The sequence below is a fragment of the Chiroxiphia lanceolata genome, chromosome 10 (genome assembly GCF_009829145.1).
Source record: "Chiroxiphia lanceolata isolate bChiLan1 chromosome 10, bChiLan1.pri, whole genome shotgun sequence".
Classification (NCBI taxonomy): domain Eukaryota; kingdom Metazoa; phylum Chordata; class Aves; order Passeriformes; family Pipridae; genus Chiroxiphia; species Chiroxiphia lanceolata.
In genome coordinates, this window is record NC_045646.1 from 6,428,299 (window position 1) to 6,572,477 (window position 144,179).

At 44.3% G+C, this 144,179-nt stretch overlaps 3 long non-coding RNA genes across 3 annotated transcripts; all 3 read right to left on the bottom strand.

The window, feature by feature from the left end:
* Positions 1-17,872: 17,872 nt before the first annotated feature.
* On the bottom strand, positions 17,873-45,754 carry LOC116791831. Its single transcript, XR_004358879.1, has 5 exons — positions 45,678-45,754; positions 38,843-38,911; positions 37,556-37,690; positions 23,187-23,280; positions 17,873-17,938 (listed from the first exon to the last, which is right to left on the bottom strand). It is a non-coding gene; the product is annotated as an uncharacterized LOC116791831 (long non-coding RNA).
* Positions 45,746-50,230, bottom strand: LOC116791832. Its single transcript, XR_004358880.1, has 3 exons — positions 50,188-50,230; positions 49,557-49,653; positions 45,746-45,761 (listed from the first exon to the last, which is right to left on the bottom strand). It is a non-coding gene; the product is annotated as an uncharacterized LOC116791832 (long non-coding RNA).
* Positions 50,231-50,251: 21 nt separating this feature from the next.
* Positions 50,252-68,217, bottom strand: LOC116791834. The gene is made up of 3 exons (XR_004358881.1): positions 68,094-68,217; positions 51,242-51,334; positions 50,252-50,373 (listed from the first exon to the last, which is right to left on the bottom strand). It is a non-coding gene; the product is annotated as an uncharacterized LOC116791834 (long non-coding RNA).
* Positions 68,218-144,179: the final 75,962 nt, after the last annotated feature.

Genomic DNA, 144,179 nt, shown 5'->3' on the forward strand with positions numbered 1-144,179 from the left:
GAAAGCTGGATGTGTAGTTCTAGAACAGACCTTGTCCTAGAGAAACTGCTGAGCACTGCTTTTACATTGTTGTATTAATACAATTTATTTACTGTGAAATGTTCACATTATTGAATCCTATTTTTCTACCAGTTGGTCATACTGTGAAAATCAAACCATTCAGCTTAAATAAATAAAACAATACCATTGTGCTGGTAAGACAGAAAGTAGCTATTCTGTGTAATGGAAATGCAAATATGAATGCAATTGTTATTTTATGGACAAATGGAACTTACAGAAAGCTGCTGTGATGTTTCCCCCCTCTTTTGTTGATCTAATCATTAGGTCACATACTAATCCATCCTCCATTTGCCATATACCACACATTTTAGTGCACTTTTGTTATGGAAAAATGGTATTTCAAAAGGGCTTATGAACATTTCTTCTCTGATCTAGTAGTTGGTGAGCAGAGGTTGAGGTATAAAATTACCCAAGGTCTCCAAAAGTTATTTCATAGACAAGTCCTCTTTGCTGAAGTTTACTTGAAATAATAGCTGTTTTCCTGTGGGTCTCTTTTTCATGTTGGAGAGTATTCTCAGTACAACATCCTTTTAGGCAGCTCTCGGCACTCCAAACAATAAGCTACTTATTCACTCTGTCCTTTGCTTTTGCACTCATGAAGTTTAAGAACGAATGTATAATCAGGAAAATTGAAGAGGACTTAAATTTCCAATAAACATATTTATTGCCATAATTTGGTTAGTGCTCTAAAAGAATGGTGAATATTTTGCTAATATTTTTTGTTGTGCGTGTGTGTTTTTTCATTTTTTTTTAATTTTTTTTTTTATGAACACAATGAAGTTTAGAAGGATTTGGGGTTATGATAAAGCATTTCAAAGTCTAAGGCATGTGGAGGGAGCACATAACTAGAGAGGGGCAGGAGCTGAAGGCTGTGAGCTGGGCAGAATTCTGAACCACAACACAATGCTGAATGAGGTACTGAACATGTGGGTTTGATGGTTATCATATTAATCCTACCTTAGTACTTCTAATATGTACGCTGACCCTGCAGAAGGAACATTCCCCCACTTGGTCTGTGACAGTGCAGCTCTCAGAATATGTGGGAGACCCACTTGGGTGAGCAGCTGCCTTTCTTGGTGCTTATCCAAGACAACTGGAACTGTGAAACTTTTGAGGATCACCTTTCACATTAAATCTGTTTTCTTCAGAAAATAAATTCTCACTTCAGCTTGGCCTGTGCTGTGTAAGTATACAAATCAAGATGTTTTTTCTGATTGAAAGGGCACACAGAGATGGCTCCAGGCTATTAATATCATCCTTGTGTGGAATAAAGAGACATAACCGAGAGAGGGCTTGAAAGTGATAATAGACACAGAAAAAGGGCCATTTTTTTTCCAACACAGCACACCTTCATCACCAGTTGCTCAGAGAAATAATGGTTTCTTTATACTTCAGTGACACTTAAAAGGATTCCTGCTAAAAACATGAAAGCAGGATTCAGTACGTGTATTGAGACCAATAAGCTGATGAAGGTCTCAAAGATCTGGAAGAAAATGGCAAAACATTTTTATTTCTATACAAAATTAATGCTGAAATGGGAAAAAAATTTCAAACTCTCTTCTAAACTAAGATTTTTACACTCCTGTCCTCAATAGCTGTGAATTTCAATTTCATTTTATCTTCTACTTGAGTCTGACTCAGTCCCCCTGAAAAGGACAGAAAACTTTTCATTAGTTTCAGTGCGGGCTGAGTGAGGTGTCATTGACAACATAAAACAGGTGAGTGAGCATTTACAGAATCAGATATGAGCACTCACAAGTCACAAATGGATGACAGGGTAATATATAGTACCCTGTAGGAATGCTGGGCACCTGGAGAATGATTTTCACCAGGATATGTCCTGCTTTACAGCTGGCACTGTCTCCTTTGAGGTCATCACAGTGTATTGCATATGTACAGTCACATCAGCCTTACACAAAGTACCCCATATCAACACAGTGCAATGACACTACAAAAGCACAACACCCAAGAAGTGGGGTACATGAGCCTGTGCTGGGTTCTGCATTGCAGAATGAAGCCTGAACCATTTCAACATTCTCTTGGCCCAACAGAAAGTCTACGTGTCTGAAAGGCTATTTTAAAATTCTATTTCTCCTTTATATTCTATAAAGGTATTCCTTTAATTCAACAGGGGAGAACCAACTGTTATAAGGCACTTCTCCTTTCATACTTGTTAAATAATACTTTCCCAAGTCATAGGTAAAAAAAGTCCTGTCTCCAGGAGATAAGGGTAGGAGATTGTCCAGTAACAAGGATCATTTTTCTTGTCTGTCTGGAATTTTTATTACAATGCCAGATCTTCCACAGAGCAAAGAAAATGACAGGGAAAGCCTCGACAGCATTCTCCAGGGCCTGCTGAGGTCCTTAGCCTTTAAATATTTCAGGCAGCATCTCTGATTCAGAATGAAAATGGACAAAGGAAAATATGAACTGAGTTTTTCAGGACGGGAGTTGTGGGAAGAGCTAGAGATGAGATTTATCAGGGTACGGAATAGGTTTCTAGTGGAAAGTTATGGCAAATTAGCCTGAATATAGTACTCAAATGTGTGGCAGGAAGCAATTTCAGAGAGTTATGGCACCAAGCAAAGTAGCCTACAGGTCTTTTTCATCCGGACAGTTTGGGAATGAGCCTGTGATTGGTTTCTCTTACGGCACAGGCTGCTACTGGTAAGCGAGGAGGGGGAGAAAGTCAATATTATGTTTTTAAAGTGTCCCCATCATTTTGTTCTCTGGTCAGTACTCATTACTGTGTAAGTCAAGTTGTCCACTTACTCTTTGGCCCTCTAGAAACAATTTTGCCTGTAGAAACAACCAATAGCATCTTGGAGCTGGTGACAGGAAAGTAGGGGGGGGGCAGAAACAGTGGGGAAAGACCAAAACTGCTCATCTCATCACTCCTCTCACTGCTCTAAGAGCATTCAGCTCAAGAGAACATTTTTTTCAGGCTGTGTTCAATCTGCTGCAGTTTTAAACGTCTAAGTGATAGGGAATATTTTCTCACCACTTACTGGGAAGTTGGAATGTGTCAGTTCAGATTAATAAATATCTGTTTTGACAGTGACATTTACAAGTCTCCTGCTCCACTGAGCTCAGTGCACAAGTTAACAGCTCACATTCCAAAGTCAGTTCCTTAATTACATTGCCTTTCCCCCAAAGATTTGTCAGGAAGCCTTCTGATGGTGCCCCAGATAGATGTGCTGTACCAGTGAAGCACAGTTTTGACTCCAACAAGCTTTCTGGGGTCTTGAGGACACCTTACATGGCAGGAGGAAGTGACTCAGCAGTTGTTTCACTGCTTGTTCCTCCCACACCCACAAGATTGTTCTTAAAATGCATTTACTTGAGGGTTATTCAACTTTCTCATCATACATTCAACAGAAAGAAAGAATAAAGATCTTCCCTTGCACAATGTTCTGTATTATTGAAGGCAGTTTGAGGAACAGATCTTGTATCTAGGACAGGGTAGAATATAAATTAACATGGAAAGGACAAAAGGAAGTTTAACACGGTGTACGGAACCCAGAATTTGTTCGGAATTAAATTTTTGCTTCTTAAAGAGACATGGACTCTTTCCCCTTCACAGATCTTCCACTTAAAAATTTTTATTAGCAGTCACAAGACAAAGAGACCAGAAGATCCTATTGCTCTGTGATTGCGCATATTTTTCTCTCTCCTTCATGAAACATTATAGAGAACAAATAAATACAAACTTCATGCTTGTGGAATGACACCTTCTGTATATGCAGAAATTAATTATAAATCCTTCCAAAGTAAATCCTTATGATCTCATCAAATTACTGTATTAAAAATTATGATAAAAATATCTTTTTATGTGAGACTTTCAAATATATGAAATGTAAATTAATTCTCAGAAAACCAGCCTGAACGAATGCATTAAACCTACTCCGTGGGTGGTTATACAGACACTTTGAAAATTTTTTGTTTGTATCTACAATCACCTACAGTGGTACAATAATAAAATCCTCAAGCCCTCCATCTTATTTGTTGCAATCACAGCACAGAAATTAGACAGGAAACTTTGGAACAAAAAGTACTCTGTGATTTCGTTAAAATATTTTATTCCTGAGCATCTGAACTGAAGTAAAAAAAAAATCCACAAAAGACTCAGTATATTCTTTGACCAAGTAAACGTGTAGCTGATAAGAGATGCAGAAGGGAGCATTTATATTTACCCTCGTAAAGCTGTATAGCATCCATATAAGCAAGGTGAAAAGGTATCTACTAGCACTAATCAACAATACTACCAAAGTGGGTGAAAATACACTTTCCTAAAGATTTAATACCTTGCTCTAAAGGTAGGAAGGTATTTCAGACAGAGGTCTGTCAGTGCTTTCAGTAAGTGAAATGATGGAAGACTGTTCTAATGTAAAATTTGCAGTGTACATTAAACCATCAAGGGTAACAACATTCTTGGAGTCAGAACTGAGATTCAAAATTACCTTGATAAATTGGAAAGGCAGTCAAGATTCAGTGAGATGGCATTCAAAGTGGGCAAGTGGCAGTACACTGTTCAGTATCACAAGAGAAGAACAGAGCTAAAGTGCCTGTCAACAGTGGAGTGCTGTGACAGAAGTTCAAATCTCATCTGGTTATATGGTAACAGCAATGTCATATACAAAACATGGGAGGCAATTATTCTTTGGTACTTGGCACTGATAAAGTCTCATGCAGAGAACATCATTCAGGACTAAACTTTTTTGACCAAAAAAAAAGTACAGGCAAATGGCAAGAGTTGAGAGGTATGAAGAACAACAGGAGTTTTAACAAACATCCCTGCATAAAGATAGAATCAATTGGAGTGGGTTTTTTTCGGTTTGGTTTGTTTTTTTTTTCCCCCAAAGGAGAGAGAGACAGAGAGAAGAAGAAGAGAGAGGGAGACAGAGCCAGGCAGACAGGCAAGAGAGACAGAGAGAAGAAGAAGAGAGAGGGAGACAGAGCCAGGCAGACAGGCAAGGTCTCGTGGTGGGGACAAGTATGAGAAGTTGTTAAAATAAGTCACTGGTTTCTATTTTCCACCATCTGCACTGGAAGAGAGAAAAGGTAGTATTGTTGTGCTTTTTGAAAAGCTTATGGTTGGAAATTAGCAACCATTTTATGGTTCCTGAAATAAAAAGTGTGAATGATGGGTTAGAAGGCTCCTCTATCCAGGGAAGGCATATGGCAGTGTTAGGGGGACTCTCTGGTGCCCGTATCAGACCAAAACATAGGAAGAGACAAGGGAGCTCAGACACAAAAAGGTATTTTTAATTTTGAATTTTTTAATACAATAGTTTGATGAGATCACAGTGATTTATTTTGGAAGAAATTTTAAATAATTCCTACACAGAGAAGAACAAGTGAAGAAGGAGAGAAGGCTTTGTCCCTTCCAGCTCCCAATCACCTTAACATTGGTACCACCAGCATTTCCCAGGTGAGACTGTGCTGGAAGATGGAAGATGTCTGTGCTGCCACAGCAGCAGATGAGGGTACCCAGTGGAGGTATGAGTGCCTTGAGAGCCCATCTCCTCACTGCTCAGCAGGAATATACATGCTGGGGGCAGCTTCTTTAATGTGAGGTAAGCACAGGGTTAAACAAACAGCTGTTGAGGTTAATCAAGATATTCTGAGTCCTTTCTCAATACAAGATGGTTGGACTGACTCTGTTATTGAGGCTTTTCCAATTATTTTGGGATCACATATACAAAGCATACCTTGCAACATCTAACCTAAAGTGAAAACCATAATGTAATCATCCTGAGGCAAAGCCAACACACATTTCTAGGGAACAATAACATCTTTGATAGTGAGAGTATATCACTGGGTATTTTTTAATCTATATGCCATTACGTGTCTAAAGATGCAAGTGGGGACAGACCAACCCCAAAAGACTGAAGACTGTGATGTGTTTATTTTGCTTAGAAGGTACATAAAATGAGTTTAAAACCAAACAGCAACAAATGCATGAAAAAAAGCTGTAACTCAGTCCTTGCTCAAGACACAGTTCTGTACCATATTTTACTTCTAAGAAACACCATGGCACTTGTATGGAGTGTCAAGGAAGCTAAACAGTGGAATTGACATTAATCATAAATTAGCCTCCACTTCAAATGTCACAAAAATTATCTACATTATCCACCAGGTTTGACACTTGCCATAACAGTCAAACAAAGACTATTCTTTCTCTTTCATGACTCAACCCACAAAACCTTTCTCATTACTGCTGAGGACAAGACACCAGAATTATGATTATCCACCCTCCAACACAACAAGCCCCATACAATTCTCTCCAGCCATTCTTTCCCACACTTTTGACACACAATATAGGCTAAGAGATTTAGATGCTGAATCCCATGTAATGTTGTTAGCCACAATAGCTAAGTATCTCTGCTGACATATTTTAAGGCATTTTCAGTCACAGTTAATAAAGCCAAGCAGTCAGCATTAGGTTTAAAAAAGTGCTCGAGCTGACATTTCAAGGTAGTGGGTTTGTTTTTTTTCATTTTTCAAAAATGTCTGATTTGTATATTTAGTAGTGGCATTGACTAAAGACCGGAAAGCCTGTACCCTCAGTGGTGGAAATGTAAATGGTATCCATCTTTAGATCTAAGCAAATTAAAGAGCATATTTCCTGTGGGCTGTCATAATTGGATACTTAAGGTGGATTTTGGAGCAAAACATTAAGCACAGATCTGCTTTAGTAGTTGTCATAACCAGTGAGTGTCAAGGCAGAAGGCATTCCAAGGATACAGATAACATTTAGTCATTTTGGTCTTAATGAAAAATTACGCAGTTTACAACCTAACTGCCATGCATCTGGAAATGCCCCCAGCTTTTGGTAGAATTTTTGAAAAACCTCTCCTGGGTGTCTCTATGGTTTATACAGTGGCTATTTGGGCTGAGCAACTTCAGGGTCCTTCTTAATTAATCTTTTCAAACACATCATTTAGACGTGAAATGAGTATTTGTGACCTTGGTTTTCCTGAGCTCTAAGTCCGAGCAAGTGGTACGTTGTTGATATGAAAGAAAAAGTAAGATTGGGAAGCAGTTGTCCAGAAAAAAAAAAAAAAAAGAAAATTCTGGAGAGGGAAAAGAATGCCAGGAAGTGACTCTGGCTAGGATCACAGATTTTTGCCTAGGGAAGTAAAATAATGGGATGTTATGGGGAAAGGTCAAAGAACGAATGACTACATGGCAAAAGAGAATAAAGGCATAGGATACACTCACAGTTGCCACCTGAAACACACTTCCTTTCTTCTGCCCAGGAAAAGGCTCCAGTTTAACCAGAAATTAAACTGTTGTCATTTATATGCCTCTTACATCAGGAAAGAGAGGTCCAAGCAGTATTTGTGCTGCAGATGCTGATATTTTATCCTGTGCGTGCTGCATACTGTTCATTACCAGGGCACTGAAGGATGCACTAAAATACAAGGGATTCAGCCTTTTACCTGTGAACCTTCTGAGGGTCCTTCCTCAGAGTAAGGGCTTCTGTGTTACTTCATGTATGATCCCAACCCCTGGTGCAGCCTGGACAGTGCTGCTGATTTTGGCTGCTACGGGTTAGTGATGGCAGTTCCTGAAAGGAGCTTCTGCCCAGCTTGGATGTGGATGAAAATTTTCTACAGACTGAGTGCTGGAAATCCCTTAAAGGGTTAGAAATCCCTTAAAGGACTAGAAATGTGTCTTCTGAGCATTTCTTGCCTACATTTATCCTCTTTCCTCCTCTTATTTCTATTCCTTTTGCTTTTCTGTTGTCTCTCACAGTCACCGAGCTGAGTGATCTCCCACAGCAGGCACAGGCTCTGAGCAAAGCATGCTGCATATTGCACTGTCTCTATTGAAATGACTCCTAGTAACCAAAAATACACCTAAAGAATGCCCTTGAAGTATCTGTCTTTCCTATTTGGGTCACCATGGAGTAAACCTGACCATAATACAATGATTTCGTCACAGCAGTATTGGCGGGCAAAGCAAATATTAAAAAGAAAAGCTGATTTTTTTTAATAAAAACACAATAAATATTAAAACAAACAAACAAAAAAACAAACAAAAAACCCACAAACAAACAAACAAAACCCAAAAAACCTTTATCTCTGAAAACAGGGCATGTGCAGTGACAGCCCCTGCATAGGACACAAGGCAGAGAAAACAGGGCTATTTTGTGAACACAAATCATCCTCAGCACTGGTAGTGAGGCTGCCCATGCCTCCCCTGAAGCAAACAGAGCTGGCTTTACTTTAATGCATGTTCATTCACTATGAATAGTTTTTAAACCCACCTTCTTGAACCTGGTGTGTTCTGCTTGCCAGTCCCACCTCTGTCCTGTGAAAAGATGGGGAAAAACACAGTGGCCAAAGCAAATTCTGTTCTCAGCTCTGTCCAACATCATATGTAGGCTTCACTAAAATCTGTGACATGGTGGTGTTTGGCCCAGCACTTGTATGGTGTTGATTTTCTTCCCCTTGGTCAGCTGGAGCTTCAGTGTTTTATGTTCAGGATTCTCCCCTTATGTTCACCTGCTTCTACCCCAACCATCTGGGACATCAGCTTTTCAAACAAAGTCTGTTTTTAGGTCTGTTTTGCTGGTGAAGTGAGATAGTGGCTGATAACTTACGAGTTCAGTTGACTGCTTTTTTTTCCCTTTATTTTGTCTCTTCTCAATTTTTGTGGTTTAAAAAATATGTAAACATCACCCAGAGGTTGAATGTCATCCCACTGAGGAGGGAATAGTAGCAAATAATGTGAATTTAGATATTTAAGCAGAGCATACCTGAAGGGATATTCTTCAATTCTTATAATTACTGCAGATAATTAAAATGTTATTTTAAACAGACTGAAATACTAATTATTGCTTTAGCTGAGATTCCATTTATAGCAAGCTACATTTAAAATTTCATCAAGAAAGCAAGTGCAAGAGGGATCATTCATATCTACCTTGTTTGTGGGGCCAGCAGTAAATTCAATTTATCAGTAAGGTATTCAAATTAACACAAAATGAACCATGACATTTAGCAGAAGAAAACATCTTGTCTTTTCCTGAAGTTCAAAGAAAGAAGAAAGCAAAGGGGAAAGAGGGAAGAACAAAAAAAACTACAAAAACCCCAAACAAACAAACAAAAACCCCAAAAAAAACCTCAAAACCCAAACCAACCCAAAAAAAACCCCAAACAAACAAACAAAAAAAAGCCAACCCCCCCTCAAAAAAAAAAATATATAAAAAAAAAGAAACCCACACACCACAAAAACCGAACCAAACCAAAAAAACCCCAAAATGGTAAGAAGTCTATCATAGCTCAAATTTGAGACAGTAAATTATAAGACTTTTCTCTCTACCCAAGGTAGAACCTCAACAATAATAAATAAATATCAACAAGAAAATCTGACACAGGCTGCCACTTCTTTTCACATTCACTCAACTAGACCATCCCTTGTGCTTTGATCGATTTAAGGAGCAAACTAGTTCTCTTTTAACCTAAAGATCTCCTGCAGAGTAGGGGATGTTTGAGACATTTGGCAATTCCGCCCATGAGTTGGTACCCAAATATTTTTGCCTTGAACAACAAAGTACTGGAAAGAGAGAGAGTTCATGGAAGTAATTACAGAACATTGCTGCTACTTGCTCTTCCAGTGCCAGTTTAACCTGCACCCTGCAGGATTCCCATTAACTGAAGACCTCTGAGGAGTCAGATTACTCTTGTCAGCAGGAGTTAAAGACACTTAAGAACAGGAAGAACAGAAAATCACAACCTAAGTGAGCCAATCTCATCTGCCTGTCAACCATGACTTGCCCAGACCTTACGGCCTTAAGACTCAGTGCAGGACTTCCTAGCACGGAAACTAATGCCAGGGGAAATAGAAATCCTTCCTGTCTATATCTGAGAGCCATGCTCCCAAGAAATCTTTACTCTTATTGAACCAGAATTTCTTAGGGGAGTTTTGCTCTCCAACTCACCTGCTCCATCTCAGATGAGAGCTCAAGATATCTGGGAAGTGCAACAGGCTGTCCCTTGGAAGGTTGAACCTCAAAAACTGTTGTTTTTTCTTGGATCATGTCTGCAAAGCCCCTGTCACTGTTCAAGAATCTTGCTGTGCAGTTGCTCATGCTCAATTCCTCCCAAAACTTCTACCTTTTTCTTCCTCTTGCTCCTATTCTTTTGCTGTTACTTGCTGTCTGTCTTGTTTCTGGCTTTGTGGGAAACATGCACCAGTCATCTGTTTTCCTGGAGATTTCCTGGGGGCATATCTTATTGTCATTTAATTTTATCTTTTGAAGTATGTACCTTAATTCTGATAAAAATTCAGACCAGCCAGTGTTTTGGCAGCTATCTCAACCCAGGTAAGAAAGAAGCAGCAGAGCTCACCAGACTGACATCGCTTGAGTCTTCAAAGTCCTGGGTTATGTTCCAGATCAGGCACACTCAGCAGCTGTGGGAAAGTTTTTTCACCTCTGTTTGTGGATTCTTTGTATATTTGATATTATTTCAAATTAAGATAATTCATTCCCATGTGCTTGTATAGAGTCTGCTATAATGTGCCCCTGATTTTACTTGAGTCTACTGAAGTGTGAAGAAATAACTAGAGGGGTCCTATTTCAGAGGGGAGATAAAGGCTGAAATCAGTAGAACTGCCAGTTCTTATTTTTTAGCTAGTTCTTTCTTTAAGACATAGTCAAAATTATCTCCTATTGTAGTATACAGAGAAAATCTTGCAAATAACCCAGACTTTTAAAAGCAGAGGAAGTGTGAGGTGTAAAAAAAATAAATTACATATATTTAGACAAGGAACCAAGTTCATTTGGTTATTCTTGGAAGAGTGAGTGCAATGACGTGCTTCTAGGTTTAGAGATTACTTAAGTTCTGAAATATTTTTTAGAGAGTGTATTTATGGTCATATTCACAATTGGCCTCAGAGAAGGAAATGGACTTGGAGCTTGTTCAGGGTAATTTAATCAATCTTATACAAAAAAGCAACAGCCAACCATTATGGTCCAAGTCAATACTAAAATGATTTCCCAAAACTCATTTCAAAGTCACTTCCAGGAAACAACTGGTAGCTTGAAAACATTGAGGCTCAACGATAAATTTAATTTTCTTTAAAGTCCGTAACTGAGCTTTTTTTAACAAAATAATATGGTGTACTGCCATTTCCTTTAATAAAATACTGTGCATTGAGCACCATGTCATTGTGTCTCTGGTAACTCCTCATTTTTTAACGTAAATCAATATATTTTGTAAGGTTGGTACCACCTCATAGTGACTAGAAATACTAACACAGATCATTTTGTACAGGAAAACCAAATACATGGCATACATTTGATCTGCCTGCCCACTACCAGATGGAGAAAAGAAGGGCCAAGACATTGATGGATTAACCATTTAATCACGTCAGCTTGTTGTTGACTTACTTATAAACACAACCAAGTCCACTTGCACCTTTGGGAACTCACCTTGTTTTCTCCCAACTTCTGAAAGTGCATGTTGGTTAATACTCTATTTGCAGATGAGGTAGATACATTATATGATCATGAGATAACAAGGAAATAGCATCTTTATGACTATTGGTTCCCCTGGATACCTGTACCATGGCTGTACTTGAGAGCTGAATTATTCCATTTCATGCACTGAGTCTACATCTAATAATTTAAAAAGTCTCATGTTTTGATGTATTTTTCTTATAAGTATTAAAAATGTATCACAAGTAACTCAGCAATTTCACAGACAGCATCACTTCTTTTAACAAAATGTTTATTCAGACGCAATCAGTGGATGTTTTGACACTGCCTTCACAGGATGAGGATTTGGTTGATGCCAAAAGGTGTGCTAGATTTTGTCTCATTTTTATATCCATCAGTTCATGTTTAAATCAATGCAATTCTTCTATGGGATAAAAGGATACCCAGAGGAGCAAGGAATGGCAAGTGTTTGTCTCTGAATACTTGATGTTGGTTGTGGTGTGGGGAGGGGCTACAGCTCCACTGTTGATATTTGCCTGTAAAAAAGGGAAAATTCTACTCTTCCAAGAGAGTAGTGTTACACCCTGTCTAGTTTGTGTCACTGTGCTGTCATTGATGTGAGCTACCTAAAAAAATCTCACATGTTCTACAAATCAGATAAACTGGACTCAGGGGGAGTATTAGGGAACAAGAGAAGGAGAGAGATGTGTTGGAGGGAACAGGTGGGATCATAAACCAAAAAAAAAAAACATATATTTTTCCAGGAATATAGGAATGTCATTATCTGCCTGTCATTAGCTGTGCCCAGGAACATCCTGCATATTTTAAAATTCCTCGGTTTAATTATGAATTTTTTCTGCTACCTCTCCCTCTTTTTATTTTCTGTCCTCTTTGCTTTGTTTTCAGTGAGTTTTCAGTGAGGGATGAAATGAGTGAAAAGTGAGAGGGAGAGGATAGAAAGAAGGAAAAGCCTTTAATGATCAATTCCTATATTACTAGTAGAGTAGGAAGATTACCATAAACTACAAATAGCTCTAAGTCCGGGGAAAAAAAAAAAAAAGAATGTGTTGTCTGAGAGTTTTCATAAGGTTTCTGGGGTTCATTGAGGGGGAAAAAAGGGAGAGAAAAAGAAAAAAATCTTATGGAAAAATCGCTGTAAACATGATACCAAAAATAATCTCCAAATTTTAAAGAAAAAAAAAAGGTTACCTTTAGAACTACTTACCCAAGTACCTGGTGGATTTTCTATTGACTAGTCTTTTAATAAGCATTGGATGTTTTTCAATAAAAACTTGGTAATTCAGTCAGAAATTAGAGGACTGGTGCAGCAACCATGGTGTGAGGTTCTGTGGTCTTTGGTATGCAGACAGTAGGACCAGATGATCATAGTTGTTGCTCCTGGCCTAAAACATATGAGCCAAAGAATCACGGTAACAAGGTTGCTGCCAAGTCAATTAGCAGCACATATTTCAGGAGAAAGAATTAATTATCATATATTCACCTTCTGCCTTGACATCTGTGGAACTTTCTGTCGGGTCATTTGCCTGTGCTGGATTCTTTGAGTATTTCACCCAAATCACTTCAGCTCTGGCCCCTGGATTCAGAAACCCACAGAAATAAAGCCTTTGGTTCTCTTAACTTTCTTAACCTGGTTAATTTTGCTGACAATAGACACAGGGTATCTAGGGATTTGACACCAACTTTTCCCTTCAATAGCTATGGATATGTGGGATGGGAGGTCACTAGGACCAAGCGAGCAGCTCCACAGAATCTCACCTGGACCTCTGAGAGACTTCTCAGTTTCCTACTCCGACTTCCAAAAAGATTATCCAGTGCTCCTAAGCCCATGCTCTTGCTGAAGACAAATTATTATGACTTTTGCTATTCATAGGACAATCACAATTTTTGCTTTTTCAAAGAAGCTCTTTTTTTGCTTCTTTATTGGTTTTGCACAAAGTTCCTTATGGTGAACTCGAGCAAAGTTAGGAGCAAGGAGGACATGAAAGGGTTCTGACCCCTCTCAGATTCAACAAATGGATCTGTAACAGATGGATAATTACAAAGATAACTATTAAGCAATCCTAATAATGCTTAGCTCTTCCAAAAATGCCATGACAGGGTATTCTGGCACACCGTGTTCCAGCACTGTCACCGAAGTGAGCCAAACATACTCTGCCCTAGGCTGGTGCAGAGATTGAAAAAGCAGAATATCTGGTGTCCTGGTGCCTTATTTTGGTTCTCTGAAACTGCGACCGTTCATCAACCATGGAGCTTTATTCAAGACCAGCAAGGGTGGAATAATTGGATTTTCTTGGCAGGTAACCTTTCGTACTCTGCCAATTAATCCAGAAGAAAATAAAAGCTACTGATCTCCTGTGAGGAGAAACACACAAGTGATCAAAGACTGGATTCCATCTCCCAGCACGCCTGTCAGTGACCATGTGTGATGCGCATGTGGGCACACTGCTCATGCACCACACAGCTGAAGTGGGCACATCATCAGGTTTTTCATTAATCTGGAAGCTCAGTGTGAGCTACTGAGGTCCTGGATACTCATAAATACAGAACAGATGCCCAATATAATCAAATTTAGCCTGACAAAATTTCTGGCTGAAGAAAGGGAGCTTGTCTGGTAAGGGCATACGATAAATCTTAAAAGTGTGTGCACTGATGGACAGGCCAGTGCTTTTTCCTGTGCTCTGTGGCCAATAAGTCTTAAACTCTTTTCTGCAGCACCCTGTTTTCCACAAGGTTGTCCTCCCCCTTCTCCTGTGCCGACAGAATCTAAGATTTAAGTACTACTTACAAAGAGTGAAATACGGAGGATAAACACCCTCTTAGGCAGATAGGAACATTGACTGTGGACTGCACATTTCATTCCAGGGATCATCCACATCTCCCCAGATGGTTCTGTTCTGGGTGGCTCATAGCTCTCTTAGCCTTCCAAGTAAATCCACCCTTCAGTTGGTTACCCCTGCATCATGAAGACTTGGGGTTGTTTTGAGAGAGCCAAGGCTCTTTAGAAGTAAAGGCACAGATTCTTACTCTCCACATTCCTGAGCTCCAGAACTGGGGTCAGCCATAGGTGTCACCTTTTGGCCCTGCGTGGCACACCTGATAAATAGGATTCCTTCTCTCTAGCATGTTCTTTTATGTGCTGCCCGCCCCAGGTAGCAAATCTGAGCCATCCAATTTGTCCACCTCACTGCACAGAGAACCCTATGCCCTAATGTAGTTTAGTGTTCATTCCTGGCAGCTGGGTTCAAAAAGGTGGGAATGGTAGTGAATAAACCAGTCGCCGGCTCTGACTGAGTGCGACAGCAAGAGGAGAAGCTGTGCTATGGATTCTCTGCTGCTGATCTTCAGCTAATGTAAATCAACTCAATTCTGCTGGCATCAGTGGAAACGAGCTGATTCGAGCCATTTATAGTTTCTTCTTGTTTATTTACTGCATCCTAATGACTGCCAGGCGCAAGAACACCTGACTGAGGACATTAGACACAAAGGCTTTATACTCTTAATGTTTTGTTCGGTTAAAGACTAACCTAGACGAGGATTTTAACTTCTGATGAGAAAGCCCTGAACACTTAGCACTAATAACGTGCTTTTCAGTTTCTAAGTGCTTTACAAACATTAATTAATTATTCCTTTCAACAACACTTGGTTATTTTCTGTTACTATAGTGCATGTTTACCAAGTTAGCTCCATTCGTGCTCAGCACATCATTGGCAGTAGGCAGGAGAATAAATTCATCTATAACCACACACTGTAATTTGCAGGAGATTTGCTTCACCAAACACCATCAGTGCAGCTACAGAAGCAGCTCGAAGGAGTGACCACTCCTCCCCATGTCCTACAGTGGGGATAACCTTTACCTTCCCTGCTACACTAAGCAGAAACAGAAAATCTGTTCTCTGCACAATTTAGCTAATTCCACAGAAACATATGTTCAAAGGGGAGCATCACACAGCTGTAAAACAGTAGTAACGAATTCTGAATGTGTCACACAGAAATACCCACTATGGTACAGAAATGACACAGAATAGGCAGGTTTCTGATGAGTGAGACTGACACAGTGAGGCAGCAGAATTTCCTGCTTGTAACGACTATTAGGTACAAAATATTCCTGGTCAATAACATTAAAAAAAAAAATTCTAACCCAAAATCAGCCAATCAAAAAAAGAGGAACATGAGGTATTACCCAACCTAACATAGGCAAGACCCAGTTGAGAGGAAGATGAGCAGAAGGCAGGAGCTGGAGTCTGTCATCCTCACCTCTCAATAAGGTGGGAAACAGTGAAACAACGCCCAAAGAGGTGGTGGATGCTCCATCCCTCGAAACAGAAAGCCAGGTTGGATGGAGCTCTGAGCAACCTGGTCTAGTGGAAGGTGTCCCTGCTCATCGCAGAGGCTTGGATCAGATGACTTTTAAAGGTTCCTTCTAACCCAAAGCATTCTATGATCTCTACTCTGTTCAAGTCACATCAAAGACCTGAAACACATCTTGCTTTCTAGAAGAGTAACCCTAGCCATTGAGTTCTCAATTATTTTCTCATCCCTGTCTCTCTCTTTCCCTTCCTTACACCACATGCCAAAAGAAAGGAATGCTTTCTGGCAAAAGTTTTGCCTGGACCCATGTGTTTCCACTGGAAATGAGGATTTTAGTGAACTGTGGCAGAGAATAGCAACTATTGCCACGGCCAATACCTCTGCAGTAGAAAACTAGGTCTTGGGAAATGTTAAGCTTTCACTTTTCAATTAGACCTGCCCACAATTTTTCCAGGGTACCGATTTCTGACACAAAATGCTGGAAAGGATCAAGCTGATCATAACCATCAGCAGAAACCAGGAACGACATTCTTCTGCAACTCCTGCCCACCTCTCATGCAGGCAGCACCACTTGAAGGGCCTGGGTCCTGATTAGAGAGGGACTGGTACCTGGCAGGTGTGATGCCAAACCTGCAGGTACCTAAATCTCATCTTACCGAGCGTTCAGAGCAGTTTGCCCTTCATTGCCTGCTGACAGCACTAAGGTGGCTCTGTCTGTTTCCTGTCACTTCAAGCTCTCTTTGCTCTGCTCAGCCATACACAGTGTAATCCAACAGGCATCAGTGACGTGGCTTAGTGTCACACATGCAACAGGAATTAAAATTGCAGAGTCAGGAACTAAATCTTTCAGTATCAGTAACCTCCATCCCAGGAGGGATAAGGAACACCCAACTTTAATGCTGTAAGACATATAGTCTAATTAATCGGCCATTGTTCACCTTTTTCATATTTAAAGCGTTTTGTCTGCAGGTAGAGCTGCACTGGTACACACTGGGGATGTACTATAGGTCTCTAAAGAGAAAGAAGACATTTTAGCAAATAGACTCTTTTGCCTATACAACTATATCCATATCTGGGCTTTTGTCAACACAGTTATTTTCTCACAGCCCTGCTCAACAAAGCTTTATGCTGCATGAAGGCCTGAGACTGGATTCAGAGCATTATCTTCAACATGGGTGTTTACAGCTTCCAGCATCTGTCCTGGAAAAATGTCACTATAAGTAATACACAAGTATTTACTGAAATCAGGCAGACAAAATTCAGTCTATTATCACTCTGAATAGTTTAAACTGTATTCTGGGATTCTTTGATGGCCTGGTTGGGAAGAAAACAACCCCTCCCTCCTGCTGATGAGTTCTAATTCCCCTCCATCTATTCTGGGTACAAAGAAACAGTGAGGAAATCAGACACACTTCTGCATCTGCTCTGCAAATACACCCAGCCCTCATTTGAGAAAATGACACACTGCACAGTGATGCAAACAAAAGATTTGGTATCATATTCATTCATCCCTAACCAAATGCAAAAGTAATTTCTTTCCTGAAGTGTGGAGAAAAAAGAAAGCCTTTTTATTTAATGAAATCCAAATATCTCTATGTATAGAAATATAGTGTAATTTTAATCTTAGAATACAATTTTCAGCTTCTGATATATAAATATATTCCTACTTCTGACTTCAGGAGGTTGCATGCAGCTATCATTTTTCTGCATGTTAACATAAAGTGCAAAAGGAATTAATTAAACACATCACATTCTAAAGGATATCTTTTCATTCATTACAGATCATTACAGATACGTTCATATCAATATATTTTTTCCATTGATACTCTGTAAAATATTTATACGCTAAAAGCACAAAAATTGCTGTAGTACCACATGAGACTTCAAGATAAATGTAACAGTATCATGGATGTAGGCTAAGTGGTTGTTTGCAGTAAATATATTGAGAGTTACCCGAAGGATACCAACCAGTACATGCGGAAGCCATAAATTCCCTCCTACAAAGAAGTAGACATCCCAGGGTAGTGGTGCATCTCTTCCAATAATCATTCTCCACTGCTAGCCAGAACTAGAACTTCTAAAGCAAGGTGCAAAATCCACCTGAAAAATGTGGAATTAGATGGCTACAGTTAAAATGCCTTTCCAATACTCATCAAAAAATATGTAGCTCATGCTGTGAAACATGAGGGACCTTTTTTTATTCCTTTCTGAAATTGGGAATAACAGCCCCAGTCCCAAACTCATGCTAAATAATTCACCTGTGGATGTTCTCTTTATTCCAAATATCCCCAAGTTTCAGACTTTTGTTATGCTTTTTGGTCGCTGTTACATTTCTGGCAATAAAAAGATACCAACTAATTTAATATATACCAAAGTGGTTTATTCCACCTTTTGAGTTCGCTGACTATTACCTACAACCACATGAGAAATGCAGTCAATTAATACAGTCTCCATAGCAATAATTTGTACAAAAGCATCCAAACCCAAAAATATTTTTCAACAATGTAAACCTGTGATTTATTCAACCCATGAAAAATTTCTGTCACCATTTTTTTTTTTATCTGTGTAGGTAACACTTGCCTCTTATGAATTTGTAGGAAAACGGAGCAGGAAAGAGGAAAATAAGAAACATGTTCCCTCTTGCACTTCTCCAAATGTGGGTGTTGGACGTGTTTGCAACATAACTACTTGCAACCGATTGGCACCAAGCCCTGACACGCTCCCTCTCTAATAAAGTGTGTTTCTCTTGATACCAAAATCTCATTGTCAGGACTTGCTTGATGTATTCTACATGTAAAACACGTTAAACATCCTAGACACTGAATATGTGAAAAAGATCATTATTCACAGGCTCCTAATCAAAGCTTCGTTTCATGTCATTATTTGTTTGGTTTTACACGATTCCTGCGTGCTTGAATGAAAATGTCTGGTACTGAAAACTGTCACATCTCTCTCAGAGAAAGCAGGCAAGGAGTAGTGCTGCATTTGGAAATGTCCAGGCATAATGGCTGGCTTGTGTTGTTTTTTTTTTCTTTTGGAAAAGCCTGCACTGTTTGCTTGGTTGTAATTTATTGATTTATTTGGTGATTTATTTCGCAGCAAATTGAAGCTATATGCAAGCTAATTACAGTTTCACTTGAGCTAATTATGATGATGGGCATCATAAAGATTCAGAAATAGACAATTGCATTTATTTGACATATACACTATAAGCCAAAATATACTCCTTTTCCACAAAAAATATTCTCGCTATAGAGTAAATGTGAATTAACCCACATTTATTCATTAAGAATTGCAACGTCTCTGTGAAATCTTTTAGGTGCTATGAAACAATGGCATGGAAATATTTTAGGCTATCCTGGTTTCCCCTGTAAGAAGAGATCACCTACACGCTGATGTGGCCACAGAGGGTCTAAACCAGCAAGTGGGGCTGGAGATGCCATGACCTCCCCACCGTTTTTTCACCAAAAGCCAAAATACAACTAGAGTTTGCCATGTGAAACATTGACTGAAATATCTTCCTTTTTCTGTACTTGTTGGGAACATAGATGTTCCTCACAAAAATAGATTTTGAAGGTACAAACACGGGTAGAATATCGGGAAGCCAGGTACCAAGCTGGTAAGAGCACAGAGGGTGGGCTGCAGTGCACAGACCTCACCTGTACCTCGCTGAGGGCACAGATCAATGCCTGGAGTTTCAGGGCTGCTCTCATGGCTTTCCCAGAGAGAAAGGAGTTTGACTTTTGGAATGGATTTTCTAGAAATAAAAATATGCCACAGCAGATTTCTGCCTCAGGATTGAATATCAAGTCATTGCACCTGGAACAGGATGCAGACAATCTGAATGAAAGATCCAGTCACGGATGCACAACAGATTTTGGCATGTTGGCTACAGATGGAAGTATATTCCAGCTAATTTTTAAGTTGACTAGGCAGGGTAGGGTAGCATAAATCTGAAAATCCCAATCCACAGCTGTCTGTACTTTGTACTGTTAAATCTATGCTGCTGAGGGTGTCCCATCTGGTTAGATTCCAAGTTAGCATGAATGGTCAACATGCAAACACCTGTACTGAGGAACAAAAGATATTCTAAAGTGCACCTCTACATGAGGACTGGGGAAGGATTGGGATTCCTGTTAGTGAGAGCCAGTGAATACACAATGTCACGTTCCCACACTCTGTACCAGCCTTATGGGAGAGGTCTGGGAGCCTTGGGATCCATAACCAACCATCTCTCTTGAGGCTTTTGGACTCTCTCCTGTGAAACTGAACACAGGAAAGCCCTGACTTTAATCTGAAAAGAGAAAAAAAGAGAAAAGTTCTACCCAGAACCCTGGTCTAATAAAATCAGTATTCTGGTCAGCTCCACCACTAGAAAAAGCAGCTGCAGTATGCAGGGGAACATAATCCGTGTTCCGAGCTCCATGTGCTAGCATTTCACAAATGAAATTTTCCCTGACTTTCAGGCTGTATGAAATCTTCAAATTAAAATGAAATATACTGTCAATGAATGGAAAATACTACTGTTTGGCCAGCTCTATTTGTACATATAAAATATCCTAGATGTCCCAAAGTGTCTTTCACGCCATCTCAAATTATTTTCTTTTTTTTTTATTGAGCTCTCCAAAGCCAGCTGCTTAGGGGTTTTCCCACTTATTATTTCATTTGACACTCAGATCCCTTAAGCAGCACTGAAAAATTACTAAGCCTTAATATCTCTGTGAGTCTTCCAAACAATAGCTACAACGAAGAAACTGGTCCTGGCACTAAAAACCAATGAATATGTAAGACAAATTGTATCTGGAGAGAGCAAACACATTAAAACAGGCTACCAGTAACATCTTTCAAAAGATATACAATGTAAGCTGCATACTCTTCAATAGCTCAAGGGGCTTACAGTCAATAAATTTAACAGGCTGCAACCAAAAAAGTCAAAGCTAAAGTACAGTATGTAAATGGAAGCTAGAGTGCACTCTTCTTTTCAACCTTAGGACAGAGTTAATAGAGGGGAAATGACAAAATACATAAAAAGGAATACACAGGATTTGACAGAATATGTTTTTGTCTTTTAACTTCAAGGCAAACTACCAGACTATTTTGGTTTACAGATAAATCAAACAAAGAACTTTCATCAGTTTGCATACAAGTCTCATTTTCAGCATTGGAAAGATTAGGCTTCAGAGCCTTATTCTGTATGTGCATGAGGGGGATTACAAGGGAAGAGGTGTAAGTAATAACCTTGTCAAAGATTAGCTTCGATGATTATATGGTAAAATAGTTGTGTCTTCTGTGCTTACGGATTAAAATATCCATTGACAGTTTCTACAACCTAGTGAAATTCATGGATATTTGCAGTAATAGGGTATCTGACAGCCCCATTGCTGCTTCCTCACATTATTCATGGTATTCCAATGTTCAGCCTGGGGAGCCGGATCCTCAGCCTTGCAGCCTTGCCAGATTTGTTCACAGCGGCTCAGCGTTTACATGACAAAAAATGTTTCCTTTAGGAATTCCCTTTGTTTTACAGTTACATGGCCACGTTAAATGCAAATGTATTGGACCCATCTTGTGCTTTTTGTTTTTCAAGACCTACACTTGACTTCTCCCAGTTGACTCAACAGCACATATGGGTTGACTTTTCACTGACTTATCCCACACGTTGACAGCTGCACTTTTTTAAGCTGTCAGTAAAACTGAAGTAACTGGACTGCTCCCATTGAGATTCTCTCTCCTCAAAATTTTCTCTTATTTTGTTGTTTCTAAAACGCTTTTGTGAGGAAGATAGGAACTATATATGTGGAGCAATCAAGACTATTGGGTTGGCTATGACAAGCCTATTCTCTGCTTTGACCAAAGAGTGACTCTTTGGATTGAAAGATCCTGCTCTGAGGAAGGCAGAGCAGAAAATGGTGTGGAGGCTCTTGTAGCCCAAATCAATATCTTAATACAGAAGGTAACAGGCAGAAACCACCTCTGATTGAGCGTTTCAGTATTTCTGAGGACTCTCTAGCTAGCTTACTGTTTCCAAGGAAGAAGAAAATAAATTAACCAGAAATTCTCAGCCACTTGTCTCGGTGCCTGTAAAATGTAAAACATTTTCTATTTACCCTGATGATATCATTTAACTTTGCAGATATATTGGTACCTGTATATTGTGCAGGATAGTGAAGGAAAAGGCTCACTTTTTTACTTCCTACTTACTCAGAGTAATTTCTATAGTAAAATAACTGGATAAGAGAGTAAAGACAATTTGGTTCATGAGAGAAACATTTCTGTGAGGAACAGCACAGTACAAACTCATGTGGTTTGCCTAGGGCAGTCCCAGCTCACATTGCTTGGGTTGTCCATACAAAGCAAAGCACAGTCTTCCGTCTGCACACATCCTGGCAAAGAAATCAGGGTTTACAGTAGTCTATACACATTTTGTTGCACTAGCAGAATTAGTTAATCTTTAGTTATGTTCAACGGAGAAAGATTTCAAAGTCCTAGGCTCTGACTAATTAAATTACTTCTACTACAGATGCAACATGTCAAGTCTGTTAAGGTGTGTGAAATAGGGCCTGGAATTCTGCTCTCATTTCATGACAATGAAAAGCGACATGAATAGACAGGAAAAAGAACTGGACCTTGGTGGGGATTTTTTGAAAGTACAGCACAAAAATAGTTTTAGATAGGTCTGTGTAAGGCAGTCACCAAATTTGATCATTAAGCCTTCAGAAAGGTTGTTAGTCACAATGATGGGTATTTTTACTCTCAGTGTGCAATTTCTTAGCCTGTCCCTGTACAGCAACATGTGCCTGTAGTGCAATAGAGATGTAGCCAAACACTATGTAGGAACAGACACACTGGGCAATGGCAGCAGTCTGTCTTCAGAAGCATGGAGAACACAAGTTCAAGCTGCAAAATTCATCCAGAAAGCTGAAAAAAACAAGGAGATTAACTTATGTTGAACTCAGTGTTGCTTGAGCTGGTTTAAAACTTAGGCTGTGCTTGCCCTGAAGTTTTGTAGTGGCGAAGACACAAAAAACCTGAGCCTCAGCTCTGATTGCGCATGCCAGTAATTGGCAAAAAATGGGCTGTCTATCCTTGATCAAGGGAGAGGCGCTGGGACAGGCACAGGGTATGACTGATGAGCTCTAGATATAGAAAAGCATCAGGAATTAGCCACCCAGGGAACATAACAGGCTAATCAGAGAGTCCAATGGAAATAGATATCTTTCAACAGACATAAAACAATCCCTTTCATGCAGTTGAGCTGAGAAATCTTTATCCCATGTAGGTAATGAAAAACACACATTCACTATGATGGACTGCATATGGCTGGCAATTCACTTTTTCTTGTAATTACCTTTTCTCGTCTTCATTCTTCTTGTTTCTTTAACGTAGTCATCCAATCAACAGTTTTATAAAGAAAATCTTGAGAACAGAGATCTCACTGTTTTCTAAAGAAAAGAAAAAACAAAAGGTTTCTTAGTGCTACATTCACCATACCATATACCGAGATGATTACACCCACCACATAACAGCACTGGCTGATTTTAGCAGGGAAAAGGCAAGAGGTAAATATACTCTCTGTATCCACAACCTGGGAGACAGATAGGAGGATGTTGTGTTTTCAGGTTGAATTGGAAAAGAAAGAGGGAAAGATTGAATGCTTTTGCTTCCTTTTACTGTCCAAAAGATTTAGAGGAAACACATCTTTTCCGTAGGTTTTTTTTCCAATCATTTTGGGCCTGTGAGAGCTGCTTTTAAAATTCTAGTGAAGATTTCATATTCTAGATTGAATTTGAACATGTTATTCCAAAATACATCAACTTGTATATTACTTAACGTTAAATAAAATGTGGCTCATTACATTCATAAAACTAGAAACTTTAAAAACTCTACATTCTCTTATATAAACTCATTTACTTGTCAATTTCAGTAAAGAATCACTATTTATTATACAGTCATAATAGTTTCTTTATGCAATCACAATTTCTAACTATAGTTAGGCAAACAGTATTTGAAATAGATGTGATCTGTGATCTGTCTGGCCTTTGTTTTCAGTGACCTGAAAAAAAAAAGTCAGTTATTGAACCAAATTATTAAAAAGTTATTATTCAATTAGACAGAAAACTACCTCTCAGGCAAATGGTATCATATGAAGAGCAAGGTCAGATGGAAACAGGATGTTCAAAACCAGGTAATAAGAATCATTAAAGAATTACTAAGCTTGGAAAAGACCTCCGAGATAATCTAGTCCATTGAGATTTTATTTTTCTGAGAACATATGTATAAATACATATTAAGATAATCGTACAAGTACAAATGAGCTTGCCTTGTCTTTTCTTACAAACTGAATGTCAGTATCTGTAAACATAAATTTGGAGTATATGCTCAGTTCTGATGGTCAGAATGGCAGTGACAATCAGCTGCAGAAAGACAAAACTGCCAAAGTAGAGAGATATCCAGTTTTTTAGAAAAATACCACCACAATCCTCCTGCCTCACAGGCCCATCACCACCACAACACCCTGGCAGGCCTCCTACCCTGAGCAAGTGACAATTGCTGGAAGCACTGCACCACATGCCTGTTCTTTTAATGGAGACCTAAGACAAGTGTTTTCATTGCCTTGAGCCCAAAGGTCTTCAGCAGGACGGCACGGTGATAGCTCTGCAGGTGAACAGTATCTCACAAGTGACTGGATATAGACCTGTTCTCAGACAACTGCTCACACTGCTGTAAGTCTGTGTCATCGGCTCTTCCATCAAACCCACATACACTGAAGAGGCCGTAAAATCCATTCAGATCTAGGAGACTTGTCTTATCAACTCACAAGAAATGAAGTTCTGTGGGTCAAATCTTGATTCTAAATTGGATTCAAGTAGCTTTGAAACTATAAAATTATGAGAGAGCTGAGCATCATCATTATCATTAGAAGCCACCCCTGAAAACGCTTGAGAAACATTGCTGACTGTTCCTCGGAAAGAAGTTAGAGAGATATTGCAATTACCAAGTATGTTATATCATTTAAGTATATATTTAACTTAATTGTGGTAAAACTTGATAGTATTCTGTTGATTTCATAATTACTAGAAAAACTGCAAAATAAAATACATGTCTTGGGGGACTGGGAATTTGATGTGGTTTATAATCAACAACATTGTTCACAATGACAGATCTGAGTATACAGAAATTATTTCACATTGCAGCACTGGTGCCAACACTTGCTTTTCCACTCGCTTTTCATTACCATTGCAAAGTAGTTTTCCTAGACAGTGCTTATTTTAGTTGTGGCAGAAACTAATGAATTTTTCAGACTTGTGTCTGGGTTTTATTATACTCCTATACAATCTTTTATTATACTCCTACAAAATCTGGGGTTTATGTATTGTACTATCAAAGAGTGGGCTGAGTATGCCCTTACTTCCCTTTGAATCTTTTTTACAACTTTAAAATTCAGAAATTTAAACTTCTCTTGACTTGAACCGCTCACCTTTGAGGCTGGCCTTACTTCTCCCTCTGGGTTACTGTGAAAATTATTTGTACTACAGTGGCACCCCAAGCCTCTCTGCTTTGGCCCTGTTGTACTAAACAATGTAAAACAAGGCTGTAAACAGTCCCACTCTCAAGAGCCTGCAGTCTAGTTTGTTTACAGGACAGATTTTAACAAAGTAAAGGGATGGCTGAGCTAATTAATTTCAAGCTGACATTCCTATCTCTACTCTGTACTGGAGTGTAAGTGTAACCTAAGGTGGGAAGACAAGGGAGATGGGAGTGGGTGCTAAATAACTGATAGAAAAAGGGAAACTCAGAATTCCTCCCTCCACACTGCTGACATGAACACGGTACTCACAGCAAGAGATCCAGCAGAGAAGACAAGATATTTTGTGTGAGCAATTGTCAGTCTGAACATCATTTTGCCCTTTCTGAAAAATTGTCCTTTGAAGAGACATGAGTGCCACCAGACTGATTCACAGCCTTGTTAGACGACGGAGCTGCTGGAGAACCTCGCCATAAGGTGGAACATGTGGCTGCCCTGGTGCTCAGGGGAGGCAGCAGCACCGGGTGTATTGATTAACTTTGTGCTGTTTTGTACAGAAATGTAAAGAGGTAAGAAAATGTGAGAGGGAAAGAAAGATAGTTTGTTTGCCTGATACAGCAAGGTGCCAGCAGCCAACAGACTCTAAACCCTACTCAGTATTTCTTCTGCTGCTTACACTTGGTCAGTTCATTTTGCTCCAGGGATCGATTTCCCTATTGGAAAAAAGGCTGACAAAGGTCTCAAAGGTCTTTCTTACCTCTGTCTTCCTGTTGTACCCTGTAGGGTCCATGAGTGGAAAGATATTGCAGATGTGAAATGTGTGATTGCTGTCTACATGGGTGTCTCCTGTTACTGATGAGGTGGAGCCAGCTCTTCCCCTAGAAAGTGTATCATGAGTGCTGAGCAGGCAGATCCCAACACAGAAGCTGTCTGATATGAAGGTGTGGAGAGAGAAGAATTAAGTGAGATACTCTCTGTATGCTTTGAATTTGCTTTTTCTTCCTTGTAGAGGTGAGGTTTGATTGACTACCACTTAATGCAGAGCAGAGGAAGGAAAGATGTTGTAGTGGTAAGGAAGGTAGACACTACGGTGAAGAAGAACTTTAGAAAACTAAGTACAATTGAAAGAATAGAAAATTGAGACCTTCACACAAGTAAAACAATGCTTTTCTCTTGTTATCATCTGTGGTTATGACTTATTCCATGCTCCTCTCACAGCCTCACTAAGATCCTCGCTTGCTATTTTAGTAACACTAAAATAGTAGCAGTGGAAAGACAATAATGCTGGCATTTGACGTTGTAAAGAGCAGATGCAGTAAAAGCATTTATTTAACTTGAGGGTAGATAACCCTCTCAACTGAGAACCACACAGTGACTATTGTGAGACATGGACTGTGTATCTCAGAATACCAGAGGAAAAGCCATGGGAGCATTTCCCTGGTAAAAGATGCTCACTACTGTACGTGGGTCTAGATCTGCTTCAGAGCATGTTTAGCAAGCCAGCAGTGTCTCTGGAACACTCCATACAGGCAGGGATGTATCTGGGGAGGGTAGAGAAGTAAGTCTCACCAGTTACTGCTTCAGTTTGAAAACTGCCAAATATCTAATAAACACGTACAAACCACCTGGTCAGTTTGTGCAAGTTCTGGGTAGAAGAGTAAAAAATGGGCAAACACGTGGAGAAAGATATCAAGTAACACAAAGCAATCCCATAAGAAGCCAAACTTTTACTTACAGTGTTTATGGCAGTGATCTTCTACATGTGAAATCAATGTCACACTAATTCATGTAAGAACAGTGTCTGCCTTATTGGAGGTTAAAGTAACATAAAAACTCAGACAGCATTGCAGACCACAGTCAATTTCAAGTTCTGTAAAATGATTGGCATCTACATATTTTAAGACCATACTTCAAGGAGCTTACTAGAAAATTATAACATGTTTTTTAATAGCATAACCTATAATTTATTTTTCATTAACTACTCAAGTTCAATTTTGATACTGTAAAATTAAATGCATCTTTTAAGCTTTTGCCTTCATCAATCTTTTTTTTTTCCCTGACACATGGCATACCTTATTCAATGGTATTGGTTGCTCTGTTTTTAAATAGTATTCTGTTTTCTGGAATACCAATATGATTTGTATTTAGACATCTTTAAAAAATGTGGTGACAGCAATTTCAATCAAAAAATGAGAGGAAAAAAATACTTTCTTTACAATGAATAGCAGTAACCGAAACAAGTTAGAAATAAGGAAGGCAAAACCAGTATTGGAATACTTTGGTTTCATTCATACTGAAGTTTGTGATGTTATGGAAGAATTATGTGGGCCTTGTATATAAGTTAATACTGCAGTAGATCACCATTGCCATCTCCTGGTAAATAAACCATATAACTGTATTCTAGAGCTTTTTCTAAACAGTCATATATTGTACAACTGTGGAGAGATTACACCATAAATAGGCAATAAAGGATTTAGAGTATTTATTGTGAGACTATCATTGCATTTTTATTCTTTGCTCACACAAGACCTTTATAAAGAACTGCATTACAGTTGATAAATAGCGGCATTTGTTCCAATGCACTCTTTATGCTGAAAAGAAATACTGCTAGTTATGACTCTGTAAATTAAGGTGAGTAGATGGGTTTTGTTGTGATTGAAACAAATGCTGGGGCTGCTTAAGGAAAACTCACCATAACCAAAACAAATACACCCTCCAAGAGAAGGCATTAGTTCCCACTGTGCTGTGATGGGACTGTGCCACAGTACTTAGCCAAGACAACATCAAACAGTGCCAAACCATACAAGGAGCCGGCAGTAGGGATAACAGAAGTGACAATACCAAGCTGTCATTTCACATTCTGGTATTTCTAATCCTTTTATTTTCTTATCACTTTCATTGTCTTTCCCACTGTCATTTCCCATTCCCTCTCTCGCAGATGCTCCCTTTTTTGCTTTGTACAGCTACATGAAACCTCCTGACAAACATGGTCTGTCCTCTCCTTCATGAAGGGGGAAGGAGCAGGCTGATCCCGAAGCCAGCAGGAACAGCCTGCTCCCAGCAGAACTGTCTGTGTGTCACACCAAAGCCAGCAAACACTGACCTTCTCTGAACCCTCACAGCCATGTGGGGAAGGAGAATGAGATGTGTCTACAACTCATTACCCCTCAGAGCAGAGAGCAGCATTCAATGGGATGCTGAGCCTTGATAAATCATCCTTTCAATCAAATCAGTAAACAGAGGGAAATGCTGTCTAACTAGCAATAAATTTCAGGCAAGTTCAGCAAGGAGTGACAGATCAGTCAAAAGCCTATGCCTGGCTCTGTTTGTGTATTGCTTTTGCAGTGCTTCTTCCTGCATCAAGGAGAGAGAGTTTCCTCACTTGCAGCTGCATGTCTGCTGCCAGCATTGCCAAATAATGTGACAGGGAACAACCCCTGCAAGAAGGGTTTGCCTTTTCCCATGGAAGCAAATGAAATGTTTGTAATATTCTGGAAAAAACTAGAGCTGAAGGTTTTCTGATAACACTGAGCTTTCTGAAGCTAGAGCTGCATCATGAAGAGCATCTATTTAAGAGCAGCCTTCGCAGTGGTGACAATTCAGTTTGAATCTTCCAGCTCAGCAGCCACACAGCCAGGACTGTGGTGGACAGGGTCAGTCTCAAACACTGGAAAAGAGTAAGATAAATGTGGGTAACAACATTTTAGAGATGCCATAGTGTCAGAAGGAGTAAAGACTAGCTGAAGTTCTGAAAGAGCTGTGAAAAGTTGCTGGTTGTGGAGAGTTGGAAGGAAATGAGAGCTCTGGAATTAAAGTGAGAACAGTGTCTTGAGGGACTTTTATTTCTCATCAACCTTGTTCCCTCATGAGGGGACACAGACTTGGGCTTGGACTCACAAAGGCATTTAGAAACCAGAGTCTATGGAAGGTTACACTTAATGATCATAATAGCTATTAGAGCCAAAAGGGACTGGAAAACACAAGCTTAATTATTAGACTATCCCAAGGGATCTGGAATCAACACACAATACTAATAGTATCTCCAGTCATTGTTATTAGATTATACCTAGAAACTTTTCCCTGAAGCAACACTGTAATTATGTATTTATTAATTCATTTTTATTTGTTTTAGCTTCTCCACTCTTTAAAAATATGCATACTTTTAATTGCAAAGAAATTCAAATCAAAGTCATCTCATTGAGGGAATGGGTAAAAACATCCGACCTCTAACAATAGAGGGGTAGAACTAGTACAATTAGCAGCTTTCTTTGGAATGTACAAGGAAAAAAAATAAATGCCTGCATTAGGGAAAAGGAGAAGACAGATGAAAACTAGAAGCTGAGATACAATTCCCTTTGTATGGAGAGTGGCAGTCAGGTCTGCAAATGAAATGAAATCAAGGACCTCCTCATTCTAAGGGGTTGAGAAGAGTTTGTGCCTTCTCAAGGAAATCTGGCCTTAAAACAAGTTAGAACAAAAATGAGAAAGAAATGCAATTCCCATTGCCCTCTCCATGATTAGATACCAAATTTCTATAAGACACAGGGCAGAATGTGCTTCTGTTGCCTCTCATGACTTTGCAGGATCCAAAGATGAAAGTCAGAGTGCAGGGTCAGATTGACCCTATATAAGTATTTTTGCATCCAAGGTTGCTCTGAACATATGGTAGAGTTGGAACTTCCCTGAGTCTTTGACCTGTAGCAAGTACAGAGACACTACTCATATCAATGGGCTGACAGTAACTGGAAGGAATTACTAAACCATTTCAGGCTGTGAAAGGTAAGCTCAGTTAAAGAAGCAATAGTCACATGCACTGGGTTATGTAGCTTCAATGCAACAGGCACGTGGGCTTCCAAGGCTCAGAGCAAGATGCCATTCCTTTTGGAAAGTCCATAAATTCATTCACTGCTTTCTAAGAAAAATTGTTTTACAGCATCAAATCAGGCAGTAATATCCTGGGCAGGGCTATGATGGGTTGGCAAACTTAAGACACAGAACATGTGGCTTCAGTGACACTGAGCACCAAAAGCATGAAGGACAACAGTAGCAAAGGTTACAGTTAATTGCTGCTGCTTCAAGCTCATGGCTCGTGCACTTGCTGGTCCCTGCCAGTGACAGCACCTGCACTGATGAATAATTGTCTCGCAGATCCACATGCTGGAACCAGTATGAGGGGATCAACTCGAGGCAGACTCAAGTAGCTATCATTTCCACTTCTTCCAGTGCTAAATTTCCTGTCAAGGTGGAAATAAACTTTGACTATACTCTTATATTTACATTGGCTATTTCCTTGTGGGGAACAGGTTGACTTGGCATGCTGGAACCATTAACCACAGACTCACTGTCACCAGTTCCTACCAAATCATCCAGCTATAAAAGGGAAAACACAGAGATTCTCAGAGGCAGTAATTTTGCAGTGGTATGTGAAGAAATGCGAATAGCCTGAAATCTTTAGGGAGTATACGTACACACATACATACACAGGTATATATATGACAGGGAGAGAGCACCTCAGCCTACAGTAGTAACCATGTTCTATTTCCTAGGTTATCCATGCATCAAAAAAGGAGAGAAACCCTCTGATCTTTTTTTAATGGTTTTAAGCTCTAAAAATCAGGAGGTGGAAAAAAACTGTAGGCAAGTTCTTTGCACAATATAAGTGAGAGCTGCAAGACTGACCTCCCACTTTCTCTTGAGACTGAATTTTCAGTATTTGTGCTTAAAATATATTCCTTAAAGAAAAGGAGGAGGCAATAAGAAGGGACAGGAATAAAACAATATTTCAAAGACTTAATGAAATGCAGAGCATTGTTGACTGTCTATCTTATCCTCCTATGTCACATTTTTGGGGAGAGAGATTTTATTATTAGCACTGTGTATTTTCCTTAGCATGCATGGGTGGGAAGACAAAGATTCAAGCCTTTACATTCCAAAAGAAAGACCTTTTTTTAGGACAGATAAGTCAGAAACACAGAAAAATGTGTCTTCATAGAATTGAGTGCACTATCTAACAAGACCTATATAGCAGGATTATACTCTATGGCTTACAAGAGTATTGATCTGTGTGTACTCCTCAGTGGTGTTACATTCATTTTAACATTGATCTCTCTTTCATTACACCACTGCATCATGCACTCTCAGTGTCATCTCAGTGCCCCTCTAAAATCTGAGTGCCTTCTCTTTCTGTCAAGATGTACAGACGCACTGTGCAGCTTCCAATTCAAAACACCAATTTCAATGTCTACTTATTCACAGACAGACTCCCCCTTTTAAAAAAATGCTTAGAACCTACCATGCCTTAACCCTCCAAAGCAAGTTAAATACAGAGTGAAGAAGACATTGGAAAGTGGTTTTTCTTCAAAGGTTTTTTTTACTCTGTGCACTGTTTGTGTTACCTTTCAAAGAAGCTTGAAAATACCATTTCTTTTCCTCACGGCTTCTTTCTATTACATTTGGAAAACATTGATTTTGCTTTCCCCTGTGATTCTTATGCAGCACAAGTAAACATGGCTCTGTTTAATATATGTCCAAGTCTGTGCAATGCCATCAAATTCACTGTAGCTCTAGGAGAAAAACCAGTCCCTTTGTTGGCTTCCAGCATTGCCACAATACAACGCAAAATACAAAATTCTTGCATCTCCAGAGAGGTTACTGGTTTGGTTAATTTTCTTATGCATGTTTTATTTTTCAAAGTATGTGACTGGGCACCAGGAACTCATAAATTCTGATGTCAGCTTTAATAACACACAGTTGTAATGCAATTACAGAGAGACAAGGATACGTAGATCAAAAGCTCACAGCACAAAACATTGTGCAAATAGACGAGCAAAAAGTCTTTTTACCTAATGGATTAACAAAGTGATACACGTGATCTTGAGCTTATCACTTAAACCTCTGCTCCAAGTTGTGCTTACTGCACTCCTGGTCTAAGTTAAAGGTGATTCTATTGTCTTCAGGCTGATGAATATGAGGACAAAAACCTTAGAAAACCTACTACAGCTCCCTGCAAGGATTATCTCCTTCCCTGCTGAGTGTGACTTCAAGTGGTGTTTTGCCAGTTCTCAACAAATTCTGTAATTCTGGGCAAAAATATTCTGTCTTTCAGCCATCTAATTATGCCAGCCCAGGGAGCCAGTGCAGGGCATCTCAATATTTGTACCTTGGTTATTCTGCAATAATCACCTTGACTTCACTGTGTATTTCTGTCTCCTATTTTTCACATCTTTGGAACTGGTATAATATTTAGCTGTCTGAGTGGAGAAAAACACTTCATTCTTCTCTTGTATGTGTATTATAACTGATGAGAACAAACTCGGAAAAGCACCTATTATTTTAATTTTCATGATTTCTAAGTTTTTCTCTATAAATTCCCCTTTTCTGCCTTCACACAGCTCTTGCTTTTTCTTATCAGTATTTCATTGTCAACTTACGTTCTTTTATCCTTTTTCCTACTTTAAAACAGTAATGTCATATTTTATTGCTGCAAGTCAGAGCCTCAGCACTTAAGCTATTGCACCGTGGACCCCAATCCAGTGTTTAAAGATGGGAATCTTTCCAAGAACATCCTTAGGCACTGGCACTGGATCAGACACTATGTGCAAGGACAGAGTTCTCATATCTGTAGGTTAACTTCTGAAATAAAAGGCTCTATCCAGCGGGAGAGTTACTTACCAAGGTAATATTTTATGCATTGAGCTCCAGAGTGCTGCAAGATGACTTTAAGTATCGTAGCAGACAGAGTAATTCCATATAATGAGTTAGTTCTTTAAACTGTTACCTCACTTAACATTGAACCAATTAGTCAGGACAAGAACAAAATTTTAAAAAGGTACTGCTTTATGCACTGCTGTACCACAGTGCATTAATGCCCACAGCTCGAATTCCTTTTCTTACAAAGATTAGATCTCAAAAACCCAGAGTGCTTTACTTGCTTGCACTGCCCTTTTCTAATTGCTCACAATAGGAGCTGACTGGCAAGCAGTCAGGGAGACATTGTTTTCACAGAAATTGGATATAAAAGATTCAGTAGCTGTGTAAATACATAATTTTTAGACAGGGGTCCATCTTTTAAAATTATGGAGATGTAACACTGTTCTTAAATTATAATATCAACAAAAAAATAAAAAAACTGTTTCAGCTGCACCAATCACTACTGTGGGCATGGTATGGCCAGAGGAAACATGATCCTGAGCAAAAGAAAACAGCCTCGTTCCAAAACTACTGCTTGTTAATACAAGTTTAAAGGACTAATTCACTATTTTTTTATTTATTTTGAAAATACTTGAAAAAATATCCTGTGTAGGGATTGAGACTTGTTCTGGCTAGTGCTCAGCATTCAGATACTGGAGTTGTGAATGTCAACCTTATGCCAATCAACTTGCTCATCTCTCCTGGACAGGACAGCATTCTTTTCTCTATGTTGTGTCATAAAGATGGTGTAAGTGGGGAGGAGGAGGAGAAAGGGGATGTCATTTCACAAATTATTCAGTTACAGTCATTCTTCTCTTCCCACTTATTTCACTGAATATCTGACAATCAAGAAAGGTGCAATTATCTAAAGTGAAGAAATTGCAATATTAATAGAAATACTATTTTACCACAGAGATTAAACACGGAATTTCAAGGGCTTATTCGTCAATGTGTTCCTTACATGTTACAGGTAATCTCTGAAAATCAGTAGAGTTATACTACTGGGAAAGACAGTGATTAATGAGATCCTGCCTCTGAGGGACATATTTCAGGTGAAAAGAAACAAAAGTAGAATAGACAAGTGGTAAGGGCCAATGAGACAAACTCTTAATTGTAACCATCATGAACTAATTCACAGAGGAGTTATAGGGCTAAGTGAGATGCAGAAAAATGTTCTGGGATTTTATGCCCTTTTGTTTTGGAGAAAGAAAATGGCCAGGATACATGGTTGCCATAGTAATGTAAACTGTTATTTAAAATAGACTTCTAATGCTGGAAGAAATTGCATACCCAAGGCTCTAAACAGCAGCTTATTGTGCAAACAGGTCCTTCCATTCTCACTGCCCTTTGAAATTTTTCCTGAAGATATTTAACCACCCCTCTTCCCTCAGCCTACAGCTTGTTTATGTCTCAACTTTTCTATACACCTTTCAATTTGTAGTGTTTTTCATTTTCCTTTCACTACCTCTTGTCATCCAGCTTAATCCATGGGTATTTTATTTCCCTTGACTCCACTATTCTCTTCCCATTTCATTAGGCAAACTTTGCCTTTACTTTCACAGTGCTAGCACTGCGACACCACAATGACTTTCAAAAACTAATTCATTAGCAGCTCTCATTATAATAATTTTCAGTCAAGAATGACTAATTGTAGAGGATTGTCTTGATAGACACAGCAATCCGCTGCACATCCTGAATCTGTGGCTGATACAATGAAATTCCAACCCTGTGTTTGGATATGTGACACTGCACTAAAATAGATACTCAAATAACATTAATTTACTAACTTCCACTCCAGCAGTCAGTCAGATAAGCTCCTGACAGAAGGTAGGCACATGCAGATGAAAGGATGAGGGAAATGGGAAATGTAAAGGCAGGATGAACTGTAAAGTGAAGCTTTCAGCGCCTTCAAAGTGCCCTCCCTCAAAGGCACCATTGCTGGTGGATGCTCTGCCCTCCACACTGTCCCAGGCTGTTGAACTTCAGCCACAAACCACTGTTGTAAGCCCAAAAATTTTAGCTGGAAGTATTTCAAACTGTAGGAGTTTATACTAAGTCCATTAGGTCTGACATGGTTCTTCAACAGATGGAAACTGAGACATACTCAGATTACCCAAACAGGCAAACAGCACTGCAGAGAAATGTGGAATAATCTGGAGGCTGCAGGCACTAGAGCAAAGGTGAAGATTATTCCCTTTTCCAATAAAACAGGAGTCTACTCTTCCCCTACTTGGTTAGTTATATGAGTGTAAACAAGTCAAACTACTGGAATTTCCTAGTTATAAAATAATTACAGAGAGCAAACATTTAATCCCATAATAACTGTATCCCTTTGTTTCATGCCTCTCCTCTTGCTCTTGGAATGGTGGAGCATAGCTCAAAATTCAGCTGTGTGCTGAGGCAGCCCATCAGGGAGTCTGCACAGCACACATCCCCACATGGTGTGGTCAGAGCATCAGGTGCTGAGATCCCTTACCTCCAGTGCTGCAGGAAGCAGAGCTGCTTTGGAGCAGGGATTAAAACCAAAGCAAGAACATCATTACAGCAGTGCCCACTGCTCCTGCTATTTTTAATGTGGTGCTGGCATTTTCATTATAAGCTCATATTTCCAGGTTTTATAATTCAATCATAAAAAAAATTGCTGAGGGATAAATATTGGCAGGCAGCTCTGCCTACCAAAGAAATGAAGAATTTTCACAGTGCCAAGAGAGACAGGGAGTCTCAGACTCTGCTTATTCCAGTGGGAAAATGATTCCAACATGAGCAGGGCTATACCAACACGGAGCATCTGCCAGAAACTTTGCATAATATGCCAGAAGGCCCCATAGCCACACATTAAAGCCACAGCCACAGAATGTGGCACTTCAGTGGAGTTCATGAGATTAAATCAAAATGCCAGATTTCTACCCAGATTTCAGATATAGTACTTGCTTTGTGCCTTGGATCTATTTTGAGCCACAAAAACAACTTTATAACCCAGCATAGACCCCAGCTGATTGATGCTGCTGTATGGGCAGACATGAATATCCAGCTCTGACATCCTGGTGCTGTTTAACAGCCCTGGTAGGAACCAGAGCCCAAAGCAGCAACCAGACAAACCAACAAGGGCTCTGCCTCCAAGCTTACCTGTGTCAGCTCTCTGCAACGCTGCCTACCCTCACACCGTGCAGCTCTGGGGTCTGGGGTGCTGCGCATGAGCTGAGAGGTGAAAAATGAGAAGCAATACTGGAGGTCTATATGCTCTCATATGAATGTATTGAGGTTTATTAAAAAGTTAGAGACAGATGGAATGACCTCTACTTTTTTCTTTTTTTTTTTTTTCCCACAGGATAGTACTTGTAAAAATCAGTTTGCAAATGTAAGTATATATATATGGTAAACATATATAAATACATATGTGACCACTGTGGCCTTCCTGTGGCATGAACACTGCATTAAAATAAAGATTTAAAATGGAAATAATGTCTGGGATAATTAGCAGAGAGATAAAACTAAAGAGTATCACCATCTCACACCCATTCCCTCTCTTCTCTCACAGCTCAGTGACCTCACCTGCACAAATGGTTCTCATAAAGTTAACATTTTTAAGACAGAACTATTTTAGATGCACAATTTCATATTCTGTTTTAAAATATAAAATTAGAATTTATTGATAAAACAACAAGTATTTACTGAGAAGAATATTATTTTGGTAAGAAATGCAGACTATAATTTCATTCCAGACTCTGCTTCTTTAAAGATCTAAGCGGTGTATACATGTCTTTGTTGTGTGATGCAATGGTTACCATGGAAATTATTTTTTTTTTAAGTTTAGTGAAGACGGTGCAGTCAAAAACATAAATAGCCTGAGCCCCTGGCAGGGTAAATTGTACAGTGGCATTCTAGAAAAAATTTACATGGCTTTTTTTTTTTTTTTCTGAAAGCTGATATTAGAAACTAATAATTCTTTGTGAAGAAAAATGCCTCACTTTTCTTAAGACTGCAAGTATATTCAATTATAATTTTTAACTGTACTTGAGCTGGCATGATATTAAATTCTGTAGCCCTTCACGTGCCCATAATCTATGATTCCTCAAAGACAGTGAGCCAGGTTGGTGTGTGTATGAGAGTTTCCTGCAGTGCTGCCTGGTTAAAAGGTTTTTAGGTTTTGCAGGAACACCACCAGAGAGATTTATACCATGATGTTTCTTAACAGCTTAGCTAATAAAAACAGAAATATATCCTGGAATAACTAATTGAGCTGCAGACCTCTGGAGAACTCATATATATATATGCTAGCCTGGAAGCCAGGAAATTCATTTGTATCTTGATTAAAAAAGAAAGGCAATATTTTTAAAAATTCTTTTAAAAAAATTCTTGTTTGCCAGAGTTGTTTGATAGCAGAAGTGTTGGACAGGACCTGACCAAAACTGCAGGTAATGTAATATCCTTTCTCCAGCAATGGGCAAAACATGCTATCAGGAAAAATGCAAAGACTGGGACAAACTGATGAAGTACATCACCTGTGTGCTCCTCTATCCTCCAGTCCTTTGCAGTTCACAGACATCCTGGGCCACACACAGTCTCAGCAATCTCAGTTGATTATTTTCCATGAGTCTGTCCTTGAAGTCCAGCGACCTTTCGGTTTCCACAGCAGCCTGGGGCAAAAAGTCAAAGTTACCAGACTGAGTTGTAGCAACAGAAGTCATCACCATACTGTAATAAATGTAATGCTGCTTTGATATAAGGCTAAATGTCTAATTTTACTAGTGATTCTGCGCACAGAAGTAATGTGTGATATGTGGTTAAAGGCAGTTTTAAGACGCTTGAGCAAGAATAACAGAGGGACTTAGTGAAAGGGCATTTTTACTCCTGTGGTGTTTAGAGTTATTGCATCTTGCCAGCTCACTTCTTGAAGAAACCAGAAAGACAGCTATCAAAAAAAGCTAACAAGCTGAAACTGCTCTTTCTCTGGTGCTCCTGCTTTGTCATGGACAGAGATTACTACTTTGAATTTTGCAGTTAAAGAGTATCATCTCATGTCCTGGTTTGCCTTCTACTGGGCAAACATATGGTTTCCCCACGATGATTTTAAACTCATTAGTTTAAACCTGGCAAAGCAACAAACTAGCCAACAAAAGTCACATTCCTGGAGGAATTTCTAATAATTATATCACACCAAGTCCTTCACATATGTTTTCACCTGGTACAAATTAGTGCAGCTCTGTTGATAAAAGGAAATGATGCCATTTAGGACCACTTGAAAATCTGACACCTTCCAAATTCACAACGGGGTATGCTTATTAAATAATTTGAAAGTAAGAAATCTTTTAATATTAAATAGCTGAATTTCTATGCAAACCATGTGAAATACTGAGAAACAGTAATTTTTTTTGTCTTCATAAAGTCTTTCTCCCTGATGAGTATGAAAGAGATTTTTTTGAGGAAATGGATCGGCAAAGGAAAACTTACTATCCCCTATTTTATTAGTAGAATAACACATTCTTCAACTGTCCTTAGTAATTTATAAACAGCTATGATCTTAGATTGTTCTGGTCATTCAAATCTATGACCAGAATAAAATTACTCTCAATGGAGAGAAAAAAATGCCTCTTCCCTGAAGCTTCATAAAGAGTGATAAGCATTCACTGGACCATAATTATGTCTTTCTATTTTTCCTACGCTGTTTCAGGTTTTATTTTTTTTTTAATATCATCGCTTTAATTAAGCTTTAATCTTCACAGCACTAAACTAAATTAAAAGGATCTTTATAGTGTTGCTTTGGTAACTAACAGAAGGGGTAAAATTACCTTATCTGTTTGTTCACCATGTTGTGGCTGTAAACATCCCAGTTATGGTCTTTAATTTGCTCATTTTCACTAAGAAAAAAAAAAAAGATATGTGACACTGAAAACAGTTATCACTGTTGGAACAGTCCTCTAGCAGGATCTCACTGTGCTTGTCATGGACAAACATGTAGTTGGGAACTCTTTGCTCCAAGAGATTAAATACAAGCTAATTAGGCAAGGCACAAAGCAGGCAGAGACAAGGGAACGCAGCAGTATCCATCACAGGAATTCCCACCTTCTTGCCCTTCTGTCTAGTCCTCTCTATTTCCTTCAGCAATCTACAACACATTAAAAGTTAAACATAAACTTCATATGATTTTCCTGAGGCCTCTTGCAGATAATTAACGACAGATCTTCAGAACGTACCTGCCATGTACCCACCATGTCATTGTCTCATTTTATATCTATGGAAAATACCAAACAACAAGATTATCAGCTAAACACAATCCTATATTACACCACTCTAACAGAAACATGCTGAAGACATGAAAGCACATTCGACCTTGAAAAGCCTGTATAACTTGAACTGTGAGTTGTGGAATAGGTAAGAGAAAGAAGAAAACTGTCAGATCTTTCTTTTAAAGCCAATGCACCTCAGCAAATGGCAGAGCTGATGTGTGTTTCAGCATCATCCAAAGACACAGCCAGACCTTTCCCACCTGTACAGATGAGCTTTCCCAACCATAGGAAATGAACCAGCACTGATGTAAAGCTTTTTTAGGTAAAATTAATTTCTCTATCACTCTTTTGCTATGAATTGTACTTCTTGAACTAGAAAGCTTTTTAGGGAGATTGGATTATACTACAAAGCATTATAGGTGAGTCACTGGCACAGGTTGTCCCAGGAAACTGTGGCTGTCCCATCCCTGGAAGTGTTCAAGTCCAGGTTGGATGAGGCTTAGAGCAACCTGGGCTAGTGGAGGGTGTCCCTGCCCATGGCAGGGGTTTAGAACTAAGTGATGTGTAAGATTCCTTCCAGCACAAACCACTCCATGATTCTATGAAAATGAAAAACCCTTGTGCCTACACAGCTGATTCCCAGCAGTTTCTGCTGCTGGCCCCTGGCTCTGAGGCATTTCATTGCCTCCCTTCTTGGAGAGGCAAAATCTACATAAAGAACACAACCTTGAGCACAGTCAAAGGTACACATTGCACACAGATTCAGCAAAATCCCATAGACAGATTGACTTTGGAGTCATTTTGCCATTCAGTTTGACTGCCCATGTGTATTTTTCCAGTGTTCTCAGTAAAGCACTTACAGCCTCAAGTCCATCATCATTGTAGCACCTGAGGTCAAGTGTTGAAAGTTCCTTTTTTTTTTTTTTAAAAAAAAGAGACTAATTTAGCAAAAAGTATTTAAAATGTGCTGCACTCCACAACAAAGTTGTCCTACAGCTCTGACTGCAACCTGGTTTGAATTTTCAATTTATTTTCAATTTACAGCTAAATAAACACAAAACATCAAAGCCAATAAAACTAAGACAGATAATAAAGTGCTGCCAAGCTGTGATAAAGTCAGTCTTCACCAAAGATCTATCTTCTCCCACTGAGAGATCCTAAATTTAAGACTGAACTAAGAATGACAGAACAGGCAGCACTGAAAATCAAAAGTTTTCACTTGGTAAGATTTCTCTGTTTTCTGATTTTGATGGACAACAAAATGGTTGTAAGTTAAAACTCACTTAAAAACATGAGGAAAATGACAAAAAATAGAAGATACAGAATAAAAAAACTAAGAACTGTCAATCACTGAATATATAAGGGGGGAAAAAAAAGACTTTTTATTTTGCATCACCTTTTTTATGTCCTGGAAGAACCTTTTCGCTCAAGTGATATCTTTGGTGTTTCTTCAGTAATCCACAGAAAAACAGATTCTTAAAGTAAGCTTAAATGTAGACCTTAAATGCAGACCTCATGACACAGCAATTGTATATGATTAATTACAAAAAAGAAGTTCTTTTCCCCAGAGTATTTACCCAACGTATCCTCCTTAGAATCATGTAAACAGATGAGTTGTATTGATCTCACTAAGAACAGCCTGAACCTTTTTCTTATATAACAGCTTTTTTTCCCCCAGGAATGTTTGAATGTAAGGAATATTAGAAGTAGAACTTAAGCAAAATAAAATTGCTCTGTTCAACACACAAAACATTTCAAAAAACTACCTGTCTCTGCAGTCATGCCATGGGGCTGTTTGCTGATTGCTAATTGTTACCATCATTTTCATCACACAGGAAAAAGAAATACCCCTAGAAGTATCCTGTGAGCACTCCAACGATGATCTCAATGCATCAGGGTAACGCAGCTGCCAGAAATCAGTCAGATCACTGGTGAGAGTGTAGCAAGCTCCTTGTGTATGCTCAGCAAATATAATTATTTAGAAACTAAGGTTGCTTCCATGTCTCCTTGTTATTGCTTCCATTGTATAAAGAGAAAATGAAACCCTCCCTGAGCAGGAGCCCAGGCTACAGACTGAGGGCAATATGTTAACCTACAAGTAGTGTGCTTTTCATAGGGAATCTTATAGGATTCAGTATAACCCATGAACTGTAGAAGCAACTGTGGCCACAGCTGGGTTCCACCTGTTCACCCTCTCTGACAGATGTTCAGGGCTCTTGAACCCCTCAGTTAAATACCAGCTGTACCTCAGTGAGGGAACAGACCACATTTATTTGCAGGTTGCAGGAATTGCCTGACCTGTCAGCCTGCTTGTAGAACCAATCTACCTCAGAGCACCACCCTTGACATCCAGACCACTTCCCCAAAGCCCTCCCGTCACTGCAAATGCACATCTATTGGTCTCCAGTAGAGATTTCCTTCATGGAGCCTGTCTCTCCCTGGCTCAGGAGCAGAGAAACACATTTGTTCGTGCCAGTCATAGCCTGATGTGCACCTACTGTGTAGCAGAGCTAAATTATGGACTCTGTGCTCATTAGGAGTTATTCCCCCTCCATGCTGCAGTCTCATCATCAGATGCATGCAATGAATTGGATCAGGAATCAAATCTAGCTGAAAAATGACCAGAAGATGAAGTCCTCAGCATACTGATTTTAAGCAGGATCCTCTCCCCATCCTATTCACCATCTGAACATAAGGGACAGCATGGGCTGAGAGCAGCTGAAAAGCCAAAGGCACAGCAGCTAAATGTTTAAGCTCTGCCTCAGCTAAAGTAGCTCCCCAAATATTTTTTCTGTGGCACACTCCCAATAATTAGAGTTGCCTATAAAAGACAGAAAACTGACACTGGTATAGGTCTTGTATGCTCCTCTATAGTATTCTGGAGAATTTATTTGGGAATTAAAAATAGAAATGTGTAGAAAAAAATCAGGTTTCCTATTAATATTTGACAGCTAGTCTGTACAGAGTAAGGTTTTCTTTTTAATGAATGTCACCTTTTTTTATATATTACCCTTAAAACTTGCAAATCAGTATGTATCCAATACAATGAGCACTGTTTCTTACTTTATCCCTAATGTTAATCTAGTGTATCTGATTATGTCTTTTCCAATAAAGAAGAAAATTGCTTTGTCAATTATATTGCTTTTCCTATTTTGAAATATTAAAAACTAGAAGGCAAATTCAGGAGAATCCCATTCCAAAAATACAGTGTATACTGTTTTATAAGAAATACTCCTAGACCATGACCATTAAAAACATTCTCTAAAAGAAACTGGATAGTAATCTAGACAATTTCTGGCTGTTTGAAATGTCTCCTGCTTTTGCTGCATGTTCCTAATCACATAATTTGTGCCTCTCTGAGCTTAGTTCCCATTTTCTTTTCCTATGATTTTCTTTGTAACATATATTAGTTTACTTTTAGCCTTGGTGAAGAAGTTTCTCAGTATCACATTTTCATAATCTCTCTCCTTACAGCTGCTGTATTGCTGGGGAGGTCCTGTTAGAAACTCATCCATAACAGTTCAGTCTCCTCAGTCTCAGACAACTGCTCCATGGATGTGATACTTTGCTTAGAAAATTATAAAGTGAATTTCTCGAGAAATATATTTCTTCCTTGAGGTAATTATCAGGAATTTAAGATGGTCAATGAGCTCTCTCTTATATTTAAAGAGGTTCCAGGCAGAATCACAGATTATTTTGTTGTTGCTGTAGCTATTGTTTGTGCAGTAAAGATGGAACCATCTGTTACTCTGAAAATGTGCCAAATCAGTTGAAAATATTTCATTCAGGTAGTCAGTTAACCACAAGAGCTGATAGTTTAGGGATTCTGGAAGGTTTCAAAAGGGAACACTAAATGCACTTTGCCCAGTTTGGATTAGATTTTATTTAAAGTGGACTCTGAGTAGTTCGGGAAAGAAATAGCTGGACATGAGAGAGATCTTCTCTTTCTGTCTACCTCATTCCCATATAAACTTACTTTAATAAGAGTCAACAGGAACACATCATGTGAACATGACTAGCTCACACTATCCAAAGGATAATTATAAATGATGGCAATGACTTTGGCGTAAACCTGCATATCAGAAATATACAGAATGGCCAAGCCATGTCTGTCTTATGTTGGTTTATGTCTCCAAGTTGTGCTCTTTTGGCACAGATCTGCCCTGATGGCTGTGTCTGGTATGAGTATCCATAGCAAATATCTCACTGCTGGGGACACTGGAGGACAGCAAGTATAGGGCACCACACACAGCATGAGAAAAGAAGGGGAAGGAAGGACTTGTAGTATAGATGTCACTTGAGCACTAATGTCTGTCTAGAACCAATCTGTAATTCTGAATGAGATGACAATTTGCTTGACAATTCTCTGATAAAACAGAGCAGCAGCAAATGAACTTAAAAGTTTCCAAGGATCACCTGAGCCCTTAACCATCTCTATTTGCAATGATTAAATGATTGGCAAATTAATATTAGCTGGTGTCTGAGAGATGATAATTTCTGAAGCATTTTCTATTATGCATATTATAATGATGAAGAAAAGTCTGCATGAATTTATAACTCAGTGGGTTAATTAAACATTACCTCTGGGCATCTGGACATTGAAGAATGTGTCTCTATTCTGAAAGAACACTTAATCCTCCTCAGCCTGATGGATTTCCTGTGTTATTTACCGATAAAGTTTTGTTTATTTATTGCAAGAATTATTTATTATAAGGATCGTGAAAAAAGCAGTGGCTTAATAAGGTCTATTTTTCTCACTTTTCAAACTGATTGGGATGGTAAATTTAAAATAATGAAAACCTATGTTGCAGCATTCTTTTTTTTCTGTAAAAGATTGGAAACAACTGAATAAAAACATGACTGATATTAAGCACTGTCTAAAGAAATGTTGAAAAAAGAAATAACGTATTAAACCGCTGTGCGACACCTCCTGAAGCTGTGACAACTGAACACTCATTACAACGTTGTTAAACAGCTATTCTATCAATACTGCTAGCATTACAATGGAGTACCTTAATTGGATGAAGTTTCCTTCATCCTTTATTTATTATGATTTTCAGCCACAATAATAATAATAAAAAAAAGATTTGTGGCTCTAATAAAGTACCGCAATTGCCATATTTCTTTCATATATTAGTAATTTGTTAGTTAATATGCATTTGCATTTTCTATATTTTGCTCTTGATAGATGTGACAAACACAAAAAACAGAGAACAAATAAAAATATTTAAAACATACCATAATTTCCTTTGCAACTTAGTGTCATAATTATGTAACAATCAAGTTTATGAATCAGTTTGGCACATTTGCAGGTTATGTGGATGAGTGGTTGACATAAATGACCATCTTTTCAAGAGTTTTGATCAGTCACGATGTTGACCTCCTGTACTCCTAAAGAATATTTAACATATTTTTTCTATACAACAAAGTAAATTTGAGGGTTCCTTTGTCTCATGAGTTTTTAGAGACAAATGACTTTTTGTCCTGGATAGAGAACAACTTGGTTTGCACCAAACCAGGAAATTCTCGCTTCAGGTACCGATTCAGCAGATATTGAAGCCTGTCACCACTCAAGAACAGTTATCCTCTCTGCACTTTAAACCATTCCTTTTTAATTTAAAAAATAAAAATCCAGAGCTAGATGTATTTTTACTTTATCTTGTTATCTTCAAATAAGACATTTGGATTTGTATTGTGTGAAAAAATCATCTCAGATATAGATTAGCAGGAAGAAGGCATCAGAAAGGCAAGATGGATTGAACTGATCTCACTGTGCCCTGGGGAGGCACTGCCAAGTGCCTGTGCTCTCCATGAAGAGCTGCTTTAGCAATGCTTGCCTGGGGCTTTGGCAGTGCTTTCCTGGGGCTTTTCTCCTTCAGGTGTGGGACCAGCATGTCTTGCACTCTCCCTCATTCAGTTGGCCTGTCTGTGCTGAATACCCACCTCTTTTCATTATGCTCCTGCTCTTCCTACGCCAGAAGACCTCCTATTCTTCCAAGATACCCATCACCTAACATAAGATGGAAAAGGAAAAAAAGATAGTGCTGTTTATCACACTAAATCTTGAAACAAGTCAAGATGCCCGGGTGCTGATAGCAAGGATGCTGCATGCAGTGGTAAGTATCCTGCAGCTGTAAAATAAAGCAACCTAAAAGCTTGGTGAATAGCAAATCTCAGGCCATTCTGAATTGTGACCTGTACCAATGTGGTATTTGGCACTATTTTAGGACTGGTGGCTTTAGGAAGTGCTGGTTGGTTGGCAGTAAATTTTTGTAACTTTTCAAGATTCTTGTGACAGGGAGATACCTACAAAAAATACACCATTTACTGCTTGACATCAAAAGAATAAATAAAAGATGAGCAATATATATTTTATGTATAAAGAGAGCCTACTCACAAATATGGAGTCTGTTTCTGGCCTGCAGTGGGGGGAAGAATGGGTGAGCATCACCATCTCTGAGATAATGATCCCTGGATAACCCTATGGAAAAGACATACTTGGAGGTGTTTGTATATCCAACCCTTATTGAACATTATTCAAATAACTGCTTTGATTCCATAGGGCTTACTTGTAAACAGTCCAAGCCTTCTGCAGGGTAACTATAACTGAGGGGAGTGGTGCTTTAACCTAAACTTCTGGAAGTCATTAGGAGCCTTTTATTAGCAGACAGATTCTGTTCTGACCCACATCAAATTCCAGTTAAATAAGGTTGTCAGTATGATGATTTTCCAGCTGGATGTAGTATACAATTCACCAGCATCAGATAGTTAACAGGCATTTAATTTCTATTCAGTTGCCTAGTACAGTAAATCGGGCAGGTTTCTTTAGTAAAAAACAGGTATCCCTTCTAAGCTCTAATAGTATTTATCCTGCATTCCACCACTCTGGAAGTGAGCACTGAATGCCTACATTGGTATATATATGAATTGGACATCTCTATTCGTACTAATACAATGAAGATGTACACATGCACAAATCAAAGTAGCTTTTTAACTGAATGGATAATTATGCCACAGGGAGGAAGTTAAGTTCATCTTGTAATTTGTGACAGTTGCACTTACACAAAACTCAGTCAGTTCTGGAGTAGCAATGAGACCAATCATCACCAACAAAAACAATTCTGCTTGTAGAGTGCAAGAAAACACTTAAAGCAAAAATTTAATCAGCCTTTCTTGGTAGACAGATTCTCTTCATGTGCCCTGGGAGGTCTTAAAACGAGGTCATGGAAAATCCATGTCCTTGGAGAAGAGGTTCACAGAAAAAGCTTCAGAGCCAACGAGAATGTCTACTGAGGAGGTGCAGCCAGACTCAGTCAGATATTCTGTGGCAATACACGAAGCAGAACCGTGGTACAGACCCCACGTGGATTTAAGAGGATGCTGCACAGCCATATGCTACACAAATGTTCAAAAAAGACATCCATCCGCCCCCAGCACAGAAGGGAGTGAGTTAGTGGAGCAGCTTCTCCCACATATGCACGAAGGCAAGTAGACACGTACAGAGGGAACAGTGTTGTACTTTCCAAAGAACACAGAGGTTGATTAAGCCTTGTTGGAAATGCGGATAAAACAGAAGGAGAAAATAATCTTATGTGCTTTAATTTCTCACTGTTTTCTCTTTTTGCCAGAAGCTGAATCAGTGTAATAGCAAGTTTTGCTTTTCTGCTTCTAGAGCAAAATGCTGACTGCCCAAACAGAGGTTTTTATTCGTTAAGAAGTTCTTGTCCTGCGTTCTAGAACACTTTTAAAAGCCTTTCTTTTGCTACGGGTTACTTGTTTTGAGCTGACCTCTATAGATTTCATAGTTGCAATTTAAAAAAATATTATTTAATTAACGTCCTTCATTTGTATGCACTGTAACTCCCATTTGTATGCCTACAATTCACTCAGTCTGTGGTCTATAGCTGGCAAATAACACCACTTAACAGCTGTTAAATAGGGTAATCACCTGTTGTTATCCACAGGTAGCTTTAATTCAAATGCTAATTGCTCTCAGTGCTCTACTTATAAACCTGCCCCAGTGTCAGCTGCTGTCTGTGCGACACCAGATGGATGGGAGCCTCGAAAGGATCACACTGTCCCTCTGCAGGAAAAAGGCCTGAGTTATGAAAAACCTTGCTACCCTACAGTGCCATGAAAAAAAAAAAGAAAGATGGCACAAAAATTAAACAGTGAAGGTCTTTCAGAGAGCAAGAATTGCAGAAAAAAAAGCAAAGAATGAGGAAAATGAAGAAAAGGACTGGAGACGGGACATTAAATATTGTATGAGCTGGTGTTTCAGCCTATTTACAATCGAAATGAGTTAACATTCACCATTAGTAAACTCAGTGTGACAAAATTCAGAAACAGCTGTTGCAGATGTATGCCAGGGTCAGCCTAAACTGATAGGGAATAAGAGCTAAACTGCTTCAACAGGTCAAGTGTTTGTAAAAATCCCCCTGGGAAAAATAAAATTCCTAGCCTGATACAGGTAAATTCTTATTTTTCCAGAGACTTAATTTTTCACAAAAAAAAAATCACTAAATGTTTCTCCTCTTGCTAGAAATGCCTCAGAACTACACTGTACTACTTACTCCTGATAGCAAGAGGCTTCAAATTATTTTTTTCCTAAATTATCTCCAATTCACCCAAGCTTTCTGGAGGCTCTGTTTCATGTTGTGCTTAATTTCACCAAACTGTACGTTGCTGCCAAAAGTGATGGTTTAATTCTGTCTCCTTTCCCCTCTAACTGTATTGACGTGTTCCTCACCCTTTCCTCATATTAGATTGATTCATTCGGTGTGTTGCTGGAATATATGACTCACTGATCCGATGGGAAAGTAATTTTTTGGAGGAGAGATACACGTGTGAGAGTCCACAGTCAGATGGGATTAAGCCTGGTGTGGAACAGTGCCCTGAATTGTCCTGTGTTTCTTGCTGCTGTACAGTGAAGTTCCTGGCTGCACAGCTGTAGTTTTATTTTGGATCCCCCGACTGTAAAAGGTCCATTCATTCTCTAATGCTGTCGGATTTTCACACTGCACTGGAATGACTTCCCCGCCGTGCTCTCTGAAGGGCTGCTTTTTTCTAGGGGAACGAAACCATCCATCAGTTGCCCAATAGCAGAACCCTTCTGCTCAGCTTCTACCCTTTGATCTGTTCAGCTTAGATAATTCTGGGTGCCAAAACTCCAACCCAAACAGCCCCGGGCTCTGGAGGATGAGTCTCTTTCCACTGGGAGACAGTGGTGACCTCAGGAAATGACTGTTAACGCAATGCTACATTTCCCTGCCCTCAACATATTTTTCAATTAAATAGGAGATAAACATCACCACAGGTGAAACCTGGCTCTGAGAAAGGAATCAAAGCCTGCAAAAATTACATATCAGATCTGCAACAGGTACAGGCACAGGTTTCAGGTTTGGTCTGAGCTCACTATATTGATTTGAGCTCTGGCCTTGGAGAAAGGAGCTGCTCAAAATTTCAGAACACAAACCTTAGACTAAAAAATGCGTATTAGATATTGCCCTGGTTCTCTGATATCTTGTGCTAATGATGAGGTGAGGGAGGGATGAACACCTATTAAACTTAGATGACTTTATCTCTTGGTGTCCTGCTTTAGGGTCTTAATTGAACTGAACAGCCAGTAGTAACCACCACTTGTCTGTGAATGTTCATTTTAGGAAAGTCAATTATTTCAATCATCAAGAGGAAAGAACTGCTTGATTGATAGCTATGACTCATATTAACATACATTTCACTTTGATGACTGCTTTTTATTTTGTTTTGCTTGTTTTGCCTACAGGGAGAGAATAAAATGAAATATTTGTAAAAGGATGCAGAGTTTGTGCTTTGATAGACTTTTATAACCTCTTAATAGAAAGCTGTAAGCAGGCCTGCTTTACCTGTTTGAAAACTACATTATGTCTGATTCTCTTTCAGACTGTGAGTAGAAAAAGAAAGCTGCAAAATATAGTTGTAAAGTTACAAATAAAAATAGTCATATGTAAAATTCTATGTTAAATATGAAAATAAATGTAATATTTATTCAATCTTGTATGAAAAAAAACAAATCAAAGAAGCTAAGTAAGTATTTGAATGCTACACTTTTCTTACTTAAGTCAAAATCAATCCACATTTACTTCTACTTTCGATAAGGAATTGAAAACCAGTTGGTCAAATTATTTCTTTCATTTCACACTGACAGTATGACCAAAAGGGAACAATTCAATCTACTTAAAATGGGCTTTTTTTGTCACTTCTCAAAGAAAAAAATGCACATAAATTAATAATTAACCTGTTTTTTCTTCCATCCCAGAGATCATAGGTCAAGATATCATTAAGCACATTTCATTCTGAAACGATGGAATTGCACAATTTACTCTTGTCAGGTTCTACCAAAAGATTAAAGATGGCTTGATGTGAGGATATGCAGCGATGGGAAAACTTAACCTTCTGGGATTGAGCCACAGCTCTTAGTTCCTGAAGTCACAACTCATTTTCTTATGAGTCACAAAAGGCCACTGCTATAATTTGTATCACTGCACAATTCAGGAGTCTTACTCATATCCTTTTTCTCCCACAGTTTCAGTTCCCTGACTACTTTTGCTAAGTATATACACCCAGAATAATTCCTTCAGGACCAAAGCTCACCTGAAGAGCCCAATCTATTTGAAAGTTTTTTGATGGTAATTTTAATTCCAGTAAACTTCATCATGCACAATGTGACATAATAATTAAGCAACTGAGATAATTTTGGTACCTCCAGACCCATATTTTATTTCCCTAGAAGTAAATAAAGAAGAGGGTACCAACTCTTAACAAAAACTGAGAGAGAGAAAAGACCAGAAAGTTGCTGTTTCAAAGCAGGCTTCTCTCAGATCCTCTCTTTTATGTTACCATTGTGAGAATCACAAATTTGCACCTACCAGGTTCAGTGTAGTCCTGGAAAGACCTGTGGAGTGCAGAGCATGAAGCCACCTTTAAACAGGGAAGAGATGCCCACCTCAGCTCAGACGGTGCTGATCCTCTGTGGTAAGGAGGTTATGGACACAGATGCTGGGTCTGGTCAAGCTGTTACTTCTTTTCCATTTATCTGTATATTTGCAGAGTGCCTATGTGAAATTGAAAGATGAATTAAATACATACCTAGGCAGGTAAAACTTTTGAAAGCTCTATACTGATATTCCCTGACACAAGTAGGCTGATAGAAGCTGTTTGTTACAAACAACTGTCAGGAGTAGGTAGGCCTAAACTTCTATAGATCTCCTGCTAACAGGCTAGAAACTGTCTCTGCTTTAAAAGACCACTCTTCCCTGGTTCTCTGCTTCACAACTTTTGCTGAAAACACAGAGCTGTATAAAATCCTGTACTTTTTGTCAAGACATAAACAAAAATCTAGCAATAGCTTTTCCTCATATAACAGCTCCTGGAATAGAGGCAAGCCCCTCTTACTCAAGACAGTACCTAATTTTCCAGGTAGCCTTTCATATTGATGTTCACAGGTCATGAGTATCCTTTAACAAGCAATAATGAATTACAACAGTGATCTGTGCCACAGGTAAGCATGTATGTGCAAACCATTCCAGGAATTACACACAGGATGCAACAGTGTCCAACACATGGAGCTCTTGCCTCTCCAAACACTGCACTGCAGCAGTGTGTGCAGCTACAATCTGAATCAGAACCAGGTGCTAAATTTAGGTTAAATCGATTCAGTTTTTAAACCTTTGCAGCACTTTCCAAAGTCTGGAGTCACTACCCTAAACACTCTTTGCACTCATGCTTTAAAGTAAAACTTCAAAACTATCATACACCAAAGAGTGAATTATGTTTGCAGGTTGGAATAAACTGAGGAGAGGAGGATTCCTTTTTTTTTAGATGACAGACTTAAACTATTATTAATCTGCAAGCATGAACAAACACTTCTAGTCCCTCAATCAACTGAGGACTTATTAACTGTCAAAATATTAACAGGCATACCTGATACATTTTACTGAGGGCAATTGCTGATAAGTGCTCATGCAATAAGACGTTCAAGGAGACAGGTGAATCTGGGCATGTCTGTCAAATATCCTGGCAAATGAAATATGAAAGAAATCAATCACATTTTAATCTACAGGCACAAAATCTTTGGAGTATAAAAGTAAAAATTGGTTCCCTTCTGTCTGTCTCGTAGGAAGTTGCTTAATTTGCACTATACATGACCAGAGGTTTTGAAAAGTTTTTACAAAACAATCAGGTTTTTCCCTTTTTATAAAATTATGTAACTTTTCCAATTCAGATTTCCCCTGACTTTTTACCTCTTTCAAAACTGTGTGGCTCCACAGACTGAGACAGCATGATGAGTTACCTGGCAGCAGGACACCAGTTTTGTGTGCATTGTTTATAATTTTCTATCCAGATTAGAAGGTTCTTATCAAAAAATATGTAGAAATTACAACCTGGGCATTTAAAATTTAGAGAGATTTGACCAGTAGGGGATATTCCTTCCAGGATAAGACTATTGGAGTAGAATGAATCTTTTTTGTGCTACAAAAGGGAAGAAAAAAAAAAAAAAGCTATATGAACTACACTTGTAAAAATTTCTTACTTAAGAAGAATTATAATTCCAGAGATGTGCTCCAGCAATGTAAGTCTCTCACACCATGTTCTTCCTCTTCTGTGGCAGGAAACTCCATTTCTGTTACCACCAGATGGTCAAAATTTATTAGGCTGCATAGACCATCGTGCATCATCTCATTGCCTGTGAAAGCTGCATCATCAATGCCAACATTTAACACTGTCCATTACCCCACCTGTTATGCTCTCCTATCCTTGTAGCAGCCCCTTAATTAAATATCTACAAGAATCCATGCAAAAAATCATAATCTAAATGAAATAATTACTGTTGAAATTTAGAAATGAAAAAATTTTAAGTTTTTTATTAAAAAGTTACCAAATGACTTAACACATTGTTTCTTTACCACCCGTTTCTTACATTTTAAGATTAGCTGAAGCATTTTCCCTCAATTTTTAAAAGATATCTAGTTGTAATACATTAATTACCATAGCTTATTCTAAATTCTGGCATGAATTTAAATTCTGATCCATAGTAATTATGATATTTCAGTTAATTCTGCCATGAATTAATGTGTGGTACTTCTCAATTCATCAAGAGCAAAACTTAATTTCCTTTAAGTAGCATTTCTTTCTATTCCTCAGGAAAAGTTCTGATTCTATTGAAGTTAAAATACTGATGAAAATTAAATTATCCTGTGAATAAAATCAATATTGCATTTCTCTAAGGAGGAATAAGTGCATATTTAACATTAATCACCAGATAAAGACATAAGAGACAAATAAAGAAAAGTGTGAGTCAAAAATGAGATCTTTTCTCCAGCAACAGGGACTTGATTAAATAGGTCAAGAAGTCATGAAAAATAATTATTGCTTCTCTGTTTGCGATAACCACTTTTAAATGGGAATTTGTTGCCTGGTTTCCCTTCAGTTGCAAGAAAATTAAACACAAGTAATATTTTAATTATTTTTTTCTTTTTTGCATTGTGCAAAGGAAAAGCTCAGAACAAGGAGACTGTTAATAATTTTGAAATAAAATCAATGATCTATGGGTAGTCTTGCACTTCTCTTACAAAAGATAATTCTCATGAACTATCACTGGAATAAAGCAGAAACTGTTTGGGTTAGAAGTCAAAGGAAAAAAGTATAACCCTGATATAAATGCTGTCATAAAAATGTGGTACATTTTTGTTACTGTCTGCCTCCATTAAACTCTTTGCCACCGATATAATTTGTCAGAGAATTATAAAATTTCGTATTCTTCCCTTTACAAAACAATCTGTTAATACGTCAAGTTACAAACTTACTGTAATAATCTACTTTAATTATTCTCTCTTTCTCTTAGGTACAGTCTGGCTGCTGTGTGAATGATGAATCACACGGGCTTCAGGCTTGCTCATTAGTATTTAATTTAAGGGAAAGGGCTCAAATTAGTTTCTTTTAAGTAAGGGTATATTTGTGGAATTAAGTTTCAAAGCCGTATGTCCTTCACACTAGGAGATGAAGGAAGGCTGTACCACAGTGCCTACCTGCATATATCCATTTATATGTCTAAAATTATACACATTCACACACCCTAGGCTCCCTGCTTAAATGGAACCAGGGCTCATATTCTGTTGCCTTTCAGTACCCAGTAAAGCAACTTGAAATGCTTTGTGTGAAAAACTTCTGCACAAAAAAATCTGTGAACCACAACGTAAATTATAAATTTTTTCAATAAGAAGTTTGAAATGAAATCCATTGTTTCAAAATGCTAATTCAAAGCAGACATGCTAGCTTTAAACAACAGGCTCGCTCCCATTGCAATTTTATTCTTATATTACCAAGGATTTTTTTTCTATGTCTTTTTAATATCTAAACATTTTTTTTTGCTTGCTAAGAAAACTAATTTCAAGATGTCAGCAATTCCTGAAGTGGAAGGATCTCTGTTTCTAAAGAAGATTGAAATATTTCAATGTTTTCTGCACTGAAACCAGAAGAATTCTGGCCTATATTTTACAGCTATCCAACAAGTCCAGTCACTGTAAGAACAGAACCAAGCACACAAACAATATGATGTACATGTGTTCAGAGGTAACGTAATAGGATAAAACTGATTACATTTCCAAGGAAGACCCTCCAAAACCTTGAGGAGTAGGATTTGAGTCTCATCTGCAGAAATGTTAGTCCTTTTTTTAGCCAAATATGGGCCTTAAGTTTAGGTCTGAATATCCACATTCTAATTCCATTACAGGGCACTTTTTTCTCTATTTGGAGTCTTTCAGAACACCAACTGCTAACTGCCCCCGCTCTCCAAGAACCCAAATAGCTTGATTTTACCCTTCTCTAGGGAAAGCTTAAGGATGAACAATACTGAACTTGATTGTGTTTTGAGTTTAGTCCTCCTTAAATTGTACAAGTTCCACACTCAGCTGAAAATTGGTTCTCTGAAATGATCTTGCTGCAATAAAAAAGACTAGACGGATATTTAGCTGGTGGAATATTAGAAGAATTATGTCAGTTCACCGCTGTAAAGTCCCATCACTGTCATGGAAGTCCTTGACAGATTGCCCTCAGCAGTGTTTAACAAGGAAGCAGTCAGAAATCAATGATTGCACAAAAAAAGTTGGGGCAATTTATGTAACGATAGTGAGAAATGCCATATAATACATGTAAGGGCTATCAGTCATCATTTACTAGAGGCAACAAAAGAGATTGAGTGTAGTTGTTTTCATATACAGAAATCACACCAAAATAGAGGCAGCCATTTATATATACTCAGAATATAAAACTTTAAGGTCACTGGCTTTTCATTTGTAGCAATCTTCTGTTAAGTCTAAAAGAGGATGTGTAATTGTTTGCTTGGATAAAGTCAACATTTACCATTAAGATTACAAAGAACTACTGCTGAATTTTGGATTAGGCTGTCATGCAAGTGATGTCAAAGCAGGTCTTTTAAAACTCGGATTATCACCTGGATTTATCTGAATTTATCACCCTTGCACAATTAAGATTTAAAAGCCAAATTACAAAAGCCAAGCCAAAGGAGTCAAAGACAGCCCCAAAGGCTTCAGATAGCTAATCCTTCGTGTTGCTCTTGCTCAAATGCCTTGTATCACTTTATGCCTTTCCACATCTGAGTGCAGTTAGGAGATTTAACTCAAATGCATACACAGCGAGGATCTGCACTACACAGAGCACAGCCTGCCTGGATGCTGCTCCCTTTGTCCCATCCCTTTGTCTGAAGAGGCAGCTCCCTCAGCTGGCGTGAAGTGTTCCAGAGAGCACAACCCATTTCATGCAACTCCACGGTGAGAGAGGCAGGAGGCCAGGGGGTTAACATCTGCTATAAATACCACAGGACTTCTTGGCCTGAATTGCAGAATGAGACTGCTTGACGTTCCTACACTGCACCGGGCTGTCTCACCCTGGGCCTTACTGCACAACACAACGCAGAGCAAAGGGTCGGACACATCAAAGGAATAATGCACTTGGATTTCTCACAGCAGAAATACGCTGTGGAAGCCTGCACATATGAGAAACAAGTATTCCAAACCACCAGAATCTTAAAGCACACTGAGTTCCAATTCTTATTCAGCTCTTCAGCTGAAGGTCTGAATTGTACACTAAGATAGAGATTTTATTAAGGTATATATATAGATATCATCTAAAGCAACAGACTGCGAAAAAATGCAGTAAAAGATCAATTTTTGATTTGGGTATTGAGGTCATAGCCTGCTCCTATTCCATTAAAGAATGTTTTTTTACTGAGTTCAGTGGAGCAAGGAGAAGACTAACAGTTACTGCTAAATGGATGTTCAACTGGCAGCCTTTGCGGCGCTTTGAACAGTTATTGCAGAGTGGCAGATCGCTGAAAGGCTCTGACCTCCTCTGCAAGCAGCTGTCAGCACAGCAAAACTTGAAAGCTTTTTCATATGCCTTTCTCACATATTTGGTAAATGCAGTATAGGAAACCAACCTTAATGTTCCCCATGCACGGATTTTTATTCGAGGTTTTGATCTAAACAGAATAGGAGAGATGCTTACTGAAATAGTTGAAGGCTGGTTAAACTATTTCCACTAATAGCTAATTGTCTATCCATCAAATCTGAAAAACAAACAAACAAACAAACCAACCCCAAAAACCATGAGGAAATTACAACAATTAAGTTGGAAGGACAAGGAATAGTAGATACAACAGATAATCCCTGGAAGTGTTCAAGGACAGGCTGAATGCAGCTCTGAGCAACATGATATAGTGGGTGGCATCCCTGGCCATGACAGGGTGCTTAGAACTAGATTACCTTCAAGGTCCCTTCTAATTCCAGCCTTTCTATGATTCTGTGATTCTATGATAATGATACTCCTGAAATGAATATCAGAATCGGACAAGATCATCTAGAGCAATATGAAGATAGTGTGTAACATAAGTTAACTTAAGGTCAGACTTTGGTCTCTCATTGATATATCAGTTTAAATAATCTCAGTTGCACATGTTTAGCCTCAGAATTATTGTTATACAGAACCAGTGAAAAGCTGAAAAAACCTGTAACTGCTAAAGGAGAAGTTAAATTGGACCAAAGACTACTAATAACATATCACGTATGCAGTGTCTACATTATTTTAGTTATGAAAGCATCCTCCTCCACCTAAGGCATTAATTTTTTGTGATATATAATGCTACTTTTTTACTGTTAGCATGGTGAATTTTTAAAAAAGAGTACATCTAATGGGTGGAACAGAGTAATGTGTACCAAGAGTGTGACAGATGCCAACTGTGCCACCCACCCATTCTGTGATCTCTCACCACCCTTTTACAGTACTTGAGCTGCACTGTCCAGGAAATGAGATGAGAGTTCATTTTCAAGTAAGTTATAGAGACTCAGATGTGAGGAGGGACAACATAATGAAAAAATTATATTGTCATGTACAATCAAATTCAGGGATCATTTTGACAGAGTCTACCAGTTCCACAGAATGTCCCCATAAGACAGTGAGAGGAAAAATCACAAACTGCAACAGTCTTTAAAAATTCAACAATCTTCTATATAACTGTATAAGCATGTATAAACACATATGCTAATTTATACACAACAACACAAGAATTTTCCAAGTCCAAAAGATTTAAATTATTTGTGAACGCACAGATTAGAAGTGGGTGCTTTCTGAAGCCAGAGTGTTTTATGATGTGCTAATCCACCAAATCACTTTAGATATGTCACAAAAGCAATTTTGCAAATATTCTAGACAGCTTTTCAATTGTGTGAGGTTTGAATGAATTTTAAATACAGTCTAAGTCCTCTCATTGGAGCCAATTAAATGTTTCATTCCACGGGCTGAAGGAGCAGAAAGGAAGCTTTGTAGGAAGGTAAGTATCTATCAAACTGATCTTTTAATATTACTAAGAATTCATTGTATCACTACTGTTACAAAAAGATATCCAGAGCAGCAGGTGGACTTCTTCAAAATTATACAGAGAGAAATAAATTCTGAAAAACCATGTTAGAACCAGCAAGTGGTTTGGTTGAATATCTAAAAGGTGGTTTTCCAACCCAACTTTTCCCTCTTTAATACTGTCAACCAGCTCATTTTCATCCCATCCCTATTTTCATCTACTCTTACAGAAAGAGGCATTAGAATTCTGCAGACAAATTGGACCACTTTCTGTAATTCATCAAAGAGACAAAGACTCTACTTTTAATGTTAAGACCCTTGAGAAATTGCACTGAAAGCATTCCGTCATAATTTCTAACAAAAAATTTCTATGAAGTACAGTAAGTAAATATTTAGGGAGCTCAGTAGATAGGACTGCAGTTTCATGGCTTTATATTTCCTAACATGACTCTTTACCAATCTAATTTTCAGCTCAAATTGACTTGCAGAATCTACAAATACTTTATGTTAGTTTACTTTTAAAGATACATTGGTTTTTCCATTTGAGCACATAATAATTGTTCTTTGATTAGAGCAATGTCATGAACTTACTTCAATATTTTCAGAGGGAAGACAGATAACTTTATAAGAATCTCTGAAAAATTAAGACTCTGCTTTAATAAAGGGCTCTGGAGTATGATGTAGCATTTTAATAAGCATTGTATAGTCTAGTATTGTAGCAGCTAAGGGAGAAAATCATTAAGCTGTGAGTCTTGTATGCAGAACTCCTTTTGTATAAGAGTAAAAAAACCCAATAGCAACAATTAATAACAACTCAGAGCAAACATTTCACTATTTAGTTCTATTACTCTGCTGTAAAAGGGCTGTGATGTAGGTTTGAAATGAAAAACTTTTAAGTCTGATTCACACCCTGCTCTCCACTGGATTTTCCCAATGAATTTTCCCACCACACTGACTGCAAGTACTCACCACTATGTGACTGTCTTGGGATCTCACGTGCAAAATTTGTTGTGACAAAGAGCATCTACCTAATTTACTGTTGTGTAACCAAGAGAAATATGAAGTTAAAACTGTTACGGAACACCAGCATGGGGATACTATAATTTAGCCTAACTTTGCTGTCAATATTTTCATCTTTTACAGAATTTAATTACAGGAAGGAGAAAGAGTGAAGATAAATACTTATCAAAAAAAAAAATCATAGGAGAACATTTTTCTCCAGGAAAGATCAAAGAAAAAGTAACAGAAATTGAAGATAATGAAAAAGTTGCAGATACAAATTAGGAGAAAATACCGACTTTATTTGTAACTGTATATGAACAAGACCAAAAAAGCACAGAAAAATTATTTGAGTGACAGTTCAACTGCTATGAGATGCAACCCTGCAGCTGAAAACAAAGTTTGAATTTTTTATGATTTTTACTTTTTAGTCACAATGAATTAATGAAATAAGTAATGATCTTAAGCTACACAGGAAACTGAATATACTCTAAAATTAGAAGCAAGCTTGAAGTGTCCTCTTTGCCTGAGGCAACAGAAATGATGGATGATAGTCTGAGGAATATTCTTTGTGTTCTGGACTACTAAATAAGTAATCTCATTAATCCTCTTGCAGCTTTTGCCTTTTACTTTTGCTGTAGCTACGTTAAACCTGAGAATTTTGGATGTTTTTTACTTGAACCTTTGGTGTTGCATAACACCAGTTGGATGCAACAGGAGTTAGTTGCAAAGGGTTCATGCAGTGTTAGTTTGCTACTTCAACAAGCAGTTTTAATGCGCAGTTAGAATGTAACAACATAGTACTTAATGCAAACAAAACCTAAACTATAGAAAATACCCTTGAGATGGAACATTTTCAGTTCTGGATTGTGCTTTATAACAAAATTCTGAAGACAGAGAATCAAGAGAAAACATCTAGTATGACAGATAAAAGCAGTAACTGGGCAGGGCAAGTGACGGAGTTCAGCTCTTATCCACATTCTGGAGAACCAACACTGGGCAGGCTAAGGCAATTGATACTTCTAGTGAGCACTTTTATTCTGACATTTAATACTTCTAGAGATTAAGAAAGTTCAGTCTCAAAGGTCACCAAAGAAAAAGTCTTGGTTGAACCAGCAGCCAAAATTGTCATCAGCTAAAATTCACTCCCAATCCTGAAAGTCAGGTACAGTTTTCCTGCTCAAATAAGCTCATGAGCTATGAACCTTCAAGATAATTTATATTCCAGAGCACAGAGCAAATTTGATAGACACAAGTAACTTTACCAAACTGGTTCAGGCCAAGATGTCAAATGGTTCCTTTTAAATAGGAAGGAGGGAAATACCAACAACACCTTGAAGTACAGTAGAAGTCTCACTGTGAAGATATATTATTGAGAGCTTTTGGCAGCAGCAGTGATGGGCTGCACAGAAGCCCATAGATTTTTACATTCAAAGTCCCAACTGCCTACCTATATAGTAATCACAGCAGATGGATAATGTGCTGTGTTAGTTTTTTTTAATAAACATGTCAAACATTTAACATCCTGTTCACAGATGTACTATAATAAAAGGTCTTTGCTGTGATTTGAAGTTGCGCTGCCTCAAAAAAACATACAGTTTTTAGAGAAAGAATCCAACTGCTGCACATACCTTAGCCATGGCTCATTTTTGCACCTTACCTATGTAACTCTAGAGGAGGAATTTCAACCCCAAATATGCCAACCAAGACTTTGGCAGTCAAGTATAAGCCATAATATGATGATAAGAGCTACAAGGTGCTGTGTGATTGAAGGTACTTTGCCTTAGAACATCCATTTTTGCACATCTTCTATTCATGGTCTTCAGAGACCTTACAGAATTTTTGGTAGATTCTTTATGTTTCTAATCTTCACAAAGAAAACTGGATGTTCGTTGGGAGTTCGTTGAGCTTCAACATTTACACACGTGCTGTGAACAGCACTCTTACTGTGAGAAAACAAGAGCAGGGGGAAATATTCTCAACAAATTAAGTCTGAGGCAAACACCTGAGTCTGAGGCAAACTGTGAGGGTGCTGAGCCACAGAAACAGGTTGCCCAGAGAAGCTGTGTCCGCCTCATCTCTGAAAGTGTGGTTGGATGGGCTGGGTTGGATGGGGCTCTGAGCAACCTGGTCTAGTGGAAGGTGTCCCTGCCCATGGCAGAGGAGTTGGAACAAGATGATCTTCAAGGTCCCTTCCAATCCAGGTCATTCTACGATTCCATGATTTAATCTGGAGTTAAGTGGAAGGTCAGATTAAATCCTACAAGCACTTTTATCTCAAAATTCAATATCTCTTCTTACTCTTTGTAAACTCAGAACAGATTCTGCACACATGCAGTGAGGATATGAGTTGTGGGCTTGGTCACCAAAAGAGCACAACCTGTCACAAATGTGAGCGGCTGGTCCTTCAGGCACGAGGGGTCCCTGACACATATATGTAAATTTTTAAAACATCTATTTAGGGCTTCTGCTTCCCTTTTTGCAGTGCTGACTGTGAAAAGACAAACTCTCCAAATATAAACCCAGTATATTTTATCAAAAGCAGAGGTTTCCTTAGCAACATGCCCCAAAACATCCAGAAGTCCTTCCTTCCATGTGTCCTTGGTAGAGCATCTTGCTAATGTGGAAGTACACAGGTCATCAAACACCTGTGGCCCTTCTATTCAGCTGTATCTTATGGGTTGGAGTTTTTGGGGTTCTTTTCTAAATACAAAATAATTGGTTTATTAGCTAAATGTGCAATATCTGATCAAAAGGAATTCAGCACAATATTTCAGATTTCTGACGTGTTTCTGGTGAAAAAGTGATTTCAGAGTGCAAGTTATGGCCACAGGTCCCAGAAATCTCACTGCATTAAGCACTATTCAGAAAGTCAAAGTAATTGAGACCATCTGTGTAATGAGGAATAGAACCAGGATAAAAAAATACCCGAGTTCAAAGAAAGGCAGGGCCACAGCAGACTCTTTAAAATCAGTGACTCATTTTATTTAACAGGCACTTTTGCCTCAGTGCTGTCTGTGATAAACACATATTCTTGCCTTTTCTGATGGCTGATACATGCCCAGGTTCGGGGTGAAATGTGCAATATGTATGTATGCACATAATTAAGTAGAATTTAATACTTCTGCTGCTCATGCTCCCAGGCGAGTCAGCAATAATACATAATTTCAAAACTAAGCATGACAGGCTGAGGAATAGATACTTATTTGTCCAAATGGTAGAAATACCTCTTCAGAAAATTGTTAGAGTCATGACTGAATGCCAGAACACAACAAAAAAAAAACATGGATACCAATCCACTTGCACACTTCCTTTTTTTCTTCAACAGAGTTGTTGTGGAAAGGTGATGACCAATCTTACTTACTTTAAGGACTTGCAGCTTCTCTTCAAGTGCAGATAATTTCTCTGTGCTTACATATGAGATTGCTTGACTAAACCAGCTACCAATGGCTTTCTTTAAATTACTATAGCATTCAGGAGGACAGCACAGCATTTGCCCATGAAAAAATATTGCATTGTTCAGAAAAGAGAATGATTTTCCTGTTGCCTCCTATTTTGCAAGTCTTTTGAGTCCTGATGCCTTACACTGTAACAGGAGCTGTTGGTGGTCTCCTAATACAGATGAGCATCTGTGAGTAAACCAGCACTGAAAACACAGGCAGTGGAAGGTCCAGAGCATGTGAGCAGAGACCACAAATAAGAACAGAAGGAGGGCCACTCACAAATCTCCCCTTAAATTATCAATGCACTTCAGTCCTGAAGTTATTTCTCATTACTGATCATGGTAGTACCTAGTGACAGAAGAAAAGGAAGGCAGGGAAGAAGTCTTTCTAGAAAACATTTATCTTTTTTTTTCTTTTTTTGTTTTTTTGTGACAAGAACTTTCATTCCTCCACAGTGTATGAGAGGAAAAAAACAAAGTTACCTTGCACATTCACATGTAAATTGAACGTGAACTGAATCTAAAAAAAGGGTGATTTTGTGTAGGTAAGAAATGTAGCAAAGAGCTCAAATCTTCATCATCAGCCCACTAATATTTCTATTTTTTTAAGGGTTTATCTGCTGAGTAGATTCACAGTAGGTAATCTCATCTTCCACTAGAAAAAAAAGTATTTTTACGATCTGCAAAGGAGAGGAAAAGATGGAAAGTGACCTCACTGTAACTGAAAAATGCAGAAGTCATAAGATAAATTAAAATAGCAGAGATTTAAGTACACAATGATTTTGAAAGCTAATTGTACAATTTTATCATATGGAGAGCTGATAACAGAGAGGAGAAAGGTCTCGTATCATTTGAGGGAAGCACTGTTTGGCTCTGCAAGAGTTCTGCAAATATCAGGCCTTATCTGTTCCCCTTCTGATAGTAGCATATCCTTGTGTTTAGGCAACCAAGACAGCATCAGGAGCTCATTTCCAGAGCTTCTACAACATTCTATTTATATAGGGGTTAATTTCCACACTGGTCAAGACTTCAGCACAGATTTTTCTCCTATTTGACAACACTTATTCATGACTTAACTGCTGTTGCTGTCATTGACTCAGGCAATCCTTGAAGCAGAATGGTCAGAAGCCAGAAGGCTGTATAAAGATTGCTCTGAATTTATCCTAATGGTATATATTCTCTAAACACTGGACAATGCTCAGTAAAATATACAGCAATATATTCTCTGTAATGTATCAGCAACCAACACAAAGTCCACTGAGAGCCTGTGCTTTTCAAGTAACTAGAAACTCTCCACTAAAACACTCAGATATGAAAGTCTAGATTTGACTACTTTTTTGCCTCCGGTAATGTTTTCAGACCTTGAGTTGCTTTTTTGTGTAGGTTACTTCTCTCCTGTCCAGAACTTATAGTTTTAAAAATCTGCAAGACACATAAAAGTACTTTATACTCTTTACCTATACACTCCCATTGTAATCTCAGTTATTTCTATTCCAAATTTTAACAAAATTGCATAACAACACATTAAAAGTTTGTAGTGGTTTAACTTTGGAATACAATCCTATAAATCATGTATCAAACACACAGTAGATAGACTTTATGGGGAGATTAATTAGCTCCTAATCATACTCTCAAACTCTTTTTTAAGTTTTGTGCTCTCACAATACAGCAAGACACATCTTCCCTCCCCTAATGTTCTTGCATACTAAAGGTCAGCATTAACATTATGGAATTTCAAGCACTGTGGATGTAAGTTTGAAATATGTAGGTGGAAGTTCAGTTACTTGCACTGCGTTGCACATCTTTATTACAAATTCTGCTCTATCTCCTCATTTGTAATTCCCACTGAAACTTCATCTGCTTCTATCAAAGCTGCTGGCTGCCTAAGGTTTTCACTGCTGTTCTTTATTCTTTTTTTCTTCTCCCATGCTTATTAAGTTATCAGCACCCAAATGCACTCGGGCAAAACACAGGGGGGTCATCACAGTACAACCTCTTAGGAAATCAAAATGAGACCAGGATAAAATAGAACTAAGAACTAAAAAATATAAATAAAGGGTGGGTGGAGAATGGTAGAGAGTAGCTCTGAGGAGAAGGAGTTGGGGACACTGACTGGCAAGAAGTTTCAATATGACCCAGCAATGTGCTTTCACAGCCCAGAAAGCCAAACAAGTCTTGAGCTGCACCAAAAAAAACGTGACCAGCAGGTTGAGGAAGGTGATTCTCCCTTTTTATTCTGCTCTTGTGAGAGCCCACCTTGAGTCCAGTTCTGGGATCCTCAACATAAGAAGGACATGGATCTGCTGGATCAAGTCCAGAGGAGGCCTCAAAGATGCTCAGATAGATGGAGCCCCTCTACTATGGAGACAGGCTGGGAGAGCTGGGGGTGTTGCACCTGCAGAAGAGAAGGCTCTGAGGAGACCTTATGGCTACTTTCATTACCTAAAGGGGCTACAAGAGAGGTGCAGAGTGTGGAGAGATGGGACAAGGGGTAATGACTTTAAACTGAGAGAGGGCAGGTTTAGACTGGATATGAAGAAGTAGTTCTTCGCTGTGAGGGTGGTGAGGCACTGGAACAGTTTACCTGGAGAAGCTGTGGATACTCCAACCCTGGAAGTGTTCAAGGCCAGGTTGAACACAGCTTGGAGCAACCTGGTCTAGTGGAAGGTGTCCCTGCTTCTGGCAGGCTGTTGGAACCATATGGTCTTTAAGGTCCCTTCCAATAAAAATTATTCTATGATTCCATCATAAAATAATGAATAACTCCTATGAGGACACACTGCACTGAGTTATTTCTCTTTGTGCATTTTACAGAAGCAAAGAAACCCCTACAGACTAGTAACCATAAATTTTGAAAGATACTGAATTTTAAATAAAATTCATTTCAGGCAGGAACAATTTGTACCCATTAGGCAGATCAGCCAGTTTCTGATGAAAGTATTACTTTCAGAAGAGATATGGGGAGCTCTGGGTGACTTTCAATTTGTAGAAAATATTTGCATTTCCGACATTTTTCTTTTTGAGTCAGAATGGGTAATTTTCTGAGGCAAAGACTTTCTTTCACAATCTCAGGACAAGAAATAATCGTAAGTCACTGTAAAATGTACAGATGTAGACAACAATTATAATCAGCAAGGGGGCATCCAGACAGACTTATTTTTACTCACACAGTTATGGTACAGCACAAATTGTCATTGAAGCACTAAGTTTTGCCAACCAGCACCAGGCCACCTCTTTGTGAATTCGTTTCTGTGCAAGTTCTAGATGTGGCAGGCACAAATGATGCAAAAGAGATTGCTATGATGAGAAAAGGATTTGATTACTATTGTTTAAATAAGGATCCCCTGAGCTGTCTCTTTTGTGTAGGAATGGTGTTAAATATTTGGCAACAGGATGACATGTCCTGCATAATTTATGCCATTCCTTTTACTGGGCACACAACACACATATGCCTGCAATTCTTTAGTTCCCATCCACACTTTAAACCAGCATTAAAAATACATGTAAGATGAGCTACTGCAATGTCCATCAATCCCTCCTCTCCTTAATTCTTACTTTATCTTTTTATTGTTGACTTGTCTTTTACTTCCAGGTAACATATCAGCACTTTTGTATATTTGTGAAGCAAGGGGTCTCAAAAGCTCAGTATTTGATCTCTTTTTCTGTCTGACTGTCTTCAGTCCTGTCACATCAGTGGGAAGCCCAGTTCATGACTCCAAAGACAGCTTCCATCCCTCCCTGCCTGGCTGCAGCTTATCAGCTTTGTCTGGTCTCAGCTTATTTTGTTTATTGAGAGTCAGGAGGGAGCAAGGGGATGATAGGATGTAAAAGGAGATGCAGTGAACAGGAAAGCTGAGTATCTATTTAACAAAGACATACAACGCCTCTGTGAAGCAACAGACAGGTTCTCCTTGCCTCAAATAGGAACAGGCAGTTAAAACGGAGAGAAAATTCGGCTGATTAAGTCACTTTAGGCCTTTTATGGAAGAGTGATGAATATCAGTTGACACGTGCTGGAGGGGGTTAGATACAACTCAATGTGTGGAATGCCTGCTTCCAAAATGTAAGCAAGACTTACTGCTACTGCTCTCTGCTCTCCACAAGCTATGATGATGATTTGCTTTGGCTCCAGCACCACCCCGAATAATGATTAGGTAGACACATCCTAGTGACTTCAAATTATAATCAAGGAAGTTTATAATTACTTTTTGTTCGTGTCAGCCTTCACACGTTTTTCAAAAAAGTTTTACGTTAGATACATCTGATCATCCTAGTGATCTATTTTTTATTTCAAAACTGAAAAGTTCAGTAGTCAAGTGGAAGGTGTCTCTGCTTAGAACAACATTCCCATGAAAGATGAGAATAAATGAGGAATCCATGTATGGCTAATGTAAATTCCTGTCAAGACAAGTAAAAGCATGACGTATGGAAAAGTAAACCTAAGGTTTAGCATCACTGGAGACATGTCAATGGAAGTTGATGGATTTTATCAGTCACTGTCTCTATGACAGAGGCACTACAACAGAATCCTTTCCCACTGCAAATTTGACATTACAGCTGTTTATAGGGATGCCTTACAAATGGTAAGTGCATATAAAATATGCATTAATATCTGCTTTAAGATTAAATAACCAATTTGCAAAGACTCCTGTCCAAAACACTTCATACTAACAGAGCACAGCCCTGTAAGATGGCAGCACTTGTCAGAGCACGTCTCACACAGCTCATAATCCACCTCTGCAACCATCAGAAGAGAAGAGAGCCAGAAAATTCTGCAAGAATCAGATATCAGAGGTCAATAATAAGTAGGTCTATTTATTCTTTTTTTTAGAATCGGAATTGTTAGGAATACTGCCACTACTGGAGTTATAAATTCTGTGAGAAAATGAGTGAAAAATGTCACAAGAGGATGTGAAAATGGAAGACAGGTTACTACTGTAAAGACCAAAATTAGTATTTGGGACACCACGCTTGGGTGCTGGAAAGGCTTTTAGTTCAAGCCTATTAAAGCAGCAATACTCTGACAGGCCAGGACCCAAAGAATCCTAGAGAATTATAGCAGCGTCACAGAAACAAAACATGAAAGATAGCTAATCTCCTAACTGAGTTTGAGGATATCCCTTCTCTATATTTTATCATCATCTTCAAAAAATTTAGCTTAAGGTAGTTGAACTGGAAAATTAGGTTCATATGCCCAGGACAGGATGCTGAAATAAGAATCCCTGAAAGGTGTCAGGACATGGACTAGTAGATTTTACTCTGCAAAGAGGTTCTGACAGGCTTGTTAAGGTAACAGCAGAAACAGATTATAAGGTTTCTTTTATCTTTCCCCAGTAGCTGCTGTTGTGCAAAGCTCATGTGCGCAAGAACAGCTCACCAGGGTTAATAAACTGCAAAATAATGTTAAAGCTTGTATGCAATAATAGTGATTTCTAATAATTAATAATTCTAATAAAAATAGTTAATTAATTCCAGACACTAAAGAGTAAATCATAATGAAATATTTGAATCTGCACTTTTCAAAATTAACTGTATGGTCTCAATCTCCAGGGTGTGAGAGCAAGCATCTGTGTGTGTGGGTGTGTGCATGCTTCTGGGACAGGATTCAAATTGTCTGAAGATAGGGATCCAGTGTGATTTTAGGAGCTGTGGAGCATCTGAGACATCTGCACATAGGCAGCAATTGTGATGTCTGCAAGCAGACCTCTGCCCTTCCGGATCATCATCAGATCTTATGAGACACAGTGCAGCATAAAACAAAGGCACTAGAGGATTATCTTTAAGTGATTAAATCACATGTGAGTGTCACTATATTTAGCACCAAGAAAAGTACTAGGGCAGTAATAGTTCAAAGTATTACCATGGAGAAAATTGTAATCCCCCACCTACACAACCATCTGTTGTCCTGCTTTAGCTGAAACACACCTGTGCACCACCAAAGCGAAGTGAAAATGAAATACTGTGTTCCATATAAGTGATGAACACAAAGTACACAACAGTTTGCATTAGTTGAGACATAATACATTGGGGTTTCTTAGGATATACCTGTATTGATTCAATTTGTAAACCACAGATCCATTTGCTATTCCAAATTCATTCTGTTAATCGTATCAGGCAATGGACTTACTGATAACCACTTTTGATGGATATAATTAATACAATGAAAGAAGGAATAATGTACAGCTATCATCATACTTCTATGGTGTATTGTTATTTCTCACTGAGCCACTGAAAAAATAACATATTGTAGTTCTGGATTATTGTATAGAGCCCTAAAAAATAACACTTCGCATAAGCACTTTAACAACATGCTATATCTGGACTCTAAAGATTTAGCCAAAGCAAAGGTGCTTATTATTTTTATTTTCTTGCATTTTTTTTTCATTTATTTGTTCGTACTGAATGTGTTTGGATGTTTTGTGGGGTTACAAACATTTTGCAATACTTTTATGCAGCACATACCTTATGGTCCCAAAGACTGAAGACCAATTCTTCGAAATAAATGTCCACTTCCTGCTGTGGATCAGAGTTTCAGGCCTCAGCACGGTCAAATGCAGAACAGAGACTCCTCAGAGAAGCCTAAGTGGATATTCTTTGGAAAGAGGCATTTTTAAGCATCATGTCCATTCAGAAAATTGAGTTAGAACCTCAGCAAATGTGGATCAATTTTGTAATAGTCAGTATAATGGGATCTGCATATCTAGTATATATGAAACAGTCTATATTTAATATTAAGATGACTAATCAGAGTATTTTACCCCAAGGTTTTCTAAGGAATTCCTTTTTTTCAAATGATCCTTTCTACTATAGGTTGAAAATAGATGTGTGAGAAACAGTTCTTACCTTTGCAGCAAAATCATCCTTATGCTGTAACACTTTTGTCTTTTCTTTTCTTTTGAAAATATTCACCCACAATTGACCCAGCTTCAGTGTTTTGCAAATAATCATTTACAGTTTGGAAAAAGAAAACTCTTAATTGTGACTGAATATCCAGAAAAACAAGGTCAAAGTCACAAAACCAGGAAAGTAAAATGTCTTGTGTAAATTATTCTCTCTGTATCACTTCTACAAAGGATTCCATTCCCATCTGAACATCAGAGGTATTCAATTCCCAAAGGTGTTTGATGATATTAGTTAGATGGTTGCCTAGAAAGCTGCGTGTTTGGAAGAATCTGAACAGGGAACCCTCAGTAAGGGGAGGTGAATGAAGAATATTTGCTTCTTCCTTGAGACTTGTTGGTCTTCTGCTCCTAATTTCATACTACTCTTATGGTTTCTGCTCACAGGTTTGATCACTGCTACACCTCAGATACAGAGCCTGTCTCCAATACTTCCATGACAATATGCAGGACAAGGCAAGTAGTAATTGATGGCTCACACATCCAAAAGTCCTCATGTCTCAGGAAAAACATGATATTTTGAAGAGGTGAAAACCTCTCCAAGGGTGAAGAGAGTTGGAAGAGGGTTGAATTCCTCAAATGTGGAACTTTCAGCTTTGCTGCAGGGCAGCAAAAAATTCTGTAAAATAAAAGTACTGGGCAAATTATACTTTTTTTTTGACCTCAGGGAAAAAATATCAGATACTGATATATATTGGAAAGCGGGAAACTCTCCACTATTTAGCTAGAGAAAACTACTAAACCCATACCCAAGACTACTGTGAAACTACAGAGAAAAAAATTGTAATGATATTTCTCTTAACATAGTAAGAGCAAAACACTCCCCTGCAGAACTAAGCTGACAGACTGAAAATTAAATTTTAACACTACCTGTCCTTCAAGTGCAGACTTCTCATTGCTAATTTTTCTCTAACCTGAAATACATCCATCATGCTTTTTGGTAGTATGATAATTGCTGAAGATGGGTGAAAAATGTAAGACCTTTTTCCGCACAATAAGGTATAAACTGAATCCTACATCCTGTTCTTAAGACCTAAAATCTGCCAGCTCTGCAGCTGCAGAGAGGTTGCTGATAATAGTAATAAGTTTTCAGGAACTGCACCAAGTAAGTTGTTTTGTCCAGACTTGTCTATTGTATGTAATAAGCTCAGTTCTACAAAAAATCAAGTCATTACTAGAACTCCAGGAGCCAGGAGTACTGTGGCAAACTGCTAATTAGTTTTGCCTCTGAAACTTTTAGTAATAATTGGATCAGGGAGTGACACGTGCATTGAAAAGTAAATGTATCCCTGTGACGCTTAGCCTAAGAAGTTTCTTAATGTATTAATATGAATTGCTTTTTTTGGAAGGAAAGGCAAGTTAGTTCATGTGTGCATGCCCTTTTTTCAGACAAAATATAGGCTATTTTCAACAACTTACTTTTTCCACTCTCTCAAAATAAAAAGCTTTTACACTTGAGGACCTATCTGAACTGTATTGAAAAGTGATATTCATGATCATAAGGGCCATTCCTCTTGGAAAAACATTACCATTCCAAGCCTCAAAGGAAGGTAACAGAAGAGAAAAAAATAAGAAATCTGTGGAGAGAAAAAGATGGAAAATAAAAAAGAAATCAATCACAAGAGGTATTAGTAGTTGCTTTCTGTACAACAAAGCCTATTCAATTATTGGGCCTTTTTAGAATCAAACTGAAAAAGTTAAAGTACCATCTACTTTTTGACTACTACAAATGAGACTAGAGGTTTTATTTTCATCACGATAGCACCCACAAGTTTCAGTGAATACAAAGTCTCATTGCTCAGATAAAATACATTTAATAAAAGTCTAATAAAAATCCTCAGGTCTTCTTTTCCTTCCTCTACTCTAGTCAAAAATAATTTAAAAAAAATAGTTATGGAAGAGCACTGCCTCAGGGAAGTGATGGAAATCCCACAGGACAAGTTTGCAGCTGAAAACAAAGTCTTGTTTTTCCCAAATAGACCCTTGTTCACTCAATTACACAAGAAGCCTCCAAGATAAAAAATTAGTACATCTTCAGGTCACTTTGTAGTGCAAGAAAACCTATACTGTCCACGACCATGAACAGAAGATGTCCATCTCTAGTTACCCCCCACATTTCCCCCTCCTATTTCTGTATTTCACCCACCACCATCCCTCTGGGCTCTTCCACGACAGCACAGCTCTCAAAGAGTGTTAACACACCTTGCACAAAATATGATAAATTTAGCAGCTCCAAGGAACCTAGCAAACAGCAATTTCAGTAAGCTAATGGTACTGCAGGAGAGCCCTATTTTCATTTTATCTCTACTGCACACAGCTCACTACTGCTTTTTTGTGCTGTTGACCCAGCACAGCCTGACACAGACTTTGCTTTAGGGAGACCCCATATCTGTAAGCTGGGGTCCTCAATGTCCAGTATCAACTTCTTGATTGACAGGATTGGCTTCTCTAACAGAAATCTATTTGAAATATATGCCCACTGTAGCCTTAATCCCCTATCAGACACTGTGAACAGATATCAGGAAAGCACAGCTTTCAAAAATACTGGAAACTCTCATATTAGACACTGGTTCATGGCAGTAAACACAAAAAAGGGGGGAAAATCCCCTAAGCGTCTCATATGACTCAACAGCGCAGGTCACTTCCAAACTCGAGGCCATCTGACCTTTCGACCCATGCCAGACTCAGCCTCCAGGACAAGACACAGAGCTACACCTGCTACAAGCCCCAAACAGCCTGAACTCCTGTTTCAATAAATGCAGAACACAGACCTTTCAGGGAAATTCTCTCTGATCAGCACAGCACTTCTGAGCCCCACAATTCTGTGCATTTGCCATGTGCAAAAATGCATTTGGTCTCCAAGGGCAGGAGAAAAGGATGATCAAAGACAAACCCCACTATGTAGATCCCAGAAGAGAATTCGTCACAGTCCCATGTTCCATCTTTTACCTTGAAGCATAGAGCAAATGAGAAAGGAAAGGAAATGATGTCTTAATAGTGAATGCAATTAGCAATCAGAGGGAACTCATCCAATATTTTTTTCCAGATATTGTATAACTTTTTGGAAGAAACACTTAACCCTCTCTTCTACAATCTGCTCATTTGAGACATAATATTTAATTACTTCAAAGAATCACAGAATGAGCCGAGTTGGAAGGGACCCACAAGGATCATCAAGTCCAACTCTTAGCCCTGCACAGGCTTGATGCCTTGATGGAAATCCATTTTGACAGCTTTGTACCCAGAAGGATTGTTTCCCAGAAGGAAAGTTTCCCTCATGTGCATCTATAAAGTCACCACACAGTTCTGAAACCTCTTGCTGGTTTCAGAACTCTTCAGAGCAGAAGAAATATTTGGAGAGTGATGGGATTGACATGCCTGATACTCTCCGTTCTTCCTTAGATCTCTACACTGTGTTTTGTTGAGTAAGGAGGGTTGTATTTAGTCTTTGTCTGAACTCCAGTCTGAGAAGAGAGCTCGCTGCAGCACATGAATAATCTCAATTACGATGCCCATACAGTGCAAGTTGTAGTCCAAGCTTCAATGTCAACGAAGAATTGCTGAGTTGCATTGTGTTTCATAAGAAAGAAAATTTTAAAAGAAGGGGAGCACAGTACTTGAACTGGAAGAACTCAGATATTTTTATGGATGTTTTGCTCCTCTTAAACACTTCTGTCAACACTAGAAATCTTTGAAGAGCTGTATTTTCCCTCATAAATGTTTTTAAATGAAAAAAAATAGTCACACAGTACAGGATTGCCATTTAAAGGAGCAAAGAGAAAACTACTCTGGAATTGTCAGATCACAACATCTTTGTTTGCAGGCATACCTGTGAAATCAACCACCCTTAGAAAGCTTTTCAGGTAGCAAAGCTTTTTTTTTTTCCTTTTTCCAATTGCTTAAGCCTCTAATAGGTTTGCACTTAGAAGGATGCTGAAAAGAGATGTCAAAATCATATTCTACATTTTAACTATGATTGTCTTTCCACCGAGCAAAAGACTATTAGATTAAACTTATTAAAATGGTAGGTAAAAAATACAGAATTTCTTTATCCTCTGCAATAGATCAAGCTCAAAAGGGAAGAGATTTGGAAGCAAGTTGTTATAATGACTATTATCTGAGAGAACCAATATGAGGAAAACGCTGAAATCAAGATGCTTATTGAAATAACACAAGAATAAAAAGTCGCAAGTATGACACCAAACTTGGCTGTAATGGTCTGGGGTTAATTGGGTTGAAGGGAACAGCTCAGGCTCTCCAATGTGCTTGGGCTGACGAAGACCACAGGCAGCAAAGAGCACAGCAAAAGGAGATGGGAATGCCAGCAGGACAAAAATGTCTTACATAATGTTTAGGCTGCTGGCAATTTTAAGACAAAAGAATTCAGAGAAAAAAAAAAATTGGCTCTGGAAATTTTGAGGCCAGAAGACACTTGCTATTTTAGGACATGGCACTTTATTCCTTTAGAAGTAAGTTGATTTTCAGTGCACGTGTATCGGCCGTTTGTGTTTTCCTCAATACTCGTAATAAAAAATTCTGAAGTGATAAATTTAAAATAAATTATAATTTCAGATTAATATAAAAATTATAAAAGTGAGAAAAATACATAAATGTGGTTTTATTGACTACCTTTACATGTTTAAAAAAAGAATAATTTCTAATATACAATTTCACATCACATTTCCTTGCATCAAGCTCCAGTCAGAAAAATTAGTAACATTTCAGTTATAGCAAAACTGGATGAAAGGTCACCCTTTCCCCCAAACTATGGCTAAATAGATTTAATCTCCTCAGTCTAGTATTAGAGGCAGAGCAAAGTGTTTATGATCAATTCAATTAAAATGGTAATTTCAGGGGGACTGGCAGCTCTCCTAAGCTGTAAAGAGTTCTAGCTTACTTGAAATCCCATGGCACAAGTAATAATACGGGATGTTTGCTGTTCTGTCACTGTGGTAATTTTCCATGATGTTACACTGGAACACTTGCACAAATATAACTGCAGATAACACATGGAAAAAAAGAGATAAAATATTTAATTTTAATGTAATTATCACATCCCACTGAAAACACATGACTAAGATCAAAAGATAATTACGATATAGACCAGTGAGAGCTCTGCATTAATCAGAAGGAGCTCTGATTCAAGGCTGTTCTGCTTGCCAAAGCGAGAGTCTTGTTGGGTCAAATAAGCTCACCCAACCCCTTAGAACAACTCATTGGATTTACATCATTATTTTTTGCTCTTGCAGAGTTTGATAGTGTAGCAGACCCTGAAGCAAAGTTTTGCCTGTGGTTGCAATTATATAAACTTCACAGTTTTTACCACAAGTCCTACTGAATAGTTTTGTGATAAGCCATAAGCATAAACTGGTAAGCAATTGTTGTTACAGAGATCTATTAATAGATATTTCTCTTTGAAAAAAAAAAAAAAAGAAAGAAAGATAATGCTATTCACATTCAGCACTAATGCACAGGGCATTTTAAAGGAAAAACTGCCAACTTGAAAATTCGTTTCCTTCTGATTACTTCAGACATACCCAGAAGCTAACAAAAAGAGTGAAGATTTGTATTTTTTTCCCATTTCTGCCTCTTCCCCTTCTCTATTTGGCAAATACTTTGCAAATGTGACACCATATCTGCTCAGTTCCCTGCTTTGTTGCCAGCAAACACCTTGTCACTGAGTGCTCTGGGGCTGGGCACTCACACAGACACTTTCCCTGGTTTTGCAGAAAGCAACAGAGCAAGGTAGAGATTGCAGTAAAGAAACAACGAGGCTCAAGTTGTACTCAAGGAAAAACTAAGATGATAAATGTCATCTTGTTTTTTATTGTTGTTCTAGGTCTACCAAAAAGACCTTTCAAAAGCAGTATAAGTAAACAAGTGGAAAAGGCTCTCAAATGACACCAAGAATTTTTCAACAATATCTTCTTCTAAGTAACTCAGGTGTTTCGAGATTGCTGTACTGGACTTCAGTGAACTAAAGAAGTAACTGGTTTTGCACTTAATCCTGAAGGTGGTCAAATGACATAACTGCAAACTCTGATTATCATTTTATAAGTTGAAACTCTGCCTTGCTTACACTGCAGTCTCTGTTGAGACTAAAGCCTGGCTAGACGTACCTGTCTCAGCCTCCAGCAAAGTAGCTGAGAGCAGTATAGCTGCAGGGAAAAAAAACCCCAACCTCAGTCTGGACTGCAAAACCCTTCTGAAAAGCAGAGCAAATATTTAGATTGCTGGCTTGCACTGAAATCAGCACTGCTGTGGCTAAGAGTGCCAAGCCAAGGCAATGTGATTACACACTGAAAGCTCTTAGCAATATAGCGATCACATACTGCTGGTCTTGACACACCTAGAAACGTAGTGACTGCAGATCTCACTCAATCAGGACACGGAAGCAAAAAAATAAAGAAATCTGTGCCAATTTTCTGAGTGAAGATTTATGCAGTCAGCATAGCATAGGAACCACAGAACCTTACCTCTTTAATTGCATCAAATATAGAGATAGTAAAAACCTAATTTTCTGTCAAAGCTCTAGAAATTTAATCAAGCAATTAGTGATGTAAAATCAGAAGGCCCAAAACTAACCAAAATGACTATCTAAACCCTTTGTTAAATTCAGCAAGTTTTAAAGTAGGTTCTTTCAAGTAACACATTTCACAAATCCTTTATCTGCTGTGTTTAGTGATGAACTGTTTGAATGGCCAACAATTGCCTGAGATTTTGGGTATGCTCTTGAGTAAAAGACATACAATTGAGCAATACACAATGTAGAACAAAAGGAAGAATTACTATCCAGGTAATATAAAAAGTCCTTAGTTTAGGACAGTCACATCAGGAATAGAGCTCCTAAAACCACTACTCAGCTTTCAGCAGACATTTGGATCTAGAGACCTCCAAAACATGGAGTATAAGAAACCAAGTTGCATTTGATCCTAACACCATTATTTTTTAAGATGCAGGTACTGAGGAAACTGAAAGAAACACAAAAACCTTGACATAATAATGTACACCAAAGAATGGGCAACTGCAAAAGGAACAGCAGAAAAGTACACAAAGGAAAAATGAACTTACTGCCTCTTTGGGAAGTCTGAAATATTCTGAAAGTAGGAGTGTAAGCACATTCTTATTTAAACATACCCAAAGCAGCAGATCTACATTCAGCATCTGGTCGAGCGATGACAAAAATGGAGCACTGGAGACGAAACTGTCTGGGGGACAGAAATGTGAAGACAATGTTTCTCTTGGCACAGAAATTTGGGACATTATGTAGTAATAGAAACTGTGTGTTCATGTGGCATTTTATAGGCTGTGGTAGTTTTGCGGTGATTGACCTTGACGGTAACTTTTACATATCTGACTCTCAAAGCAGTTAAATGACCCCAAAAATATTCCTGCACCTCCATGGTCCTTCATTACAACAGGATCTGCTGCTGTTTCCATTAATACAAATCCTGGAAGCTCGTAAGAACACATGGTTTGCTTCTAATCAGCTGAAAAACTACAGAAGGAAGAAAGATATTCCTAGGCAGGCTATAAAAATAAAAAAGCTCATGTGGGAGATCTTTTTAAAGTATTTTTTCTTTCAAAGAAACAAAAGTTACCCTCTCTTCTGTGTAGCAGAAAGATACAGCTGTAATTAAAAGCAGAAAGTTAAGAATATCTCAGGGTTCAGACAGGATTTTTTTTCTTTTTTTCTTTGCATTTAAAGAATTTTCTCTTTCCTTCAGTAGGTTTCTTTGCCAATTTCATTCTTCTAGAGTTTATAATTCCCTGGGTTACCATACTTTTAAGTGCTGTGCTGGGTATATGGGATAACTACTCCTGTCGCTATTTGGACTCAAGTATTGATAAAGCTTTGGCTGCTTTGAAGTACCCTCCATTTCTTATACAGATTTCTCCTCATAGACCTTTGTTGAAGTGCAACATTTTCTACACAGGAGCAGAGAGCTTGACAATGTAATTTCTGAGATTGTTTCATGTTTGAAAAATCACATAAACACGATCATCACGCCTGCCTTCAGTATTCACTCAGGATTTAGAAAGTTTGCCAGCTGGAAAACAGGAAAAGACAGGAGTGGAAATGGATTGAAAAAACCAAACACTTTATAAGAAAGATTTGCCAGTATTACCCAGAGAGCATCCTCAAATCCCAGGAAAAATCCTAAAATCCAAGCAAAAATGTAATAAAAAAAATGGTTAGATGGTTCCATGTGGATTTAGAGGATAAAACCAACTACCCAATTTGGATTCAGACAAGAATTCTCAGGAAAAAAACATGTTATCATTGAGTTGAGGACCAAAGACCACAATTGGTTCTGCTGACAGACAAGCAGGGGATGAGAATACCCTGAGAAATGAGGAGCCAAGGAAGAGAGGCAGAAGAATTCACTGCTGGCAGCAAAACCTTTGGAAGGCAGCTGCCATTCACCACACCAGTGTGGATCTGACCTTGCAACATGAGAGAGACTGAAGAAACGGTACATGACTGTTTACAGTGTGGGTAGATTTTTACCACTGATATTTGAAGTCATTGATAAAAATTTAGGAATCAGTGCTTATTTCTTATTGACTGCCAGCACCAGCTAAAAAAAAACCATTTGAGTGAAACAACAAAAGAAAAAATTCAGGAACTACATTTCTGAACCACATATCATTTATAACCAACCTAGCAACATTATTGTTTCAAGGCAGGCATCTTTAGAAAATATATGGCCAGATACACAAAAGCTCCTCCACTTTTACTTCATGCATATGGCCTTTGAGCACTATAATTTATTTTACTACTGCTCACTTGCCCAGATGGGCTTTTATAATATCCTTCTCATAGTTCTCCAGGTGTTGCAAATAAATAAAACACTTTATTTCAGGGAGATGAGAATAGATTAGGTACCAGAGAAAGTTGCCAATACACGTATTTTAGCAACAGCCATTTCAAAAATGTATTGTAATATTATTATTAAGCATGCCAAGTGATTCTGTGTATTATTCAAATGTCACACATGACAAAACCACAAAAACTACTTCCAGTAAACTGCCGAAATCAAGTTGACTGCTGTTAATGATTCTGCCGCTGTGTCAAATTCAATGAGAGAACTTATGGAGTATTAGCATCAGAATGATAATTTGTCCACCTTGCCCTATGAGATTTACTGTGCTACCAATATCAACAACAACCAAAAAAATGTGTAAAAGATTCAGTGAATTTCTACATCAGTAGAAATGGTCACCCCTTTGCAGAGATTCAAGAAGCAGAAAAGAGTCTAAGCTTGTTGCACGAATTATTTGTTGCACACCATTTATGTCCTTGAGCCTACAGCATATTAAATATTCACACAACTTGTTCGGAATTAAAAAGGTTGGAGCATGTGAGAACTGATTCTGAATCCTCAGCAGTCTCACACAAAGTATCCTCTGCCCTCAATCACACATTCTCCCAGATTACTGAGAGAAAATTACACACTTTGTGGGACAGTATTAAACACTTTGGGGCAAAATACACTTTTAATATAGGGGCTATTCTAATTACTTGAAAGTTCTTCTTAAAATATACACTGGTTTTGTCCATGAAGGCTGAGATCCACAGAAACAATTTCAGAGTTGCCCAAATCTCCTTGTACACTCTCCCCAGGTGACTGAATGTGTTGGTGCTCTTCAAATGTTTTAGTCCATATTGTAGTTAATAAAACAAATCCAGTAGTGTTATTGAAATCCACATGTCCATACAAACAGTTAATTCCCATTTTTTACCTGAGAAGGCCTAGTGGTATATTACCAGACAGAAATGGAGATCAGAGAAGCAGCAGGAATATCATGTGTTTCACATCAAGACTACCATGCACACTGCAATAAAGCCATCTATGGCCCTTTTGATCTGTAGATCCCAAATGACTGTAATCTTACCCTGAAAATTCCATTAATTGTTGATAAAAGTGTGGATTTCAGCAGGTACACAACTTTTGAAAGGTTTAGATAAAATTAATAACTTACACAGAACTAAACTTAATCAAAAAGTCAAATATTCAAAAGAAACTCAGTGTATTCAAAAGGACAAGAAGAAAGCAAAGAGATGAGATTCAGCCCTAAAATATATGATTTAATATAATTTGCTAAAATTAATCTGACACATACATGCATTTCTGTTGGAGACCACAACCAGTGCTAACTGCCTTCAAATTCTCTACTCCCATCCTTTTGGAAAGAAAAGCCAAAAAACTACATCTAAAATGAAACTAGGTTTATTCTTTCCTAAATAGTCAGCTAAATTTGGGACAGAAAAAGTCGGTCAAAACCGTGAAATTAGGCATTCAAAAGCTGAAATATGAATTAAGCCAAGGTCACCTGAGAAGTGTTAATCCCATACACTGTTCAGATGTCATTCCTGATGTTGTAATTCCCACATAATTTCTAAAATTATACATATATATGTATTAATACACATTTGTAGATATGTTCATACACAGTAAATTAGAGTCACAACTGCCTTGGATCTCAGACTTAACATCAAATTTACAAAAGGGCAGTCTTTGTGTCCTAAACCTACGAAAGCAAGTAGGAAGAGAAATTCTGGCACAGAGTTGTTTGTCTATGTCTCTTCTAAAGAGGAGTACCATTATTATTTATATTTCTGTATTGTGATAAATGGGGGAGGGGAATGCTTGGGGGTTTGTTTTCACACAGAAGACAAAAAATAAGCCCATAGAGACATTATAATCTGAACAGACAAAGTGAAGAAGATGCTATCCAAATCACAGAGCAGTGAGGCATAAAAACATGACTAGCACTCCCTTAAAGGAATAAGGGATTTTATGGTAGTATGAGAAAAATTGTGTCTTTTTTTAAGAAAAATAATGATCCTCAAGCAATGCTAATGCTTAACATCAGGCCAGAAGGATGTGTTTGCATATAAGGAGTATTCAGTCAATTGTATCACACAATAAAGTGGAGTCTTCTACACATTTTTATTATTATCACATTTGCCACTGTACTTTTACGTACCATATAAACACAAAGAGCTGGCTTAAAAGAAACACATTTTTGCCCCATTTAACAAAGCACATTTACCAAGATTGTTGTTTTCTGACCAAATTAAAAATTATGATTTTTACAATTCCTCTATTCCAGTGCCCAAAATCACATCAATTTGCGGGTAGCATGGAAGCGTGTCTAAAAATATTACTTTTTTTTCTTAGTTCTATTTAGCATTCATGTAAAGAAGTCTGTCCCTGTAGGGTGTTGCTGTGTTTGAAAAGAATATGGTAATTCAGGAAGATTGGAAATGAGTAGGCATTCACTGAAGATATTTCCTCACCTATTTTCCCTGTATTACACACTTAACATTCCTGAAAGGGGCAGGGGGAATATTCTGTATTTACAAACATACCAGTTTTATCACAGTGGAAGTTTCCCCACCATCTGACAATGACACTGCAATTAAACTACAGCTTCTTCTTAAACAAGGCTGCAATTAAATCCGGATGCCTCTAACATCCACTCTTTTTAAAATACACTTGGATACTGCCTGTGATTACAAGCAGGTAGTAGGTATTTTTCAACTTGTCACAGAGGTCACTCAATAAAATTGTGTCCTAGTATTCTTAACTTTATCACATCAGTTTGCTACTTTAAAGCCACCCTGTGTTCTGAAATGGTTTCTGTGGTTTGGCAGGGAGTCTTTATGAACTCAACATCTACAAATTAGCCCACTGCAGAAAATATTCTCAGTGATTCAGACGTCATTTCTTAATTTCTGGGGAGGATGAGAATGGAGAAGGAGATACACTTATGCTTTCAGAAAAGGGATCCTTCAATCATTTCTAGCAAATCAGGAATGACATTTTGTTTAATTTTTATGCTGCAGTGCAGTTCTCATTGAAATGATGATAACAATATTCAAGCCATCCCAGCTTCACAAAGCATAAAACAGTCTAATGGCTGCCATTTGGCATAATGCTCATTGCAACAGTTTTCATTCACAGGGTAAAGGTATGATTTTCCAGAATCATTTAGGAACGTGACTTCTACTAATTTTGTTAAGTGTCAATGGTATCTTCATAGGAATCCACATTTATTCCTTTCTCACTCTTAAGGATCGGGATAAGACCAGATCACACAACTGAGAGCATCACAATACAGTCTCCATTCTGAGCTTCAGCTTTTTCTTTAGGGTGGCTGAACACACTCCGTACACGCATATGGAGCTTCAGGAAAGGGTTGTGGGTGCACGGTTCCAAAAAGCTCATGCCTGAAATGTTCCAGGTCTTTCCCTGACAGCTTTACCTTCACGAGGATCTCACTCCCAAAGCAATTGCTGCAGAGAAATGACAGCAAATATTATAGATGAGCTCTGCACCCTCCCACTAAACCTTATAGCAGGAAGTTTCCAAGGAATTATGCTTTAAGCAAGGTGAGGCCAAGACAATAGTTTTTTAACGTTTTCTAACTGTCCCTTTCTCTTTTCTAAGTTGCTTTTCTCCTTGAGACTTTCACAGTCCTGGGGACAGCATCAGATTCTTCTCCTGTGCTATGTTTATTCAACACAGAGACAGTTGCAGCATTGTGTTACTTATCACAATGAACCCACAAGACTTGCATGTTAAATATTGACTACCAAATAATCACAACAAGCCATTCACCAGGAAAAGAGTGAAATAAATGGAAAAGAAAATAAGACAACACTCAAAAAACAACTGATAAGCTGTGTGAAAGCATTATCTCATCTCAAAGGACCATCCATAAATAGAAAGCTAAATTCATCACTTGTTCCCTGAATTAGTGGCTCAGCTCCAAGAGATAAATTAATCAAATTATTCTAGAAAGAAAATAAGGAGACTCATTTCAAAATTCAGGCAAAGAATCAAGAGGCTGTTATTTATGGATTTCTCATCTTTACCTGGTTTCACAGTCATTTCCTGAGGCAAAACCCACTGAACACAAAGGAAAGACGGTCTCTTATTTAAATTAGCCTTGACACATATTATAAACACATAATCTCTAATCTTATGACCAGTTAGCTTCTCATTTCCTTCATATCTTTGTACATCACTGGCACTAATGGTATTCATGTGGTATAAAACAGGTGCTCAGTGAAATAATGCTTAGCTCTGAACACCATTGTTGTCCTGATGTTGGGAGCTCAGTTCTAATTATGCCTTGTTTCCAGTGATATTCCAGTATATTTCACAAACACAAGAAAACATTCAGGAAGGAACCAATTCTCTTCATGTGGCTGTTCATGCAAAGTTATTAATGTATTGGAGATATAAAAACGTAAAACTTGACACCATCACAGGAGAATTAGTCTGGAATCTGGAAAACTGGAGGAAACACTGAATGTTTGGTGCATGTTGTAAGGAAATGCACAGTGCTAGAAGTGTGATTGTGTCAGGTGTGTGAGCTGTAGCCACAAAAGTACAAGCTTGGCCAGAAGTCTTAGAGACATTTTTGTCATTACAATTAGAAGGGAATTCACTCTGAAGCTTAAAAAAAAAACCCAAACACCAGTCTCCAAATTAAGTCTCACCAGCTGTGAACCAGTTTAGAGTTTCCTCTCCACATTTTGTTCTCCCAAATGCATATGTACGTGTGATTCCCCTCCATACACTATGTGATACCAGCCAGCAAGCGAGCAAGGCAACAGAAGATGGATCTCTTCCTCCCTTTTTATCTCTGTGTTGGTCTCTTGAATCAACTGCCATTTTCTCCATCAGAGCATCCCATCCATGCTGCCCCAAAGGAAGACACCATGTGTACCCCTGTTCCACGGGTACTTGCTAAGTTTCTTAGTGCAGATTCAGTGGGCCACCTGGGACCACGTGATTCTCTCATTCATCCACCTTGGCTGGTGGCTGCATTTCTCTTCCTGAGCATTAACCTGACTTCTTTTGGTCTGTTAAGGAAACACCTTATTATAACATACAGCCTGTGTGTGGAGCCAGGACAAAGAGCAGCTCTGTGTCTTACAGCTGGTTATCCAGTGCCCTGCTCCAAATGCCTTTGGAATTCTTTTCCAATGAATATCTGCTCAAGTAATCACTCTGCCAAATATCAGTTGTAGAAGAGCTTGGTTTTTAACAAAAGGTCAAACAAAATTGCAATGAAGACCCCAGGGATACTTGCAAAAGGTCACTTAAGACAAAAGGGATTCCCAGCTGAAGTACAGGTTTCACTAGTGTATATATTCTGTGGGCTATAAAAACAGAGAAAAACTTTCATTTATGGTCCAAATTAATAATTTTTATAATTTTCTGTGCACAATCATCCTTATACCCAGTAAACAAAACAGTCACATCCAACTACGTGATTTGACAGCTGTTACTCAGGCCTCCAACTAAAACACTTTATTTCACAAATTACTTATGATGGCAAATAAAGTTACAGCATGATGGTACAGAACTGCATGTGTGGTGGTCTGTTTGCATGAAGTTTTCTAAGACCTGGCCTCAAGAAATGCATTTTCAGTTCTGTGCTTCTTGATCTGGATGAGCATTTCACAGTGAATAGTTTACTTAATTAATTTAAGGTCATCACTGGTTTACAAAATTTCTTTGTGCTGACTTCTTTGGTCACATTTTTTCACTATTTGAAATTGCAGAACAGATGGTTTATTCACATATATTTCTGCATAATGATCGCTCATAAACTCTTTGTCCTGGATAGTGCTTTGAATACTATCTATGTAGGCTCTGTGACTGGATTTTTATCTCACATAGCACATGGGCTGGATTCCAAACTCTCTTATTTTTCCTGTCAAATAACTAAATATGTTCCCAAATCACATAATATCTTCAAGAAAATGGGGGGAAAGTGTCTGATTTAAAACAAAGCTTCTTAAAGACACATCTAGCTTTCAACTTCTGAACAGTCTACATGGAGCTATGAAAATTCAGATATTTAAATACAGATGCTTAAGCATTCTACAGGATTGAAACCTGTATACAAATGGATTGCTGAAAATCTATACTAATACTCCACAAAACACCACAACAAAACATTTAGAAAAAGTAAATAAATGGATTAAAAGGTGCCCACAAAGTAGGTGAAAACTGACCAAGATTTTACTGTTGCTGCCAGGAGAGGGTCAGAGCTGGTCCAACAGACTGACATGCTTTTAACTGGAACAATGGCAGCTCTCCTAGAAGACAATGATGAGGCCATCAAATGAATGCCATCTGTTTAAACCACAATTTGGGCAAATCAGCTTTTGTTGAACCATATACAGAACTGGTGTAAAAACCCTAGCAAGCATGATTCCTCAATAAGTCTATATAAGAACAAATGACAGGGATCCAATCAGCCTTACATTTTACTGCAAATGATGTGTTTATAGATATTTACCTCTGCAGCATTTTCAGCAGCTGTATCTCGAATTGCTGTTAATGCTTTTCTTCACTGATTAATAGAGTAAAGCCACTGAGATGTAGGGTTTTTACTAGCTTTTATCCCAGTGTAACACTGCCATCTACAGGAAGTTCTTCCTTACTTGGAGACTAATTTTGTAATCAAGGAATAGAAATCACTGAAGATGAAAATGTAAGTGTTCAAAATCAGCCCTGTTTGATCAGCCTGACAAACTGCAATTTTAAAAATTATTCAGTAATAGTGTGGCTCACCAACAAAAGCAGTATATTAAACTACTGTCTGGCAAGTTACTAAGCAGAGGGATTTTGATTAATCTAGTTGAATTATGCATTAGGACGAAAAGTAACATTTATTAAGGACAAGGGGTTTCTGATTTAGTTACTCATCTTTAGTTGGCATATTACACTTTCATATTGTCATAAAAAAGTTTCCTGATTTTCTGTTCTACGGACAATTCAGAAAAGTCTTTATCAGCACCTGTCTGTCTTCTCAGCTCTGTAAAAGGGTTTAAATCATTATTCACCACACTAGACACTGGATATTCCTTCACATGTACTAAATATACTGCCCAAAGTGCCAAAAAGATACATATGCAAAAACTTAATTTTAGGCAGCTGCTTAATTTTAATCTCACTATTTAATCTCTGTCTTGAAGACATAATATTTTTGACTCTCAGTAGGACATTGATTCATTTAGAGATCTGTCTTCTAGAGCAAACTCTGAAGAGGATTTCACAACAGTTAGAATCCTAATGAAAGAAAAGGTGTTTGGGGATCAAATGTTGTGATAGCTGAACAAATACCCCACCAAACATCACAAATAGGGTGATATTTTTTGTAGGAAGAGCGAATTAGGGCCACCTCGCTGAAATCTCTTAGTGAGACAGGGAAGAAAAACAAAATTAAACAGTGATCAATAAGTTCTGGGGAAAAGCTGAGGAGGTCAGAGGAGCCAACTTGAATGAAATAATCTGATCGAAAGTGTGATCTTTGATGTCAGAAAAAGTGGTTATTGACTTTAATTCAAGGAAGACAGAATGCTGCAAGACATTATCATTTTTAAGAATCGAAGAAAAAAGTAAATCAGAGGGGAAAAGCACCAGCAGCAATAAAACAGACCTGAGATCTCAAATTTGAGGTGGACACACTCTATGTATGCAGATGAGTCATAAGCTTGTACATTACTGCACTAGGGTGGCTCCCTAGCTGGGAACCACTAGATGGATTTTGCCTCCTTAATTTATGCCTAGGAGGAAAAAAAAAAAATCTCATTGACCCAAGCTGAACATATTTTCATTTCTCAGCTCAGTGGCCAAACTAGAAAATCAATTATGTTCACAACTCAATCTAGACACTCTTAGTCCAGGAAACACATTTCTGGAGCAGAATAGGGAAGAAGGGGTAATTTTGCTACATGCAGAGTCACACTCTGGTTTCAGGGGTCTCTTCTGGCTGCTTCACACTGGCCTACTTGAGATAAAGAGATGACAGAAAAAGCTGATTTATTGCTATTTCAAAACTGTCAGTCTCCCATACTTAAGGATGGTAATAAGGCTGTTAGCAGGGGTGTGTCAGCATTAAGATATCAAGACCATTAACAGAGTTTCCAGATTGAGCTGAAGTTGCATAATACTTGAAACCAGCAATGGAGCTGTGGGGCAGACAGCATCTGTAACAATGCTGAGGATCTTGAGGAGGACAAAGATTTATATTAACATGTCACTTAGCTTGCCCCATCTGACTCTGTATTGTTGTAAGCAGCTGGTGTAACACTTCAGGTTTCAGAGAATGATGCAGATGAAACTATCTCTGCTAGGGCCAAGAATTGACAGGCATGTTTGGAGAGCATCCCTCTGAGTGTAGCTCCTGGGAGCTACAGAGGTGATGAGATGTGTCACTGCAGCTTCTTTGACCAGGATTCTGCCAGTAACCACCTTACTACTGACAAGAAAAGAAGTGAGTGACTATCTAGACATGAATCCTTAGACAACCATGGCAGTCTTCTAGGTCATGATATCTAGAGGATATGGTGGTAAGTGTTCACCCTTCGTGAGGCTCTGCTTTTACTAAATTAATAGTAGAAAAATAATAATAAATTGGTGTCTAGAGAATGCTCATTGAGTCTTTTCAGGACCATTTTACTGTCCTGCATAAAATATCAAGCTCTTATTACTAAGAATGTTGATAGAAAACAAAAATCTCAGAGTATATTTCTTGCAGATGATATACCTCAGAATTTTGAAATTAAATGGAGAAGAAAAACAATTTAGAGATTATTAAATTTGCCATTGTATGGCATTGTTTCACTTTTACAACTTCTCCTTATGCTATAGAAGTACTAATATATTAAAGAGGAGCTAAAAGCTTCTAGGCTCTGGTTTGCACTCTTGTAAGCACTTAAAAATGCAAACTAAGAGACAGCCACCTTCCCTGCCTCATTAAAACCTCCCACCTGGAAGAAATAAATCTCATTGTGCCCTTATGTGGGATGGACAGTCAAGCTCAACAGGTGCTCAGAGGGACATGCTCCACATCACACCAGTGTTTATAGCAATGCCCAGGAGATGTCCAGAAATCTGCCTGCACACCTTCACCAAGCTCTTTTGTGGCCTTTGGAAATTTTTCCAATTTTATTTTTTAAAATGCTATTAAAACACTGCACATTCACACACTCTAGATGCTAAAATGCTTCACAGAAGGTAAGGTAGTTACAAAGTCAATGGATATAATAGGGAAGAGAGGGGAGGTAATTTAGAGCTATGACATAAAAAGGCAACAAAGATATTTACACTTTCAGTTCCCTAAGGAAGCTCATGAGGAGGAAACATAGCCAGAGAACAGGCAGTGAGGAGTCCAACAGGAGAAGTGGAAGGTCTGGGAGGTTAGGGAGGGGTTGCTGACATGAGCCTGGAAAAGGAGATGTGGCAGCCGTCCCAGTCGAATTCCCCCTACACTGCCTCATCTCCAGCCCCCTGCCAGCTCCCTGGAGCTCAGCTAACAGCAAAGGTAACTCCAGCCTCCTGCTGCCCCTCTTTGCTTGGTATGTTGGATTTATTTTATGCAATCTTTCCGATGTGCAGTGTCCTAAGCACTAGGTACACGTTACCAGTTCAATCCAGCACGTAAAGGGGTGACAATTTTTACCCGAATCTGGCTTCTCTGACCATTACTTTGCTATCTACCAAGCAGACATATTAAGCTCATCGTTGAAAGTCCTGTTGAGGCTGACTGCCATCATTTAGTGTAGACTGGATCTCATAAAGTCCATGGAGCTCACACAATCCTGGTGAGTTAGAGGCTGTGAGATGTCCTTGCCAATCTGTTGCTGCCTCTTCCCTGATCCCAATTCAAGTGCTTGTAAGTCACAATGGGGAAGCAGAATAATGATGCTCTGACCACTGTAACCTTGGGCAGTTAGACTGGAATATAGGAAACTTACAGTAGTCAAGGCTGTGATAAATGTCTGTTCTTGAATAGGCAATTAATAACTCTGCATTGCAATTGTAAAAGAGATGATATTTTACAATTTATATTTTACATAAAATATGAACTTCTACTGGGCCTTTGGGAAACACTTGCAAAAGCTTGGTTGGCATTCACACTGCTAATCCCAGAGATGGATTGGACTCCATTAAATAGAACAAAAATGTTACTGAATAAATAGTTAAGGCTAATGGCTTTCTATGCCAGAGAAGAAATAAATTATCCAACATGAGATGTTGTATTGCTCATATCACAGAATTGTTAAATAAAATGAGGGACTCAATAACTGGTCTAGGGAAATGATGTAGTACCTAACTGTGTTTTTGAAGAGACATGTTAATTAAAGAGAGGAAAGAAAAAAAAAACCAACAAATATTTTAAACTTGATTGCTCTTACTGGGATCAAAGACATCCTCTGATGATGAGCAAAAGGGCAGTCCTAAACAGAAACCCTAGGGAGCCTAAAAGCAGTGAGCCAAAGGAAACCTTTCTTTTAGTGCCTGTGGGGAGCAGAACCTGCTCTGTAACAGATGGTCCCTGTCTTCCTTCCAACATCTTTAGCAGTACTAATCTGAGGCACGTTTGTGCTCGACTTTCCTTTATTCTCTGCCTGAGAACCACAGCACCAACACACACAAACAGCTTCATCCAGCTGAAGGCTCATCCACACAGATGTCCAGGTACACTTTGGTAGCCAGCACATGAGAATTTGACCTGGTATGGTTAAAACATTTGATTTACACCCATTTAGGGACATCATAATTAGATAAAAGTAGTGGCAACTAATTCTCATGCAGGCTGTTTGCATATTCAGAGCTACTACATGGACCTGTCTTATCATGAATGAACAAGATGAATTTCTATCACGGACCAAAGCAGCAGCAGCAGATGGGACAGTGCAGTGTCACAGCATCACAGAATAGTTTGGGTTAGAAGAAACCATCAAGACCATCTAATTCCAAACCCCTGCCATGGGCAGGAACACCTTCCACTAGACCAGGTTGCTCCAAGCCCTGTCCAGCCTGGCCTTGAACACTTCCAGAGACGGGACATCTGCAGCTTCTCTGGGCAACCTTTGCCAGTGCTTCACCACACTCATAGTGAAGAATTTCTTCCTAATCTTTCATTTAAACCTACTCTCTTTTAGTTGTGTGACTACAGGTGGAAGGAAGAGGCTACAGCAAGACCCCATGTACTACAGTCTAAAAGACTGCACTGCCTTTGTTTCAGAAGGCTTACGCTTATCCATTTTTCTTTGATAGTGATGCATTGCACAACTGTGCAGTTTTCTGTCTAATCAATGTCAGTTCTCTAGAAATGTTAGTCACCCCAGCAGCCTTCAAGGTGGGTGATTTCACAGTTTTAAGTGTAGGAAGTGTGATTCCACAGACAAAAAAGAGCCATTCTTTCTCTGTACCAGACAAGAAGAGCAATGTTCAGCCTTAGGCAGGTCTTGTAAAGAAAGTTTCCAGACTTCTCACTCTAATCCATCTCCTTCACCACACAGCAGAATCTACATTTACAGAACTAATCACCTGAGTTATTTGTCTGGGTACCTGGAACTGTGATTTGAACTCATCCTGTGGAACAAATAGTCCAGAGTCACACATCCTATGCCAGATCTCAGACCCCACCTGTATTCCCTTGCTCTGCTGCAAAATTGCAATCAATTAGAGATTATTCTGAGTTCATATTTCATATTTACGATTTCCTGTCCTGCCTCTGATCCAGTTAAGGTGAAGTTTGTCTAACCAGCTCCTACCTCCCTCCTGCTTGGAGAGAATTTCAAATCTCTGGCTCATGAAAGCTCTTAATGCTGTTACTGGTATCTTACTCAGCAACAGCTGCATGTACCACGTACCTCAGTTAAAGATTCTCATATTTTAATCTCTGAAAACTAACAACTAACTCCCTTTTTGAATAAAAGAGACCATAAAAAACAGGCTTTTATAAGGGCCTCATTAATCCCTGCTGTAACTTGATGCACTTCACATAATGTCAGGAAACACACCTGACCTGCTGTGACATTGCCCAGCACCTACGAAGGATTAGCATCGTGCCAGTCATTTCTGTTACACTGAGAAAAGCCTTTCAATTTCCACGTGTCCTGATCTCAACACAGGGACAATGTCAAGCACTAAATTTCCAATAAGCCAGAGCTCTAAGTTGACCAGCACTATATAAGACAATATGTATGAAGGTCAGAAGCAGCTGCCACCTCAGATGTGTATTTCGCACAAAGTTATTTTCTTAGCAAAGAAATTCACTAGAGCACGTTCCTAACTGAGGAAAATAACATAAGAAAATGGGAAGAGGTCATGTATAAAATGAGACAATCAGGTCAGAACCCCAGTTCATTTTGACTGCATCAGCATGCTCGATCCAACTTCTAAAGCAGCCTTAACAGAGAAACCTTTTCCCTGTTTAAATTGCATTAAGAAGTTGAATTAGCTTTATAAATATAAATCAGTTAAGTATAATGCAATATTTATGCCATGGTATCTGATTTTTTCCCCTTTAGGATTCCATTTAAAAGGAAATAACAGGGAAACTTAGCGCTCCCAGAAAGAGAGTGGGTTTACAATTTATGCTAATTAATTTTCATTGACACAAAACTAAATCCTGCATTTTATTTGACTGCAGAAAGGAAAAAAAAAAAGGCAGATTGAGCCAAATAGATTCTTTTTTTTCTGGAAAAGATAATGCTGTAAAGAAAAATCTCTGATTTTACCAAATGTGAATTCTCATTCATTCATTTTTCTACTGCACCACATGCAGGTCACCATGCCCCAACCAGTCCCAATCCCTCTCCCAGTTCCAAAACACAAAGGTAAAGGCATAAGCAAGAAAAATGGTTCAATTTATTTGAAGCCCTGAAAAGCTCCAATCAAGATCAAGAGGCCATCATTCTAGGAACTATATAAAAAGAGAAATATCCCATTCCTGACCTGAAAGAGGTTCAAAATTTTCCATTAAATCAAATAACAACATTCAAAGTTGGAAGAAAAAATTCTATTGCTAGTTAAGCTGGGAAAAAAATGCAAAACTATTCTGTTGCTAAAAAGGCTACTTGGAATTTGCAGAAAGAACCAGTTGGCTAGTTTCATATATATTCACTGAAGAGTCTGAGCCAAACTCATAATTGTTCTAACTTGCTGGGCTTCTCTGACGCTATATCAAAAAGAAAGGTCTACTTTCTATTAGAATTATTCATCAAGGATCTGCAAAAATCTGACATGAAGTTTTCTTCCAACTTTGGCTGAATCAAATTCTATCTGGTGTTCAAACACGTTCGTTTTTCTCTTCTCATTTCCCACACATATGCCCCGTCTCATTTGGGCAATAGTGAAAGGTTCTACGCTGCTGAAAGTGACAATATGCAGCATTCTGTCTTTGATTATTTTAGAGAGTCAGAAAAAAGCTAAAGAGCAACAACTCCACCACACTGACCAACTCAGGCTCTGTCAGCTTTGTCCCAGTGCCCCAAATATTTACTTTTCTTTGCTATACTTTAATTATTCATTCAGGTTTTTTCCTACTGTTAATAGAATTTGCCCATCATATTGATTAGTTTACTTAGTTCAGCCAGATTCACAGTGTAAATAAGATTTTTTTTTTTTTCATTTTAATAACCTCCTTCCTCCAATGACTCCATTTTGGCTTTTTCCTCCCCCTAATTTTAATAGAAGCTGCAGCACTAATTACCTGCCCTCATATCAATGTTTCCTCAGCAGCATCCTCCAGCACTGAATTGCTGCTTTCCTTATTGTTATTGTCATTAGCACTGAAGTACTCTTATAAGGAACATTTCACTCAGCCAGCCTGAGGTTCTTACTTCTGCAACAGAAAAAGAATAATTTCTCAGTTAGAACCAGGATGTTGTCTACCGTTAATGAGATGGCAGCATGATTAGAAATGGAGATGTTTTCCATTACCTATCCACATTCATTTAAATCCACATTTTACTGAAGTAAACACAGGCTTGTTCTGAGATGCATGTTGTGCCCATTCCAAAAAAAAAAAAAAAAAAAAAAAAGAATTCTTTATCTCAGGTTTGCAGCTTTCTCAAACATCATAAAATCCTAATTCAGTTTTCCTTATTTTAATGGCTTTCCCAGTACAGTTTTCAAGCAGACATGGAGGCTAGACTTATCAGTGTCTGGCAATAACATGATGCTACAGACCTCAAATAAACATGCAGTGTCTGAACTGTACTGTGCAAAGATATCTAAAATATTAACAAAAAGGAGAGGGTTATACTTTAAGGTATGATAGAAAGTCCCTCAATTTAAAACCTATCTCCCATATCTTATCCTAGCATAAGAATAAACGTGGGGTTTTTTTAATTTGCCAGGATAGCTGTTTAAGAATTTCCTGTGATTGAGATAGGAAGCAACTCTATTCAGTACTTTTCTATTTTAAATATTTGCTTTAGTCACTGTGTGGCCTTACATCTTCCCCATTAGCTAAGTCATCTTCAGTATTTACAGATAGTTGACTTTGCTAATCCTTGTACAATCTTATTTTTAAAATAGCTGCCAAATGACTTGGGATGGGAATGCTATGAAACATATTTGACACCAATTTATTATTGAGGAGTGCAATGTTAGAAATTTTAGTTGAAAAGGGAAAGACTAAGTATTCCTCCAGGGAAAGGTGACACACTGAAGAAGGTGACACAAAGGACAGAGACATGTAAGGAGGTAAGAGGCAAAGTAATGGCACCTACCAGAGGATGAGGATGACACTTCCATGGGGTCCCTCCTACAGGAAACAGTCCTTCACAAACCTCTCTGGCGTGAGTCCATCCCATGTGCAACTGTTCTTCACAAACTGCTCCAATCCGGGTCACTTTTCTGCGGGGTGCAATCCTTCAGGAACAGGCTGCTCCAGCGTGGGTCCCCACAGGGCCACAAGTCCTGCCAGGAAACCTGCTCCAGCATGAGCTCCTCTCTCCATGAGTCAGCAGGTCCCTGCCAGGACCCTGCTCCAGCACTGGCCTCCAGTGGGGTCACAGCCTCCTTCAAGCATCCACCTGCTCTGGTGTGGGCTATTCCTTGGGCTGCAGGTGGATCTCTGCACCCCGATGCTCCCCCACGGGCTGCAGGGGTACGGCTGCCCCACCACGGTCTGCACCATGGGCTGCAGGGGAACCTCAGCTACGCTGCCTGCAGCACCTCCTGCCCCTCCTTCTGCACTGACCTTGGTGTCTACATTGTTGTTCACATATTCTCACTCTGCTCTTCTCTGGTTACAATTTTCATCTGCCCAATAAGATTTTTTTCCTTCTTACATGTTATCCCAGAGGCGTTAGTATCATTCCTGATGGGCTCGGCCTTGGCCAGCGGTGGGTCTGTCCTGGAGCTGCCCAGCGTTGGCTCTGCAGGACATGGGGGAAGTTTCCAGCAGCTGCTCACAAAAGCCACCCCTGTAGCCCCCCCCCCCCAGCAAAACCTGGCCAAGCAAACCCAATACATCAGCCTGTTAATAATGCCGTAGAAGAGTGTCCATGGAGCATTCTTGAAGCTTGTCAGTGTGGGAGCAAAAGGGTTAATTCCAGTGGATTTCTGAAGTGGCTTAGCTAAATGGCATTATATAGTTATTCAGACTTTTTTATTAAGTGCTAAAAATGCCTTGATTAAATTTTCTTTACCTTCCTAAACGATTTAAGTTAAAATCAAATTGAAGACATTTTATTTCTGACAATGAACGTGGGCACAGAATTTAACACAGTTTAACTAAATCTCCTTACAAGGGACTGAGGCAGAAAAGGAATCCTTGACAATTGTCACAGCTCCCAAGAGAAATCAGGGCAACTCTCTCTAACAACTCTTCATTCCTTCAGACAGTTGAAATCTGTCTTGTGCATTTAAGGAGGAATAGGGGGGAAGAAGAAATGTATATGCCTCATGCTGTAACATTATATAATGCCATCCAATACCAGAGGGAGACATTGGAATATTTAGTCTCATCCCATATGGCAAGACAAATGTTCTCCCAGTTTATTATTAATAGTGCTGTGACAACACTGTGACTCAGCATCAGAAATCATTATTTTAAATATCTTCCACCAGAACTCACTTGGCACAAACCTTTCTACCACAGAAGGTTGGTCCTGACTAAAACCTTCCACCAGCACCGAGATTAGCACAGTGATACAACAACCTGGTGATCCACTTCCACATTAAAGTGAGTGCGTGTCCTAACCTTTGAGGAGTTGATATAGCATTTTGAATTATAGATCACGGAAAAAAATTTAGTGGGTAAATGTTAAAATCATTAAAGTAGCTTTTTACTGTAAATAAAGAGTGAATGTTTCATCCCAAGACAGCTATCAAATGTATCAGTTTAGGTTTTTAATCCCAAAGTGTGCATAAATCTATTCAGTCTCATCTCTTGTCATCTTCTTGTCAAAAGAAATTTCATATTACTTCCCCCCATCATTACTCCCCATGGTTTCTGGAAACATTCCACTTTAAAATTTTATCATGGGAAGGGGGAGGTCCCTTGTAGGTTTCATGGAGGGTTAAACTATGAAATCCACAGAAGAAGAAGATTCTATTAAAAATAAAATTTTAAAAAGAGGCTTAATACAGTTAGTAAAACAATTAGAATCATAGAATGATCGAACACCCTTGATATTTTCCCTCTCTGAACCTACCTCCATTTCATTTCCAAAGCTCAAGAAAAACTGCAGAATTTGATGAGCATTTTCCCTCATTAGTGTGTGTGTGTGATGCTCTTAGAGGAGGAAACAGGTGGATCTGTCACCCAGGTAGACTCCCAGGGACTGTTTCCTTGTGACATCCCTTCCTCAGCCATTAACACCTGCATTAGCTCACAACAACTCAAGAAGTATCTAAAGGCTCTAAAAAACCCCACCACACTCCAAACGACAGGCATCCATTTTAAAGGACTTGATAATTTCAGTTACTTTCTGTGTTTCTCCACCTACTTTTCTGCGTAAGGCAACACACACATTTATTTCTGTAGTAAGCAGGTTGATGGGACAACAAGGGTAACCTGACTTTATAAATAAGTATACATAAGTATACTTATACATAAGTAGGAACTAGCAGCACAAGAAAAATCTTCTATGTTTATTAGAGCAGGCGTGACACAGGCATAAGACATCAAAATAACCAACAGCTTCTCTTCAGTACCTGCAGTTGTTAAATCCCGTTGAAAGGTCATTTCCTAGAGAAGATCCAGTCGTACCAGTGCCAGCAGACGGGATGTACTCTCCCCAAAACTTCATCCATGTGTAAGGAGCCAGTTCACCAGGCAAGGTGACAGTGATAGAATGACCATTGTCTAATTTGTGTCAGCAGAAATCAAGTTTTAGGGGATGAGACCTTGGATAAAATATAGCCTGTCACCTGCAGTTTTTAAAGAGTGTTAGAAAAAGGAAAAAAAACTACAAAGGGAGGAAATAACATGATAGTATTGCTCATAATAGTAACCTAATATCCATATGAAGATGGACATTAATTTGGCATTCTATAATGTCTGCAAATTCAATGATCATCTAACACTGTTTACTAGGATTATTTATTTTTTTTAATTCTTTGAAAGTAACTCTCAAAAGGGGATGAGAGACAAACTTTACTTTTAGATTTCATAGAACTTTCAGAACAAAGAAACAATGAAATGCGTTCCCTTGAGCTCCCTCAAAGCTTTAGAAAGACGCTTTCGTGCATCACTTTTCATATCTCTTCTTCTTTCTAGTCCTCATTTCCTCTCTTTAGGATTCTAATGCCATTGTCAAATAACATTAATTCCCAAATTCAAATCCTATCTATTCCTCCTCTCTGTCTTCACATCCCAACCATTGTCCTAGGAGTTGTCTAAACTCACTTTCTTCCCACAACCCCAACCTAATGCCTAGTTTCCATCTTTGGCTCAGTCACTTCCTGGTTCCCTCTGCTGTACTCAAGCCTTTACCTGCCTTTCCCCCCCCTCCTTTTCTCTCTTTTCCCCTTAATCTCTCATCTGATCTCAAGTCACTCCAAAGAATTGACTTCTCACTTCTCCCTCTCCTCTCACTCTGGCATCAGATCTCCTCTATACCCACTCCTGTCCAGAGCTGCCCTGCACCCTCTTTCTCGGCCCCTGCCCCATCCCTTTGAATTTCACTGTAATGACTCCTTCCCACGCTGCCTGCCCTGTGGGATGGAGGGAGAAGAATCCCATTTGGATTGCATTTTGTCACTGGGTAGATGCAGCCCAGGAAGCTTCATTGCTTTTCTATTTTTCCTGAATTTTTTGTGACACTGATTTTGAGACAATTTTAGGAGTAGGCGTATTGTACATCATAAGCACATAAGAGCATCTGGCTGCAACCCAGCAGGAACCTCCTACATCTCACAGGTGGTTTGTGAGCTGCAGATGGAGAACTTCTGTGCAAAAATACTTCAAAAAAAATAATCTAGCCTTATTTGTCCTTTCATTGCAGTTGGTTTTCAGCACTTCCTCATCTGAAAGCCACAGAATTGCATTCAACTTAAAGACTTTAAAGAATAATAAAAATAATAAGCTCTTATTTTGCACATTAGTCTGACTGCTACCAAACTATTTATTTAACTAACTTCTACCTTTTCTATTGTCCTTTGGGCTGTTGCAGGGAAACTCGATCCTTGGCTGGCAATAGCCACACACACCAAATAGTGCCCCAGAGGGGCTTCTGTAGAAAGAAATGTAGTTCATCAGAGACAGAGCAGAAAAGGAAGGGAAAGGGTATAGAATCGTAGAATCATTAAGGCTGGAAAAGAGCTCCAAGATCACCGAGTCCAACCTTTGACTGATCAGCACCTTCTCAACTAAACCACAGCACTGAGTGCCACGTCACATCATTTCTTGAACACTTCCAGGGATAGTGACTCCACCACCTCCCTGGGCAGCTCGTTCCAGTGCTTGACCACCTTTTCACTGAAGAAATTCTTCCTGATGTCCAACCTGAACGTCCCCTTGTGCAGCTGGAGATTATGTCCTCTTGTCCTGGTGTCTAGGAGGAAAGGCCAACATCCACCTTTCTACAGTCTCCTTTCAGGGATGAATGAAGGAGCATATCTTTGGCATCTTAATAAGACATCAACTTAGCAAATTTTACAATATAAATTTGCAATGGTTTTCACAAGCCACTGAAAGCTGCCAGTTTTTCCTGCCCAGGCTGAATTTTCCCTGCTGAGGCTCTTCCTTAAGGAACGTTTCTCTAACAAACAAGTCCTTTCACAGTACCAGTTTTAAGCTTTTGATCCTGCTGCCCAGTTCTGCCAGATTATCACTTCCAAATAATGCATTAAAGTAAAAGATGTTGAAAAGCATAACATCATCTAGTGAACGAGGATATCACAGCCTGTAACACCAATTAAATAAATAAAATGCACTCCTCACTGCACTGAGGAAGAGCATGACTGAGGTTTACAGCCATGGACACCGTTGACAATGTGAATGCAAAATTTTTATTCTCCAAGTCCCCTTCAGTAGAATGAGAAACACTCAGACTAACATGAGATATGCAAATAAAAGCAAGTATTTTTTTACACAGCTGTAATTTGCTGGCACAAGCTTATCAAAGCAAACAGTAAAATCAAGCTTAAAAATGGATTGGAAAAGTTCATGAACAATAATTAAAAAGAAAGCAAACCAGAAAAAAAAAAATCAGTGTTTTTTGAGCCAGCTCATCTACTAGTTTCAGCCAGAATTAAAGGTAAGAAGAAAAGGCCATTTATCTTTAAATTTGCTTCTAATCAACTGGGAACTTTGTTTGTCACATTAAAAAAAAAAAAGGTAAGTTGAAAGAAAAAGAAAAATGTATTTCAAGTCCTATTGCTTTTTGTTCATTTTGTCAGGCTCAAATAATTAAACTCTCCAAAGGACATAAAACAGTGAAAACGGTATGCATGGCAGATGAAAAATGCACCCACTGCAATTATTTTATAATTAAGCCTTGATGGTGTAGCATTTAGAAAGAGTCACTCTATCAGGTTGAAATCCAAGTCTATAAACAGAGAGTTTGATTTTACTGCGAATTAAAGAGATATCAAATGAGAATAGGATGCAAAAATTTTATATACCTGTACCTTGGATATTTCTCCTTGGTGACAACATGTGTCTCCACTTGGAGAAACAGTTTAGAGAGACAGATGTGCAACTGATGGAAAGATAACAGTACACAAGTGTTTGTTTCTCTGTTTTCAGGTCCAGCCAGATTCTAACACTATTTGCCAGTGGTTAGAAATGTCTTGGTGTTAGAAATGCTGTCCAGTGGACCTGTATTGGTGTCCGTGTCATTTCATGCAATCTAGATAACAAGTAAAACAGGGCATGGTCTGTGCATCTCACTGGGAAAGGAAAAATATAACACTCCTTTCCATGCAGTTCTAACCTTCCATAAGCAGCAGCCTCAAACAGACTGGTTGAGTCATTGCAGTGTCCATGTTACTTCAGAAGTTGTAAATTTGCTGACTGATCCCAGCATTCCTCACTGTTAATAAATAGAGAACTTTACCAAAAACAAGTCTAGCTCCTGCTAAGGATAAAGCCACAACAGCCACCCAAAGATGTAGACAATGTCAGCCACTGTTTAGAAGTAACTCAAAACCAGCGTCAAATAAAGTTCAAAACAAAATACACAATGGTAATAGCACAGGTTATATCTTCAAAGAACTCTACAGCTGGGGCTCTCAAATGGAGGCATTTAAAGTACCCATTTTGCATATTTTGTACACATCAGCTTAAAAAAACCCATCCGTAACTGTCTAGAATACCGACTTGATACTCTTTTTACTTACATTAGTGAAAAGTAAATTTAAACTGCATAAAGGGAGATGGGAATTTTAAATTCGTCAGGTTCACCACTCTGAGGACATAGATTTAAATTTTACATTATCCATGAAACAACTGATACAATGAGGATCTCAGCAAGCTGATCTGGTTTTGAAGGGTTTAGTTAACATTTCAGTTGCATACAGAGCTCATCTGGGTTCTCTATTCAGGAAAAAATTCCTTATAATGCCAAAATATGGCTAAAAATATTTTCAATCCAATTCTAATTTGTCTTGCTGTATGAAAATAGCATCCAGCACAATTAATATGCATATAATATAAACCCATTAATGGACTGCATTTAGGTGAGTTCAAGGAAGTGAACCAAGACCATCATAAATCTTCTTATGTGCTTTTGCTGATACATTGACAGGTAGGAATTAAACATGCAAGGAACTTTTATTGAACTGTCCAGATCTTGTTTATATTCAATCAAAGTCGCCCACTTTATCATGCTGCTCTTGACATTGCTGCAAAATAGATAACAGCTAAATCAGCGACTGTCAAACTAAAGTAACTGTCAGGAATTAAATGGTATTGCTGAATAAAAGCCATAATTGAAATGCACCAAAAAACCCCCTCTAAAACAATGTGGGAAACTTCAGATGACATTGCAGAGACATCAAAAGTCCCTGATACAGCAACAGAATCGAGCAGATTGTTTGGGCAAAATGTCATCATTTGAGCTTTCTTGTGCCTTATTACACACAGACATCATCTGGGACTCTGCACAGCACTGAATTACTATTTACAGCAGTTTGACCTTGAACATCACAGTTGCATTAATACAGTCCGTTCAGTGGAACAGCTAGATGGCTATAAGGTCAGTGAAAATGTATAACAGACTTTTGTATTCTAATAGGAAAAAAAAATATTAGTGACTTGTATAGATCCTAAAAGGAACAATCTGTTAATAAACCACCTGGACTAACAAAGGGTAATATTTCCTACGCAACAGTTAAGATGCAACACATTATTGATCAAGCACTGTAAGAAGTTTAACATCCTTTCAGAGCTCTCATGGTACTCTAATTATGGGATGTAAATTAGAATCCCTAAAACATGTAAGTTTTTTGAAAATGAAATTTAGCCACCCTCAAGCATGCCCGATTAACTGAGTGACAAAGAATTGCAAGCAGGAGTTTAAAATTCAGTATTCGTTCAAAATAAACCAATTTGAGAATTTCAAATATTCCACTAACAGCAAGCAAATACTTCACTAACAGCAAGAGACTAGCAGTATATAGCCTGATTATTTCACATTCTAAAGCTTTCCTCACCCCTACATTTATAGAGACATCTGCAAATGCTAATAGAGTTCTCTCTAGGATGGGGATCATTAAGTCAAAGTACTCAGCACAATGGGCAATGAAAAATTGAATTGGTTAGTGCTCATAACAATTGACAATGATGCTAATATACATCAGTACTTCACTGAATTCAACATCTGGAGACTCTTCCCTGGATTTTATGCAATCAGTATAAAACTTTAAATAAATACTCAGTAACATACACATTTCAAATATATATTTGTAACCTGCCTTTCATTATTTGGAATTGCCAATAATGAGTTTAAGGAATCAATGGGAGGAGAGAATAATGAGTATTTTTAATACTCTGGGCAGCCAAAAAGGTGGTACAGTGATGTCTTTTGCTTCTGCATGTGATACCTCCACCATGTGCATTTGAGACTTGATTCCACACCACTAACATCATTGGCAGCTTGTCACTGATTTCTAACAAGTTCAAGAACCCACTCCCTGAAGGTAAGATCCAACAAGGAGAAAACTCCCTCACTATGTTCGTGTCTGGTCACACTCGAAAAAAAAAAAAATCAGAGGGTTTTAAGTGGAGAGCAAGAACAAACGTTCATCCACCTCTCACCTCAGGTCTGACAGGAGCAAGGTCCTGGGGAGTGCCTGGGGAACCAGCAAGGTCCAGGACACTATTCCTTCTGTTCATGCTGGGAAATGGCACCCTGAACTGAGAGACTACAGAATTCACTGTATGTTAATTCTAGTAACAAAATGCAAAATAAAACTGCAACGGGATGCCAAAAGCCTTCCTGTTCAAGCAAAGCTCTTCTACCCATCTTGAGATCCAAGTGCTCAGTTTTTCTCCACCTTGAGGGAAATACATCTTCGACTGTAGATACAAACACTATTATGGATATCTCTCATAAATTTTTTGCCTTCAAAAGGCAAAACTAAAATCCAAACCAGATTGAACTGCAGGAATTACATGTCAAATTCTTATTTGAGCTAGAGGTCATAATTTGTTTGCATATCTATACACATGGAACTGATAACTATCTTGTACAATCACATGATATTCATTTCGAAAAAAGCGCTTTTTCATGATTTTGCATCTGAATGGGTTACTGTCTGTGAACATATTCATCTGCACAGGAAGTTTTGGGACACACAGAGTTATGCATAAAGCTGAGCATAAAGAGGTGATGTGGTTCTTCTTCTTTGCAACACCTATTTGTATTTCTTGTGGTAAACAACGTGAGTATAACTCAGCATATTTCCTGAAGAAAGTGCTGACCTACACCTCTCACAGTAATTCCCTTTTTTTTTTAAATCTGAACAATATTTGCACTGATTTAAACTATTAAAAGAATCCCATTTTATCAATACAAATAACATAAAGCAGTGGTTTATGGTTTACCCTTGTATAAAGACACTCATGTTTGCTTTTTCTCTTAAAAGTACAGAATATGAAACTAATTTTTAAATAATATTTCTTTGTCAGCCTTTCATGCCATCTCGTATCTTTTGTCAGTAAAAAAAAACTGCAGTAAAATTAGACACCTCAAAAGACAGGACAGGTTTTATGGCATATAGCAACAGACCCTTGTGTCTGTTAAAAATAAGTAAAAGTATAACCTACTTCATCATGGTTTTTCCCAGGTTGTGAAATTATGCATTTCTTTTCAATTCAGCAAAAAAATTTAGAACATTTCAGCTCCATATATTTCAAGATCAGCAGTTATTCTTTTCACAATGTGATGGATGTTACACTGGATTAGAGAACCCAACTACATCTGCTCTCCTGCTTCCTTGATATTACATTCATTGTATTCCACAGCATGAACTCACAGTCAAGACTCTGAATATTGTTCCATGATAAACATCACAGATGAAGAAATGGTCCAGTGCCAATGCTATTTTTGTGGTGCTGGCACATCTCCTGAGTAAGGAGTTTGGTAGTAAACACTATTTCAGTTGCAAAAAGTTCTCAGGCATCACTGTAGCATTCAGTCAGAAATTTTTACATGTATTTTAATATTCTTCTTTTTTTTTTCCTTCAACAACTCTTTCCACAAATCAATATTACTCTTTCCTTCCTCGAACATTTCTAGAAGCAGGGGTTGATTCTGTCAATACTTACACCAATAAGCAAGTTCAGTTACTGCCCTGTTTTATTCAGTATACTATGTGTACAGTGAAGTGCTGGCAAGACTCGTAGCCTTGATATATCAACTCAGCTCTTCCCTGAAATACAACCATCTCTGGGGTAAAGCGTGATAAATATTCAACAGCACAGGGAAACACTATGATGCAGATTTAAGACTCAATCTGGCAAATACTTACACAAGAGTGTATTTTCTTCACACTGCGAAAGAAAAATACTTACGTACATAAACATATTCATAGGCACAGGATTGCAAACTACAGGACCCAAGAGAGGAAGGAGAATGGAGGAGGAGTAGAAAGGCTTTTCCCTGTACCCCAGGGGGCTTCAGCGTGTGTTGAATCTCTTGCCAAAACATAGAGAGGTTGTAAGTTGATCAAGGTGGCAGCAGCTGGAACCAAAACCATTCAGGAATGCTCAGTACCAGGAACAGGGACATCAACCCAGCACTGCCAGTGCCCAGTGAATCCAGGAATCTGACTGAGTACTGTTGGCAGCAAACCAGGCTGTTGAAAAATCTGTGCATGAAGATGGAAGGTAACAGGCAGGAGTAGAAGCCTTTTTCTGACATAAGTTGCAGGATTTATCACAATCACATACCCCTTTTAGGTTTTACCTCTCTCCTAAAAGTTGGTAAAATTTTTTAAATAATCCAAAGCCTCTCTCACACATTTTCACAAATTAGGTTAATATTCCATGTGTGTAATGGCTGGTCTTTGGACATCTGAACAAGTGTATTTCCCATTTTCCCCACAGGAAACTGTAATTTCTTCTCTGATCTTCTTTCATTTCAGCACCATAAAAAGAAGGCAGTCAAAACACCTCCCTGGCACTGCTTCCCAGAGAAATGTTTTCCTATTTCACTCTTCATAAAGGTCTGCAATAAAGAGATACCTGTAAGCCATTCTTTCTAAAACTGTATTTTCCCTTTCATAACTCATCCAGAGCCAGAATTACGGGAAATGGGTTAATGAATTCCCTTTTTCATTGTCTAGACTTAATTCAGCCTCTTCAGTGCATAGAAATGGAGAATTTTTCATTCTCTCCTGTTTGTGTACATGGCTTAGTGAAGTACAAGACAGTCTCTTCAATCTGCAGAAACTCACTGACACAAAAAGATAGATGTACAATATTTGGTGATCATATATTAGATAGGCATTGCAGACCTTGCACAGGCAGTTATTCAGCAATAACAGACTGAAGTCATCTGACCCAGTCTGAGAAGGCTGCTTATGTTTTATACTTAAGAGCAGTGATGCCCTTTACTGCACCACTAACACCAAGTTTTTCTAAAATTATAATGGTTCGGCTGCAATATTTACTCTCTGGAGGAGTGTTTTTTATTTGGTTGGTTGGGGTTTTTTTCTCTGGCTTTGTTTACTTGCTTTTTTAATGTGGAAAGTTGGGGTTCCCACTTCTGTCTTGTTTGAGACTGGATTTTGTCCATTAAGGGGCAATTATTTGACATAAGTGAAGCTCTCAAGAAAGTAGATGTCAATTTGATTTGTCTTTTTAACGCGCACCAATTGAGGAACCGTCATTTTTCTGCAGATGAAAGTCCCTTGCCCCCCTGGAAAACTGAGACAACTGATATTTCCAAAGCTGCATGCAAGACTTAGGCATACCATTTCCATTCTGTTCTTGATGTACTTGAAGCTACAGACGTGAACAGGTGAAAACCTACAGCAAACTGCAGCACAGCATGTGCTTAGCTATGAGCAGCCCTTGTACTGAAACATATTTATTTGTAAGAGTTTGTAAGACAAAGCGAGCCCTGATTCATTCTGCTATAAATACCTTGCTACCAGCATGCCGTCAAATTATTTTGGGGCTATGTCATGCACTTAGACCTTGAGAAATGCAAGGCTACTACTAATAAACGTTATTTCTGTTCCTAGGAAGAGAAATGCATAGATACTTGCTGTACTTCATGTATAGTTATACTCAAGCTATCATCATATTTTGGTTGGAATCCAAAAGGAAACTTCTACACCTATCCTATCCTTTTGTGATTTTTTTTTTCCATTTCTTATGTCTAAAGTTCTTCTGCTGACCACCAACACCTTAATAATTCCACTAATCATTTATATTGCCAGAGAAGGTTTCTAGGACGGCTCCCACCCCCATCTTTTTGGTTGTGTAAAGAAAAGGAAACCGTGAAATTGCAAGAGAGCCAAGACTTTGAAAAGGGCAAGTGAAGGAGGAGACCTCAAAAGCTTATACAAACTTTCCATTCCCAATCTAATATATCTGGACGAGCCCAAATTGAACAAAACCTCTGAACATTTAGACACTAAAGCGTTTAGTACACTATAGGTGTTTTTAATATATTTTCAAGCACTTTGAACAATATTAGCCACATCTACCATATTAAAAATGAATGTTCACTTCAGTTTTGTTTTTATAATAGTAAAAAATTGAGTTGATGATCATTTCCCCTATAATTACCTAAATGTGTTTCTTCAGCCAACAGTCTGCAGATATATTATAACCACCTATCATTAGAGTGACAATACTTACATTATGCAGTAAAATAATGGGGATATAGGAAAACCTTGCTCCTTGAAACTGGCTCAATAACTCAGATCTCTTGGAGTTTAGCTTACCTTTATCTTTGTGCATAACTGCCTAAGGTATTTGGGCCATTTATTTGGGAGTCCCTTTAGAAAAGAATGAATATTAAAAACTAATTTTACCTCCTTAGGATATAAATATTCACTTTTTGGAGTAAAAAACATGAAAGACAAGCCCCAATTTGCCTAAGATATACGTTGCATTAAGATATTGCACAACCCATTTAATAAAAGGAATATCATCTGCTTCTAATAAGTTTTGACAATGAAGAGACTTGGTTAGATAGAAAAAGTCCCTTATCAACAAATTTTCAAGTGAATGGAAGTTCAGACTTTTTTTCCAGTCAATACAGTGGTTTCATGGGATTAAACTAAATGCAAACTCTCCAGAAGTCACAAACTATTGCAAGGTAGCCCATATTATTCAATGTATAAAGATCTCTCAGTACACTGAGTAAAACCTAATATTCCTGAGCTGTTAAATTTCAGGACAGCCTCATGGGTCAGGGGGTAGCTTCTGCTGGGGTGCTTAAAACACTGTTCAGACACCCACACACCAAAGGAGTGTGAAAACTGTCTCGTGGCCTGTCACTCCCATCAAAGACTTCAAAAGTGCTATGGTAACCCCTGCAACTTCTTTAGACTTCCTGCTCAGAAAAAAAGTTTGGGGAGAGACATTATGCACAGGTACCAAAAAAAAAACCCAAACAAAAAGAAACCCTTCTGGTATCCACACACATGGAAAGATACAAGTCACTGAATAAATTGCTACGGTGAAACCTAAGGAAAAAATACCACAGATCATGTAAAGACTTCCGTCTCTAAATGCAAATTCTAGACAACAGTGGTTGGTGCAGCAATTATCCCGTGTGCACTCCATGCTCGTTCCTACATTCTCAAAAATTCACTGTGTGGTTGTGACCCCATTGAATGCTGCTGGTAAGGATATCAGTGCACCACCCCTGCTGCTCATGGTGATACATGGAGAGCAGCAAGACTGCAATTAAAGTGTATCTTATTTTATCCAAGGTTTGTAGGACAGGGCATAGCAGGCTACCTTATATGTGTGCCAGGAGGACCTTACTGGTTTGATATATTAACATGTGTCTTTATGTAAAGTGTTTCTTGTTTTTAAAAGAAGAGTGGCAAACAGCAAGGTGGATCTTAGGCATTTATGTCTCAAACTAGCAATAGGTTTTATCTCTCTGTTTTCTGGGTAAATAATTTTCCTCACACTAGGAAGGAATGGCATCATCTGCCAGGAGCACAATTCTGAGGAACAGGGCTACACTTATACTTTTTTTTTTTTTAATTTGTTTTACAATCCTTTATTTTTCAGGTATTGCATTTATATATTGGAGATTGCACCCGCAGGGTGAATCTTCATATGCTTCCAACTCACCCCGGGAACCTTCACCTCCTTCTACTGTTCCATATAAGAATTTAAATAACATCCATTGCTTTCACCTGGTACACTTTTGTTAGCTGAAGAAGCAGAAAATATTGAACTTATGTAGGTCAAACTCCTACTCTTCAGATAAAGACTGGTCATATGGCATATACAGAAGAGTTTCTGTCCTGGTTTTGGCTGGGATAGTTAATTTTTTTCCTAAGAGATGGTGCAGTGCTGTGTTTTGGATTTAGGAGGAGAATGTTGCTGACACACTGATGTTTTCATTACAGCTGAGCACTGCTTACACAGAGCCAAGGCCTTTTCTGCTTCTCACCCCACCAGTGAGGAGTCTGAGGGGCACAAGGATTTGGGAGGGGACACAGCCAGGACAGCTGACCCCCACTGACCACAGGGATATTCCAGACCTCATGGTGTCGTGCTCAGCATTTAAACTAGAGGAAAAACTGGCTGGGGCAGCTGCTCAGGAACTGGCTGGGCATCAGTCAGTGGGTGGTGAGCAATGACATTTTTCATCACTTGTTTTGTGCATTCCAATTATGATGTCATTATCATTATTATTACTGTTGTTGTTATTATTGCTTTCCCTTGTTTTTTGTCCTATTAAACCTATTAAATCTTTATCTCAGCAGAAAAATTTTACTTTATTTTTCCCCCCGATTCTCTCCCCCATACCACTGCACTGGGGGGAGTGGGTGAGTGGCTGTGTGGTGTTTAGCTGCGTGATGTTAAACCATTACAGTACCACAGCTTCTCATTTCACATGACTGTATCCTTTATGTGGCTGGAAATTTTGTCAGAGTGACATTTTAGGACTGCTTCCATGTGTAGCTCACATCTGCAGGTATTCTGAATCCTTCTACTCTGTTCACTTATGAAAATTCTATCAAAAAATAATAAAAACCATAAATAAAAATTGTAATTACATCTCTAAGGAGCAAGTTGAGATGCCACATAAAATCTCAGCATTAAAATTTAACCTCTTGCCTGGACTTCAGTCACTTTCTGCCTATGTTACCTGACACATGCAAAATTAAGAAGCATATAATTGTAGTGTAATTGGATTTCTTAGGAGGGAGAGTTTACACTTTACCTATTCATTTCCAAGAATGAATCTCAAGACCTTTCACACACACAAGAGGGTAATATGAAGCAATACTGAAGGAAAACACCCTCTGCATGTGCCTCCTTCTGAGGGAGGAAGGGAGACAAACTTGCCACCGGTGATTGTTTTCCAGTGATAGGGAATTGTCTTAGACACAGACAGTGACAGAAGCACAGTAATCCCAAAACCAGCTGCTGCAGCAACTCTTTGACCTCATAAGGCAATGACCCAGCCCCAGAACTACACTCCTTCTGCCTCAGGATGTAACAAGAAGAAGCACTAAATCCACATATCTTACAGAAAATGTCCTGAAAAGTCTTCAAACAGATAAAAAATTTAAAAACATAGAAGTCCAAGTTTATCATTCTATTATTCATCTCATATTCACTATTATGGCTTTCTATACAGCAGCCTAGACTTCCAGAAATAATTAACTGTGAATCTCCATTCTGGAACTCGATATGGTAGCTCAGATTTAGCTGATCCTATGTAAAATCTATGGGATTGATGAGTACTTGCATCATTCCATTCCCCTCTTTCCCCCCTCATCATTTATTCTCAAAAATTAATTTACACATTAAAAAGCCTTTTTTCCTTGTGCCTTTACCATTCCTGTGTCATGGTATAATAGCCTATTTCTTGTGCTGCAATTGATTACATTATACAGAGTAAGGAGAGAAAGTTGAAAGTTTCTGATAATGGGAATACTTGTCTAAAAACATGCTCATAGAAAGTCCATCATCTAAACACTAGATATTCTCATTTTCTAGCAAAAGCTGGATTCATTCTTATATTATAGTGAGAGGAAAGAATATAATGTGAAGGGGACCTGTAGTCTAATTAAATTAATATATCATAAGTTTATGGTTTTGACAGGTAAGAGGTAGCTGTCATTCTTTTCAGCACTTTGTGAATTAAGCTGCTGTCCTTCACTATACCAAAAGATTATTATTTCTCTGCTTTTTGTGAGTGTAGTGAGCTAGAACAGCAGAGATAATAGGTTATTATAGCAAAATTTGGCTTTGACATTTATATGATAAATTTGAAGTCAATTAGAGGGAAAATACTCCATTAGACAAAGTGAGTGTACCAGTTACTGCACTGAAGAGTTATTGCTAATGCTAGAGTTTAAATTTTCAGAGTGGTGGTCCCAGCATTGCAGAATTAGATTGTATAAGTGATGTCAATAACAGGCATGTAAATGTTTTTGTTCCTAGCCATTTACAGGCTGAGGATGGAGGGACTTATTTTTTATTAGGAATCTACTTCCACCTTGATCTTAAAAATACACTCTAGAATTACCAGGAAAGGGATGTTATGAGACACCTACCTTCCTCCATGAGTTCTAACAAAAGAAAAGAAATAGCCCTTTTGAGTAAAACTCATGCATATTTTCATGGAAATGAAGTACATGTATAAGAAATCATTACGAGAAAGGAGAAATGAAGTTTTTCACAGCAGGGGAAGTTTTTTTTCGTGATGAAAGAATTCAAAAAATGTATAGCTTAATATGAACATAGAGTTACAAGGGAAAATTAGAAAAATATTTAATCAAATTTAGGTATAGAGGTGGCAAAAAGGGAAGGGTTTCTGTCTTAGATATTGGACTATAAAATAGCCTTGTGAAGGAACTACATAAAATTCAATTTACAGCAGTTCAAAACCAGATGGAGAGAGATGCTGGAAGATAAATATTAGAGAAAATTATGCTAAACTAGATCAAAAGGACAAGTTAGTAGAGATTTGATTAAAAACTTGCCAATCATGCTTTTAAACAACCAGAATTTTTTTAAAGCCTTAAGACAAACACAACAGCTGGAAAAACAGAGTATATACTGAAACCACTACTTGCTCTGTGCTATTTTTCTATTTGTTTCCTTTTGCTCACATCTCTCCTGCCTTAGCTCCTCTCAAACCTGCCCTCCCCACCTGTGGAGGGCCAAGCCCTGTGGGCTGCACCTCTGACTGGGCACATCAAAGGGTGATGAAAGAGGCACCGCTCAGCTGGGGAGCCAGATCAGTGCTGGACACTGCGACTGATCCAAAAGCATTCCACACTCCTCCTATGAACACAAAAGGCAGGTCTGGGGTTTTTCAGCAGCACCCAGCAAATGTTTCAGTGCAAAGCACGACAGGAGCTCTGTGCTCACCACCCTGAAATCCTGCAGGTTCAGCCCCAATTCAGCTGCAGAGCAAAAGCTGAAAGAGGAACCAGTGCCTGCCCTTCGCAGTGCCAGGGCAGAGCACAGCTATGGGAAATGAGGAACACCTGGGGCCTGAGAAGTATTTTAAATTTCATTGTCATCAGGCCAGCCTGACAAAGCTGGCCTTTCAATACAAAGGGGACCCAAATCTCAAATATGGTCATTATCTCCACTGAGTTGGATGGAATTAGTGACTTGGTGAGGCAGTGGCACTGATTGTCCAGAGAAGTTGTGGATGCATTATCCTTGGAAGTGCTTAAAGCCAGGCTGGATAGGGCCCTGAGCAACCTGATCTGGTGAAAGATGTCCCTGCCCATGGCAGGGGGGGCAGAACGAGATGAACTTTAAGGTCCCTTCCAGCACAAACCATTCTATGGTTCTATGATTCTGTGAATTTGGACGTTCACATGCCAAAAAAGAGAGTTCATTCTGTGCCAAAATAAGAGTTAAGGCTTAAATTGAGGTTAACTCAAGACCCTTTGCTTCAATCATTTTGGTTATGGTGTAGTAACCCAAAAAAATTTGGTGCACATGCAGAGCTGGATCTGTAACACTGTGCTGAGCTCTCTAAAGGAGTCTGCTCTGTTTCCCCCACTCCATAGGAGAAACGAACAGCCACAGGTTTACTCTGGAGTGTTAGTGCACAGCTAAACAAAATGTTCCTCAAGCAGCAGAACCCATAAACCTGGTTCCCTACAGATTTGAGTCCTTTCTTCTCTGACCCCACACTCTCTGTTAGCAGCACCGCTGTTCCCTCTTCCTTTCCCTTCACTTTTCCTCTGAGCCCAGGGCTGAACTCTGCAGCTGAGCAGAAATCCCTGCAGAAACCAGACTGGAGGTAAACCCACTTCCCAGCAAACACCTTCCACAGGACAAGCATTTGGTGCCAGAGCTCAGCCTGCCTTTTCCTCAGGGGCTAATGTGGGTCTCTCTCCTTCACAAATCCATGCCAATTTTTACAATAAGCTAGCAGGAACATAATTTACTTTCTATTTCAAAAGTTGCCAGCTGGTAACTGGAGAGGAAAAAGACCCAACAATCACATATCTATTGTTTCTTTCAGAAACTAGCTTAAAAATAAATTTGAGACACTATTTTTCACTAATGTAGCTAAAGCCAAATAGCAGATGTATATTATGGGAGCACAAATATGTGCTGAAGATAAGGTTGCTTTGTTGCTTCCATTATGAACTCTGTTTCTTGAGCTGTCATCACTTCTTCAGTGAAATTTTGCTGCCTATTGAGATTTCTGCAGTTGGAAATAAGGGAAGCAATAGTCCTTGCACGACTTACCACAGGGGAAGGGATGAGACAGCAGCCTAAATAATTTCTGGCTGGCCTGCTAATTTCTTCTTCACTTATCCCACTTATAGGACCCCATCTCACCCTTGCAGCTCTTGTAACCCAAACAGCAGCTTTGACTTCACTGACATTTCTTCTCTGTTTTCAAAAGCCAACTGTACACGCTTTCAGATACAAAATATTACCAGTTATTTAGCTGTGCATGCAAACCCCACTACTTCCAAAATGCTCTCTCGCAAATCCAGCTGTTTATTCCTCCTCGATCAAGGTTCTACTCAATTCAGTGTATTTATAATTTCTCTTCTGTAAGCATTACTTCCTGCTCCCATTCCACCAAGCACAACCAGACGTGCACAGAGCTCCCTCCATACCCTGCCAGTCTTGTCAAACAATTCACACATCACTGAGAAAAAGTCATCCTTTCCCACACCTCAGCAATCCTTATCTCTCTGCCAGGGACACAAATGCAAGAGAACAAAATCACTAATATCATCCTGCAGTTTCCTTATGCATCACCAATGGCTGTGTGGAAGAGGTGGAAACTTCCAAGGAGCTGCTCTGAAATGATTGTGCCGTGTTACCTGATATGGCAGCTGGTATATTATTAAGAGACATTTTTCCTGCCTAGCCCCTTCCATAGTTCTCTGCAGTCATTAAGGCATTAGTGCAAAGCATGCACGTATGCACACGGAGCTGCACTTCTATGTCAGGGTTATGTTTAATGAATGTAGCACTGGGATTCAGCCTATCCAAATACCTTGTTCTGAGGATGCCAGTCTGAGCTTCAGCCTCTTGTTCTTAACATTATACAAGGGACTGCTTGTAGAAATAGAATGAAGATTGCCTCTTAATGTGACTTATTTTCCTTTCCTGTACGACGTTGCCATTTGAGAATGCCAATGTGGTTCCCTCCTTCACTTCCCTCCACTAAACCCATAATATGGCAACTAAAATTTCACCAGGTTAAAATGCTTTTAATGCACTGGGCTTTATTTGCCTTTTTGTTCTTTGTTTTAAAAGCTTAATGTTTCCCCATGAAATTCATCCTGTGAGCAGGAAGATGCTCAAAGGAGAGGCAGAGTTTTAAAACCTCCAAGGCTGGAGTTTTATTTATGCTAAATATTGCTGACTCCATTTGGTCTTTTAGCCAAGGATGATCCAGCTCAGTTCACTACTTCTAGGACTCCTGCCAAAGCAGAACTTGCTTTTGTTTAACACGGTTAGTGTATTTTTATTATCACATTGGTGCTGTATCCTTAGCCCTACTGGGGAACTTTATTTCAATTCCAGTTTATTATTTCCTATGATCTGCTTAAGTGGAAACCAGTTATTTTTTGCTTAATCATATAGGGCAGCAAAGTGAAAGAACAATTTGCTCTTTCATTGCTCCACAGTTCTTCCTACAGCAGGTGAGGAACTAGTTTCAGGTTCAAAAGAACTGCACATTTGACAATTTTTTGACAAGGGGCTTGGTTTACCAGTGAAAGGATTTTTTTGCTACAAGCCCACGTGTCCAGCTGACACAAACACTTAAGCCCCAATTGTCTTTGCAGTAAACCAAGAACAACAAAAGTAAAGGCAGCAGATAACACAGCAAGTGACACCTGAATCAAGGTGTATTTTCATCACGTTAAAGTGAGGATAAACTTATCTCAGTCCAAATGAACAAAGTTAAAATTTAACCAATTTTTTAAAAGCACATAAGTCTTACAGGCAGCATCACCTCAATTTCTCTTTTCCTTCCCCAAATATCAATTCTAAACAGCATATGCCAGATAGGTACATTGAATGAGAGACACAATTACCTTCTATTCAGAGCTACTCCCTGTGTGCAAGCACCCTAGACATCTTTGGACTAAAATTATAAACCAGCATTGATGAAACAATGTACTTTAGCTTTTATGTTCACACTCAAGGATGGACCAAAATAAGCTCTAATGGTCAGATTTCAAAAGAAGCTGGTGTGAGAGCTCCAACTGGGAACAATGACAGCAACTAAGCATGCAGCTCTTTCAGAAAGGCAGCCTGATGATATCCAGAATTGTGTGTCATTCAGAACATTTTCTTCTTTTGCTTTCTTTAAAGCTACATAAGCCTGTGTTTACTGCTGCTTTACAGCTTCCTCTACCAACAGCCATGTAGTCATTAGATGAATTATCCAAGCGTAGCAATTACTATAGAACAGATACTCCTAAAAGGCAAAAAAAAAAGAAAATAAAACCCCCTCATTACAACAAATAAGGTAATAGACTTTCTTTGTATATCTGATATTTTTCTTAATAATGCTCAAACAATAAATGCGTATTTACAATACCCCTATTTCTTTAAAAGAAGTAAAGGAAACTTTTAAAAAAACTTATAGAAATTTATTTCTCTCATGGTTAATATGTAGTATTGTGCTGGTTTAAAAGTTAACCAGCAGGGGAAACCAACCCAACTCAAAAGAGAGATTACAAATCAGAATAACAATTTAATAAAATAATACAATAAGTATGACCACACGGACAAGCAACTGGCCCTAACCCACAAAGCCCAAAAGTACAACCCAGCACCCCGGGGTACAAACAAAGCGGTGCTCCCTGGGCCCTCCCTTGAGTCCAAAGCAAAGGGAGAGGGGAAAAACCTCCTGGTGGGAGAGCTGCTGCAGTCTGGCCAACAATGGTGATTGCAGTCCAGTTGAGGGTGGTAGTCTCAGTCTGGTTGAGAGCGGTGAGCTCAGTCTGGTTGAGAGTGGTGAGCTGCAGTCTTCCTCTGGATCCCACGAGTGGTAAAAAGGTTCCGAAACTCCAGGTTTATATACTCTCCAGTTCAGGCAGGAATGTTCAGTCCTCCCCTCAGAGCGGGGAATTCCATAAAAGGGTGTTTAGTCCTTCCCTCAGAGCGGGGAATTCCATAAAAGGGTATGAGAATGCTCATTCCGTAAAAGGGTATAAGGGTGCTCAGGAACATCCCCCCCCACCTCGTAGGCCTCTACTGACAACAGTTTCTGGGAAAATGGCATGGAAGGCTATAGAATACACAGTTTTGGGCGACACCCATCCAGAGATGAATTGGTCCCAGCTGTTTGAACTAGGACAAGTATGGAAGAAGTCAAAATAACACAGATTATTCAGATTACAAATAAAATATGGAGGATAAAAATTCTTAGAATGTTCGAGGGATTTAGGATTTTATGGCCCCATTTTTAATGCACCTTCAGCTGGATGATTCCAACAGGAATGATGAGCTACAGGAACCTACATTCTGCTATTCCTCCGTGAGAATTGGACCTTTACCGTTATTTTTTTTACAATTAAAATATTCATGCCAAGTCCAGTTCTCAGTCATCACTGCTGATGAAAAACCTGTGCTTAATTTGCTTTGAAGATGACAATGACAACAGTACTTCGATCTATTCTGGAACACTTACCAACAAAAACAAGCACCTCCACAGTCATTTCCATCCCCTGTACCTCCTTTTAGTTGTTTTTGGGAAATGTCCCCACTTGCTGTTCCTGAAATGTTTTCCTCAAAACAAGGGATGTTTAACATCAGAGGACTTTGTGTTTTTTCCCTGTTCTACGTGATCTATGTAGAGCAGCAATCACCAAAAGCAAAGAAATTAAAACACCCCCCTTCCTTTTTATTTCTTTTTCTATCTGTTCCCAATGGGTGCAATATTTTAGACCATAAATCGGTGATATTAGCTGTTAAATCTTGCTAAAACTATTTCTGTAGCGTGTAATCCACAGACAGTATTTTTACAATTTATGTCCTTGTATAATGAAAATACTCTTTGAAGCTCATTGCGATTTACCCCAAAAGATTACCAGGATCTGGCTACAAGTGGCTTCCTACCATATTGCGGAATTTTGCTTAATTTTCACTTTTTCCAAACGGACTTAGAAAAGTCACTTAAACAAGAAATTTCATTGTCTAATGGACCGTGACTGTTCATGACAGGATTTCACTTTAAACTCAGTTCATTACGGTGCTATTAGGGAAGATACGACTTGTCTTACTGCATCTTATCATTTATCACGATTTTTACTTCAATTGTTAGCTTGCATTTTCAAAGTAAGATATTCACTTATCACCAAATTAAATGCAAAGCAGAAGTCAAAGGGGGAGACCCGCTCCCGGGTAACGGGGTGGTCACCCCGCACAGGCTGCCACTTGAGGGAGCGCAAAGGCTCCCAGCGTGCTAAGGGGCAAGGGACACGGGCTGTGACGCACGCCGACTATGGGGGGTCACTGGCCAGGGGCGACCAGCAGGCATCAAAGGTGCCAAGGGAAAAAGCCCTGCCCTGCTTCCCTACAGAACTTACCATGGCGACGCAACGGCGCAGTCCCAGCCGCTGCGGGGAGCCGGGCCCTCTGGGCAAGGGCAGCTGGGCGTGCGAGGCAGCGGCCAAAGAGGCTGCCGCCCTGCTTACAGGGGGCTCCGGCCGCTGCCTGGACCACAAAGCGCCTGGGACACCAGGGCACTGGCCCCGACTTACAGGGGGGCCCTGGGCCCAAAGGCCTACGGAGGCTCCTTTTCTCCGCTTCGGGGGGCACCTGACCCGCTCCCCGCTAACGGGGCGGTCGCCCCGCACAGGCTGCCAGCTGAGGGAGCGCAAAGGCTCCCAGACCCGGACCCTGCTTACAGGCGGGTCCACACCCAGGGAGCCACGGAGCTCGGCCTTCCCCCGCAGCATCAAGTGCCTGACTCAAGGGTCAGGCACTGGGGCTCGTGGCCTAAGGCCCTGAGCTGGGCCCCGAGGGCAGGGAGGGCACACGCCCAGCCCCACGCCTGTGAGAGGCCGGGGGACCCCGCGGGACACCCGCCTGATTACAGGGGGTCCCTCCAACCGCCCGCCGGGCAGGGGGGACGCGCAAAGCCCCACTTAGGGGGCCGCCCCCCCCGAGGCCCGGCACTCCCAACAACGGCCTCGCGGCCTAAGGCCGGCAGGGACAGGGCCCCAGCCCCGAGGACGGGGGGGGCCCCACGCTGGCACATCGCCAGCAGGACGGGCAGCCCCGCGGCGCGGGTCGCGATGCCCGCGCCGCCACTAACGGGCTTCGCTCCGTCCTGGGGAACAAGGGGCAAGCCCGAGGCTCTCCTCTCCCGCTCGGCGGCGGGGCTGGCTCCCCACGGGTTGGCGCACAGAGCCCCTCTTTCCCTCCTGGGAAGTCTAAGCTACGCTGCCTACACTTCTACGGGGGCTACGGGAGGGACCACACTCGCTCTCACACACAAGACAAGACGAGGACACAAAGGGGGAACGTCCCAGAAGAGGGAGCAAGCTCTGTGCGTCGAGCCGTGGGGAGCCGGCCCTGCCGCCGAGCAGGGGAGGAGAGCCTCAGGCTTGCCCCCGGGCTGCGCACGGGCCAGAAGGGCCTCAGCGTGCTGAGGGGCAAGGGACACGGGCTGTGACGCACCCCGACTACGGGAGGTCACTCTGGCCAGGGGCGGCCAGCAGGCACCAAAGGTGCCAAGGGAAAAAGCCCTGCCCTGCTTCCCTGCTTACAGGGCGGGCGGGCGGGCCGGGGGGCGGGAGAGCTCCGTTTCCCCCCTCGGGCGCGGAGGCGGGCACTCTCGCCCTCCTTACAGGGCGGTTGCCCCTCTCTCCGGGCAGCCGCAGGAGCGCGATGGCAAAAGGCCAACGCCAAGAGAAGCAAAGGACCCAGCCCTGCTTACAGGGAGGTCCGCCCAGCGCCAAGCCGGACGGCGCAGCCGGAAGCTGCCCGCCGGACTCTTAGCGATCCCTGCCCCGGGGATGCCAGGGAGGGGCCGTTGCCCAGAGGGCCTTTCTCCCGCCCCCTCTTGACCGCGAAGCCGACGCTCTTCTTCCTCGCTCTTGCCTCGCCGTCCCGCTCCGCGGCTCTGCTTTCTTCTGGGAGGGCTCCTGCCGAGGCAGGAGGGCGCAGCTCGGACTCAGAAGCTCCGAGTCCTCGCACCGAAGGAAAGCAGGACCCAGAGGCAGCTGCCCCAGCCACCACCCGCCCGCCCACTCGCAGGACCCCCACACCTCCACACCACCCCCCAACTTCAGCTGGGCTCACCGCGGCGTCTTCCCGCGCCGGCGCTGCCGTCCCGCGCGACGCCTCTTCCGTTCTCTTCTCCGACGGCTTCTGCCAGGGCGGGAGGAGGCAGGTGGGCCCGAGAAACGCCAGCTCCTCCGTACCAAGGCAACCCGGACCCCCCACCCCCGGAGGCACATCTCCAAGCCCCTGCCCGCCCGCCCACCCACCCACGGGCCCCCCCACTCCCACAAAACTCTCCAAGCTTCACTTGGACTCACCACGGCGACGCAACGGCGCAGTCCCGGCCGCTGCGGGGAGCCGGGCCCTCTGGGCAAGGGCAGCTGGGCGTGCGAGGCAGCGGCCAAAGAGGCTGCCGCCCTGCTTACAGGGGGCTCCGGCCGCTGCCTGGACCACAAAGCGCCTGGGACACCAGGGCACTGGCCCCGACTTACAGGGGGGCCCTGGGCCCAAAGGCCTACGGAGGCTCCTTTTCTCCGCTTCGGGGGGCACCTGACCCGCTCCCCGCTAACGGGGCGGTCGCCCCGCACAGGCTGCCAGCTGAGGGAGCGCAAAGGCTCCCAGACCCGGACCCTGCTTACAGGCGGGTCCACACCCAGGGAGCCACGGAGCTCGGCCTTCCCCCGCAGCATCAAGTGCCTGACTCAAGGGTCAGGCACTGGGGCTCGTGGCCTAAGGCCCTGAGCTGGGCCCCGAGGGCAGGGAGGGCACACGCCCAGCCCCACGCCTGTGAGAGGCCGGGGGACCCCGCGGGACACCCGCCTGATTACAGGGGGTCCCTCCAACCGCCCGCCGGGCAGGGGGGACGCGCAAAGCCCCACTTAGGGGGCCGCCCCCCCCGAGGCCCGGCACTCCCAACAACGGCCTCGCGGCCTAAGGCCGGCAGGGACAGGGCCCCAGCCCCGAGGACGGGGGGGGCCCCACGCTGGCACATCGCCAGCAGGACGGGCAGCCCCGCGGCGCGGGTCGCGATGCCCGCGCCGCCACTAACGGGCTTCGCTCCGTCCTGGGGAACAAGGGGCAAGCCCGAGGCTCTCCTCTCCCGCTCGGCGGCGGGGCTGGCTCCCCACGGGTTGGCGCACAGAGCCCCTCTTTCCCTCCTGGGAAGTCTAAGCTACGCTGCCTACACTTCTACGGGGGCTACGGGAGGGACCACACTCGCTCTCACACACAAGACAAGACGAGGACACAAAGGGGGAACGTCCCAGAAGAGGGAGCAAGCTCTGTGCGTCGAGCCGTGGGGAGCCGGCCCTGCCGCCGAGCAGGGGAGGAGAGCCTCAGGCTTGCCCCCGGGCTGCGCACGGGCCAGAAGGGCCTCAGCGTGCTGAGGGGCAAGGGACACGGGCTGTGACGCACCCCGACTACGGGAGGTCACTCTGGCCAGGGGCGGCCAGCAGGCACCAAAGGTGCCAAGGGAAAAAGCCCTGCCCTGCTTCCCTGCTTACAGGGCGGGCGGGCGGGCCGGGGGGCGGGAGAGCTCCGTTTCCCCCCTCGGGCGCGGAGGCGGGCACTCTCGCCCTCCTTACAGGGCGGTTGCCCCTCTCTCCGGGCAGCCGCAGGAGCGCGATGGCAAAAGGCCAACGCCAAGAGAAGCAAAGGACCCAGCCCTGCTTACAGGGAGGTCCGCCCAGCGCCAAGCCGGACGGCGCAGCCGGAAGCTGCCCGCCGGACTCTTAGCGATCCCTGCCCCGGGGATGCCAGGGAGGGGCCGTTGCCCAGAGGGCCTTTCTCCCGCCCCCTCTTGACCGCGAAGCCGACGCTCTTCTTCCTCGCTCTTGCCTCGCCGTCCCGCTCCGCGGCTCTGCTTTCTTCTGGGAGGGCTCCTGCCGAGGCAGGAGGGCGCAGCTCGGACTCAGAAGCTCCGAGTCCTCGCACCGAAGGAAAGCAGGACCCAGAGGCAGCTGCCCCAGCCACCACCCGCCCGCCCACTCGCAGGACCCCCACACCTCCACACCACCCCCCAACTTCAGCTGGGCTCACCGCGGCGTCTTCCCGCGCCGGCGCTGCCGTCCCGCGCGACGCCTCTTCCGTTCTCTTCTCCGACGGCTTCTGCCAGGGCGGGAGGAGGCAGGTGGGCCCGAGAAACGCCAGCTCCTCCGTACCAAGGCAACCCGGACCCCCCACCCCCGGAGGCACATCTCCAAGCCCCTGCCCGCCCGCCCACCCACCCACGGGCCCCCCCACTCCCACAAAACTCTCCAAGCTTCACTTGGACTCACCACGGCGACGCAACGGCGCAGTCCCGGCCGCTGCGGGGAGCCGGGCCCTCTGGGCAAGGGCAGCTGGGCGTGCGAGGCAGCGGCCAAAGAGGCTGCCGCCCTGCTTACAGGGGGCTCCGGCCGCTGCCTGGACCACAAAGCGCCTGGGACACCAGGGCACTGGCCCCGACTTACAGGGGGGCCCTGGGCCCAAAGGCCTACGGAGGCTCCTTTTCTCCGCTTCGGGGGGCACCTGACCCGCTCCCCGCTAACGGGGCGGTCGCCCCGCACAGGCTGCCAGCTGAGGGAGCGCAAAGGCTCCCAGACCCGGACCCTGCTTACAGGCGGGTCCACACCCAGGGAGCCACGGAGCTCGGCCTTCCCCCGCAGCATCAAGTGCCTGACTCAAGGGTCAGGCACTGGGGCTCGTGGCCTAAGGCCCTGAGCTGGGCCCCGAGGGCAGGGAGGGCACACGCCCAGCCCCACGCCTGTGAGAGGCCGGGGGACCCCGCGGGACACCCGCCTGATTACAGGGGGTCCCTCCAACCGCCCGCCGGGCAGGGGGGACGCGCAAAGCCCCACTTAGGGGGCCGCCCCCCCCGAGGCCCGGCACTCCCAACAACGGCCTCGCGGCCTAAGGCCGGCAGGGACAGGGCCCCAGCCCCGAGGACGGGGGGGGCCCCACGCTGGCACATCGCCAGCAGGACGGGCAGCCCCGCGGCGCGGGTCGCGATGCCCGCGCCGCCACTAACGGGCTTCGCTCCGTCCTGGGGAACAAGGGGCAAGCCCGAGGCTCTCCTCTCCCGCTCGGCGGCGGGGCTGGCTCCCCACGGGTTGGCGCACAGAGCCCCTCTTTCCCTCCTGGGAAGTCTAAGCTACGCTGCCTACACTTCTACGGGGGCTACGGGAGGGACCAGCACTCGCTCTCACACACAAGACAAGACGAGGACACAAAGGGGGAACGTCCCAGAAGAGGGAGCAAGCTCTGTGCGTCGAGCCGTGGGGAGCCGGCCCTGCCGCCGAGCAGGGGAGGAGAGCCTCAGGCTTGCCCCCGGGCTGCGCACGGGCCAGAAGGGCCTCAGCGTGCTGAGGGGCAAGGGACACGGGCTGTGACGCACCCCGACTACGGGAGGTCACTCTGGCCAGGGGCGGCCAGCAGGCACCAAAGGTGCCAAGGGAAAAAGCCCTGCCCTGCTTCCCTGCTTACAGGGCGGGCGGGCGGGCCGGGGGGCGGGAGAGCTCCGTTTCCCCCCTCGGGCGCGGAGGCGGGCACTCTCGCCCTCCTTACAGGGCGGTTGCCCCTCTCTCCGGGCAGCCGCAGGAGCGCGATGGCAAAAGGCCAACGCCAAGAGAAGCAAAGGACCCAGCCCTGCTTACAGGGAGGTCCGCCCAGCGCCAAGCCGGACGGCGCAGCCGGAAGCTGCCCGCCGGACTCTTAGCGATCCCTGCCCCGGGGATGCCAGGGAGGGGCCGTTGCCCAGAGGGCCTTTCTCCCGCCCCCTCTTGACCGCGAAGCCGACGCTCTTCTTCCTCGCTCTTGCCTCGCCGTCCCGCTCCGCGGCTCTGCTTTCTTCTGGGAGGGCTCCTGCCGAGGCAGGAGGGCGCAGCTCGGACTCAGAAGCTCCGAGTCCTCGCACCGAAGGAAAGCAGGACCCAGAGGCAGCTGCCCCAACCACCACCCGCCCGCCCACTCGCAGGACCCCCACACCTCCACACCACCCCCCAACTTCAGCTGGGCTCACCGCGGCGTCTTCCCGCGCCGGCGCTGCCGTCCCGCGCGACGCCTCTTCCGTTCTCTTCTCCGATGGCTTCTGCCAGGGCGGGAGGAGGCAGGTGGGCCCGAGAAACGCCAGCTCCTCCGTACCAAGGCAACCCGGACCCCCCACCCCCGGAGGCACATCTCCAAGCCCCTGCCCGCCCGCCCACCCACCCACGGGCCCCCCCACTCCCACAAAACTCTCCAAGCTTCACTTGGACTCACCACGGCGACGCAACGGCGCAGTCCCGGCCGCTGCGGGGAGCCGGGCCCTCTGGGCAAGGGCAGCTGGGCGTGCGAGGCAGCGGCCAAAGAGGCTGCCGCCCTGCTTACAGGGGGCTCCGGCCGCTGCCTGGACCACAAAGCGCCTGGGACACCAGGGCACTGGCCCCGACTTACAGGGGGGCCCTGGGCCCAAAGGCCTACGGAGGCTCCTTTTCTCCGCTTCGGGGGGCACCTGACCCGCTCCCCGCTAACGGGGCGGTCGCCCCGCACAGGCTGCCAGCTGAGGGAGCGCAAAGGCTCCCAGACCCGGACCCTGCTTACAGGCGGGTCCACACCCAGGGAGCCACGGAGCTCGGCCTTCCCCCGCAGCATCAAGTGCCTGACTCAAGGGTCAGGCACTGGGGCTCGTGGCCTAAGGCCCTGAGCTGGGCCCCGAGGGCAGGGAGGGCACACGCCCAGCCCCACGCCTGTGAGAGGCCGGGGGACCCCGCGGGACACCCGCCTGATTACAGGGGGTCCCTCCAACCGCCCGCCGGGCAGGGGGGACGCGCAAAGCCCCACTTAGGGGGCCGCCCCCCCCGAGGCCCGGCACTCCCAACAACGGCCTCGCGGCCTAAGGCCGGCAGGGACAGGGCCCCAGCCCCGAGGACGGGGGGGGCCCCACGCTGGCACATCGCCAGCAGGACGGGCAGCCCCGCGGCGCGGGTCGCGATGCCCGCGCCGCCACTAACGGGCTTCGCTCCGTCCTGGGGAACAAGGGGCAAGCCCGAGGCTCTCCTCTCCCGCTCGGCGGCGGGGCTGGCTCCCCACGGGTTGGCGCACAGAGCCCCTCTTTCCCTCCTGGGAAGTCTAAGCTACGCTGCCTACACTTCTACGGGGGCTACGGGAGGGACCGCACTCGCTCTCACACACAAGACAAGACGAGGACACAAAGGGGGAACGTCCCAGAAGAGGGAGCAAGCTCTGTGCGTCGAGCCGTGGGGAGCCGGCCCTGCCGCCGAGCAGGGGAGGAGAGCCTCAGGCTTGCCCCCGGGCTGCGCACGGGCCAGAAGGGCCTCAGCGTGCTGAGGGGCAAGGGACACGGGCTGTGACGCACCCCGACTACGGGAGGTCACTCTGGCCAGGGGCGGCCAGCAGGCACCAAAGGTGCCAAGGGAAAAAGCCCTGCCCTGCTTCCCTGCTTACAGGGCGGGCGGGCGGGCCGGGGGGCGGGAGAGCTCCGTTTCCCCCCTCGGGCGCGGAGGCGGGCACTCTCGCCCTCCTTACAGGGCGGTTGCCCCTCTCTCCGGGCAGCCGCAGGAGCGCGATGGCAAAAGGCCAACGCCAAGAGAAGCAAAGGACCCAGCCCTGCTTACAGGGAGGTCCGCCCAGCGCCAAGCCGGACGGCGCAGCCGGAAGCTGCCCGCCGGACTCTTAGCGATCCCTGCCCCGGGGATGCCAGGGAGGGGCCGTTGCCCAGAGGGCCTTTCTCCCGCCCCCTCTTGACCGCGAAGCCGACGCTCTTCTTCCTCGCTCTTGCCTCGCCGTCCCGCTCCGCGGCTCTGCTTTCTTCTGGGAGGGCTCCTGCCGAGGCAGGAGGGCGCAGCTCGGACTCAGAAGCTCCGAGTCCTCGCACCGAAGGAAAGCAGGACCCAGAGGCAGCTGCCCCAGCCACCACCCGCCCGCCCACTCGCAGGACCCCCACACCTCCACACCACCCCCCAACTTCAGCTGGGCTCACCGCGGCGTCTTCCCGCGCCGGCGCTGCCGTCCCGCGCGACGCCTCTTCCGTTCTCTTCTCCGACGGCTTCTGCCAGGGCGGGAGGAGGCAGGTGGGCCCGAGAAACGCCAGCTCCTCCGTACCAAGGCAACCCGGACCCCCCACCCCCGGAGGCACATCTCCAAGCCCCTGCCCGCCCGCCCACCCACCCACAGGCCCCCCCACTCCCACAAAACTCTCCAAGCTTCACTTGGACTCACCACGGCGACGCAACGGCGCAGTCCCGGCCGCTGCGGGGAGCCGGGCCCTCTGGGCAAGGGCAGCTGGGCGTGCGAGGCAGCGGCCAAAGAGGCTGCCGCCCTGCTTACAGGGGGCTCCGGCCGCTGCCTGGACCACAAAGCGCCTGGGACACCAGGGCACTGGCCCCGACTTACAGGGGGGCCCTGGGCCCAAAGGCCTACGGAGGCTCCTTTTCTCCGCTTCGGGGGGCACCTGACCCGCTCCCCGCTAACGGGGCGGTCGCCCCGCACAGGCTGCCAGCTGAGGGAGCGCAAAGGCTCCCAGACCCGGACCCTGCTTACAGGCGGGTCCACACCCAGGGAGCCACGGAGCTCGGCCTTCCCCCGCAGCATCAAGTGCCTGACTCAAGGGTCAGGCACTGGGGCTCGTGGCCTAAGGCCCTGAGCTGGGCCCCGAGGGCAGGGAGGGCACACGCCCAGCCCCACGCCTGTGAGAGGCCGGGGGACCCCGCGGGACACCCGCCTGATTACAGGGGGTCCCTCCAACCGCCCGCCGGGCAGGGGGGACGCGCAAAGCCCCACTTAGGGGGCCGCCCCCCCCGAGGCCCGGCACTCCCAACAACGGCCTCGCGGCCTAAGGCCGGCAGGGACAGGGCCCCAGCCCCGAGGACGGGGGGGGCCCCACGCTGGCACATCGCCAGCAGGACGGGCAGCCCCGCGGCGCGGGTCGCGATGCCCGCGCCGCCACTAACGGGCTTCGCTCCGTCCTGGGGAACAAGGGGCAAGCCCGAGGCTCTCCTCTCCCGCTCGGCGGCGGGGCTGGCTCCCCACGGGTTGGCGCACAGAGCCCCTCTTTCCCTCCTGGGAAGTCTAAGCTACGCTGCCTACACTTCTACGGGGGCTACGGGAGGGACCAGCACTCGCTCTCACACACAAGACAAGACGAGGACACAAAGGGGGAACGTCCCAGAAGAGGGAGCAAGCTCTGTGCGTCGAGCCGTGGGGAGCCGGCCCTGCCGCCGAGCAGGGGAGGAGAGCCTCAGGCTTGCCCCCGGGCTGCGCACGGGCCAGAAGGGCCTCAGCGTGCTGAGGGGCAAGGGACACGGGCTGTGACGCACCCCGACTACGGGAGGTCACTCTGGCCAGGGGCGGCCAGCAGGCACCAAAGGTGCCAAGGGAAAAAGCCCTGCCCTGCTTCCCTGCTTACAGGGTGGGCGGGCGGGCCGGGGGGCGGGAGAGCTCCGTTTCCCCCCTCGGGCGCGGAGGCGGGCACTCTCGCCCTCCTTACAGGGCGGTTGCCCCTCTCTCCGGGCAGCCGCAGGAGCGCGATGGCAAAAGGCCAACGCCAAGAGAAGCAAAGGACCCAGCCCTGCTTACAGGGAGGTCCGCCCAGCGCCAAGCCGGACGGCGCAGCCGGAAGCTGCCCGCCGGACTCTTAGCGATCCCTGCCCCGGGGATGCCAGGGAGGGGCCGTTGCCCAGAGGGCCTTTCTCCCGCCCCCTCTTGACCGCGAAGCCGACGCTCTTCTTCCTCGCTCTTGCCTCGCCGTCCCGCTCCGCGGCTCTGCTTTCTTCTGGGAGGGCTCCTGCCGAGGCAGGAGGGCGCAGCTCGGACTCAGAAGCTCCGAGTCCTCGCACCGAAGGAAAGCAGGACCCAGAGGCAGCTGCCCCAGCCCCCCCCCCCCCCCCCCCACGCCGGACCCCCACCCCGCCACACCACCCCCCACCTTCAGCTGGGCTCACCGCGGCGTCTTCCCGCGCCGGCGCTGCCGTCCCGCGCGACGCCTCTTCCGTTCTCTTCTCCGACGGCTTCTGCCAGGGCGGGAGGAGGCAGGTGGGCCCGAGAAACGCCAGCTCCTCCGTACCAAGGCAACCCGGACCCCCCACCCCCGGAGGCACATCTCCAAGCCCCTGCCCGCCCGCCCACCCACCCACGGGCCCCCCCACTCCCACAAAACTCTCCAAGCTTCACTTGGACTCACCACGGCGACGCAACGGCGCAGTCCCGGCCGCTGCGGGGAGCCGGGCCCTCTGGGCAAGGGCAGCTGGGCGTGCGAGGCAGCGGCCAAAGAGGCTGCCGCCCTGCTTACAGGGGGCTCCGGCCGCTGCCTGGACCACAAAGCGCCTGGGACACCAGGGCACTGGCCCCGACTTACAGGGGGGCCCTGGGCCCAAAGGCCTACGGAGGCTCCTTTTCTCCGCTTCGGGGGGCACCTGACCCGCTCCCCGCTAACGGGGCGGTCGCCCCGCACAGGCTGCCAGCTGAGGGAGCGCAAAGGCTCCCAGACCCGGACCCTGCTTACAGGCGGGTCCACACCCAGGGAGCCACGGAGCTCGGCCTTCCCCCGCAGCATCAAGTGCCTGACTCAAGGGTCAGGCACTGGGGCTCGTGGCCTAAGGCCCTGAGCTGGGCCCCGAGGGCAGGGAGGGCACACGCCCAGCCCCACGCCTGTGAGAGGCCGGGGGACCCCGCGGGACACCCGCCTGATTACAGGGGGTCCCTCCAACCGCCCGCCGGGCAGGGGGGACGCGCAAAGCCCCACTTAGGGGGCCGCCCCCCCCGAGGCCCGGCACTCCCAACAACGGCCTCGCGGCCTAAGGCCGGCAGGGACAGGGCCCCAGCCCCGAGGACGGGGGGGGCCCCACGCTGGCACATCGCCAGCAGGACGGGCAGCCCCGCGGCGCGGGTCGCGATGCCCGCGCCGCCACTAACGGGCTTCGCTCCGTCCTGGGGAACAAGGGGCAAGCCCGAGGCTCTCCTCTCCCGCTCGGCGGCGGGGCTGGCTCCCCACGGGTTGGCGCACAGAGCCCCTCTTTCCCTCCTGGGAAGTCTAAGCTACGCTGCCTACACTTCTACGGGGGCTACGGGAGGGACCGCACTCGCTCTCACACACAAGACAAGACGAGGACACAAAGGGGGAACGTCCCAGAAGAGGGAGCAAGCTCTGTGCGTCGAGCCGTGGGGAGCCGGCCCTGCCGCCGAGCAGGGGAGGAGAGCCTCAGGCTTGCCCCCGGGCTGCGCACGGGCCAGAAGGGCCTCAGCGTGCTGAGGGGCAAGGGACACGGGCTGTGACGCACCCCGACTACGGGAGGTCACTCTGGCCAGGGGCGGCCAGCAGGCACCAAAGGTGCCAAGGGAAAAAGCCCTGCCCTGCTTCCCTGCTTACAGGGCGGGCGGGCGGGCCGGGGGGCGGGAGAGCTCCGTTTCCCCCCTCGGGCGCGGAGGCGGGCACTCTCGCCCTCCTTACAGGGCGGTTGCCCCTCTCTCCGGGCAGCCGCAGGAGCGCGATGGCAAAAGGCCAACGCCAAGAGAAGCAAAGGACCCAGCCCTGCTTACAGGGAGGTCCGCCCAGCGCCAAGCCGGACGGCGCAGCCGGAAGCTGCCCGCCGGACTCTTAGCGATCCCTGCCCCGGGGATGCCAGGGAGGGGCCGTTGCCCAGAGGGCCTTTCTCCCGCCCCCTCTTGACCGCGAAGCCGACGCTCTTCTTCCTCGCTCTTGCCTCGCCGTCCCGCTCCGCGGCTCTGCTTTCTTCTGGGAGGGCTCCTGCCGAGGCAGGAGGGCGCAGCTCGGACTCAGAAGCTCCGAGTCCTCGCACCGAAGGAAAGCAGGACCCAGAGGCAGCTGCCCCAGCCACCACCCGCCCGCCCACTCGCAGGACCCCCACACCTCCACACCACCCCCCAACTTCAGCTGGGCTCACCGCGGCGTCTTCCCGCGCCGGCGCTGCCGTCCCGCGCGACGCCTCTTCCGTTCTCTTCTCCGACGGCTTCTGCCAGGGCGGGAGGAGGCAGGTGGGCCCGAGAAACGCCAGCTCCTCCGTACCAAGGCAACCCGGACCCCCCACCCCCGGAGGCACATCTCCAAGCCCCTGCCCGCCCGCCCACCCACCCACGGGCCCCCCCACTCCCACAAAACTCTCCAAGCTTCACTTGGACTCACCACGGCGACGCAACGGCGCAGTCCCGGCCGCTGCGGGGAGCCGGGCCCTCTGGGCAAGGGCAGCTGGGCGTGCGAGGCAGCGGCCAAAGAGGCTGCCGCCCTGCTTACAGGGGGCTCCGGCCGCTGCCTGGACCACAAAGCGCCTGGGACACCAGGGCACTGGCCCCGACTTACAGGGGGGCCCTGGGCCCAAAGGCCTACGGAGGCTCCTTTTCTCCGCTTCGGGGGGCACCTGACCCGCTCCCCGCTAACGGGGCGGTCGCCCCGCACAGGCTGCCAGCTGAGGGAGCGCAAAGGCTCCCAGACCCGGACCCTGCTTACAGGCGGGTCCACACCCAGGGAGCCACGGAGCTCGGCCTTCCCCCGCAGCATCAAGTGCCTGACTCAAGGGTCAGGCACTGGGGCTCGTGGCCTAAGGCCCTGAGCTGGGCCCCGAGGGCAGGGAGGGCACACGCCCAGCCCCACGCCTGTGAGAGGCCGGGGGACCCCGCGGGACACCCGCCTGATTACAGGGGGTCCCTCCAACCGCCCGCCGGGCAGGGGGGACGCGCAAAGCCCCACTTAGGGGGCCGCCCCCCCCGAGGCCCGGCACTCCCAACAACGGCCTCGCGGCCTAAGGCCGGCAGGGACAGGGCCCCAGCCCCGAGGACGGGGGGGGCCCCACGCTGGCACATCGCCAGCAGGACGGGCAGCCCCGCGGCGCGGGTCGCGATGCCCGCGCCGCCACTAACGGGCTTCGCTCCGTCCTGGGGAACAAGGGGCAAGCCCGAGGCTCTCCTCTCCCGCTCGGCGGCGGGGCTGGCTCCCCACGGGTTGGCGCACAGAGCCCCTCTTTCCCTCCTGGGAAGTCTAAGCTACGCTGCCTACACTTCTACGGGGGCTACGGGAGGGACCGCACTCGCTCTCACACACAAGACAAGACGAGGACACAAAGGGGGAACGTCCCAGAAGAGGGAGCAAGCTCTGTGCGTCGAGCCGTGGGGAGCCGGCCCTGCCGCCGAGCAGGGGAGGAGAGCCTCAGGCTTGCCCCCGGGCTGCGCACGGGCCAGAAGGGCCTCAGCGTGCTGAGGGGCAAGGGACACGGGCTGTGACGCACCCCGACTACGGGAGGTCACTCTGGCCAGGGGCGGCCAGCAGGCACCAAAGGTGCCAAGGGAAAAAGCCCTGCCCTGCTTCCCTGCTTACAGGGCGGGCGGGCGGGCCGGGGGGCGGGAGAGCTCCGTTTCCCCCCTCGGGCGCGGAGGCGGGCACTCTCGCCCTCCTTACAGGGCGGTTGCCCCTCTCTCCGGGCAGCCGCAGGAGCGCGATGGCAAAAGGCCAACGCCAAGAGAAGCAAAGGACCCAGCCCTGCTTACAGGGAGGTCCGCCCAGCGCCAAGCCGGACGGCGCAGCCGGAAGCTGCCCGCCGGACTCTTAGCGATCCCTGCCCCGGGGATGCCAGGGAGGGGCCGTTGCCCAGAGGGCCTTTCTCCCGCCCCCTCTTGACCGCGAAGCCGACGCTCTTCTTCCTCGCTCTTGCCTCGCCGTCCCGCTCCGCGGCTCTGCTTTCTTCTGGGAGGGCTCCTGCCGAGGCAGGAGGGCGCAGCTCGGACTCAGAAGCTCCGAGTCCTCGCACCGAAGGAAAGCAGGACCCAGAGGCAGCTGCCCCAGCCACCACCCGCCCGCCCACTCGCAGGACCCCCACACCTCCACACCACCCCCCAACTTCAGCTGGGCTCACCGCGGCGTCTTCCCGCGCCGGCGCTGCCGTCCCGCGCGACGCCTCTTCCGTTCTCTTCTCCGACGGCTTCTGCCAGGGCGGGAGGAGGCAGGTGGGCCCGAGAAACGCCAGCTCCTCCGTACCAAGGCAACCCGGACCCCCCACCCCCGGAGGCACATCTCCAAGCCCCTGCCCGCCCGCCCACCCACCCACAGGCCCCCCCACTCCCACAAAACTCTCCAAGCTTCACTTGGACTCACCACGGCGACGCAACGGCGCAGTCCCGGCCGCTGCGGGGAGCCGGGCCCTCTGGGCAAGGGCAGCTGGGCGTGCGAGGCAGCGGCCAAAGAGGCTGCCGCCCTGCTTACAGGGGGCTCCGGCCGCTGCCTGGACCACAAAGCGCCTGGGACACCAGGGCACTGGCCCCGACTTACAGGGGGGCCCTGGGCCCAAAGGCCTACGGAGGCTCCTTTTCTCCGCTTCGGGGGGCACCTGACCCGCTCCCCGCTAACGGGGCGGTCGCCCCGCACAGGCTGCCAGCTGAGGGAGCGCAAAGGCTCCCAGACCCGGACCCTGCTTACAGGCGGGTCCACACCCAGGGAGCCACGGAGCTCGGCCTTCCCCCGCAGCATCAAGTGCCTGACTCAAGGGTCAGGCACTGGGGCTCGTGGCCTAAGGCCCTGAGCTGGGCCCCGAGGGCAGGGAGGGCACACGCCCAGCCCCACGCCTGTGAGAGGCCGGGGGACCCCGCGGGACACCCGCCTGATTACAGGGGGTCCCTCCAACCGCCCGCCGGGCAGGGGGGACGCGCAAAGCCCCACTTAGGGGGCCGCCCCCCCCGAGGCCCGGCACTCCCAACAACGGCCTCGCGGCCTAAGGCCGGCAGGGACAGGGCCCCAGCCCCGAGGACGGGGGGGGCCCCACGCTGGCACATCGCCAGCAGGACGGGCAGCCCCGCGGCGCGGGTCGCGATGCCCGCGCCGCCACTAACGGGCTTCGCTCCGTCCTGGGGAACAAGGGGCAAGCCCGAGGCTCTCCTCTCCCGCTCGGCGGCGGGGCTGGCTCCCCACGGGTTGGCGCACAGAGCCCCTCTTTCCCTCCTGGGAAGTCTAAGCTACGCTGCCTACACTTCTACGGGGGCTACGGGAGGGACCACACTCGCTCTCACACACAAGACAAGACGAGGACACAAAGGGGGAACGTCCCAGAAGAGGGAGCAAGCTCTGTGCGTCGAGCCGTGGGGAGCCGGCCCTGCCGCCGAGCAGGGGAGGAGAGCCTCAGGCTTGCCCCCGGGCTGCGCACGGGCCAGAAGGGCCTCAGCGTGCTGAGGGGCAAGGGACACGGGCTGTGACGCACCCCGACTACGGGAGGTCACTCTGGCCAGGGGCGGCCAGCAGGCACCAAAGGTGCCAAGGGAAAAAGCCCTGCCCTGCTTCCCTGCTTACAGGGCGGGCGGGCGGGCCGGGGGGCGGGAGAGCTCCGTTTCCCCCCTCGGGCGCGGAGGCGGGCACTCTCGCCCTCCTTACAGGGCGGTTGCCCCTCTCTCCGGGCAGCCGCAGGAGCGCGATGGCAAAAGGCCAACGCCAAGAGAAGCAAAGGACCCAGCCCTGCTTACAGGGAGGTCCGCCCAGCGCCAAGCCGGACGGCGCAGCCGGAAGCTGCCCGCCGGACTCTTAGCGATCCCTGCCCCGGGGATGCCAGGGAGGGGCCGTTGCCCAGAGGGCCTTTCTCCCGCCCCCTCTTGACCGCGAAGCCGACGCTCTTCTTCCTCGCTCTTGCCTCGCCGTCCCGCTCCGCGGCTCTGCTTTCTTCTGGGAGGGCTCCTGCCGAGGCAGGAGGGCGCAGCTCGGACTCAGAAGCTCCGAGTCCTCGCACCGAAGGAAAGCAGGACCCAGAGGCAGCTGCCCCAGCCACCACCCGCCCGCCCACTCGCAGGACCCCCACACCTCCACACCACCCCCCAACTTCAGCTGGGCTCACCGCGGCGTCTTCCCGCGCCGGCGCTGCCGTCCCGCGCGACGCCTCTTCCGTTCTCTTCTCCGACGGCTTCTGCCAGGGCGGGAGGAGGCAGGTGGGCCCGAGAAACGCCAGCTCCTCCGTACCAAGGCAACCCGGACCCCCCACCCCCGGAGGCACATCTCCAAGCCCCTGCCCGCCCGCCCACCCACCCACAGGCCCCCCCACTCCCACAAAACTCTCCAAGCTTCACTTGGACTCACCACGGCGACGCAACGGCGCAGTCCCGGCCGCTGCGGGGAGCCGGGCCCTCTGGGCAAGGGCAGCTGGGCGTGCGAGGCAGCGGCCAAAGAGGCTGCCGCCCTGCTTACAGGGGGCTCCGGCCGCTGCCTGGACCACAAAGCGCCTGGGACACCAGGGCACTGGCCCCGACTTACAGGGGGGCCCTGGGCCCAAAGGCCTACGGAGGCTCCTTTTCTCCGCTTCGGGGGGCACCTGACCCGCTCCCCGCTAACGGGGCGGTCGCCCCGCACAGGCTGCCAGCTGAGGGAGCGCAAAGGCTCCCAGACCCGGACCCTGCTTACAGGCGGGTCCACACCCAGGGAGCCACGGAGCTCGGCCTTCCCCCGCAGCATCAAGTGCCTGACTCAAGGGTCAGGCACTGGGGCTCGTGGCCTAAGGCCCTGAGCTGGGCCCCGAGGGCAGGGAGGGCACACGCCCAGCCCCACGCCTGTGAGAGGCCGGGGGACCCCGCGGGACACCCGCCTGATTACAGGGGGTCCCTCCAACCGCCCGCCGGGCAGGGGGGACGCGCAAAGCCCCACTTAGGGGGCCGCCCCCCCCGAGGCCCGGCACTCCCAACAACGGCCTCGCGGCCTAAGGCCGGCAGGGACAGGGCCCCAGCCCCGAGGACGGGGGGGGCCCCACGCTGGCACATCGCCAGCAGGACGGGCAGCCCCGCGGCGCGGGTCGCGATGCCCGCGCCGCCACTAACGGGCTTCGCTCCGTCCTGGGGAACAAGGGGCAAGCCCGAGGCTCTCCTCTCCCGCTCGGCGGCGGGGCTGGCTCCCCACGGGTTGGCGCACAGAGCCCCTCTTTCCCTCCTGGGAAGTCTAAGCTACGCTGCCTACACTTCTACGGGGGCTACGGGAGGGACCACACTCGCTCTCACACACAAGACAAGACGAGGACACAAAGGGGGAACGTCCCAGAAGAGGGAGCAAGCTCTGTGCGTCGAGCCGTGGGGAGCCGGCCCTGCCGCCGAGCAGGGGAGGAGAGCCTCAGGCTTGCCCCCGGGCTGCGCACGGGCCAGAAGGGCCTCAGCGTGCTGAGGGGCAAGGGACACGGGCTGTGACGCACCCCGACTACGGGAGGTCACTCTGGCCAGGGGCGGCCAGCAGGCACCAAAGGTGCCAAGGGAAAAAGCCCTGCCCTGCTTCCCTGCTTACAGGGCGGGCGGGCGGGCCGGGGGGCGGGAGAGCTCCGTTTCCCCCCTCGGGCGCGGAGGCGGGCACTCTCGCCCTCCTTACAGGGCGGTTGCCCCTCTCTCCGGGCAGCCGCAGGAGCGCGATGGCAAAAGGCCAACGCCAAGAGAAGCAAAGGACCCAGCCCTGCTTACAGGGAGGTCCGCCCAGCGCCAAGCCGGACGGCGCAGCCGGAAGCTGCCCGCCGGACTCTTAGCGATCCCTGCCCCGGGGATGCCAGGGAGGGGCCGTTGCCCAGAGGGCCTTTCTCCCGCCCCCTCTTGACCGCGAAGCCGACGCTCTTCTTCCTCGCTCTTGCCTCGCCGTCCCGCTCCGCGGCTCTGCTTTCTTCTGGGAGGGCTCCTGCCGAGGCAGGAGGGCGCAGCTCGGACTCAGAAGCTCCGAGTCCTCGCACCGAAGGAAAGCAGGACCCAGAGGCAGCTGCCCCAGCCACCACCCGCCCGCCCACTCGCAGGACCCCCACACCTCCACACCACCCCCCAACTTCAGCTGGGCTCACCGCGGCGTCTTCCCGCGCCGGCGCTGCCGTCCCGCGCGACGCCTCTTCCGTTCTCTTCTCCGACGGCTTCTGCCAGGGCGGGAGGAGGCAGGTGGGCCGCGAGAAACGCCAGCTCCTCCGTACCAAGGCAACCCGGACCCCCCACCCCCGGAGGCACATCTCCAAGCCCCTGCCCGCCCGCCCACCCACCCACGGGCCCCCCCACTCCCACAAAACTCTCCAAGCTTCACTTGGACTCACCACGGCGACGCAACGGCGCAGTCCCGGCCGCTGCGGGGAGCCGGGCCCTCTGGGCAAGGGCAGCTGGGCGTGCGAGGCAGCGGCCAAAGAGGCTGCCGCCCTGCTTACAGGGGGCTCCGGCCGCTGCCTGGACCACAAAGCGCCTGGGACACCAGGGCACTGGCCCCGACTTACAGGGGGGCCCTGGGCCCAAAGGCCTACGGAGGCTCCTTTTCTCCGCTTCGGGGGGCACCTGACCCGCTCCCCGCTAACGGGGCGGTCGCCCCGCACAGGCTGCCAGCTGAGGGAGCGCAAAGGCTCCCAGACCCGGACCCTGCTTACAGGCGGGTCCACACCCAGGGAGCCACGGAGCTCGGCCTTCCCCCGCAGCATCAAGTGCCTGACTCAAGGGTCAGGCACTGGGGCTCGTGGCCTAAGGCCCTGAGCTGGGCCCCGAGGGCAGGGAGGGCACACGCCCAGCCCCACGCCTGTGAGAGGCCGGGGGACCCCGCGGGACACCCGCCTGATTACAGGGGGTCCCTCCAACCGCCCGCCGGGCAGGGGGGACGCGCAAAGCCCCACTTAGGGGGCCGCCCCCCCCGAGGCCCGGCACTCCCAACAACGGCCTCGCGGCCTAAGGCCGGCAGGGACAGGGCCCCAGCCCCGAGGACGGGGGGGGCCCCACGCTGGCACATCGCCAGCAGGACGGGCAGCCCCGCGGCGCGGGTCGCGATGCCCGCGCCGCCACTAACGGGCTTCGCTCCGTCCTGGGGAACAAGGGGCAAGCCCGAGGCTCTCCTCTCCCGCTCGGCGGCGGGGCTGGCTCCCCACGGGTTGGCGCACAGAGCCCCTCTTTCCCTCCTGGGAAGTCTAAGCTACGCTGCCTACACTTCTACGGGGGCTACGGGAGGGACCACACTCGCTCTCACACACAAGACAAGACGAGGACACAAAGGGGGAACGTCCCAGAAGAGGGAGCAAGCTCTGTGCGTCGAGCCGTGGGGAGCCGGCCCTGCCGCCGAGCAGGGGAGGAGAGCCTCAGGCTTGCCCCCGGGCTGCGCACGGGCCAGAAGGGCCTCAGCGTGCTGAGGGGCAAGGGACACGGGCTGTGACGCACCCCGACTACGGGAGGTCACTCTGGCCAGGGGCGGCCAGCAGGCACCAAAGGTGCCAAGGGAAAAAGCCCTGCCCTGCTTCCCTGCTTACAGGGCGGGCGGGCGGGCCGGGGGGCGGGAGAGCTCCGTTTCCCCCCTCGGGCGCGGAGGCGGGCACTCTCGCCCTCCTTACAGGGCGGTTGCCCCTCTCTCCGGGCAGCCGCAGGAGCGCGATGGCAAAAGGCCAACGCCAAGAGAAGCAAAGGACCCAGCCCTGCTTACAGGGAGGTCCGCCCAGCGCCAAGCCGGACGGCGCAGCCGGAAGCTGCCCGCCGGACTCTTAGCGATCCCTGCCCCGGGGATGCCAGGGAGGGGCCGTTGCCCAGAGGGCCTTTCTCCCGCCCCCTCTTGACCGCGAAGCCGACGCTCTTCTTCCTCGCTCTTGCCTCGCCGTCCCGCTCCGCGGCTCTGCTTTCTTCTGGGAGGGCTCCTGCCGAGGCAGGAGGGCGCAGCTCGGACTCAGAAGCTCCGAGTCCTCGCACCGAAGGAAAGCAGGACCCAGAGGCAGCTGCCCCAGCCACCACCCGCCCGCCCACTCGCAGGACCCCCACACCTCCACACCACCCCCCAACTTCAGCTGGGCTCACCGCGGCGTCTTCCCGCGCCGGCGCTGCCGTCCCGCGCGACGCCTCTTCCGTTCTCTTCTCCGACGGCTTCTGCCAGGGCGGGAGGAGGCAGGTGGGCCCGAGAAACGCCAGCTCCTCCGTACCAAGGCAACCCGGACCCCCCACCCCCGGAGGCACATCTCCAAGCCCCTGCCCGCCCGCCCACCCACCCACGGGCCCCCCCACTCCCACAAAACTCTCCAAGCTTCACTTGGACTCACCACGGCGACGCAACGGCGCAGTCCCGGCCGCTGCGGGGAGCCGGGCCCTCTGGGCAAGGGCAGCTGGGCGTGCGAGGCAGCGGCCAAAGAGGCTGCCGCCCTGCTTACAGGGGGCTCCGGCCGCTGCCTGGACCACAAAGCGCCTGGGACACCAGGGCACTGGCCCCGACTTACAGGGGGGCCCTGGGCCCAAAGGCCTACGGAGGCTCCTTTTCTCCGCTTCGGGGGGCACCTGACCCGCTCCCCGCTAACGGGGCGGTCGCCCCGCACAGGCTGCCAGCTGAGGGAGCGCAAAGGCTCCCAGACCCGGACCCTGCTTACAGGCGGGTCCACACCCAGGGAGCCACGGAGCTCGGCCTTCCCCCGCAGCATCAAGTGCCTGACTCAAGGGTCAGGCACTGGGGCTCGTGGCCTAAGGCCCTGAGCTGGGCCCCGAGGGCAGGGAGGGCACACGCCCAGCCCCACGCCTGTGAGAGGCCGGGGGACCCCGCGGGACACCCGCCTGATTACAGGGGGTCCCTCCAACCGCCCGCCGGGCAGGGGGGACGCGCAAAGCCCCACTTAGGGGGCCGCCCCCCCCGAGGCCCGGCACTCCCAACAACGGCCTCGCGGCCTAAGGCCGGCAGGGACAGGGCCCCAGCCCCGAGGACGGGGGGGGCCCCACGCTGGCACATCGCCAGCAGGACGGGCAGCCCCGCGGCGCGGGTCGCGATGCCCGCGCCGCCACTAACGGGCTTCGCTCCGTCCTGGGGAACAAGGGGCAAGCCCGAGGCTCTCCTCTCCCGCTCGGCGGCGGGGCTGGCTCCCCACGGGTTGGCGCACAGAGCCCCTCTTTCCCTCCTGGGAAGTCTAAGCTACGCTGCCTACACTTCTACGGGGGCTACGGGAGGGACCGCACTCGCTCTCACACACAAGACAAGACGAGGACACAAAGGGGGAACGTCCCAGAAGAGGGAGCAAGCTCTGTGCGTCGAGCCGTGGGGAGCCGGCCCTGCCGCCGAGCAGGGGAGGAGAGCCTCAGGCTTGCCCCCGGGCTGCGCACGGGCCAGAAGGGCCTCAGCGTGCTGAGGGGCAAGGGACACGGGCTGTGACGCACCCCGACTACGGGAGGTCACTCTGGCCAGGGGCGGCCAGCAGGCACCAAAGGTGCCAAGGGAAAAAGCCCTGCCCTGCTTCCCTGCTTACAGGGCGGGCGGGCGGGCCGGGGGGCGGGAGAGCTCCGTTTCCCCCCTCGGGCGCGGAGGCGGGCACTCTCGCCCTCCTTACAGGGCGGTTGCCCCTCTCTCCGGGCAGCCGCAGGAGCGCGATGGCAAAAGGCCAACGCCAAGAGAAGCAAAGGACCCAGCCCTGCTTACAGGGAGGTCCGCCCAGCGCCAAGCCGGACGGCGCAGCCGGAAGCTGCCCGCCGGACTCTTAGCGATCCCTGCCCCGGGGATGCCAGGGAGGGGCCGTTGCCCAGAGGGCCTTTCTCCCGCCCCCTCTTGACCGCGAAGCCGACGCTCTTCTTCCTCGCTCTTGCCTCGCCGTCCCGCTCCGCGGCTCTGCTTTCTTCTGGGAGGGCTCCTGCCGAGGCAGGAGGGCGCAGCTCGGACTCAGAAGCTCCGAGTCCTCGCACCGAAGGAAAGCAGGACCCAGAGGCAGCTGCCCCAGCCACCACCCGCCCGCCCACTCGCAGGACCCCCACACCTCCACACCACCCCCCAACTTCAGCTGGGCTCACCGCGGCGTCTTCCCGCGCCGGCGCTGCCGTCCCGCGCGACGCCTCTTCCGTTCTCTTCTCCGACGGCTTCTGCCAGGGCGGGAGGAGGCAGGTGGGCCCGAGAAACGCCAGCTCCTCCGTACCAAGGCAACCCGGACCCCCCACCCCCGGAGGCACATCTCCAAGCCCCTGCCCGCCCGCCCACCCACCCACGGGCCCCCCCACTCCCACAAAACTCTCCAAGCTTCACTTGGACTCACCACGGCGACGCAACGGCGCAGTCCCGGCCGCTGCGGGGAGCCGGGCCCTCTGGGCAAGGGCAGCTGGGCGTGCGAGGCAGCGGCCAAAGAGGCTGCCGCCCTGCTTACAGGGGGCTCCGGCCGCTGCCTGGACCACAAAGCGCCTGGGACACCAGGGCACTGGCCCCGACTTACAGGGGGGCCCTGGGCCCAAAGGCCTACGGAGGCTCCTTTTCTCCGCTTCGGGGGGCACCTGACCCGCTCCCCGCTAACGGGGCGGTCGCCCCGCACAGGCTGCCAGCTGAGGGAGCGCAAAGGCTCCCAGACCCGGACCCTGCTTACAGGCGGGTCCACACCCAGGGAGCCACGGAGCTCGGCCTTCCCCCGCAGCATCAAGTGCCTGACTCAAGGGTCAGGCACTGGGGCTCGTGGCCTAAGGCCCTGAGCTGGGCCCCGAGGGCAGGGAGGGCACACGCCCAGCCCCACGCCTGTGAGAGGCCGGGGGACCCCGCGGGACACCCGCCTGATTACAGGGGGTCCCTCCAACCGCCCGCCGGGCAGGGGGGACGCGCAAAGCCCCACTTAGGGGGCCGCCCCCCCCGAGGCCCGGCACTCCCAACAACGGCCTCGCGGCCTAAGGCCGGCAGGGACAGGGCCCCAGCCCCGAGGACGGGGGGGGCCCCACGCTGGCACATCGCCAGCAGGACGGGCAGCCCCGCGGCGCGGGTCGCGATGCCCGCGCCGCCACTAACGGGCTTCGCTCCGTCCTGGGGAACAAGGGGCAAGCCCGAGGCTCTCCTCTCCCGCTCGGCGGCGGGGCTGGCTCCCCACGGGTTGGCGCACAGAGCCCCTCTTTCCCTCCTGGGAAGTCTAAGCTACGCTGCCTACACTTCTACGGGGGCTACGGGAGGGACCAGCACTCGCTCTCACACACAAGACAAGACGAGGACACAAAGGGGGAACGTCCCAGAAGAGGGAGCAAGCTCTGTGCGTCGAGCCGTGGGGAGCCGGCCCTGCCGCCGAGCAGGGGAGGAGAGCCTCAGGCTTGCCCCCGGGCTGCGCACGGGCCAGAAGGGCCTCAGCGTGCTGAGGGGCAAGGGACACGGGCTGTGACGCACCCCGACTACGGGAGGTCACTCTGGCCAGGGGCGGCCAGCAGGCACCAAAGGTGCCAAGGGAAAAAGCCCTGCCCTGCTTCCCTGCTTACAGGGCGGGCGGGCGGGCCGGGGGGCGGGAGAGCTCCGTTTCCCCCCTCGGGCGCGGAGGCGGGCACTCTCGCCCTCCTTACAGGGCGGTTGCCCCTCTCTCCGGGCAGCCGCAGGAGCGCGATGGCAAAAGGCCAACGCCAAGAGAAGCAAAGGACCCAGCCCTGCTTACAGGGAGGTCCGCCCAGCGCCAAGCCGGACGGCGCAGCCGGAAGCTGCCCGCCGGACTCTTAGCGATCCCTGCCCCGGGGATGCCAGGGAGGGGCCGTTGCCCAGAGGGCCTTTCTCCCGCCCCCTCTTGACCGCGAAGCCGACGCTCTTCTTCCTCGCTCTTGCCTCGCCGTCCCGCTCCGCGGCTCTGCTTTCTTCTGGGAGGGCTCCTGCCGAGGCAGGAGGGCGCAGCTCGGACTCAGAAGCTCCGAGTCCTCGCACCGAAGGAAAGCAGGACCCAGAGGCAGCTGCCCCAGCCACCACCCGCCCGCCCACTCGCAGGACCCCCACACCTCCACACCACCCCCCAACTTCAGCTGGGCTCACCGCGGCGTCTTCCCGCGCCGGCGCTGCCGTCCCGCGCGACGCCTCTTCCATTCTCTTCTCCGACGGCTTCTGCCAGGGCGGGAGGAGGCAGGTGGGCCCGAGAAACGCCAGCTCCTCCGTACCAAGGCAACCCGGACCCCCCACCCCCGGAGGCACATCTCCAAGCCCCTGCCCGCCCGCCCACCCACCCACGGGCCCCCCCACTCCCACAAAACTCTCCAAGCTTCACTTGGACTCACCACGGCGACGCAACGGCGCAGTCCCGGCCGCTGCGGGGAGCCGGGCCCTCTGGGCAAGGGCAGCTGGGCGTGCGAGGCAGCGGCCAAAGAGGCTGCCGCCCTGCTTACAGGGGGCTCCGGCCGCTGCCTGGACCACAAAGCGCCTGGGACACCAGGGCACTGGCCCCGACTTACAGGGGGGCCCTGGGCCCAAAGGCCTACGGAGGCTCCTTTTCTCCGCTTCGGGGGGCACCTGACCCGCTCCCCGCTAACGGGGCGGTCGCCCCGCACAGGCTGCCAGCTGAGGGAGCGCAAAGGCTCCCAGACCCGGACCCTGCTTACAGGCGGGTCCACACCCAGGGAGCCACGGAGCTCGGCCTTCCCCCGCAGCATCAAGTGCCTGACTCAAGGGTCAGGCACTGGGGCTCGTGGCCTAAGGCCCTGAGCTGGGCCCCGAGGGCAGGGAAGGGCACACGCCCAGCCCCACGCCTGTGAGAGGCCGGGGGACCCCGCGGGACACCCGCCTGATTACAGGGGGTCCCTCCAACCGCCCGCCGGGCAGGGGGGACGCGCAAAGCCCCACTTAGGGGGCCGCCCCCCCCGAGGCCCGGCACTCCCAACAACGGCCTCGCGGCCTAAGGCCGGCAGGGACAGGGCCCCAGCCCCGAGGACGGGGGGGGCCCCACGCTGGCACATCGCCAGCAGGACGGGCAGCCCCGCGGCGCGGGTCGCGATGCCCGCGCCGCCACTAACGGGCTTCGCTCCGTCCTGGGGAACAAGGGGCAAGCCCGAGGCTCTCCTCTCCCGCTCGGCGGCGGGGCTGGCTCCCCACGGGTTGGCGCACAGAGCCCCTCTTTCCCTCCTGGGAAGTCTAAGCTACGCTGCCTACACTTCTACGGGGGCTACGGGAGGGACCACACTCGCTCTCACACACAAGACAAGACGAGGACACAAAGGGGGAACGTCCCAGAAGAGGGAGCAAGCTCTGTGCGTCGAGCCGTGGGGAGCCGGCCCTGCCGCCGAGCAGGGGAGGAGAGCCTCAGGCTTGCCCCCGGGCTGCGCACGGGCCAGAAGGGCCTCAGCGTGCTGAGGGGCAAGGGACACGGGCTGTGACGCACCCCGACTACGGGAGGTCACTCTGGCCAGGGGCGGCCAGCAGGCACCAAAGGTGCCAAGGGAAAAAGCCCTGCCCTGCTTCCCTGCTTACAGGGCGGGCGGGCGGGCCGGGGGGCGGGAGAGCTCCGTTTCCCCCCTCGGGCGCGGAGGCGGGCACTCTCGCCCTCCTTACAGGGCGGTTGCCCCTCTCTCCGGGCAGCCGCAGGAGCGCGATGGCAAAAGGCCAACGCCAAGAGAAGCAAAGGACCCAGCCCTGCTTACAGGGAGGTCCGCCCAGCGCCAAGCCGGACGGCGCAGCCGGAAGCTGCCCGCCGGACTCTTAGCGATCCCTGCCCCGGGGATGCCAGGGAGGGGCCGTTGCCCAGAGGGCCTTTCTCCCGCCCCCTCTTGACCGCGAAGCCGACGCTCTTCTTCCTTGCTCTTGCCCTGAAATTCCACTCCAGTCTCTTCCGTCTTCTCAGACAGCTTCTGCCAATGCAGGAGGACACAGTTTGACCTGAGAAATACCAGCTCCTCCCTAAGGAGGAAAACATCCCTACACCCCCAGAGGGAGATCTCCAAGGCACTACCCACCCACCCACCCACGCACAGGCCCTCCCACCTCCACAAAACCCTCCAAACTTCACTTGGGTTAGGGCACCAGCAGCAGCGTCAGCTGCAGGGGTTGCTACGAGGGGGCAACGGATGGACTTCTGTTACGGGGTCAAGGGCGTCCAAGTAACTCTCTTTGGCCATGCAGTGGCCATGAGACTTCTGTAGAACAATGGACACAGAGAGCTTACTCCTGTCATGAGGTTCAAGTTAAAGTGCCTCTTCTGTCACCAGTAGTTCAACCAACAGACAAGAAATGCACAACAGTTAAAACACCACCGTGGCACTCCTACCAAGAAACCAACCCACAGCCCTTGCCAGCCTCAGAACAGCTTCTATGCCGAAAACAGCCTGATGGAGGAGGAAGATTAGAAATTGACTCCCTACAAATCTTAGCCCAGCTGTGGGAAACCGAACTCAGCGAGACGAGAGAACCAGAAAGAAGACAAGCAGTTTTGGATCCTGCAGAAGAGGAAGAACAGCAAACATGGCTACAGCTACTACTTCAGCTCGAAGAAGAGAATACAGACTGGGAAAGCACACAAAACATATTCCTGCCCAAGCCGAGATCATCAGTAAAGTCAAAGCTACCAATGTTAAAACGGGCAATATATATATTGGCTACGTTGCTAACAACAGCAGTTGTTGGTTTTATGCCACGAGAATTTCAGCTGGAACAACACAATTTACCTACTGACACAACCAACAATCTAAAGGTAACATTGCAAAACACAGCAGACATACAACTATCAGCTACCATATTTAACTTACTAAGTCACAAAAGGACAACTTTACTAATTGACAAATTATCTACTATTATAAAAGGTTCTTTTGTGTTACAGGGGGGAAGAATAGAAATACTAGGAGGGACCCTAAATCGAGTATTTTCTTTTCACTATTTTAAAATGCTGTTAGACAGTATGCCATACACAACATGGAAAACCAAACCTAAACAAACAGCAAAGAAACAAGCAATTACAATTTCAACTGCAGAAACACATAACCCTTTACACACAGTCACTGCAAAAGCCTTGATAAAGCAAAACAAACAAATCCCTCATACAACACAAGCCCAAAGATGCCTCACAAGGTTGCAACATACAGCAATACACACCTCCAAATCCATTCAAAAAAGAAACATGCATAAATTGGCCTATACTCAAATTAAACAATTAGAATGGCAGGCAAAGACAGCAGTATCAAACATTTTTAACAACAGAACAGATGTAACCTCACAATGGCTCTTAAAAAACATCCAAACCTGTTTAACAAGTTTTCTTATACTAGCACCCCCAAAACAAAACAGAGACATCATAAGCAGCAATAGCCCAGACATTAACCCTGTTTTCATTGGACCCACTGAAATCACTCATTCTGTAGAACAGAGGTTGCCTCAGTCAAAGAGGAAATCAATTAACAGTGGATTTTTCCCAAAGGCAGTTTCATTGCAGCTAAACCCACAAGTGGCCCAAGAAACAAACAGCCTTAAATCCGTGATACAGTGGCCTTTCCTTAAAACAGAGGCGATGCATTTACACACAACACTAGAAAACCATATAAACACAGCCCTGCTATGTACAAAACCCCTTTCACTAATCTATCAATCTCTCAAAGTAGAGAAAAATGGATTTTCATACTTTTTAGCCCTGTCTCAGAGTGCAAAAAGATTAGAATTTTTGAAAACCAAGATTTTACAAATGACTTTTTAGTTAAAGAAAAGGATAAAAAACAGTTCTTGTATAATTGCCTTTGCAAAACAAGAAATAATGTGTTACCCCTCAAACATAACAATGGTTTACTGCTTAACAACTGGGTGGAATTAGATTTTGTCATCTTCTACCACTATTCCTGTTCCTATAAAAACTTTCCTACTAACTCTTTGGCTAAACAAACAAGTGACTTGCCTTTTGGTGAGGAAAACAACAAGCAAACCCCTCTCATCTTACTCAAAATCTCCTTTCTTACATAATATGGGAAAAAGAAAGCAAAACATAGCGAACTAAAACTTTATTAACTATTCACTCATAGCACTGCATTTCACATTTTCAAGAAAATATAAATTTTACTTCTAACATTTGTGGTTTTTTCTTTTTTGTTTTCAAATCAGTTTTCTTAAAACTACTGTAAATTGTTTTCTTAACAATAGAAATAAAGGGTAGAAAATAGTTTAAAAACATTTACACATGGAATAGAATTTAGCATCTCACTATTTTAAAGCCCAATATATTCATTAATTTATATTTTTTAAATATAAAACTGGCTGATACAAAACTTTCATTAGGTTTTGCAGTTTCATATTCTTCTAGCTATGCTAAAGAATGCAATATAAACCTTTTATCAATCAGCAAACAAAATTGCTACACATATTATAAAAACTGGAGCAATATAAGCAATTTACTAGGGAGATAAATTTGAATTAAATATATTTACCCACAGATTGTTTCAGCATAGATTGCATGCTGATTAACAATCAATTGCTGGACTCAAGATGAGAAAGAAGATTTGAAACCTTCTTAGTGTAAAGAGAGAGGAAAATTCTCTTTGTTGCCTAAAAGCTCTTGCTATTGCCTTTCACTATGCAAATTGGTGTCATTTTAACCAAAACCATTTAAGTTTATTTCCACAAAACCAGAACACCACAGCTTTAAAAATTTTTTCCCTAGTTTTTCATTAATTTCCCAGTAGCTTTATTTGAATTACTAAAAATAAAAGTTATTAGAAGTTATTAAATTCTCAAATACATCCACATACATGCAATTATCATAACAATGTTATTCAAATAATAAGTATAGAATCTTAAACATCCCCATATTTGTTACATTCAAACATTCTCAAAACATTTTGCAATCACAGAATAACAAGAGTGCAAAATAGCTGCTTGTAAATTGCAACTACCTGAGAGACTGAATTAAACCTGGTTACAGTTGCTCTAACTGATATTATTAAGAAATGGGAACTGTAAAACATTCAAAAAAAAATTTAACAGGATCAACAGTGGAATCTCCAATACAAAGAAAACTACACAACGAAAGATGTAGTAAGTAAATGGGACACCAAGACCATCTACATCTGGACAAACTCAAGAAGACAACGGAACAATGAGGTACAAACCGTGGACCAGGACTCTGTATAAGTTTTACAACTTACTCATATATGCAAGACATTTAAATTGTTCTGTAATTAACCTATGAATGTTATAATTGATTCATGCTATGCTACTTTCACATCTCGAAGCCTCCCTCCTTCGAGATTTCACTAACCCTCATTTACCTAGAAAAATACACACCACATAATTCCTTGTTAATCACACAAAATCTAACTCGTACATAAGACACATCCATTCACACACATTCCAGATAGAATAATACAACACACACTAGAAAAAGGCAAAAGATACTACCAAATACTAATTTGTTTTGCAATTTCAAACATTCCAAAAACCATAAACACAAACAATGATCCTGTATGTTATTCAACAAAAGCTAAAACACATCTCGCAAATCAGAAGATATTCCATTCCACAAACATGCTGCACTCACCCACAGAAGAATTGTAAAAAGAGTACACTGCACACTAAAAGAAATGCTTCAAAGGCAAAAAAGAGGGGAGTTGGTATATAGCCCCCAGAAACACTTATAGAAAGCATCATATGTTCTAAATTTCTTAAACTGTGATGATACAAACCACAGCAGGTATGAATACCAACATAAAACTCAAATACTTTCATCTTCCAAAGCACCAGTTATGATTAAAAATCTAATACCTAGGCAATGGTCAGGACCAGTAGATCTCAGAACTTCAGGGAGGATATATGCCTGTGTATCCAAGGGTACCAAATTACAAAGGATCCCTTCTAAATGTGTCAGGCCTTATATTAGCCCTCCCTCACAACAGAAACAATCACCAGAAAAAATGAGTGAAGAAATTGGATTTGAAGAAACATAACCAACAATAGTAAAAGGAACACACCACACATTGAGTAACATGCTATAAAAACACAAAAAAGGGAGGGAAAGAGATATAGGTCTGGTCCCTATGTGTGTAAATCTACATTAACACTTCTTCAAAACAGAAACAATCACAAAGAAGCAATAAATAAACAGAACCAAAAGAAACACACAAACAGTAACCAATACAAAACTGAAACTCCATGATTCAAACACAATAAAGGGTTTAAGAAGGCATGTGTTAGGAGAGAATGAAACAGTGGCCATCGGAATGTGAATGAGAAAGTTGAGTGGAGATATGTATGTGTGTGTGAATGCAAATACACTTTACAGCAAGATATCTTAAATACTCATTCAACAACACTACCTCAAACAACACTACTTCAAACAAAACATCTACAATTCAACACATTTCCCTTTCAAATAAAGATGATGCCTTTACCCAATCACACAAAATTACCCTCAGATAAAAGATTCTACACATCTACAAACCCTGGCTAATTCAAGGTTGTTTG